This window comes from Limanda limanda, chromosome 5 (assembly GCF_963576545.1).
Source record: "Limanda limanda chromosome 5, fLimLim1.1, whole genome shotgun sequence".
NCBI classification, from domain to species: Eukaryota; Metazoa; Chordata; class Actinopteri; order Pleuronectiformes; family Pleuronectidae; genus Limanda; species Limanda limanda.
The window spans coordinates 26,686,161-26,796,875 of NC_083640.1; the positions used below are offsets into that span (position 1 = coordinate 26,686,161).

The 110,715-nt window shown below is 40.5% G+C and overlaps 6 protein-coding genes across 8 annotated transcripts in view; 3 read left to right on the forward strand and 3 right to left on the reverse strand.

The window, feature by feature from the left end:
- The first annotated feature begins 4,375 nt into the window (after positions 1–4,375).
- LOC133001659 (golgin subfamily A member 7-like) lies at positions 4,376–20,221 on the forward strand. The gene is made up of 6 exons (XM_061071285.1): positions 4,376–4,446; positions 5,642–5,767; positions 8,694–8,846; positions 11,199–11,300; positions 12,975–13,027; positions 18,313–20,221. The coding sequence occupies exons 1-5, from the start codon at positions 4,438–4,440 to the stop codon at positions 13,014–13,016; spliced, it is 432 nt and encodes a 143-aa protein (XP_060927268.1). The 5' UTR covers positions 4,376–4,437; the 3' UTR covers positions 13,017–13,027; positions 18,313–20,221.
- Positions 20,222–25,882: 5,661 nt separating this feature from the next.
- On the reverse strand, positions 25,883–70,872 carry loxl2b (lysyl oxidase-like 2b). Its single transcript, XM_061072079.1, has 14 exons — positions 70,811–70,872; positions 65,858–66,220; positions 65,384–65,559; positions 49,988–50,199; positions 45,866–46,082; positions 42,800–42,983; positions 38,967–39,118; positions 38,702–38,869; positions 35,804–35,969; positions 35,081–35,321; positions 33,835–33,950; positions 33,044–33,180; positions 32,840–32,951; positions 25,883–29,540 (listed from the first exon to the last, which is right to left on the reverse strand). Coding segments are annotated over exons 1-14 (2,316 nt in total). The 5' UTR covers positions 70,812–70,872; the 3' UTR covers positions 25,883–29,469.
- Positions 70,873–72,386: 1,514 nt separating this feature from the next.
- Positions 72,387–73,645, forward strand: LOC133002454 (cytochrome c oxidase subunit 6A, mitochondrial-like). The gene is given in 4 exon segments (XM_061072278.1): positions 72,387–72,489; positions 73,310–73,462; positions 73,558–73,584; positions 73,587–73,645. Coding segments are annotated over 4 exon segments (342 nt in total).
- A 3,273-nt stretch (positions 73,646–76,918) lies between these two features.
- On the reverse strand, positions 76,919–84,141 carry LOC133001919 (lysosomal membrane ascorbate-dependent ferrireductase CYB561A3). Of its 2 annotated transcripts, none has more exons than XM_061071632.1 (7): positions 84,033–84,141; positions 82,453–82,576; positions 81,616–81,820; positions 78,861–79,069; positions 78,607–78,761; positions 78,361–78,529; positions 76,919–78,270 (listed from the first exon to the last, which is right to left on the reverse strand). In XM_061071632.1, the coding sequence occupies exons 2-7, from the start codon at positions 82,567–82,569 to the stop codon at positions 78,244–78,246; spliced, it is 882 nt and encodes a 293-aa protein (XP_060927615.1). In that variant the 5' UTR covers positions 82,570–82,576; positions 84,033–84,141; the 3' UTR covers positions 76,919–78,243. The 2 variants fall into 2 exon arrangements, with proteins under 2 accessions (XP_060927615.1, XP_060927614.1); XM_061071631.1 differs by having other exon boundaries at positions 83,975–84,042.
- A 10,842-nt stretch (positions 84,142–94,983) lies between these two features.
- On the reverse strand, positions 94,984–104,867 carry hdr (hematopoietic death receptor). 2 transcript variants are annotated; one of them, XM_061071767.1, is made up of 10 exons: positions 104,723–104,867; positions 102,739–102,889; positions 102,436–102,564; positions 102,198–102,309; positions 101,961–102,064; positions 101,496–101,591; positions 100,355–100,395; positions 99,579–99,662; positions 98,251–98,284; positions 94,984–97,142 (listed from the first exon to the last, which is right to left on the reverse strand). In XM_061071767.1, the coding sequence occupies exons 1-10, from the start codon at positions 104,738–104,740 to the stop codon at positions 96,832–96,834; spliced, it is 1,080 nt and encodes a 359-aa protein (XP_060927750.1). In that variant the 5' UTR covers positions 104,741–104,867; the 3' UTR covers positions 94,984–96,831. The 2 variants fall into 2 exon arrangements, with proteins under 2 accessions (XP_060927750.1, XP_060927749.1); XM_061071766.1 differs by having other exon boundaries at positions 99,414–99,662.
- Positions 104,868–105,889: 1,022 nt separating this feature from the next.
- Positions 105,890–110,715, forward strand: part of LOC133002197 (G2/M phase-specific E3 ubiquitin-protein ligase-like) — a 6,065-nt gene continuing 1,239 nt past the window's right edge. The window contains exons 1-13 of the mRNA XM_061071964.1: positions 105,890–105,943; positions 106,402–106,524; positions 107,358–107,608; positions 107,812–107,922; positions 108,094–108,216; positions 108,316–108,393; positions 108,476–108,523; positions 108,605–108,730; positions 108,821–108,991; positions 109,080–109,555; positions 109,756–110,066; positions 110,210–110,388; positions 110,668–110,715. The exon at positions 110,668–110,715 is cut by the window's right edge and continues 125 nt beyond it. Of these exons, the coding sequence (XP_060927947.1) occupies positions 107,833–107,922; positions 108,094–108,216; positions 108,316–108,393; positions 108,476–108,523; positions 108,605–108,730; positions 108,821–108,991; positions 109,080–109,555; positions 109,756–110,066; positions 110,210–110,388; positions 110,668–110,715 (1,650 nt within the window). The 5' untranslated portion in view covers positions 105,890–105,943; positions 106,402–106,524; positions 107,358–107,608; positions 107,812–107,832. The remainder of the gene's footprint in view (positions 105,944–106,401; positions 106,525–107,357; positions 107,609–107,811; positions 107,923–108,093; positions 108,217–108,315; positions 108,394–108,475; positions 108,524–108,604; positions 108,731–108,820; positions 108,992–109,079; positions 109,556–109,755; positions 110,067–110,209; positions 110,389–110,667) is intronic.

A 110,715-nucleotide genomic window follows, 5' to 3' on the forward strand; every position in this document is an offset into this window, starting at 1 on the left:
TTTTACTGGAAAAGTTGTGTGTATCAGTACATAATAGGCCATGCTACACAAAGCAATGACTTAACACAGGGACTTCACAGCACCAAACTGATAAAAGACACCCTAAACAGGATATTAAACAGCTAATAAACATTTAGAGGCATGTAGATTCCCCCTTTAAATACGTTCCAGGCATCTTGAGGAGAGCAAATGTTTGAATTTCCACGGGCGGTTGAATGCATGCACCACATCTGATTCAAGTGAGTCATATGGAGGTGAGGTAATAACATCAAGTCATTACAGTGGTAATGTGGGGTGGCAGGAGGGTCCCTGAGTGGTAAACATGAACCACATGTGACTAAGGCAGTCATGCATCAAGTACAGCAAATCTCTCAATTCTTTAATTTGTGCTCAGCTGTTAAGAAATACCTTAGTTTATAAAGTTAAAACCTTAAATTATGTGGTTAAATTAGTTAATTTGACTGCTATCTGTGGCGGTGAATGCCAATAGCAAAATCATTATGTGGGCAGAAGCTGAGTTGTCTGTCTTTTATTCGCCAGTGTGATTAGGAAGAAGAACATCAACACTTTGGAATTTCAACACATCCTCCACTTACTGACATTTTCAACAGTTCACAAGTAGACAAAAAATGGCAGAGAAATAAAAATGTAGATGTGGAAAAGATTAAATAAAACTACTACTACTAACAACTGAAGTGAAAACTCAAAGAAAAAAAATAAGTGCAATTAATGTTGGAAATTAATTGGCATTTGAATACATGTCTGTGTAAATAATTTCTGCGTTTCAATAGATTTGTGTTCTTTTTCTTCCTTACTTATTATTTGTTTTGGTTTGTTTCTCTAATTATATTTCCTCAAATTAATTTGTTTTATTACATTTAATCTAATGCTGCAGGAATTACAAGATACATGAGATATAATAATGTCAAAATAATGCAAAAATAAATGTGTTAATGCCCTGATTTATTTCTTTTAATGCAGTAAACTGCATTTGAACTTTTTATTTCGTACTTTATTAATTAATTGCAATATTTGCTCAGATATATTTCTTTTAACTTCACAATTACATTTTGTATTTTTTCTGTATCGTAACAGTTGTAATGTTTTCAAAGGATTAAGTTGTTTTTTTCCTCTATATCTGATGCACTCATTCATCATTAAAAAACCCAGTTCTAATTCCTAATTCATCTTTACTCTAAAACGTGTGTTTATTTTTTGTGTCTTTGCCATCGTGTGTCAGATCTGTTCAAACTGATGGAGTTTCTACAGGCTGCCAACAGAGGTCAACAGAAGTCCCAGATATCTCAATAACATTTTTATAATGTTAATGCATAAAACACGTTGAACCAAATGTGAATGCTGGCTGCTGTCAGTAACAGCTCAGCACGATTCTGCTGCTGCTGCTGTTTCTTCTTGGCTTTCAGTGCGTGTTCAGAGGGAAGCAGTTGGAGTTCTGGGGGCAGAGAGAACATGTTGGGATGTCAGGATTTCAAAACAGCAGCACACAAAACAACTTCCATTTAACATTCAGTTGAGGTCGTGAATATGGTAATGCCTTCCAGTTGTAGCTCCTTAGTTGTTAGTCAAATGACTGTAAATCTCAGTCTAAAAGGAACCAGCTTGTGGCTGGATGGACTACCGGATGTGTGGATCGCCGGCCAAGGCATGAAAGGCCTCAGTGGGATCTGGATCGGTTCAAAAAAGCCAAGTGGGAATAGGGAGGCCAGCAAATATGCTTGTACCCCAAACGATTATTAGGAGAGCTATAGTGGTCGAAGAAGTAATTGCAAAGGGCAAAGAGGACATACAATAATTGCTTTCTGTTGTAATGTAAATCTGCATCAGGGTTCAACTTTGACTTGCAATTTTGACCTGATACACTGTCCTACAAACAATGTATCAGTGGCAAACTTTTGGAAAAGCAAATGCAGCGTGGCTTCTAATGGAGCTCTGGCCAATTTATGGCCAGAGCTATTTGCTTCTTCACACTGACTTTGTATGAAATCTTATCACATGAAAAAAAATTGGGTAACGGTTAGGCACACAGTCTGTCTATATACTATCTTTTCCTCAAGCATGTGGAAAAAAGAAAAAAGAAAAAATAAACAAAAGCAACAGTTTCCTTCCAAATTATTCCTTTTCTGCAACCATCTCAGACACTTTGCTATTATTGTGTCTTTATATAAAAAAATATGGAAATATATTTTATATATATATTAACATATCTAATGTAAAAATATATTATTCAAAATGATGCATTAGCATGTTGGAAGGATGTCAGTTTGTCTCGGAGCATTGCGGAGTATTTTGAAACGGATCATGTACTTTGCGTGTACAATTTAAATCTCAATATACCTATAGCTGACTGATACATGTAAGGGAGTAGACACATAAAGCTCCATAAAACAAAAATACTTACGTAAAATAGAAGTAATTCAAAGCTGTACTTGTACATGATATTTGGATAATGTCAAGAGTCTGGGCATGGGGCCCTTTGCTTTAAAGTGGTGATGAGAAAGATCCCCTTGTATCTTTTTTTTTTCACCTTCAGTGCTTCATCTACTCTGTAGTATGAGATGCTCCTTTTAATTTCTCTCCATCTTCGGAAATAAATACTCAATACAAGAGTTGAGATGTATGTTATTCTGGTTATGTTTAAGACACTGCAGGCAAAGTCATGAAAAAGAAAAATTACTTGTTTTTTTTCTCCCATTACCCCAATTGAACTCCAACACTTCCGTGTTAGTGCCATGTTCTCCCCTTTGTTTGCAGTGTGCAGTGTAGCATGCTTACCTGTTCTCAGTGACTGACAGGATTTTCACTAAAGGGCATTTAGTCCCTCTGAGAGTGACATTTACTGAGCTGAATGATCCAGCTGCAGTTTCTCTCTGTAATTAGCAGACTGTGGCCGAGCTGGTCATCTAGAGAGGTTGTATTGTATTTCCATTAGAGAGCCACTTCAGGAAGAGTGGCCTGGGCGGCAGTAAAACTATTGTCGTGGGCTATTAACCAGCATGTGTTGTAAATGAGGGCTCCAAATGGTGCTCATTAGAGGTCTCTCCCACGCCGGCCATCACAGAGGACAGGGGCTTTAAAGGCCCACCCCCCTTTGCCAGGAGGCAAACAAGCCCGCTGCAGGAGCAATAGCAATTTTTTTCTTTTACATTCATACAGATCCAGTAATTACTCCAGGCCCAGGCCTCTTGACGCATGGGATGACTGTGAAAAATTAATTCTTCATGGGCAAGTTACTCATATCTCCAAAGTGAAAAGCAACTCTTGCGAGGCTGTGAAAATCTGTCCTGACTTTGCCAAAGATGTTCTGTCTCTCTCATGCTCTTCGAGGCAAGTGGGGAGGATTCGTTTACTGTTGCGAGTTGGGCTTATTATGCAACACACCATGTTTCTACAGGGGTTAAGTAGCTGCTTGACTCTCAAACAACAAACCTATCTGGATGGCTGCAACATTTTCCAAATGTTGAAGTAATACAATATTTTGTTGTGTGCTGTTTGTTTCCAGGCCTGGAGTCTGTTTTAACGATGGGTTCTTACTCAGATTTGTAAATGTATCTGTTGGCACAACTGTGGCTCTTTGGGTCTTTGATGGTCCAAGTCCAGGAGCATCTGCCTCTTTCCCAGTCTCTCTGGTATTGATGTGTTATGCTGTTGTGGAAACCAAAACCCAAACTGAGTTCTGTGTTGTCCTCTGACTTCATTTCAACCAAACAAACATCTGAGTCACATCATGGTCACGTTTTAATAAAAAAATCAAGTAACACCAATAATAACTTCTAGTGTTTGTGCATGTTTTACTGCTAAATGATGCTTTAGTGCTTTCTGGTTTTAATGATGTATATTTGTCCTCAGGCCACCACTACTGGTGAGTCAATTTGTAAAACCATGAAACTTTATTTGCCTTTAAAATCCCTTTGTCATATATAAAGATGCAGTTGCAAGAATAGATTGATTTGTAAAGTCTACTCTGCACACTGTGTTTGATGTGACACATGTCATAGTGGAGGAAGTATTCAGAGAGTTTACTTAACTTTACTATACTACATTATAAATTAAAATACTGCATTAAATTAAGTATATATGTACCCACTACTCATTTTATTATATATTATGTATAATTTTGGGTTGTCGCTGACTGCAATGGATTATTCTTATATATATATATATATATATATATATAATATATCATATGTTTATTATAATATATGTATATAAAAGTATGTATATTATTTCAAAAACGTTGTATTTTATATTTGTCAAATCTTAATCTGCAAATACAATACATATTTCTAACATATTGGAGTATTAAAGTATTTTGGACCCGGAACCTTCGCTGTGAAACAAGAGTTCACACCCGGAAGAGATATTTAGAGGTACATTCTTGAAGCTGCTAGCGGAAGATAAACAGAAACACTGTTCAACATGGCAGAGGTAAGCCAACGAAGATTTCCCATTTTATTTGTGCATATGTATGTTGTTTGTTAAATGTCTGGTCGTGCTGTCACCGTTTTATTTTCTGGAAGTGTGTTTGAGAGAAACAGACGTAAACCAGCGTTAGCCTGGTAGCTAACCGGTCTTTCGCTAACTCGCCTGTAATAATGTTTACATGTACTGACACGAACAAGCTGCAGTATTTACAGAACGAATCTAGGAGCGGCAATGGCGTTTAATATTTTAACAAGGACTTGAGCTGTGTGCCGAAGCTAACAGCTAATTCCGGGTGTTTCTACACGACGGAACCATGAAAACAACACACTGGCCCCAGGGCAGGGAGGAATAACTCTGCGTGTTCTTCAACGACAGCAAATGGAATCAGAGATCCCATATAAATGTGAGGAAACAGAACAATTCAGGCCAACAGGTGCATCAGATGGTGTGGAGCTGAAAGGACGAGTCAATCGATCAATGAAATAAAAAGTCCTCTCAGTCAGATGTGAAGCGTCACCAGGTTTCCGCACTGGGAGAATCTTGCATAGATATTATCAGACAGTGTTTATTTCAGAGCAGACATTTTGTCGTGTTTTGTCGGAAAGACTAAGAGATTGATCATCTAATGGTCCAGTGGTCTGTGACAGTCAGGATCCTGAAGAGGAAGCAGCTCATTCAGACCTCATTCATTTCACTGCTCACACCTGTGTAGGGCTGCAGGAACTTTTCTTTTATTGTTGACAGAATATTCATATGGTTTGAAAATGTCTTGATATTTAAAGTGAGTTTCAATCCAAAAGGCCAAACACGATCACTGCTCTCAATCCTGAGAATATGCTTCTTTTCCTGGTCTTTTATTACTTTGGTCAAGGAAAACAATGCATTAGAGTGTATTATCCAAGGCTCTCTAACGTATTGTGATGGATTTTTAATATGTCATGCTTTCTGATGCTGTATGGACTAAATGATTAATCAATAAATATATAAAATCATTGTCAGATCATCAGATACATTTGAAGCCTTAAACCTTCAAACATTTCAAAATGTTTCCTATAAAAAAGTCTGATGAATAAATGTATTATTTGACAATGACATTGTTTCTAGCACATTTACCGACTTTCCTGAAATGTTTTTTTTTTTTAGGTGCCGCAAAAATTAATTGTAGAGATGATTAAGCTGTAATCTGTCCTTTCCACAGACCCACAGCCTGCAGGACATGAGGCAACAGGCAGCCATCGCTGCCAAAGTGTTCCTCCAGAGAGATTACACGATTGGCACCGTGTGCCAGTTCCAAACCAAGTTCCCCTCTGAGCTGGAGACCAGGGTATGATGCACCTCTACACTGTGTTGTTCAGAATGAGCTGTTCCATTACACCAACACATAAAAATGGTTGGCAAAACACCATCGGCGTCACGCCTCCACATCATCCATTACAGTCATAACTGTAACTATTTGTAATTTGTGCTCTATAAAAACTTCTGCTGTGTTCAGTTGTCTCCGTCCTGTTGGTGTTACAGACATGAACTAATGCCTCCCCTCAACTTTCTCCCGCAATCTTGACTTTAAGCTGTGATCTTTAGGCCATGAAAGTCCAGTTCTTATGAGAAACAGCATTTGTTAAATTCCACTAAAAACATAAATAGTAATAAATCGTTTTTCCAAAAAAAATCTGCTGTCCTTATCTAAACACATGAAGTGAGCAGACTGTTCAGAACGGCTCTGTGCTAAGGCTATATTTTAGTTATTAGAGCACCTACAAATGTCAGTGGGATTTTGATTTGCAATTTTTTACTTAACAGGACTAAAACGATCTGGTTTCACTCTGGCTCTGTTTTATCCTTGACATATGTGCCTCCTTTCTTAGTCAAAGTGAAAGTTGGCAACCTTCCCAACACGCACTGATCAATAGTCCCTCACACGACTCCTACAGTGTGTAGATTATTTGCTGCTTAGATCGAGAGGTCAGTTCAGAGTATTTCTTCACATAGGCATTGGTTTAGAGTCTTGATTTAAACACAGGATCTCTTTCATTGGCACTTCATTGTTAAAGTCTGTGCACGTGATGAAATACTCTGGACCAACCTCTAGGTTTAAGCGGCACATAATCTACATATTTTGAGGAACTAGTTATAGGACCAGACTAGTTTTTCTCTGCCTGTCCCAAAAGGAAACACCCTTTAGCAGCAGATAGTAGCTACTCTGACTTGGGTTATTCTCAATCTTCAGAAAAATATCACAACTGCTGTCAAAAAATAGGGATGGTTATTATGGTTTTGCTGAATGTCCAGGAAAACACAGCTGAATGGTGCATTTATCAAGGCAAACTGTCCATATCGTAATACACAGTTGTTGTATTGGCCCTCAAAAAAACAAAAGTTGAATCAGGATGAACATAGAGCCAAAAATTACTGTCTGTACCTCCTGCAGAGGAGCCCTGCTGGACTGTGTCCTTGTTTGAACCACACTGGAAGTGGGTTTACAGCTAATGATGTGAAGAAGGAAGAGCGGGCCGTTCAGACTGAACAGGCTGTACGCCACATTAAAGCCGCTGCCAGTCAAACAGTTCAGAGTTCGCAGGACATAAAGCTGCAGTTTTGAAATGCATGCACCACATGAAAAGAGCAGCTTCACAACACTTAAACCGCTCACTGGGGGTTTATTGGCACTTCCCTCTTGATTGGGTGGTCTCCCATGTTTTTTGGGAAGATTCAGTTCACACACACATGCACACTTAAATATCCATACACATCCAAACACATGCACACATAACAACTAGAGAAATAGAGAATGCTTTTCCTCTGTGAGGTAAAAGCTTAAGTTCCCTCCCATAAAATGTTGTTTTTTGATGATTTGCTGAAATCTGAGTTAATAGAATAGGAAGTGTTATGCCAAGCTACTGCTTCTACTTTTAGTTCGGTCATACCTGGCACTTTGTGAGAATATTTGCAGAACACAATAATGAAAAAGTCTCACGTTTTTTCAGCCAACATTTTTATCCTTATGGCTGATTTTGCCATATATTTGGACCTGGTTTGCACAGGTTTGCATTCTGTTACATAAAATTATTTAAGACGATCACCTGAGGCTGTGGACTTTATTATTTTTGGTAGCTCGTTCCAGTTTTAATACTTTTGGAAAACTGCACCAGCGTACTGGGAAAGCAAAGAGTTTTCTAAATGTTTTTGGATGCTAACTGGCCAGACCATTCACAAGTGTCTCGTTAATTGTGAACTGACAGATTTCTCTGACCTGTGTCAAATACTGATATTAAAGTTGTCATTATATTTCGTGACAGTCACATTAAGGAGAAAGTCCTTCCTCACTTGGATTTGTTCAGCTTTACACTCATCTAACATGTTTTGAATCCTAATATGACTCCATCAAATGTAATGGAATAATGCTCATGTCGAGAAATGTGGTTTGAATTGTAGCCTGTAAATTGGAACATTAAAAGGAGAACAAAGGCTTTCAATGGTGGGTACCAAACATGCCTAAGAACACTGATGTGTTGGAACAAGTTGCATTCCTTGGGCACAAAGAAGCAGAACATTGGAGGCTTTTCAGAGGCTCAGGAGGCCCCTGGCTTGTTCCCCGTCTGGTCTAGAGGCTCTTTCTTTTTACCCCCTTAGAATCACAGAGAGATCACCGGAGCCAGCATGGGACTAGTGTCAAGACCCAAGTCGAGACAGCCTCTGAGTCCAAATGTCCTGCGCCCTCTATCACTCATCCCTTCAGCAAGCTTTCATTTGAGGAATTCTTGAGAAACGCTGGTTTGATTATCAGCCAGCCGTGGTTCCCAGTTTGTAGCCCAAAAGAACACAGAACTCCAGAGACGCGTCTTTATCTTGCTCAAGGTGCCACTGGAGAAGGAGAAACCATTAATATTCCTTCCTGGATTCACAGTGTGCGTCCTGCTTTCAGTGCCTCTCTCGTGTCAGTTGCTAAGTGAAAACATTCACAGGTCATATGGCCAAGGCATCCTAATAATTTCAGGAGGTCTTTCCAGTGCCGGAATGAAGCCCAGAATTCCCTTGATATACGACCAGTCCAAGAAAATTCAGCCCCTAATTTATCTAGAGATGGAAAGCATTGGAGAAAATGATCTGTTGCTAAGAAGACAGTGTTTCCATTTGAATATCCGGACAGAGGCACTTAAACACTACTGTCCAAATATACATTACGCCTGGCTCTGAGTCCTGTCCAATGATTTAACCCTTTGTTCTTCCTTTTATGTTTCCATGTATTTTAGATTGACAAACAACAGTTTGAGGAGACTGTGCGGACGCTCAATAACCTGTATGCTGAAGCTGAGAAGCTGGGAAGTCAGTCATATATCGAAGGCTGTCTGGCCTGCCTCACAGCGTATACCGTCTTCCTGTGTATGGAGACTCACTATGAGAAGGTGAGACATTTTCCATGTTAGATGCATGGAGAAGAAATCAGCTCAGGGGGAGCAGAATTTTTACTTTCGTATAGCTGCTGTGCCTGTGTCTATGGTTGTGTCCGAAATGACCCACTCATTCACTACCCCCTACGTAAAGGGACTATATAGTGAGCTCAAAGAAAAAGAAACATTTCAGTTATTTATTTAACACTTAACAGGAGCACAATGTATGATGGTATATATTACTTGGACAGCTCTACAAAATTAAATATAGAGTGTACTCTATATTGATTAGTGAGTGATTTCAGACACAACCTATGTCTCTGGCTACTACTTTGGTTGAGGCTTTTGCTATGACTTTAGCTCTTGCAATGGGCAGCTAATGATGTAGCTATACGAGTATTACTGGTTATAAAATTATTATTTTTAAAAGTCACAGTAACTGTGACCTCAGAAAACTAACACATTTTTGGCCTTGGTCAACTTTACTGTGAAATCAAGACGTTCAACTGCAAGGCAGTAAGTCTAGTAAGCTGCATGCAAATACAGTGTTTGAATAAAACTTCTAAAACTTGTCTAAAAGAACTGGCATGTCAAAGAATTTAATCAATATTTTCAGACATGAATCATGTTCTGATTTGCAGATTTATTTTCAGAAAAGGAGTAATAAATACTGAAAAACTTTAGTTCTCAAATGTGTCAATAATAACTGAAGACAATGAAAACCACTCAGAATGAGAGACAGTTTTTACCCCCCAAACAAAAAGTTCCACACTGTATATCAGCACTTAAGTAAAATAATGAACAGATATTTTGTGAAACTTTCATAGTTATTGAACCAATAATGTCTAAAATAACTGATCAGATAAGAATTATTTGATGTTTATCCGAACAGGACGCTGACTGCAGTTCAGATATCAGCCAAAAGTCGCAAGAAAATGTTACATGTTTTACGTTTTTTAAATGGAAAACATTGGCTTATATTTATCCAAAACATTTTGGTAGCAAAACTTGTAAAAGGTAATTATTTAAAGATTTCAAAAGATTCCCAGCCCTAATAATGAACAACCATTGAGTAAAGATGCCCTGTGTTGTTTTGGCTTGTGCATGTAGACTTACTACTAACACTGTGTATAAAAGACATTGGAGATGATTTAAGTGGGGATGTACTGTAAGAAGTTAAGTAGCTGCTGCGTGGAGTCCTTTAGCTTGGCCGTATATCAAAATGTTATTACCTCTGTTAGAGCAAGCAAATGAATAAGATTTATAGTAATCTAAAATAACTTTTGGCCCAGTTCATATGGAAAACACAAGTGACAATGGATCAGTATGTCACTTGTGTTTTCCTGTCATATGAATTCATCTTTTAGTTAGCAGGAGTTAACAGGGATCAAAAACCCATTTGGCTCAGTTTGGGCCTAATGCAATATAAATTGATTGGTCATTACCAGAGTAAAAATGTTATTATTATGGTCTGTTATTCAGTGCTGCGGTTGAAGAATGTGAAGGGTTAGCTAGCTGGATCCTCTGGTTGCCTACTTAGCCAGACCGAGATTTGCTAGTTTGATTCCTGGTAGCTTTACTGCACGAAGCAAGAGCTCCAGTTTCAACATGAAATCTTTTGTAGTAACGCTAGCCAACCTTATTATGTCATGCTGACGGACTGATTGATAAGAGGTTGGTTAATAATCTATGAGCAGAATCTTATTAGGAAGACTAGCTTTGACTTTAACGAAAACCTTTATTGCATATGACATTACAACACGGTAGATCACAGAAATAAAACACAAAGAAGAATTAGTGTACTCTCCCAGAGTCCCTTAAGCTGTAGAGAAAATAAATTCTGTGCTTTGTCCTTTTGCAGTAAAAAGTCAGTGGAAAAACAGACGATTTATCATTATTTCACCCAAAAACCTGCTTGATTTCTTTTCAATGTGGATATTATTAGGAATTTTTATGAGAGTCAGATGTTGAACCTAATACAATCTCCTCTGTGTTCTCAACCAACTCCACCACCTTGTTCACTCCATTTTTGAGCAGTACCGGGTTGCCGGAGTTACTTTAGAATATATTAATTTAGTATGTCTGTATGGAAATTATCACATAGCTGAACTAGGGAGCTCGAACATTGGTCATGATGGCAGATCTCAATACAGATATTCAGTGTAATGTACAGGTCAAGGTTCAGAAATGGTCTGTTCACAAAACCTCAGCTTGTTGAAGTATTTCACGGTAGATTTTGAGTAGATCCCAACTCGGTTGATAATTGCCTATCACCAATATATTTGTAGCTATTAGTTAAATACCATTCTCCATTATTACTTTCAATGTGAAATAATATCTGAAAATGTGATTGCTTTGCACTTTTAGGTTTTGAAGAAGATTGCAAAGTACATTCAGGAGCAGAATGACAAGATCTACGCGCCACGAGGCCTCCTGCTCACAGACCCCATCGAGAGAGGCCTGCGAGTTGTATCCTTCACTTCAGTGTCTGGAGTAGCCAGAAAATACAGTTTCTTATCTTCTCACACAGGTGTTTATATTCCTCAGCCTTGACTAGTGAGCCCTGCAGAACTGTTTAGCAATAAACTAAAAATAATAACCCCCATAAAAAGACTTTTTCCCCACAGCAACATGATAAAATGGACAAGCTTAGGCTTAAACTTCCAAACCCTACAAGCATATCAGAGTCAGAGTGAAGGGTCAAACGCTTTTTAACAACCTTGTTGTGCAAGAATGAGCATGTCGAGCAAAGAGCAATGATAGATGGAATATATGGAGCAAATTTTACTCGTAAGTCATACCCAGAGACCAGGAAATGTGAGCGTAATCACACCACATTTTTAAGTAGAACAAGGAGCTTTCACAATGACCTAATAGATGTAGTGATTTACAGGCTTTCTGCCCCCATCATGTCTCTGCCTGTAACTGCTGGATGAAAATGGAAAGCAGCAGTCGGGGGAGCTTACAGGAAATCCAGTGCTATGTAGGGATACCCTGTAAAAACACCAGATAAAAGTTAGTATGTAATCCATAGCATCTGCATAAAATCAGCGGGTGCACCAACATCCTGGCCTAACTAGCGTGTGTGCAGTGTGACTCAACATCCCAATTAATTGCAACTGAGCACCAATGGGATTAGGGATAACAGAATATGACTGAAATTGTTCACAGCTGAGCTTCGTTACCTCTTTTGCCCATGATTTTATAAGGTGGACAGTGATATGGATTATTTCTCAGTCACTGTCGAGCTGCTTTGCTAAATTGTGCACAGGAACACTGGGAGATTGACAGGACTATCTCACCTGGACTGTTGTTTTAACATATGAACCAAACCACTCATGATGTCATTGATGGGGGTTTGGGTGGAAAGTTTTATATATTTTTTCAAACACTTACAACACCCCTCCACCCCCCTCTAAAATTGCACTGCTTAAGAGATCTGATTTCACAATGTCACAGCCTCTCTCCATCCACTGACTTACATAAGTTTACATAAGAAATCGTCTTATTTCTAAAAGTTAAACAACGATTAGTTTGTGAGCCCAGAAATAACTGCAGCTCCAAACTAAAAGCTGCAAGTCCAGTGGTGTAAGTACTTAGTCATCATAACCTGGTTACTGCCATGTTCATGACTCTTATCAAGACATTTTTTTACTTTCTGGTTGTAGTCTCTGCTCCTTTTAAACTGTGTACGAGTTTCACTTCAGTGTCTTTGTGTTGTTATGGACATGATGTCGTAAGTGACTGAGACCCATCAACTTGCTCGTCTCCTCTGTTGAGCGGATGAAGTCCAGGGCTTTTGGAAAATGTAGTCTGATCTAGTCTTGATGACCACTCAGATCTTCACAATACAGTCTCACACAGCTGGCACAGTCGTCAGGGAAAATTTGGGGATCCAAATCTTGTCCAAGGACACTTGGAATACAGCGGCGGCTAGTTACTTTTTCCACATTTATTTCCAATAACTGTTTCATCCTCTCAGGAAAAAGAATTTAAGGTACCCAGTAATTGCTGCAGTATCATTACAGTTTGTTTTTCCTAACGTAAAAAGTGAGGAGAATGCAAATTTCAGTTGGCTTTCATTAAATGCTAAATGAACCCAGCCTTGCTCCAGATATTTTAACTTGACTGAATCCTGTTAAGATTGAGGTCACCATCTTTGAAGACCGAAGCCTGACGAGATAAAAGCTGCCACGGTGAGTCTCATAATTAACATTCCCTGTTGATCAAAGATTTACACATTTTTACTGGAACAGACCTGGCACTGGATCATTCACTATTGAATTATGAAACACATTTCTTCTTAATTTTGGGGAAATATTACTATGAAAAGGCTTGAGTCAAATACCAGTTATAAAAGAGGATTCACTCTTTACATGCCCTGCTGTAGATTTGACAAATTGCTCTGCCGTCAAACAAAAATCACACATCGAACTTAAAGCCTTCATCTGTGAGTCAAATTAATCACCTGATTTACCGTCAGGGGAATTGTTTAATTAAACATTTAAAGGATAATTTAGCATACTTTATGATTTCACATTGCTTACTCAGTGTTTTGTCACTTACTTCCCTTTACGCACATATAGTTCACTGTCCAGAGCACACCCACACACACGAGCCAAATCCAGCAGCTGAACCCAAACAGTGAGTATGTGTCGTTTGGCACAATGTGACATTCACTGCAGTTACACGTCTTAAAGTGGCTGTAATCAAACAATTATTTAATTTTCGTTCAAATAGCCCATTTCCCTGTTTACTTTACTGGCTAACAGGTTTCTACGTCATTCATCTCATATCCCTGGAAGCTGGAGAGTCAGATATCATGGCACAAGTTTGGCTAGTGCCTGAAAAGGTCTTGCCCTTCTATGTAAAGTGCCTTGAAATAATGTATGTTATGATTTGGCACTATACAAATACAATTAAATTGAATTAAAAATAAACAAGAAAAAGGAGAATTAAATCTTTAATGTTGAAAAAACCTGCCTGCTCCACATTATGTATCAAAATGTGTGTATACATAGCTGTTTGTATATGGTTTACATTTGCAGTAATTAGTTTATATTGTTTTTAATTAATATTATGTTTCTCACATTTCATGGTGTTAATGCTTAATAGAGTCATACATTGGATGTGGATAGCAAGGTATTAGTAACCATTGTTCCGGGCACATTGGCACGTCCACTGTTCCTGCTGGGAAGGAACACACGCACACACTGTCCAGATGTGGTACGTCATAGGAAATAAAGTTCCTATTAAAACGCTGACCTTCATAAACTTTAGTGTTGAACATTTTTTTTACAGATATGGCAATGCTTTTGGTGTATCACCAATACCAAGCAACACTAGGAATTGATGTGAAATAGAATGCAGCAGAGTGCAAGAGTAGTTTTCACCGTAATGAAGCTACAGGCTCTTATCGTTTGCCTGTGGCGAAGGTACCTTAGAAGAAGTGTCTCTTGTGATCTCTGGTCTGTGCCACATGAGTTTAATTCCACAGTCAGCAGGCCGTGTCAAATTAGTGGTGGTTAGTGGGTTTTCTTTTATCTTTGCTTGTGACTGTAAATTTGTGGAAGGTTCCCAGCAAAGGCTCACTTCATTCAGAAATACAATGGGTCTGCATTTTTATTTTAAAGGGTAGGGTGGTTTCTGAGGGAGTGAGGCAAGCTCTATACTTGGAGAGAGATAACTATAACTTGTATTAGGGTTGCAAAATTCCGGGAATAGTCAAAGTTGGAAACTTTCCATGGGAATATACAGGAATATACAGGAATATATGGGAATTAGAGGTCAATAAACTGGAAATGTTGTGGGTAATTTATACTAACTGTATTTACCTTGTCATATACAGACATAAATATTAACATTTTGTTTCGTCATAGGCTGTTTTGAGCCCTGAGGACACTTTGTGAACTTGACTATATGCTACTGCATCGTTGTGGCATTCTTAACATAGGTCTTTGCACAGTATTTGCAAATGTACACAGCTCTTCCTTCTACATTGGATGGGGTGAAATGTCTCCACACATGAGATAGTGCATGTGGCATTGTTCTGTAGAATAAGATGAGAAAAAAGTTCGTAAAAAAACACTAATGCAATGCCAGAGATATAAATAGTTAGCCAAACAATTGGAATCGTCTGTAAAAATATTTTACAATTGATGGATAAATGAATGGAAATAGGCTAGATGAACAATCCTTAATAAGCATGCTTATATATATTCCCCAGTAATATCATCGAAACTTACCTGACTAGTCCTGCACACTACAGCAGGCCTCAATAGCCCTGCTGTAGTGTGTAGGATAGGATACTGGGAATTATCTGTAGATGTGGTGCAAGAATGAACATTGGAGGGTTGAAATTCAACGTGCAGCGTTGGAAATTTTCTGGAAATTTACCGGAAACTTTCTGCCCCTTTGCAACCCTAACCTGTATACACACAGGGCTGTTTTAGTTTGGCTGTCAAGTTGATGCCTTGAAGAGAAAGGACAGAATGGAAGTCTGGTTACATTTGCTCAGACACAACCAATGCTCACTGGGTAAAATGTTAGAGCCATACTTGTCTCATATGGTTACACAGGACCAAATTCTAGTCAACATTCCTGCAATTTCAATGAACCAAATTCAATGTCTTAAATTGCTATCATAAGCCGCAAATTCTCCATTTTCCATTTTGTCCTCAAATTTGATTAGGGTGGACACAATGGCCTATTGAGACCAAGTCATCCAGAAAGTCTCCAAGAAATTACTGAAATATGATGGTGTGTCTTTGGTTTGAAAGGAGCCCTTTTCATGGAAAGGTTTTTTATATTCTCTTTCTTGTTTATTCTTTTGAAAAATTAGTTTAACTTAGAGGGTAACTCAGCTGTTTTCTTTCATGTCACTTATGAGAGAAAACATCCTACAACACACTGTGTTTGGTTTGAATAATAAAACAGCCAAAGACGACAGCAGAGTATGATCATCAGCCACAGATGTCTGTTATATATCTGCAGATCTTTCACCCTGGCAGATGCCTCATGGGTTTTGACTGGAGAGCACATCTCATCCCATAAATTCTTTCAATCTCTGGTACAGTAAATCCCTTCTTTTTCTCTTGTGCATACAAAAAAGACAAGGGGAGCTCGTTTCATGGTGTCATCCTGAGGTGGGCTGGGCCCAAATCATACTGAAAAGTACTTTGTAGCAACGTTGGACCGGGCTCAGTCAACACTGCAGCGTCGACTTTACCATCAGGCAGAGTAGGACATACCCCATAAATATTTTACGCATGGGGAATGTTGTGTTTGGCAAAATTCTTGACTTCAAGGATCCCTGTGAATGGATAAACCATTGCCCTACCACCACACAGATGTAGGGACAGGGAGTAATCTCCTCATTTGAAATTCCAACTGAGAGTTCCAGTACATATACAGGACCTGTTGAGGAATGTAAACCCAGGTCTTTTATAAGTAGCTGTTGAGAGAAGCGTGCACTGGAGCTCTGCCATGGTCAAAAACAGGGTAAACCACAGCCAGCAAGCAGACTGAGCACACATACATTATATCATCCTACCCAGCTTTAAAGCCTCCTAATCCTGCCCCGGTCTCTTCTTTCTGTCTCCTCCAGGCTTAGACTGATGTATCAGTGTATCAGACCTATATCAGACTTTTATTAAAAGTTGCATTGGCAAGAACCAAACGGCATTCAGCAGGTAGCTGGCCAACAGAGTGGAGCATTTATCAGCTACTTTCCTAAGGTGTTGAAGATGAAACAGAGCTGGAAAGAGAGTGAATATTGGATTTATTTTTCAGAAACGTGATTCTAAATGAATAATAATTTGGATCCATATAATCTGTTTACTACTGACACTGTAGTACATTACTTGTCACCATTTGACCCTAACCACATGGATCAGGGACATGGATGTTGATGGAGGCACACAGTTGCTAGTCAGTAATTCTAGTTTTGGCATGTTTTATTTCTCTCCCATTACCTCCAGTTATTTCTCACTCCGAGCCTTAATCCCATATCTATCAAATAGTCCTTTCCCATCGTCTCTCCTGACCTTCCCCAGACAGACTTGGCCCATACAACCTCTGACTGCTGAGCATTCATTCAGAGGCAGATGGCGCCAGGTCGGTGTCCCAGCATCTCGGCCAAAAGACACTCTGCTCCTGATAAGGTGTCGTTAGCCTCTGTGTACAAACTCGGTGACCGGCCACATTATGGCTGCACAACCATGCACAATATTTAGTGTCAGTGGGGAGTTTTGGACAAGGTCAACATTGGTTTGTTGTCATTATCTGAAGTGGATTTTCCTCTTACAAATCAAGAATATTTTTACAGGCTGAACATCCAGATATTGTTCATTGGAATTGCCTGTTTTGACACATTTATTAAGCATTTGCTTGCACATTGCTCAACGCAAAGTATAATATAATAAAGTAATACCTGACTAAACTACTCTTGCTTTTTCTTTTAAGAGACTAAATCAAAAGTTCTCTGTATTTAATGTTTGTTGAAATAAAGCAAGATCTGTGTTGTTGATGATGGTTAAGTTTGAATATTTAATTATAATATAACAGAACTGTACTGACTAAATCCTAAAGTGATATTACAATTATATTAGAAACCACGTCTCATTATGTGACCTGAAGTCTCAGCTAATATCACAAATATATGAACACACAAATCTAAACCCTAAATTTGAAACCCTCAAAAAGTACGCACTTAAGTTGAAGCAATGACATGTCTGAATCATCGTTGAGGCTTAAGCTTTTAAAGGACTTTGTGTCAGTTGAAGTGTTATTGATGAAGCCACTTGACGCATCAGATTTAGGTTAATCTCTGCAATAAGCCAAAGTTGTATATGAAGTGCAGGCGAAAAAAACAAGCACACTTTCAGTCAAACTGTCAGCGGAAGATTAAGGGACATGAAAGCAATGGAACTGTCAATTTAAATGCATGCTTGCCTAATTCAGTTTTTTCATAAATGCAAATTAAAAACAGCTCTGCCACAGAAGAGATTTTTAGAGGTTGTGAAGTGTCAGTTGAAATGAGTTAAGTTGCCAGTTGAAACTGAATATTAAAAGCCTTCAAAGGCTCGAGCCGAAGTGAGCCAAAGTTTCAGGTTAACGGGATGGTTCACAAAAGAACACTTTTGGAGTTTCCGGAGTAAACAGCGTTGCAGCCAAATCCAATTCAATTGAAGTAACTGGTGACCAATTCTTCAAATGTAAAAAAACATAAAATGGCTCCATACCACTCCTGCGGTGTCATCCAAGTGTCCGTAAACCCAGACATTCACATTTGAATCGAAACTGTCATTTGATTTACACCACGTTTTTAGCCAAGTCTGCTACAGAAGGTAGCTATGTTAGCTGAAGTAGCGATGCTAATGCACACTGATGCTAACGTGCACCCTGCACAGAGCTTGTGTGCAATGTGTGCGGGGTTTTCCACTTATTGTCATGTTAATAACTCATCTTTGTGTTTGTGTAGCTGCTGTTTGGCTGAGCGGAGCAGCCAACTACCAGTGCCCACCTCCCAGAGGACCACCCAGTCCTGTACCGTGAAAACTGCGTCTCTACAATCTGTCCCTTCCCACGAGCTGTCATGGGCACGTCCCATTCAGAGTATGCTATATGACCAAGTTTAAAATAAGGTACCTGACAGTTATTCATATATTATTTTATCATGATTTGAGATATCCCTGTCTCTATTTAATAGTTTAGAGTTACAGTCTGTTATTTTTAGTTGGACAAAGGTAAAGAAATTGAAATACTGATAGACAGACTCACTAAAGCATCCCTGAAGCCATGAGTAATTATCCTTTGTTCATTTTGGACTAAATCTATTAGTACATGTGGAAATATCAACTTTTAAATTTATCTTTCATTTTTGATGTTCTTTTTATTTTTGAATAATGAAGCCAAAACACAGGGTAACTTATTTTAATGAAGGTTTGTACAACTCCCCCACTCCCATGCTTTAAGTGATTGTCTTGGCAGATCTGAGGAAATCACATTACACAAAAAATTGTGAACTCTGGTTATGTGCATGTGCAGCATGTCACAGTTCATTTGCGTTTATGCTTATTGATGTATCTTTTCTTCAAGGGTGCTTAACAGTGAAATCACCTATCCTGCATGTGTCCTTTGATGGGCTTTGACCTTGAATTTAACTGACGGCTAAACTTTGTCAGGCTCCAAACATTCAAGTCAAACAAACACAAATTTTAGTATCTATGTACATCCTTCTTATCTATGTGTCTATTCTTCTGTCGCTCAAAGCCTAACCATGTCCTTGCTCTGCATTTTGTATGTACCATTGTTAATACTTCTTTCCGACTCTTGGTTATTTTTATTTAAACTGTGCCATGCATAGTGTTTGGTGACTACTGTTGATGTTTGACTCATTCACTCTAATAAGCATATATGTATTTATACATTATTGATAATGCCTATGACTATATTAAAAGTGCTCTTGTTAGTTGACCGTGCCTGTAATGGCTTTGAATGTGGCCTTTGTGTCAATCTGAAGGCCTGGTCACATCAGGATTTTACAGAAATTTCAGATTTATTCCAGTGGCATCAATGTGATTTATAAAAGATAAGCACAAATGTTTTGTATAATGTTCAACATTGGTAAAAACTATTTGCGCACAAATTTGTACTGTTGTCATTGATCTCGACACTTTGAAGGAAATGAGAGGCGAATAGCTCAATGTGAACCTTTGCTAACGTCCTCTTTTGGAGAAATAACTACTACTCCCATGAAAAAAAATAAGTTTGCAAACAGAGAGTCAATGGTACAAATATATAATTTGTCAAGCTTGTATTGCTATTAGCTACCTAGCAAAGCTAAAGGAGCAAACAAGTGTGCTATATGAATGTTAGCTTAGCTCTTAGTGATTTATTTTTCACCTCGAGCTAATATTTTGCTACGCCATGCTGAGGTTTTTTCTCTTCAACACTCTGGTGTGACCAGGTCTCTACAGTTAGAAAATGTCAGCTCTAGACATTTTCCCTTGTTGCTAACAAGCAACAGAATTCCAGGATTAGGATTCTTGTGCGTCTGTAACTTGAGCAGAAGAAATGTTATCTGTGAAACCTCAAGGTTGAATATACTGTCTTACTTACGGTTGGAAATGTTTAGATGCCATCTGGGTAACGTGGTGGACAGGAACTCATTCTAATTATGATGTAACTACATGTTCAAGTATTTTTTTTATTGCCATAGCTAAAGGATGAACACTGAATTACAGTATGTAAATACAGTGTCAGCTCATACTTAATTCATTTGGAGTTCAGTTAATCGAACTGTTCTAGGTTCTTTTTTTCAGTTGAAATTTCAATGTGTTATTAATCCAGTATGTTCATTAATAAAATTGGTACATATTTTACACTGTGCTGGCCCCTGGTGCTCTTTTGGTGTTGAGTGTTAATGCACATTTCAGATTTCACAAACTCTTGAGAGAGGAGCCCCAAGACACAAAGCTCTTGGTGCTTCTAATAATTTAGATACAAAAAAATGTGAAAAACCGCGAGCAGAGCGAACTCCAGGGCTTCGTCTCAATTTGGTTTGTTTTCAAGGGCGGTATTTGGTGTTGTCTCTAAGAGTTATATTGCAGTAAAGCTCTCCTGATTCCACTAGAGCGGCACTATTTCTCACAGCGGAGGTGAACCCTGACCACAGGAGGCTACGCTCTCACAGGAAGAGCTGAGTGATGCATTGAGGACGGGAGCCATCCTTTATCTGCCTGAACCAAAGCTTAAGTTGTTGGATCCACAAACTGATATTTGTCAGAGAAAAGCAAGATAAAGAAAAAACGTGGTTTCAGCTAAAAGATGGCGCGCCTCCTCAATGCATCACCCAGCTGTTCCTTTATTGCATTGCATCTACATTTTTCAAACAAAGGTATGATGTAATGTACATATGCACTTTTTAACCAATATTACAGATCTTATCCTAAAGACAAGGAGGTGTTTGAAAAGGGAAAAAAGCTCATGAAATTTAGCCGGTGAGATTCAGACTCCTCTGATTGCTTCCAACACTTTATTGTGAAATAAAATTAGATTTGTGCTGTTTTTAATCTCAGGTCAGTGGCAATGCTTCTCATGGTGTTAGACTTCTGTTGAATTAACACCACATTTCCCAGAAACCTTTAAATGCCATGTAGACATAAAAAAATGCATATTTCACCTTAAATTAGATTAAAAGAATGTGTTTGCAGCCCACTTTTCTCTCCCTCCTTCATTGATGAGCTGTTTTGACTAAACTTGTCCTCTGTTATAAATGATACAGTTGTGTTTTTGAATAGAATACTGACTCAACACGAGAAAAAAACTGCCCCAGGGGTTCCTGAACCTTCTTGGGCCTGAAGAGCTGCGGCGTCATTGCACATTTGGTGTAGTAGTATTTCACCGAGAACATCAATTCTGTTTCCTTGTTGATATTTAATGGTACCAATGTCAAATAAATAACTGCATTTTCCACAGGGGAACCTTACATATGCATGTTTTAAGTAGCTGCTACAAATCACATGTATTTAGTATTTTGCCATATGTATATTTTTTCTGTATTTTGTGGGTAGAGGGGGGTGTTTGGGGGGGTGGGGTGGATATGGACTTCTTCAACTTGTCAGTGAATCTCTCTTGCAGTAGGGAAGCCAAAGAATGCCCCAACAGGTGCATTTCAGTTTGATCCAGTCTCTGGTGAGAACATTTACACAATTGTAAGACGTTGCCTTTTACATGTGAACAACGCAGCAGGAGATTCTCTGCTCAGACCGTTCACAAAGACACAAATCTCTGGAGCCTTCAGGTGAGGGTAATGTTTATATTCTGCTGTAATCCAGCCCTTCTTTGTGTTTTGTTGTGTAAAGTCTTCCAAAGTTTTCTGTCCAAGTTTAGTGTAAAACTGTCAAGGATGTGTTGCATGTTGGCTACAAAACACAACAAAAAATGGACCTTGAGTCGAGATTTCTAAGGCCAAGAATGTTATTTCATATACTGTTGCATTAAAATCATTTGAATAGTTACTACATTCCTCTTGATCTTGGAATCGCTGCTTTCTATTTCATCATATTTGTATTTTATTTTTATGACACATTATGAGCAACATATTGGTTTGTGTGTGTGTGTTGCACCTCATTACTGCCTTTGTTTTTTATTTGGCTCACAAACCCATAAAAACTCTTCAACCTGAACCTGGAGGAGTTCAGCACATTTTTCTGGTGGAAATCTGATCTGAGATGAGACTTCGTCTGGACCAGAGAAGGATAAAAACCCAATGTTCCGTTACGATGCAGAAGCAGCCAAAGTGGAGGATAGAAATAATGCTGCTTAAATCGGGGGGGAAATGAAATCATAATAATAAATTGACAATAATTGCTTTGTTTTATAAAAGCAAAGAAGTGGAAAAAATGAACTAATCATATTTCCCTCCCGTGGTTTTCCTGTCACTTTTTTGGGGAGAATTTCATGAAATTTTTGACAAAGACAATCTGGAAATGTGATAAATCTCTCACGAAACCCTTCACATTATAGAGATCTACCGTATTTTACAGTTATTGCCACTGCAACAAACTGTGGTTTCCAGCTGTTTACTTCCACAGAGAGCTGCAGCCCGAAATGAGTAGCTCTTTGTTACTTTTCTGATATGAAAACGAACCACGGAAGAATCAGGATTCAGGATGGAAGCACACCAACTTACTTTTAATAAACCCATAAACTAGTTTTATATCAAGGCCACAGTGGGACCCCCTGCCCTATTTTTTCTGCCAACCACACACGTATAAAACAGGATCACAGCTCTCTGCAGCCTCATACAGGAAGTTGTGACATTTCTGAAAACAGCAGACAAACATCTGTTGTAGGAAACAAATCATCTTTTTGATGCAAAACTAGACGATACCTGATGCTGATATTTTAATCTCTCACTGTTCCCTGACGTAGAAAAAGCAGGATCAGTCACTGACTAAAACAATTCAATCTTCAGGAATCAATGAGGTTTAGTTTATATCCATATCCAGTACGTGGCGAAATGTGGAAAAAAAGTAAATATTTGATTTCCGCTAAAATAATTTTTTTGTGGTAAATATATTGTGCACCATGAAGCAGAGGAGGAAAGCTCTCAGAAGTCTTAGGTTTATTCTGATAGAGCTGAACTTCTATACCAGGCTATAAATTCATTGTTTTTCTCTATTCTCTATGATTCTACATAAAGTAACCTTGAAATAATGTATGTTGTGACTGGAGTGATACAAATCAATTTGAATTGAATACACCTATACGTAGTTCTCAATCCCAAAGTTATTTGATCAAATAAATCCCAGAAATCACTTATTTAATAAGAAAGTACTTTAAAGTGCTCGAAATGTAGTTTACACGATTAACAAAAGATTGCAAAGACCAATGAAGTTAACAAAGGACATCGTGACATCACACAGGGTTCTGTTATAAAAGTGACAATATGATTTTGTACCCTTCAACTTACATACGCCGACTCAATTGCTTGGTTTTTTTGTTTTAAATTTGATGATCATTTATTACAATTAACTGATGAATTTATTGATTTATTGTTTGCCTTACATATTTCACATCATTTCTGCATTTGCTCCTTTGGCACCACTGAGATATAGTAATTGACCCCAGCAGACGTACAAGTGGCTTAATCTTATCTCAGGAGATATGTGACGTGTGACTCTGCCTCTCTTTATGTTTTCTCAAAATTCATACAGACACTTACATCCAACTATAATGAAAAAAATCCATCTCAGGCAGAAGTAACAGGGAGTTATTTTCACATGATGATTTGAATGACAGCCTAAATATTCACCTCTATGCATCTACTGCTTATTGTTTATCTCAACCTACTTTAACAGCCATGCCTGAGATCAGATATGAACTATAGACAGATCTTGCCAGAGGAGACTCTACCTTTGTCTAAAACTCGTGCCCGTCACATCTGTCTGGGAAGCAGCAGCGTCGGTGGCGGCAGCGTTGGGTCCTCCCTCTTCGTGCTTCAGCTCCGTTTACACTGCAGCCCAACAGATTACCCAAACAGAGGATGTCTGGCTCTCCTCCAACATCCACAGCTAGTGTTCTCCTACAGAGAAAGCAGCCGTAATTTAAAGACCGCATAAAGATTTGGGGCAGCTTACTGCGTCAGTTCTAAATGACTATACTTATGACGACTGTAATTCATCGGCTTTATGGTTTATTGGATGTACTCTGGCAGAAAAAGTATAATTGGACTTGAACTGTAAACATCCCTCCCCTGTACCAGTGGGCTTTGAAATGAGATCTGTCTGTGGCACATGGGGAAACAGGAGATTGCTCAGTATGTAGATATACCACTCGCATTGTTTGGGTGAAGCAGCTTCGGCCCACAGCTGCATGTTCTCCCTGGGTTTGTGTGGCTTTTTCTTCCACAGTGAAGGAACATGTTGCTGAAACACAATCCCCTTCGTTGAGTGTTTGTGTAGATTTGTTTGTAAGACCTGTGACAATATAGGGAATGCAGCTCCTTTCTACCACAATGCATCCTGGGATAGGCCCTGGCACATCCTGACAGAGAACAGAACAAGTGTTAAGTGAATAGATGCATATTTCACAGTTGAATGTAGCCCACTTCTATAAGTGAAAGAAAAATCCAGTATGTGTTTCTGGCCACAAGAGGGCAATGTTGCAGCATTATAGACTCTTGATGTTTATAGACTGTTTGATCTCACCACAGGAAATCATTTGCCATGTTAACCATTAATGTCACACAGGTCCTTTGTATTTTATTTCTGGGACTTTAAAGACCCGAAGTGAGTTTTCAGTCAAACAATATGTTTGTTTTTTTGAGTCCAATATTTTTCTGGAGCACCATCACATCTTTCTGAGAGCGTATTGTCTATTCCTCTGTAAAATGATTTATTGTTCTACTAACAGCTATGATTTTAGAAAGCCTAGAGTCCTCAGTCTGACCATGTCGCACATTTATAGATATCATTTCACAAGAAAGTGTTCACTTGAATTATTTTCCTTATTATCTGAAATTCACATCACATTAAAATGATTTATTATGTGCTGGTTGTTAGAGAGTTCATGTCCTGTTTGTTATGTTGTTTGCAGGGTTCCTGTCCTCTCTGTCATGTCAGTCTCACTTGTGGTTGATGGGATGGGTTACATAAAAACAATATTTCCTATCATAAACTAAAACATAACACAGCTAATATTACTTTCAATAGAAGACAAAATAATTCAAACTTTTATACACTAAAAGTAAGAGTTTTTAATAACTCTTTTCAAAATGAAATGCTTCTAAGATGTTTCATGATCTGCAGATACCCTGTAATTGTATGCTCCTATGCAAGCTGTCTTTGAACTTTTCTATGCTTACGTTCATGTTTGCGCATGTGTCTGCATGGCAGGTTGTTTACATCATGAGTTGCTTACATATTTGTTTCTTGCTCAAGTTGAGTCAGCTTTTTTCCTGTAAACAAACAGGGCCATTGGCAGACAGGCTTTGGCAGACAATGCACCTTCATTGTTTGGTAATGAAACACTGAAATGAACCCCTATTTGGAGGAGAAGGTTTATTTACAACCATTCCGAGGTTTTATAGGAAATGCGAAAAAAGGTACGGCTTCCCAGATCTCATGTGTATCATCTCACTTCTTGACACAGACGGGGTTAGAAATCCCATCTGTTGCAGTGTAAAAACTGATTGTTCCTCCTTCCCGCAGGTAAACATATGTGGAGAAAAGAATCTTGGGAAATCCATTGCAACAACATGTACTTCATCACAGAGGCTAAAGCCACTATAGCAGATGGTGGCATGCTACAATGAAGTCACTATGTATTTTAATGAATTCCTCTGTGTTGCACTGCACACATATTTCCACCTTTCCATACAATATATAGTTTGGTAATGATGCCAATGAAAATATCTGAAATATCAGCTATCAGCAGTGAATTACTGCTCTTGTAACAACAGTCTGTCAGGTGAAGTCAGAAATGACACACATGCACACTTTAAAAACAACGTTTCTTTGAAGAAGACCAATGAACAGCAAGGATTGGTTGTTCCGTAACTCTAACCTTTATTATATTTGGAAACACAAAGCACATCAAGCTCAGTTCAAGTATACTGTTAGTACACGTAATGTAGCTGTTCAAACATGTACTGTACCCTCAGAAAACAGAGGGCCAGTTTGATAGCACCATAATAAAAAGCATTATAAACTAGAATTCACATACATTATTGTACAATGTTGTAATAATATTATATAAACGTAATCTGAATGACAGAAAGTGTTTTTTAATTGTGAGAAAAGAAAAACAGAAAACCTGCAACTGTGCCTTAACATGAAGAAATGCTGTTGGTCCTCTCTGTTGTGAAGAGATGGAATCTGTGTCGCAACAGGATGGAAATCAGCTCTTCTGATTCGTTGTGAACATATAAAGCAGTGAGAGGAACTGGCAGACATCTTTGCACTTCTTTAAAAGCCTGTTGCTGTAACACAGTCCCATGAGCTTCATGTGGAGCCAACACTGTGCCAAGGGAAACACTACAGACCCACTACAGTGAGCATAAATCAAAGTCATATTAAAGATATCATTATTGTTTTGGTTATTAGCAGTAAAAAGGCACTTTGGAGAATAAGCTTCGAAGCCTCTAAAGCAGTGCTGGTGTAGGTCACATGTTTCACAGCTGAGCTGCCACTGGCTTGTACACAAATAGGACAAGTAGCCTTTTCTTGTTGTATTTGAAGATACAAAACGTCCTGTAGCTGAAAGTATCTACCCTCCAAACTGCCTGGTGTTCTCATGCAGCCGAGCTATAAGGTCCATTACTGCCTCCAGGTGGGGCCATGCTGTGCTCACCAGAAAACTCCATTCAAACAATCTAGTTCACCATTGCAGCATTCATGTTTAGGAATGCTCAAAACCATGGAAGTTCTTTTTTTATTCAATGGTAAGTTAATACATAAGTTAATATGTTTTTTCTCAAGAATGTGTCCGAGAAAATTGTTGAAAATGTTGATATTCCCTCGTCTTTTCCTCATATCACTATGCCTTAGTAGCATTTCACCCACACATGTCAGTGCAATAGATAAGAAGAAAAAACGTATATTAGCATATCAGCAAGAGAGCTAACATGGTTTGTTCAGAGTTTGTCTTCTTCTGTGTTGTGTCTGCTTCGTCTGTAAAGTAAGTCACGATAACAACGAGTCACATCAGAAACGGTTACAGCAAAAATAATCCTCACATATTCATGAAATATTTTATAAACTTGGTGACGATTACTCGCGGAGGTGTAGCTGGTGGCCTAGTTAGCTAACCTTTGGCAGAAATCCTATGCTTATTTATCCCTGCATTTTACGTCTGTGTTTTTTTTTTTTCAATAAAATGTTATTCAACAGGAAAGATAAAGCTTTTGCTGCCAACAAGTTTGCTAGTAGACAGTCAGTAAAATATTATTCTCTTTGCTTGGGCACTTGAAATGCAGAATGCCTCCTGTATTGAGACCGTGTGCAGACGATTCCTTTTCTGGAGCAGTTCACATTACAACAAACGCAGGTTAAATATAAGCTAATAAACTTCGACACTTTTCGCCAGTCTGTCCATCTAAAGCTCAGAACTGTCAAGACTGCTTGTTATAGGCAAACAGCTCAAATTCACTGGTCCAAACTCAATAATATGCCTCTTCTGTCTAGCTAAAGAATCCACTAATTATGACGATTTGAATTGTTTGAAAAGGCCTTTATGTAGGTAACACTGCTGTGTGAAGTCATTCTATACATGCACAAGCCAATGCACAAGGAACAATAGAAGGGGATGTTGTTCTAAATTGTGAATTGAGCATATCGAGCACTTGAGTGATATTTTGTAACAAATCTGCCATTTGCTCATTCTCACTTAAGCACGATTTCAACATTAAACCTATTTTCAGAATTACAGTTCTGATGAGACTTGCTAAAATAAACTACAAAGGAGAAAAGGCTTATCTAAATAAAGGGATTATGTTCAAATAGTAACTTAATACCAGGGTGAAAAAGAAGTGTTTCAATCCTCTCTGTAGTTAAAGGCTTCACTATAGACTGTCTGTATAAAGGCCTCCATTTTTCGTTATGCTGTAAATCTTCCCCTAGTGGATAGTTACAGTCTAACAATATGCAGTAAGGCAAACCCGGAAGGTTTAAAATGTTCATTTGAACAAAAATGTTCACAAGGTGACCAAGAAGAAAAGAAACATGAGGTCCAATATTAGCTACAAAAACAAACCATAGCTACATATCAGAAAAAGGAAATATATACGAACATGTCAGAACAAGACATTGTCTGGAGGCAAATCTTCCCCCAAGTGACGGGGTAGAGAACAGAGAGTTCTCCAAATCTGAATCACAATATTTGGCTTCTCTCTGTTTACAATATCTGGCAGTGCAGGTAAAAATGTTGGATGAATTGAGAACTCCTCCTGACTCACACCACCTCCACACAAACACCTGCTCATTGAAATGTTAGAACTTCACACTTAATGCAGACTCCTGTCTGGTCCATGTAGTTTGCAAAGCAGACAGGAGACAAATGTATACAACAATTTAAACAAATACTTTAGGGAACTTTACTGCACTTAAAGGTTTAGTGTGTAAGATTTTGGTGAAAGGGATCTATTGACAGATAATGAATATCAAATAATCATAGTGATGTTTTCAATAGTGTGTTTCATCTAAATTGTCTGAATAGTTGTTTTTTTGACCCTAGAATGGGCCCTTTAAATTTAAATACTTTATATTTATATCAGGAGTGGGTCCTCTCTACGGAGGCCGCCATGTTTTTTACAGAAGCCCAAACTGGACAAACTAAACACTTTTTGAGTTTTTATGAAAAGTGAAGGCACAGGTTCTCTTTCATGTTTGGAAGGTGAGGCTGCGGTGAGGGTTGTTCAGGTGCAATATGTAGCTTCACCACTAGATGTCACTAAATTCTACACACTGAAACTTTTCATCTTAGCCTTGCTCTTACAGCTGAAACAGGCAGCACTTGTAGTGGGCTGTTAGCTTTTTTCAGAACTTACTTATCTAGTTTAATATGCAGAAACTCTGTCAAAATGTCAAATTGTACCTTCTTCTTAAATATTTTGCCTATAAAGAGTTACAAGGCACTGTTAAATTTTAGATTAAAACTAATTTATTTCCAACGCTTTCATTTGTCAATGATCCCTCTCAGACGGCGTGACACAGACATCCAAACTCTCCAGGGTGATCTCTGAACAAAGAAACTGCTGCACGTCAGTGCTGCACTTAAATAGCTGCCACTTCCCAGCAGGTTTATTTCATCGCTCATTAAAAAAATAAAAAACACAGGGTACACAGAGAGCTTCTTGAAGTTAACCAGGGAGGGTGGAAGTGTTAGCGATGTTGCAGCTGCCTCTGTTTGGACAGGAGGGGGAATCAAATATTCTTTCTATTGGTAGAAAAAAAATAAAGGGTGGAGGGCCAAAGAAAGCTGCTGCCACGAGGATGAAGGGAAAAGATGATTGGACCAGGACAGGGCGAGCAGGAGGGAGCCACCACTGATGGAGATGCAGAGTGTTTGATGGCTTCACACGGTTTCCCTGCTGGAGGGAACGGCCGGTTACCTCCTCTCCTCTGGTTTGTCTTTACCTGTGGGTCACCTGGTTATTGATGAGGCCTGGGAACGTCTGTTCTGTTTCAGTGCTTAATGAGCCACCTATAGAAGAAAAGCAGACACAGAGTCACCACCACACACTTTCTCTAATAGCAGCTTCCACTGTACAAACTGTGATACAGGGAGAGCCCACACATGCCTTAATTTAGCATATCAAATACACAATATGATATTAAAACCAGGAATCCTATCACATGTTGCTTGTATGTATTGCCTTATACTGTAAATACTGAAATACTTGAGTTAGAAAATTCAGCTTGACCATATAATAGATACTGCATGTTGAGATATGGTTCTATATGTATAAACTGAATTAAATAATACAAATATTTTTGACGGAGGAAGCCCGGGGCCCCCGTCTGGAGCTAGGCCCAGACGGAGGGCTCGATGGCGAGCGCCTGGTGGCCGGGTTTGCCACGGAGCCCGGTCGGGCACAGCCCGAACAAACTACGTGGCACCCCCCCTCTCTTCATCTCATGGGCCCACCACCTGTGGGAAGACCCGTTGGGGTCGGGTGCGCAGCCACATGGGTGGCAGCGAAGGTCAGGGGTCTCGACGGACCAGACCCGGGCGGCAGAAGCTGGCTCTGGGGACGTGGAACGTCACCTCGCTGTGGGGAAAGGAACCGGAGCTTGTGAGGGAGATGGAGCGCTACCAGTTAGATCTGGTGGGGCTTACCTCCACGCACAGTCTCGGCTCTGGTACCGTACTCCTGGATAAGGGTTGGACTCTATTCTTCTCCGGAGTTGCCAAGGGCGTGAGGCGCCGGGCGGGTGTGGGGATACTCATAAATCCCCGGCTGAGCGCCGCGGTGTTGGAGTTTACCCCGGTAGACGAGAGGGTCGCCTCCCTGCGCCAAAGGGCTGTAGGGGGGAAAACTCTGACTGTTGTTTGTGCGTATGCACCAAACATCAGCTCAGAGTACTTGGCCTTCTTGGAGACCCTGAATGGAGTCCTGCATGGGGCTCCAGTAGGGGACTCCGTAGTTCTGCTGGGTGACTTCAACGCCCACGTGGGCAGCGATGGAGATACCTGGAGAGGCGTGGTGGGGAGGAACGGCCTCCCTGATCTGAACCCGAGTGGTCGTTTGTTATTGGACTTCTGTGCTAGTCATGGATTATCCATAACAAACACCATGTTCGAACATAAGGGTGCTCATAAGTGTACCTGGTACCAGAGTACCCTAGGCCGAAGATCAATGATCGATTTTGTGATCGTGTCATCTGATCTGAGGCCACATGTTTTTGACACTCGGGTAAAGAGAGGGGCGGAACTGTCAACCGACCACCATCTGGTTGTGAGTTGGATCAGGGAATGGGGGAAATTTCCGGATAGACCTGGTAAGCCCAAACGAGTAGTGCGGGTGAACTGGGAACGTCTGGAGGAGGCCCCCGTCCTAGGTATCTTCAACTCACACCTCCGGCGGAGTTTTTCTGGCATTCCTGTGGAGGTTGGGGACATTGAGCCGGAGTGGGCGGTGTTCAAAGCCTCCATTGCTGAAGCTGCGGCGGCTAGCTGTGGCCTCAGGGTCTTAGGTTCCTCAAGGGGCGGTAACCCTCGGACACCGTGGTGGACACCGGTGGTCAGGGAAGCCGTCTGATTGAAGAAGGAGGCCTTCCGGGATATGATATCCTGGAGGACTCCTGACTCGGTTGCAGGGTACCGACAGGCCCAAAGGGCTGCAGCTGCTGCCGTGTCGGAGGCTAAGCAGTGGGTGTGGGAGAAGTTCGGAGAGGCCATGGAGAAGGACTTTTGGTCGGCACCAAAGTGTTTCTGGAAGACTATCCGGCACCTCAGGAGGGGGAAACGGGGAACCATCCAAGCTGTGTACAGTAAGGATGGGACTCTGTTGACCTCAACTGAGGAGGTCGTCGGACGTTGGAAGGAACACTTTGAGGAACTCCTGAATCCGAATAACACGCCCTCTATGTTGGAGGCAGAGCTCGAGGTTGATGGTGTTTCGTCGTCAATTTCCCTGGTGGAGGTCACTGAGGTAGTCAAACATCTCCGCAGTGGCAAAGCCCCAGGGATTGATGAGATCCAGCCAGAAATGCTAAAGATGAGTTTTCTCAGAAGGGTGGCTGGCGTCTCCCTTAGAGATAGGGTGAGAAGCTCAGTCATCCGTGAGGGACTCGGATTAGAGCCGCTGCTCCTTTACTTAGAAAGGAGTCAGCTGAGGTGGTTCGGGCATCTGGTAAGGATGCCCACTGGGCGCCTCCCTTGGGAGGTGTTTCAGGCACGTCCAGTGGGGAGGAGACCTCGGGGAAGACCCAGGACTAGGTGGAGAGATTATATCTCAACACTGGCCTGGGAACGCCTCGGGATCCCCCCGTCAGAGCTGGTCAATGTGGCCCGGGAAAGGGAAGTCTGGGGCCCCCTGCTTGAGCTGCTCCCCCCGCGACCCGACCCCGGATAAGCGGATGACGATGAGATGAAATATTTTTGAAGAACTTTCAACCTCGTCTTTAAATCTCTCTTTGCAAATCGTGTATAGCAGAGGCTGGAACTATAATCCCACTCTCCATATGAAACTATTTCACCATGATCAAAGTCCCATACTTACAATTACGTTTCCTAAAAATACAACATAATGTGTTGATGAAAGTCCAAAATAAGCATGAATGTGGACTTTGAATAAAAAATATTAATTTATTAACTAACTAATGATAAGTACGTTATTAAGATCAATGATTCAATCAAGACAGAGTATTTAACAAAGTAGAAAAGCAGCAGAACAGATCAGACTAAGTGCAGAGAGAAGTGGAAAAAAGCTGAAATAATGAACCTCGTAGGATTTTAAGTGGAATGGATTGATATATGTTCATAAGAACTGTGCCTAATAGAGTAACGTCACAACTGGTCAAATCAACGACTGTTTTCAAGATATTTTGAGGTTATCTGCGAACATCTAATTCCCTATGAGAACATGCTTATTATTCATTTTGTGTGACTTCTTTGTAGCAATGTCAGCAGGTTCTCAGATCTCAGCTATTTAACTGGACACTTGTTATTTTCACTGAGAGGAATCAAGGTCAACACTTACACTGATTTTTTTAATAATATGTCATTTTTCTTTACCACATAGATTTATCTTAATTCATTTAAAAGTTATATTTTAGGATAAACTACTAATATGATGTATTGGGGTGTATTGTGTGTTTTAAAATTTTTATCAGAGCAATCAAGCTCAACCATTACACAATATCCAACTAAATGTGCTTAACAATGACGTGTGCATTACATTTACACTGTGACGTGACCTGCAGTGTAACAGCAGAAAAGGTTCAACTCTTCAATCCTGAGCACAATAGATGATCCTCTGAATCCCTGCCAGGTCTTACCGTTGTGGCAGCTGTACATCCACACACGGTGGCCGTCATATCGACATCTGCATTTCATGATGTTATTGCTGTAGTCTGACTCTGGCACTTCGTAGTTTGGATTAATTACTATCTGTGAGAGAGGAATGAGTCAAAGATTGAATGTGTGAGGCCAGCACGACGAGCTCGCGGATCATTTCACTCGTTAGTCGGAGGAAACATTACCTGGAAAATGTAATCTCCAGGTTTGATGTCAGTGATGTCGATCCACTGGCAGTCGATGTCGTGCCTGTAGGTGTCCCAGCAGCCCACAGTGATGCCCTGCTCTCCAAAGTTAGCACATTCATACCTCTTTTCAATACCTGCAAAGACACATTAGAAAATGGAAAAATGGCATTTAAGAAAAAAAAGAACTGCAATAATTCCTAAAGATGAATTACAGTAATTTGTGGATTTGGATCAGTTGCATGCTGCAGACTTAATATTGACATATACTCATCTTTACATTATAAACACAATCAATACAGTTGTTATTGGGAAAGTGGGAGTAAAAAATTGATCATTCCTTCACACTGCCGACAGGGTGCAAGTGTTTGAGGGCAGCTGTGTTATATTCACTCTCCTTTTCTCTCTGCCTTGGTCTGTAAACAAAGTTATCTGGCTCTTTAGTGGCTAAAGGTCTCACTATGTACCACTATGTGATCTATGCTGCAGAGCAGGTAGAGCTCAGTCCATCTGTTTATTAAAGCTTGATGAGAGCAGACATATAAGTTGTGGGCCAGAAAAACAAAACAATGATCTGAAAGATGCTAAATAAAATCCTTAGATCTGAGTGGAACAGCAGACTATAATGACAATTCTATGTTGATTCACAATTACAAGTTCCTCTTTCACATTACACATACTAATTTGACTCATAGTTAAAATAAACAAAATGATTGACGCAGCTTTAAAAAAGCCCATTGCTACATTACTTGGAAGCGACTTTTTCCCCAGGAATCAGATGGGACTCTCACCTTCATCGCACTCTGAGTCCTCCAGGCAAAAACTTGCTTTGTGTCCTTCACCCACTTTGGTTCCGTTGAGGCTGAACAGGTCATAGAGTGTAAACACCTCCATGCTGTGGTAATGCCTACAAACACAGGAAGACAGAGTTCATCAAGAACTTGACATTTACTGCAGCTCTAATCTCTGCTGAGAAAAAAAAGACACAAATTGGCACCTGCGACGCACAACACTATTTTACTACTTTAAATGGTCTGATTCCAGCATGAGTCTGTTCTCTCTGGTTCCGTTTGTCGGAGGTGCCAGAGGTTTGACGTGTGAAATCTGGTAGCTGTGTGAAGCTGGCATCAGTCAACTGTTCGTGCAGCCAACACGGGAACTGGTTGTATGTGCAGCAGCTTCAGCTTGAACACCACACGGTCAATTACAGGGCAGCAGCAGCAGAGTGTGTGGAGGGGAAACTGCTGCAGAAACATAATCATAATGTGGACCCATCCCTCTCTCTCTTTTCCTACCTGTTTTTCCTTATTCTTCAATTATCAATAAAAAGTCTCTTGATGATAAAGTTCAACCTTGATTATTTATATAAAATAAAGAAAACTCCTGTGTGTTAAATGTCACATGCATGCACATGTGCTGCCAATATTACACAGTTTGATTGTCTTTGGTTGTACTTCCTGTCTTTGTCTCCCTCTCTTGTGATCGTCAGCACTGCCCTGACCTGTTTCATCTGTGTCCTATTATCCCATCCGATCCTATTAGCCTCCCGTGTGTGTACATGTTCCCTTCAGATGGAACCCAAGAGCTTGTGGTCACAATGTGGGAAGATGTGTACTTGTGTGCTTGGTGTTCAAGTGGTTAAGTTGTGAAAACAACACTTCTTGGCTGCATATATTTACAGTATTTCTGGGGTCTAGAAGCCAATTTAGCAATGGTGAAAAGGTAAGACTATCAAAATCATCTTGTTTTCCTCAGACGAATTATAAAACTGCGACGAAAAACTTTAAATAACTAAAATTTTTATACTTTATCTATAAATTTAACAATAAAAGGAGCTGCCATAGTTTCTATGATTTCTGAAACCGTCAGCAAACAGCGCTCATCCCTCCCAGTCATCTTCTGTTCAGCTTCCCAGTGCTACCATTGGTTTACTGATGCTTCGGTTCTCTTGTGATTGTGTTTCTGATAAATGAAGAAAGACTGAGCTACTGAGGAGTTATCACATGAAAAAATCTCCTTGTACTCTGGGACACTGACCTGTGACAATCGTGCCACACCCAGGATTCTCTGTTGGCTTTGGGCCTGAAGTCCGAATGGCCGTTATTGTGGATCTGGGAGGAGAAGCGCAGCAGGCGGCGGTAGGAGTTGGCCGGGGCCTGACTGGAGGGGGAGGCCAGACAGTTCTCCTCGTACGCACACTGAAGCATGAACATGGGCCTGTCCTCCATGTAGGTGGTCTGCTCCACCACCTGAGGGTTCAACACCAGGTCAGGAGCCGCTGTGGAAGAGAAGAGCACATGAACAAACCCACAGAGAAGTAGATGGAGACAAAACCTATTTAGAAACACAGAGAAATAGCTTTTATTGGCCGCAAAAGAGCTCACGGAAGTAAATGAGCAGTTTCAGAAATGCAAATGTTTTTCTTTCTAAGATATAGTTTCTCCAATACTTGAATATGTTGGTTAAATTTGATTTGTAAAACAAGTCTGACAGCTTTCCAGTGTGAATGTTAAGTTACTGTTGTTGAATGTTGAAGGCTCAAATCAGAGTTTAATTAAAAGTGCAACTGTAATTTTACATTTCTTTATTCAGTCATTTGGGACCATACATTGTCAGGATCTCATAGGGCCCCACAGACAATCTCTCCCATGACTTCTAAGCACGGCCATTCACCTACAGTAGGTTCCATAGGTCTGAAAGCACCATTCTACTCCATATGAACACATAACACAAGATACAGAAGGAGTTAGCAAGTCTTACTCTCAGAACAGGAGACTCCAGCAGCATAGCGTCCCCCTCCTTTCGGGCAGCTGAGGTGGGCTCCGTGGTGCAGGCACTGGGACAGGGACATCTCGGTGCCGGAGCAGCGAACGCCACTCATCGCCACAGGGTCCGCACTCACCTGCCCCGGCCAATACCACGTCTCCTGTTGGAGAGAGCAGGAGCCTTAGTTCATGGCTGACTTATCATCCACCTCTGGTATAATCACAGTCTGTAAACACTGCAGAGACTTTCATGTGGAAAATCAGGTTGATAATTCAGACGGATGATACTCCTCACAGCCAGACTGCAGGATTATCTTTAATATCACAACCTGGATGCAACTATGATTCACTTCAGATATGATAAAGGTGCTTCAGTGATCAGAGCTAATCAAGATTTTAGTTATATTTTGAGGTGTGGGAGGATTTTACACAAGAGCGATACTGCAGTGAAACCTTATTTAAACACCATCAACAAAACCATTCTTATCTCTTTATTGTTTTATTATTACTCGTAATTTCTCTGGAAATGTAAGAACTACTTAATTTGTTTTACAAAAAATGGTAATTCCACTAATTAAAATACTCCCTTAGAGAATAGAGACTACAGAGTAAAATACAAATTTCTTTCTGGTATTAAAAAACAGTTGTACTCACTATGCAAACAGACCTTTTTAATAGTCTTTTATGTTATGTATTATATCACTGAACTTTATTTTATTAAAGCACTAATGAAATGAACTACTTGGTCATTTCAACAGGAAAAAGGTATCATATTAGTTTACATATGGGCTGATCATAGATGAGAAAGAATACAAATCTGTTCAGCAACTAACTATTATTATAAAATAATCCTTAATTATCCATAAATGTGTAGAATGTTTGACTGTGGTGATGTCAAGAGGACATTTTGCTCTGTTTTGATGAGAGAATGAAAATGTTCCAAGTATTAATCATTAACTTTTGTGAGGAAAGGCGATTCTCCACAGTGACCACAAGATGGAGCTCCTGATCCTCCTAAAGCATTGGGACTTAGGCAATAGTGTAAAGATGATGTTCATTAAACACAGTATAACAGTATAATAAGTGTAACATATAAAGAATATAATGACATATAAACTATTTATATATAAAGAGGAGACCTGTGTCTATATTATCAACATGCTGATGTCATGAGCTGCCACATAAAGACATGAGCCTCACTGTGACACTGTAGATGAACTTGCATTCCTCTGAATCCTATCTTTACACAAGGTCCACTCATAAAGCTCTTAGCTCCACAGCTCTGTAAACATCTTCACAGACTGTTGGTGTATGAACCCCCCCCCCTCCTCAGCCACTTTTACTGTTATCACGATGCATTCTAAACTCAGTGAGACACCTACTTCCTCCTTGTGAAGAAGAGAGGGGCTCTTCATCTTAATGTTGGACAGCGGTAAACAGTTATCAGTTTTTAATGACAGAGAGCGGTTGGTTGCTCTTAGCAACCACATACACAGAGAAACACAGGACAGTGAGTCTGTGTGCAAGTATAAATGCTAAATATTTTCATTGGAAATTTTACTTATCAGTTCTAATTTTCATGAAAAGTGTTTTTAAACCTGAATTTAGTTATGTATCAATTAATTAATATCTTGTCCTGTAAAACCTAGAAAAGTAGATAAATGTAACAATATGTCTCCGGCATTGCCACTAAGGCTGATTCATGTATATTAAAATATTTCAATTTACAAGCAAATAATTGCTGGTACCTGGTAAAATGTGAATGATCACTCTCATTAATATTCTATGCCATCTCCATGCACCTAAATCAATGTTCCATTCATTAGTTTTACAGGCAGGCAAGGAGAAAGTGGAAAGCTGTGTTTTATTTATAAGATCAAAATGAGCTCCACTTGACTCCTGGATGGAAAATCCTCAACTGCACAGGAAAGTGATGCAAACACCTGGGTGTGGCCACTTGGACCGCGAAAGGAAAAAAAACAGACTCAGTTAACTTGTACATTTTGTGATGCTGCCCTTCAACTCCCTCCAGACCTTAATCTACACCGAAGATCCAAGCTCACTGGCTGCGAATCAAAACAGACGACTAACTGATGTGGAGGCAGTTTGAACTATGAAAGGAAAAAAGGAAGTAGAGCTTGACCAAAGAAGGAGGGCAGAGGAAAAGAGAGAATATGAGAACAAACTGATGTAGATCAAATCAGGAGAAGCCTCTGAAATGGAAGTCGGGATGTGGCAGGTTTATTTTTACACCCCGTCCACTGCTCTGCCCTACACACTATGTTTAGGAACTCAGAGTTTGGGTTTGTCTTGGCTTGTCGGGGGCATTGGAGAGCGGCTGGCAGACAGTGGAGACCCTGTGGACGCAGTCAGGACAGAGAGCAGCTCTCTCAGTCTCCACACCGGCTCATGGACGTCTACAGTCCAGCCTGCACACCAGCAAGTTGGATAGTTTATTTTGCTTTGTGCTGTAACTTCTCTAATCCACAGCAATCAAAAAACAAAATTCCCTCACATCTGATGTAATTTTATATGTATGAACGTTATGAAGTTTAAGTTTTAAACATAACGGAACTTTGCTTTGAAGTTTCCACGAGTAAACTCATGTTAAAGCTATTGTTGAAAAAAAACAAGTAAAATGTTAGGTTGATAAAATGTTCTTAAAGTAAAGCTTTTTCATTGAAATAAAGGAGATCAGTTAATGAAACTTGTTGTTAAATAATAATAAATGCTATTTTCTACTGTGCAGTGGCAACACAAGTAGTTTACTGTGAAATACTAATGAAGGTTGAAATAATACATTGATAATGACTTTAAATCAAATAAAATTATATTAACAACAGACGATAATGTAGAATAAAATAATGTAATGTACTGGGGGGTGCACTAGTACCTGGAAAACTTTGCTGGCGAAGCCCAGGCCCAGCTGTCTGCACACCACCATGGCCTCCATGGTTCCCCAGCCTTCACTACACACCGTCCCCCACACCAGGGAGCCGTTTCTCTCCACCATCACCTCCACACGGCCCTCGAACAGATTACGACCTCCGCTCAGACGCAGCTGCAGCCAGGAGAATTACAGATTTAGATCATGTATTTGGTAAAAAAGTTACAGTTTGAGTGATCTCATGTTTGATTCACACAAAGCTGAGACGGACCCGCTCCTGGAAGCCCATAGCCGGGATGTTACATCTGACGGCTGCATCCTCCTCGTGGCTGCAGCCCAGGGACTCCTTGTTGAAGAAACACTCTGTGATGGATTTCTCAAATCCTGAACACACCACCTCGTTCATGTGCACCGGGCCCATGCCTGAAAAGCAACAAAAGAAGCTGTTTTGAAAAGATGGTTTTGGGTTTCTTTCTTTTATTCTTTCTTTTGTTTCCCACCTAAACTGAGAAGGGAAAACAAGTGATATTAACATCTGATGGATGTCCGTGTTGTGTCTGACAGCTCTGATACCAAATCAGAAATGTAATTGTAAATAAACATAGAACATAATTTGAGGATATTGAGGTAAATACTTTTATTCAATGACAGTTTCATGAGAAGATTGATCCCACTTTCATGTTCTATAAGTAATGATGCATTCACTTGCTCCTTGGTTTATTTGCAACTGGATTTAAATGTGATATATATGATTTTGTCCCAGTACATTTCCTGGTGTCAGTGGTTATAAACATCAGCGGCAATGCCAGATATAAATAGTTAGCCAAACAATTGGAATCGTCTGTAAACATATTTTACAATTGATGGATAAATTAATGGAAATAGGCTAGATGAACAGATGAACGATCCTCAATCAGCATGCTAATATGTTTTCCCCAGTAATATCATCGAAACTTACCTGACTAGTCCTGCACACTACAGCAGGCCTCAATAGCCCTGCTGTAGAGTGAAGGATGCTGGGAATTATCTGTGCATGTGATAGAAGAATGCACAGTGGAGGGTTTAAACTCAACGTGCAGCGTGTGCTGCATTCCATACATCTTTAAAATAGAGTTTTGAATGATGTTTTTATTGCTCAGTGTTTAATTTGCGTATTTTCTTTTTTTTTCAAAATTCCCCAAATTCCCGAGCTAAACTTCCCATGGAAAGTTTCCGCCCCTTTGCAACCCTAATCAGCGCTAATAAATAACTCTTCTAACTAATGTCTGCCACTCTCACAATACAAAATAAATAATGATATGCAATATGTGAATATATGCACAATTAATTAATTTCTTGCCATCAACAAAACTTGAAGGGATTTTATTGCAGTGGGGTTCTATTTTGTCCAATTTTTCCGACACCACAAGAGAGCACTATAAAAATACAACCTATCAAGTAAGCTCACATATAGGCTAATATCTTTAGCTTTCTATTCGCAACACGTGCAGGACAGCAAGAAAACTAATCAGTGTTTTCCCAGAATGTTGAGTTACTATGACGTATCGGAGTTTCTTTCTTTTATTTCCACCAGGGCCCTGTTTTTACTGCATGAGGTTACAGCCACTGATGAGAAATCATTATGGAAAGGATTCTGGAGAAGAAACATTTTCCATATCTCATATCACTGGAATGAGCTGCAACGTCCATGTTATGAAAAAGAAAACGGGGGGGGGGGGGGGGGGGGTCCTGACAAACCCACTTTATCTGCTGTAAAACTCTCCATGCAGCCAGTGATTTTACCGCACCAGTGTGGGTAGTCGTCAGAGGAGATTATAAAGTGAGGCTGCTCCGACTGAGACCGTCAATTAGAAATTAACTAGACAATAAAAGAAACCTGTCGTCCTCTAGGCCAAACCATCAGTAAGAACTAACTTTATCTTACACTTTTCAAAATAAGAAACGGGCTCATTTCAAACCTAGTCTGTAAAAAACCTCTGCAGCTTCAGTCTAAATTTAATACTTAACGAATTTGTGTGTTTTATTGCTGATATTTTGTAACCAGAGGCAGATCTAGGATTTTTATTAAATCAGGGGCCATAAAGGGGCCACAATTTACACAGAGGAACCATTTATATATGTTCATTATCCATACACCATTCCTGATTCAGGAAGGTCCTCATTAAAGTCATTATTGAAAGGACAGGGGCCAATCGGATCTTTCTGCTTTTCTGATGTCATTGGGGAGCTGGTTCCACCATTTAGGAGCCAGTAGAGCAAACAGACATGATTTTGTTGAGTGGCTAGCTGTCCCTCGCAGTGAGGGAGCAGCGAGCCTATTGGCAGATGCAGAGCTGAGTGGAAGGTCTGGGGTGTAACGTTTGACCATGTCCTGGATGTAAACTGGACCAGATCCGTTCCCAGCACAGCAAAGGGAGCAGAGGACTGGAGTAGTGTGAGTGAACTTAGGTTAAAGACCAGTCGAGCTGCTGCATTCTGGAATGCACATGACTTTGCTCACCAGGTTCCATGAACAAGAGGGAAATACAAACAGGGCTTTCTTTAGTTTCTGATTGCTGGTCATTATATTTTATTTTTGAATCAACAAAATGTACAAGGCCCTCGTTTAGGCTACCAACTAGCTCTGATTGTCGAAGTAATTCTACCTCCGACTACCCCAGTGTCACACGCAGCCACAGTCCTAACACAGAGTCTGAATTCAACATACCACAGACACCAAGTGGCCAAAAGAGAAGGCAGATTGAATTCTCTCTATGACCGATTCAATCCAAACAACAAGCCATTCAGCATCTGAACAGAATAACGTGCGAGAGGTTTATGTTTTCAGTACCAACATGTTTCTCCACAGGCTCTGTCCACAGTCCTGCTGAGCCTCGACTCTCTGTTCCCTCTTACAGCGCACTGACTAAATTCAAAACTGAAGGCACACAGGAGTTCTCCTATTTCCTCGCAGAGAGATGTCTGAGTTGATATCAGCTCAGGGACGTTTTCCCATCCTCACTGACCTGCACAGAGTCACTAATCCTGTTCACTGAGCTAAATCAGCTCCGTGAGTTCATCATCCTCTGCTCAGTGGCACAAAGGGCTGATAGGAGGAGGGCAAGCTTAAAGGAGAACTGCTGCATGAAATGTTTGGTCTGGCAACACAGTCATAACCTTCCATCACGTGTCATGTACACAGTTTACATGTGAGCTCAGTGGCAATGGATTGTTTCAGGTCCATGTTGTACTTTGTCCATGTTCAGACCCGAATAACATCTGTCCTGAGAGATCCGATCAGATTGGACAGCATTAAGTACGTGCATCAGCTTTAACATGAGTCCTGAATGTGTCTCCTGTGACCGCTTGTGGTCGGATCTCACTTCAGTTCTATACGCAAATAAACCTGTCTGTGAAGACCAAATTATGTAGTTTATCCCCAGTCTGGGTTTACAGATGTGTCCAATGTCACTGTGTTTGTGTGTTGGCGCGAGAGAGAGAGAGAGAGAGAGAGAGAGAGAGAGAGAGAGAGAGAGAGAGAGAGAGAGAGAGAGAGAGAGAGAGAGAGAGAGAGAGAGAGAGAGAGAGAGAGAGAGAGAGAGAGAGAAAAAAAGCGGGCAAGGTCAGGTGGGACTGAATGAATCAATCAATTAATGTGATCAGGTATGAAGAAAGATTTGATCAATTTATGAAAAGCCTTAATAATTATGTACTGATCAGTGTTGATAATGTGGGGATGACTACAAATAAAGGAAATTATAATGAATCTGTCAGATAAGGTTCTTCAAATGTGGCCCAGCACAGATCACATGCGTCTCAGACCACCTTCTAATGTTGTCTGAATTATCTGATCTGTTCACACATTTGGGTGCGTTCAGACCTGAACTTAGTGCTTTATTCTTTGCTGATTGGTTGCATTAAGCAGCTAATTATCACAGGAGAAGTGGGTTTGTGTTGGAGTTGGAGGGGTCATGAGAGCAGCATTGTTTCCTATATTGCAGGCTTTTTTTTGTGCATTACCTTCATTCAAAGCTCTTTAAAACTCCTAAAAATGTGCTAGAAGAGCCTGGAAACAAAGACTCCCTTTTCTGGCATGGGTAAAAGTGCAACATAAAACCACCGCACCTTGTCCCAGGCGGCCTCCAGACAGGGCCTCCATGGCCGATCCAAAGCCCAGCTCTCGACACACCACGGTGGCAGAGAGCAGGTTCCAGTTATCATCACAGATGGTGCCCCACTCTCCGTTTTTCAGCACCTCCACTCGGCCCTCGCCTACGATGGCCCCACCACGAAGACGAACCAGCACTTGCTGAAGAGGTCAAAAAATAGACACTGTTAAAAGCTGAAACGTTCAAATCCTCAAACCACATATTTGAGTTATTCTGGTCTTTTCCTAAATGACAGACTCAGCTGAACATTGGGAACTCCTACTTCTCCTCTGACGGGGGAGCTGAGGCAGCAGGCTGGGTGGGTTCATGTTTATACCACATGCCATTAATGTGCTTCTCCCATTAACTGTTTAGACAAACTGGAAATGTTTAACGTTACTAGTAAACACATTAGTAGCACAGTTTAATCTGACTTACTACTATTTGTAATCACAGAGGTAAACCCAGACCTCTTAATGTGTGGCCTCTGGAACAAACCATAACTTCCACCTCCTCCTCCTTATCGTGGTAGCAACATGACAAACTTCATATCGCCAACCACTGCTTGTAACATAATCCTACAAAACAACACAATATGATACTTTATTTATCGTTTTTGCTGATTCCAGCTTCGCAAATGAGAGAATTTGCTGCATTTCTGGATCGAATACGCAAAATATAATAAAACCCAGTGTAATTTATATAATGTTATTTATAATATTTTATTACTCAAAAGCACTTTTAATCCTGATTTAATCGGATTGATGTTTTACCTACTTTATGGAATAAACTACTATAATACAAAGCATAGCATATTAAAATATGTGATGTCGGATACAACCAGTAGGTTGTTTTATCAGACACACTTTTTCCTAAAGGTTCTGTAATAAAATGCTTTGAGTCAGACTGTCTGAGTGCTGTGGGAGATTTGTGGGACGTGATGTCAGGCACGTAGCTCAGCTGTGGGACGTGACAGAGAGCAGAAAGGCTCCTGCATCAGCACAGAACATGGACAGAGTCACTCAGACAGATATCCATGTCGGTTTAATGGTTCTGTCACTAAGAGAAGAATCTCTTCTCTTTTTTATTTTCTGTCAAAACCTAGTTCCACGTCTTTCAGAGCCTTCAGACCTTTTCAGTGTGCTATGAGAAAAACTCCTTATACCCACAAGTGAGGCCAGAGGTCAAAATTGAGGAACACAATTGAGCTCCTCTCCCTGGATATGGAGGGGAATCATCATTATGATTGCACACACACACAGTTCATGACCAAATATGTGAACCGCTACACCCATGAATGACTGTTGAACATGGGTCTTGGTGATAAGACCTGGCTTGCATTTGTCGCTCCTGTTCATCCCAAAGGTGATAGAAGGTCACAAGGTCAGTCTGTGCAGGTCGGTCAAGTTCTTTGCAAAAAGGGGAAAACCATGTTTCCACTACTGTTTTAAATATCCTGCCTTAGCTAGTAAAGATAAAAGTTTCTTTCCCAAACAAGGATAACTGTTCCCGGTGCAACTTAAAGGGATAGTTCACAAAGAAATTAAACTTCACTCATTATCTTCTCACCACTATGCCGATGTCTGAGTCCACAAAACATTTCTGGAGTCTCAGGGGTAAAGAGTGTTGCAGCAGAATCCAGTACAATTTAAGTTAATGTAATAAAACAACAGAAAAAACACAACATGCCTCCATACTGCTCGTGTGGTGTGATCCGAGTGGCCGAAAGCCCCAACATTCATATTTGTTTAGAAACTATGTCATTTCCACCGCGTTTTAAGCCAAATGACACCACACGAGCAGTATGGAGTCATGTTATGTTTATTTCTCTTGCTTTATAACATCTGAATAAGATGTCTATTTGGCTGCAACACTCTTTACTCCTGAAACTCCAGAAGTGTTTTGTGGACTCGAACACTTCACCTATCCCTCCAGCATGGTGGGGAGTAGATAATGAGTGAATTTAAATTTTTTGGTGATCTATCCCTTTAAGTTGAGAAACAAAGAAAGTATGATGCAAGATGAATTTTATTGCCTGACCCACATACCAAAAGACACAAAAATACATCTATGTCGAAATAGTTTTGGCCACAAAGTGTTTTTTTCATAAAACTCATGATGCAGTTTACTCTGGACCTCTGGATTTCCTGGTCGGGGATATTTGGGAAGAGGAGAAGTTAGCTGTTGTCTAGAGACACATGTGGTCGTCTGTCCCAAAAATGTCACAACATCGTGTCATCTGTGACAGCCCAGAGATGATGATGGCAAATCATTTAGCTGAAAAACATCCGGAGCGGCTCCAGCTGCAGTTTACAATCACACTGAGTTCTGAACACCAGCATTGTCTGGATGTCTCTGTGAAACATTAAAGCCTCCACCCTCGACATCAGAGCCAGTGAACTGAAGTGAACCGCTGCAGTCATTTCCTGTATCAGCTTTGTTTATCATTTCGGTCTACTGACAGTGTTCATGGACACAGAGAAGTGTGTAAAACTTTGTGCAGTACCCACGTATTGATGCAGTGGCTTGTTATACTAAGACAACATTAATGAATATAATACAAGTCTACGTATATAGAGTTAAAGTTTTGTTCATGTCTGTGTAAATTATTGACTCTATATAAAGATGAATGGCATTAGAGCCAACACCTCTGAGTAGTTCACACTGATAAATATGTTTAATTGTTCATTTGTGTTTGGTTCTAATTGGTTATTTAATGCTAAAGAAATAGACATGATTGACAGTTAAGACTGATTCCCATGGTTGAGTGTGAGCATCATCAGATTCTGGCTCTCACAGCCCTATATGTGGGATATTTTGCCTTCACTTATGTACAGTGGGTGGAAGCAGAGATGCATCGTCCACCATTATTAACAGTCTATGGTTTAAATAACTCAAAAGCCGCAATTTTTCAATATGGCAGTAAATTGAAAACAGAAATAATGAGATTAAAATAAAAGCAGAATAAATTAAGGCTTGTCCGAAGTTATATTTTTTGTCAGTTGTCCAACACAGTGTGAGTGATTTCCATAAAGGATTTTACCTCTTGTTTGAAGGCCTTCCTGAATCCTGTCATGGACGCCGGTGCGAAGGCTCTGCCGGGCACGCAGCTCACCACCACAGGCAATCCATCCGCACAGGAGCCATTGGCCTTCAGGGTCGTAGTCTGGCCCAGTTTACAGTTGGACAAATGGGCTTCGTTGCCAGTGCAGTTGACCGCGAAGTCCCAGTATGTGGGTTTTCTCCTGCGAGCAAACATTCTAGACAGAGGGAGGAGAGAGAGAGGAGATTCATTGACTTTCTGTGGGATAAGACTTGTTTTATTTTCAATTAAGTGAATTAAATCAATCAATACAATTATATTTGTGTAGCCCATATTCACAAATATGACCCCTACTAAATTTAGTACCACTTATGTGGCACTCACATATAGCACCTTGTAGTTTTAAGTTGAAATGTAACTAGAGTGAGGAAAAACTTCCCCAAAAAACTTTTAACAGGGGAAAAAACCCTTTCCCAGGACGGACAGAAGTACAATAGACCTCACGTGTTGCTAAACACATCCACAAAATGAAGTTTCAATGTTCAAAGTATTAAGGCCTTATAAGACCATAATGAATCAAATGTAAGATCTACATCAAGTACAACAGATATGAGAGAATATCCAAGAATAACTTTTACTTCCCCAGAATGTGAAGTAACATAGTAGAGAATAACTCTCAAAAAGCTGTGTTGTCTCCCAGTCTTCAGGCAGAGACAGTAGGTATCCATAATCTTTCTCATAGCCAAGTGGGCTGAGATCTATTTAATGCCTGCAACTTTACTGTTGGGTTAACTCCCTCCATCTCATCCCTGCTTTCAGCTGAAGCTTGGATAAAAAAAGGTGGGATAGACCGAATGTAAACTACCTGCCAGGTCTGAACAGTGAAGACACACAGACATAGACAGAGCAGAAGATCTATATATATATATGAATCCAAATGAAGGCTGATGTCCCTCAGTGTCTACTGAATGTCTAAATAAGGAACTGTTTACTGTAGCATGACAACTTGTTAGGCTTCATGAAAAACATGTGTTGTTCAGCTTGTAGCTCTGCGCTCATATTAATGCTGCATTAAAAAAGGTGTTTGATGTATAATTAAGTTTTCATAATTCATGTTAATTACAAGTCTTCATCTCAGAGAAACACCCTGAAATTCATGAGTGAAAAGCATTCGATTAACCTGAGCCTGTAGTTGAATTTGCAAACTTCTAAAACGCCAGTAATTTAACTTATAATTGATACATTCATCAAGATTCAAACAGAAATTATTAGTCTAATATCAGGCTGTATCTTTACACCATGAACATAGACCTATGCTAATTACATTAGCATATTGTGTAATTAATACCAAAAACAAAAGGTTAGCTTAGAGCTTGATTGAACCAGGGTTTATGACATTGCCTTGATGCTAATATCCTGCTCATTAATTATTACTGAGCCAATATTATGCATATAATAAGGCTCGTCTGCAGATCGGCATGTCACATCCTTGTGTCTCATGTCTGAGGTGTGCATGAAAAAGGGGATTAAAGGCAGCATTTGTTTTTCATTTGGGAGCTGGCGAGTGGGAAGCTGCAGACTGGGAGCTGTCCAAGGCTAATGATCTGAGTCGGCCAGAAGACTCTGCCCCCTCATCTGCAATCTGCACAGAGCTGTGATGCCTCTCAGCAGTGGTCACAAGGAGTGGTGCTGGAACAAACTGGTGGTCCTGAAGCTGAGAACGATGACTTGAGCCAAAAGCTGTTAAAAACCCCAGCTTTGATCAATTTGAACGTGATGTGTAACTTCCAGCTCAAAACAAATGATAATGTTGGCCTTTAAATAAAAGTGAACATTCATTTGACATATCAATGTCAATGTGTGTATATTGTCATGGTCACATTATCTGAAAACTGTTTTGATTACATTGCACCCTAACCCGAATGAACGTCTGTGGCCCTGAAGCAACTTTGTCAAGTCTGGGGACATAACTCAAGGAACATTCCTGAAGTCATCTTGGGCTGCAAATGTAATCTCTGGTCTGGGAATTTAGAAGGCCGAGATATTGAGCAGGCACATCATAGTTTGACAGAAGACACTGAAAAGATGCCTGTATCAGTGTTTGTGAACTTGACCAATGCTAGGAACAATGTTCAGATTTAGATTTTTTTAAACCTGCCTGTTTGAAATGAGCTGTTTGCTTGGACTGTGGGTGATGCTGGTGGCAGCTTTTCTTTCTGAAACTGTAAAAGTGACTTGCAGTAATTGAGGTGCGATCAGTAAAGAACTGCCACAGGTCAGTCTACAGAACCCAGAAGCCAATGGCCACCTGCTCATTCAAAGCCTTTTAATATTGAACCCATCGAGATTCTAAATCACACCAAATTCAACACTGCACATTTTTGGACTTTACACGATACACATGGCAAGTGTGAAGCTGATAAGATGAGCGGTTCTCAAGATATGGCTTTCACATACAGAGATTTCTGAAATGATTTGATAGATGGGAAAATTTTACCAATTCCTTCTCAGTCCTTGACAACAGAGGTATCATGGAATGTATGAGCAGTGACAGTGTATGACCACATCTTGGCAGGGAGATTAACCAACAAGCAGCAGATACACATATCAGAGATTCTTTTTCAGACTACATGTTACAGTCTTTCATCTACAGTAATTTGTGTTATCTTATGTCTTTTGGGAAGTTGCCTCCGCACCAGCAATATAAGTGCCATGTTGACATCTGCACCCTGGATACAAGCAAACAAGTAAAGCACTGATAGAAGGGAGTTCAGAATAAGACCATGAGACAAACAAAACATTAAAAAACAATGTTTTAGCCTTTATTTGAGTGCTGAGGGAGTATTTAGATCCTGCAATACAGATATATTAAAAATATATCAACATCTTAGCTTTCTTGGTAACATTATCCACTAACTCTGCATTCAGAAAATCACCTGGTTTTGTTATTGTCTTATTACAGATGTGCTTTGCAGTTGCTGCTCATGATCAGTAAATCCAACTAAAATATAATTTGGCTGATTGTGCATGGCTGGTTTTTTACCTAAAGAGAGTTTAAACACAGAGGCCTAGAGCTGTGATTGTGTCGACTGGGCACAAAGAGATGGGCAGAGCCTGAGAGAGACCGGAGCTTCCTGTGAAACAACGCTGCATGTCTCATGGGTTAAAGCTGGAGTGGGCTGACGAGAAGATGTAAAGTTAAGCTGTCTCTCTGCTGTGGTTTCCTAGAGCAGAGGAAACTTCCAGCTCAGACTTAACATTTAATTCAAGGAGAACTGGAGCACTGGAGGTTTCATGTAGAACCGCCTTTAACCTGTGGCCATTTGGCAGCAGTCGTCTCCATGTAAGCAAGATTTAGATCCCTCAGCAGTCACTCGCACATTACCAAAGCTTTGTGGTATGCACCGATGCTGGAAAAACAGGAGTCAGGGCTTGACGTCAAACGTGTAATCCACACATTGGAAGAGGCATGATTCAGGGTTATTCCAGTGTATTTTAACTTTTTGATCTAACTCCATTGTAAGTCGTTTTCTGGGTAATACAATTCAAGTGCACCATTTGTGATTGTTGACTTTCGTCTGAATTTTATAACTTAATTGGATAAAGATTCATTACTGTGTTGGGTAGAGGGTATGGATACACCATAGTGTTAGGGTTACTATACTTTGGCAAGTTCTAAACAAATTGTGTCTTTTGACCGAAAGACCAGAGATAAATTGTTGATACATATATTACAAGTTCATTCTCAGGCAACATGTTAAGATTACAAATAGTAAACTGAGAATTAGAACTGTATGTTGATGGCAGAAGAGCAGGGGGACTATGATAAGTTCAGTAAGGTCAGGCCTGACTTAGGCAGCAGTGTTTCCTAAATGTGTGGTCATTGTTTTTGCTTTGATGTGGAAATGCATATTCATACACAACAGCCAGAGTTTAGCATTATCCAACAAAACAACTGGTTACAGTGTTCAGCTGTCGGTCACATTCTTACAATACTTGAAAACATCATACATTTTTGGTGAGTTTCTGTTAAAGTGGCCACTTGTGAATGAAGCTCAACATGTCACTCTCCTCTTGGAGTGACCCAGTGCCACACAAACTGTACTGCGGCGGAACACTTACTTGTAGACTCTGGCGTTGTACTTCCTCTCCCCGGGGAAGCCAAACATGCCGCAGATGACTCTGCTGTTAAACTGGGTCCACGCATTGTTACAGATCTGCTTCCATTTACCCCCATCCTTCACCTCCACGTAGCCCTCTGTCACAGGGATACGCTTGCGGTACGATGACAGGATCGGTCGTATGCGCGCATCCTCCACTTGAATATCAATGTTCTGTGGATGATATTTTGAGAAATGTGCACATAGGTCAAAAAATGCAATCGCGGATGTAGAAGTATAAAGCAAACTGTTTTCAATTACATGTATCACGTCATAGAAAAACAAAAAAATGTCTTAGTGGCTCTAGGAAAATCATTGCCAAACATATATTATCGTATGGTTTGTTCCATAATAGACATACTGTATATGTTATTTGAAAAGAAGATTTGTTTGGCCATAGAGGACCTTCATTCTATGGCTGACAGACCTCTGAAATCCGATGTGATGTAAACACGCTACACATCACATCTGCGTGGCACTTCCTGTGTTACATAACATGTAATCAGAGATGTTGACCCCCCCCTGTCCAGTCTGTAACACAGCAGCTCAGCTCTCCGCGCGCTGCTTGTAAATCTTCTCCAGATGCTCAAACTTTTTTACAGTCAATCACCTTCTTAACGCTAATCCTTGTGACACGGCTACCCTGTACCTGTCTCTGGCTTTAAAAGCAACAGGTATCAAAGTGTTTCCAGCGTTATATGTGAAGCTCATTTTAGCGCGCTGCTGGAAAGCAGTCAATAAAGATAAAAATGCACCAACAGCAGAGTGAGCACACGTGCAGCACAAGATTACGAAAAATACCTTTTCTTTCCAAACACGTCATCTACATGAACACTAGCAGCAGGCTCCAGCAGTACAGGCCTTGGACACTTAGACAGACCACCACATGTTTTTTTGTGTTGTCGTACATTTTTGTTTTCCATTCATTAACATAAACTATTCTAGGTGATAATTAATGACTTGCTTAAAACATTACTAGGGGTTTTTTTTATCTGTTGGGACTGATACCTGGAGGAACAAACAGGAACACAGGAGAGACACTTAATTCAAACCACAGATATTTCGGTAGAAATTTTAAGTCTTTACAAACAGGTTTGGCTGCTCGGGACAGAGGTGAGCAGTGGTGCGAGCCGTGTTTGACCCTAGCGAGCAGGACAACTCCCTGCTGAACTCCTCCCTGCTGTGAGGCTGTAACAGGAGTAGGTTGCAAAGGGGCGGAAAATTTTTTGGTAAATTTCAGGAAACTTTCCGGAAACTTTCCATGGGAAGTTAAGCTCGGGAATTTGGGGAATTTTGAAAAAAAAAAAAGAATACGCTATTAAACGCTGAGCAATAGCAACATCATTCTAAACTCTATTTTAAAGATATATGGAATGCAGCACACGCTGCACGTTGAGTTTCAACCCTCCACTGTGCATTCTTCCATCACATGCACAGATAACTCCCAGCATCCTGCACACTCCAGCAGGGCGATAGAGGCCTGCTGTAGTGGGCAGGACTAGTCAGGTAAGTTTCGATGATATTACTGGGGAAAATATATTAGCATGTTAATTGAGGATTGTTCATCTGTACATTTGCAAATACTGTGCAAAGACCTATGTTCAGAATGACACAACGATGCAGAAGCGTCAAGTGCCCAAAGTTTCCTCAGGACTCAAATCAGTCTATGACAAAACAAAATGTTTATATTTATGTCCGTATATGACAAGATAAATACAGTTAGTATAAATTACCAACAACATTTCCAGTTAATTCCTGTTAATTCCTGTATATTCCTGTATATTCCCGTATATTCCTGTTAATTCCCGTTAATTCCCATGGAAAGTTTCCAACTTTGAATATTCCCGGAATTTTGCAACCCTAAACAGGAGCACATATAATTTAGATGTGGCTCCGGCTAAAGCGGGTTAATCCAGGCTGGAGGGAAAGGATTTATAGTTAAAAACTGTGAGTTTACTTTGAAAGGTGGCGACTGATACTGAATGGAACATTTTGGAGTCAGAGCTAATAAATGATAACTAACTATTCCATTTGAACTATTGCAACCCAGAGGAACAAGAGTGTGTAGGACCGTTGAATTTATTAAGACAGAAGGAGACTGACTTTTGTGAGTTGACCAATCAGAGTTGTAGAGATGGCATCAGCCATACACTGTAGTGTGTGTTTTTATTTCTAGGTAGGTATATAGTAAATGGGTTAAGGTTTAGGTTTAGGGGTTGCGCATATTACTGTGCACGGCTAAACGCTCAACCTACTCTACACCTACCGAGTAAATTGGCCTTCAGTCATTAACATTATTGGTGTACTGTATGGTTTGCTTACTCCCACACAGAATTATTGATATTTTTGAAATGCTTTGTAAAGACATTAAACTGCACATATCTATATTTGTATCACATTGGATGGCTATTAGTCATCTCAAAGTTAACTATCCAGTACTCCTTAGGTCTATGGAGTTTCTTTTTTAACATATTTCACTTTATTATTTGGGTTTCATGGCCATTGGTTTTACAACGAACAACACACTGGGGAACACAGGGAGGCAGGTGCTTCACTAAGAAAGTGGAGGAGACCAAAACAGAGGTAAAGATGAATATCAGATTAAACTTGTCAAGTGGCTGGAAACACAAATAAATGCCAGTGATCTCACTAGGCCCTGTTTGCTGGATACATAAAGAAAAATATTTGCCTAGACGTTCAGCATAACAACTTCACAGAGTGTTATTCCAATGTAGTGTCTATACAACTAGTGCCACTGCTGTTAAGACTTAAATTATGTCCCACCCCTTCTCCAGAGTTGACAGTAACTACGGCAGCTCAACATGGAAAGTGATGACGACAGCCTCCTCTCTGTTTTTGAGGACTTCTATCCACAAGCTTCCCTTACGTCTGCACATTTAACAGATGAATCAGACAGAATGGGTCCCTGTGCGCTGGTCACTAAGTGGCAGGACTTAAAGTCACAGGGAAGGAGGTAAAAATTCCAGAAAGTATTATTGTTGGACACAGAATGAGTAAACACCCGAGAGTGCAGGATGAGTCATCAAAAATGTTGAAACCATTTTACAGGTAAACGAAAGGCAGAAAGTAGGCATGTATTTTTTTTACATATTTGGCGAGAAATGAATTACTAATTGACACAGGGACAATGGATTAACACAGAGAAAATGTAGTTTTCATTTCATGGGGCCTTCAAGTGCACCCCTGTTTTCCTGTGGGCCTCTGAATTACTCATGGTATTCCCTTACATCCTGTAGCGCACATGTTTTCTACAACTACTGTACATATGTATCCTGTGATATGATTGCATCAGACTGGAGACACAGAGGATTTGGGGGTCTCTGTTCTTATTCTGATTACGTACGTTTAACCAGTTACAAAACTTTTCATCTATGTTTGTAACTAAGAGTCTAATCAAGAATGACTGATTTATCAAAAAAGCAGATAGTATTTTGAACATCCAAGTAAAACTATTTTGTCAAAAAAGAAGCCCCAAGCGTTTCCTCTCCGACTTTTGCAGGGATTAAATAAACATTTTCTTCTCCCATAGTCCAAACCCACATTCTTGTGCTACGTGACAGTGCAGGCTGGGGGGAGGGAGCTGGAGTCCAGCTGGAAGGGGGGGTATACGTTGCTTTGCTCAACAGAAGGACTAGTACACACTCCTCTCATATACAGCCAAGAATAACCTAGACATCAAATAATGAGAATGGAGGGTTTCCTAAATTGGCATTTGCCTCCCAGGGATGGCAGATGCTACCCGAGCGAAAACTGTGAGTCCTCAGTCTTTCTAACCTCGGCTATTTTCTCCCAAAGATAACCACATTAATCACTGTGGTCAGAGGAAGCGAGGTCTGGACTGCACAGATGTATAAAACTGAATACAGGCTGAAATCATGGAAAATGATAATGAGTGGAAATGTGGGGATGACAACCTTGTCTGGGTTTAGTGGGTAAACACTACATGACTCGGTGGCAGACATGCTAGAAAACAAGTTGGAGCCACATGCCCGGAGTCAGAGGAGCAAGTAAATGCAGACAGTAGCTAAACGTTCAACCCACCAGGACCAACACGAACATGCCTGTGCTCAAATATCAAGATTTAATGTCGGATAAGCATTTCACAAGAAACGTAACACCTAAAGTATATGTAAAAATGTGAAGAAAAACAGCTCCAGCTATTTTCTGAGAATGCTTCGAGGTCAGAACGAGCCAACTTGCTCCTTGGTGGGTTCACGTGCCAGCCTCCCACCTCCCCCTCCTCCCTCCACCCTCAGTCATGTCATTTCTCTGAATCCATTTCAGTGTTCACCTGGCCCTCACCTTTCTGTTTACAGTCATAATATGTTATTTGGCTGCACAAAGGATTTCCGACAGGAGTTGCCCTGTTGCGGCACAGTCAGGAGAAAAGGCTGTGGGGGTGGCTGGGGCTTCCCTGAGTCCGTGCTTGGCAGGGAGGAGTGGCACAGATGGAAAAGCCATTAGTGTGATGAGCTATGCAGCGGGGGTGAAGGTGCCTCAATCTGTTGCATCACAGCTCTGATTCACAGAGGCTACTTCAAGGTTTTACTATTTGTTTTTCCGTTTTCAATAGCTCCTTTGTTCCTACAAACCATAATTTCTGCTCATGGAATCTCTCTTTTGATAGAGACTAAATACTGAACTTCCCTGTGTAGGCAGGAAGCCACAGGTTCAATCAGCTGAAACACTGCACAGGGGTTCTGAAGGAATCAGAGTTAAATCTTATGACTAAAGTAGTACTATCACTATGTAGCTACACATGAAGGCAAAATAAAAAAATTAGCGTTTAGTAAGCTATCTGTTAAGGGTCATTAATGCTAAATGTTAGATACATATAAGGAAATGGACAAAGCGATTTATCCATACTCTCGTGTTAATTTATTTCATATATGTGCACGTCTTCTGAAAACGAAAACGGACGAAACTGAGCAGTACCACTGGAAATCATGGGGGCAGTGTAGCCAATAGTTCCGCTGAGACAATTACAGGACACGAGAAAGAAATTTTAACTCCAGGGGAACTTTTTGAGTAAAGACAATGTGGGTTAGTTTCAATGTGACCACTTTTGCCTTTTTAAGGTGCATTATTACAACCTTGTTTTTGGAAGATCTCAACTCTATGACGCTTATATCGTTTGAAACTGAGGTTTGTTTCTTTTCATATTTAAAGACAGCATAAATTAGCCTTTAGCCTCTATAGCAACTGTCTGATATGTCAGTTTCATTACCCAACAGTCACAGAGCAACATTTCATCTGGACTCATGCTTCTATTATCCTGATTAACAAGCCAATATATACACTCCCTTCAGTTCTGTTTTGGTCGCAAGCAAGTTCTTGGAAAATTATCTGATTGTGTTTGAACCTCCACACCCCTGACTGTTTGATGCTGGGCAGGTATAGCAAACAGTGGGTTATCCCATCTATTATCAAAGCGCTTATCCTGTTAGGGGGGCAGGGGTCAGATGTTAGGGGAGAGGCCGAGTTGGCAGTCCATCACGGGGCTGAGATCAGGGGCGTCGTTAGGCCTGTTTTAGGGGGGCTGAAGCCCCCCTAAAATGTTCTTCAGCCCCCCCAAATAATTTTTGGGATTTTTTTAAATTTTTTTTTTTTAAATTAAACTATTGTTTTACACATGGACAAGTTATTTATAACTCTAACATGCTACATATGTGAGTGCGTTTCTGCTTTGTATGTTTTCTCCCACTTCAAATTACAATCCAATAGCCCCTCATCATACTTAACAATAAAAGACCGAGCACTAGGACCTTGGGGAGTCTGCATCGCTGCTGCGCTGGCTTTCTCACTCTGCCAAGTAGTCTCTCATCAAGACAGCAGGATTACAGCCAAGGAGTTTAGCTCATAGTAAATGATGCACGGAGTGAAATTATAAGTACAGGTAGTTACAGAATGTGGCTATCTGTAGTTGTTAATGATTTTTACCTGCTTAAATTTAGGTTTACTTGAGGCAAATGAAAGGGAATATTGTAATGAGCTATGTTAACACTAAGCAAGCTAGCTAGCTATTTTGTTAGAAAATGTTGAAAGTGTGAACGAGCAAATTTGAAATGTAAGAAATAACTATCGACAGCTCACTATTCTTTGCATTAATATCTATCTCTAGTATTTTAAAACAATGATATCAGTGCCTATAGAATGTTGTTGTTTATAATCAGTTAATGCTAGTGAAAACTAAATGTCATAGTGTCCCTCATAACGCTATTGTACCGGTATATCATCCAATTCATTGACCAGATGGATATAAGAAGATTCTTTAGCAGAGGTGACAGATAACTTCTGTTATCTTACACTGAATGAATGCAAGCAAAGATACAGAGAAAAATCACACTCTTTCTGATTGAACCAATCTATGAACTGTCTGAAACAATGGATATCCGCAGCCCCAAATGAGCCCAAAAAAAATTGCCGCGCGCTGTGCGCGCAAACATTCTGCATCTTTAGGGGCTAAGCCCCCCCTTTCTTTCAATCCTAGAAACGCCCCTGGCTGAGATCCAGAGAAAAAAACATCCACCAAAACAAACAAGCTCCGCACAGACAGGTTTGGACCAGGAAAACTCTTACTTTAATATGAGAGTGCCAACCACTGCTACACCACGCTGCCCTTTATTATTTTTCTAGAGACCTAAACAAAAGTCACTTTCGGTGATCTGTGACATCAAAACAACTTGATAAAAGCTCAAGGACTCTGCAAAGCTGACTGATGGAAAATAAAATGATCAAATAGTGCAGCTTTTATATTTCAAGTATCTTAAACAGCCTGACACTCCTCATGGAGCTGAGTTCCCTGCGGTTTACCACTTCAACTGACACTACTCACATTTAACAGAATAACACCATCTGTATCTGTGAACACTCAAAATAACTCCAAGGCTGAGATCAGAAGATGGCAATTCAGGAAATGTATTGGGACCAGATTATTTCCCTTCACTGAAGCTGCACATAAATGAGGTTCAGCTCTCAGACCGTGTTGACAAAACCCTGCTGCCATGACTTACAGCTGTAATAGGGACGTACTCAAATGATTTACTGCCAGCTTGTCTGCGGACCACAGGACATAAATATAAAGAAAACTAGAGCTATGAATCACATCAAAGCCGATGAGTCATCACTACTTCTGAAGGAGGTTACAGAGTGAAGTCATCTCTGATTAAAATAAACACATTGAAAAACCTACAGATTTGAGTTTTTTTCTATTTAAAGCAGGTTTATTTGTTAAGGTCTCCATGATTGATGATGCAAGTTCTTGAGGATTAAGCTGCACTATGTACTGTGTGGATACTCCAGAGGTTTCCCAGAACAACTGCACTTCTGCTGCCTGTGTTTGGACGATTAAACCAGCACAGTGTAACAAGAGGCCACCTGACTGGTCACTGTGTCCATAATTTGCAACTGTAAGATAGCATCTTTTTCCGTATTTTCCTCAGATTCTCTTAAGTAAGCAGCTTTGAAGATGCCATTGTTAAAATAACCCTTCCAAAGTTATTGTTTTAGTCCAAAATGAAGCAAGGCAACATCCACTCTATTTTTTGACAAATGGAAAGAATCTCCTTGCACCTGACTTACTGTCAAAAGTACAGAGGCAAATCTCTGAATCCAACATTTCACCTCATACCAAGACAAATATGATGATAAATCCCCATATTGTCATGACCTTAATATCATATTAGAATGATGAAACATGTGGAGAATGGATAAATCAATGATTATGGGTGATTCATATGAAATGATTAAGTTCTACCATGGAGCAGTCTGTGCCCCTCCAGCGAATCAATGACATGAACCACTACCTCCAGAGGTCTGGACAAATTCTTCCTCAGTGCTTAGTGTTTGCACACGTATCACAATATGAGCCACCATGCTCACTAACAGCAGGATCCAAGAAGCATGGTGTAGAAGTTCATCAGACACTATCAAGGAGCCATATTCATTGATTTATCATGGACTTATTCATCGAGTTTATACAAATTTAGGAATTTATCATTCTATAATGACAAGGTTGTCGCGCTATATCAAGATATATAGTATATGCTAAGTTTGTGAAAATATATTGTTATAACATGGAAAACATCACAAACCCACATCACATACGGATCATGTTTTTTCTGGTATGGCAGCTTCTGTACAAAGGTTCTGGTTGAAGTCGCAAAGATATTCAACTCAGCCCATTAATTTGAACCATTCTACAAATGTTTCCTCTCAGGTGTAATAATAACATGTTCAGAATAGGAGCCTGTTTATTTTACCAGACAAAACAAAACCTTTTTCCTGACAGTTGTCTTACTGTTCTGAAAATGGTTCCAAAAGGCCAACCCTGAAGGATGCATGGTTCCCTCTAGCTTCACTGAATGAAGGAAAGTCTCTGATTAAGAGAGGTGGGCCGAAGACCAAAGTCCTGATCATTTCTTTGCTTCTGCAAACGAGTTTCAGAGTTTCAGTTACCTTTGGTTTCCTACGGCCTCTTTTTTTCACCTACCACAGTACACAAGTCCTCTGCAAACCACAGTTTCCAGAGCATGGAGCTCAGGAACATATGGTTCCAATTAAGGTCTTCAGCAAAACACTCTGCCATTAGAAATCACCTCACATCTGCAACAAAATAACTCGCTGGGTTCATATACAGTGTGCTATTGAGTTACAAGCCTGTTTCTGAGAAAGTCAGTGAGCCGACAGACTATTTCAGCTTTGTCCGTTCTCAACATTGTTCCAAGTCCCTATCCCGACTTTCAAAACAAATCTAATTTAAACCCAGAGCTGATGTGTTGTAACAGACTTAGCAGAATGTAGAGAATGCTGCGTCGCAGTGTGCAGTTCCTGATTAAAAGTCCATTAAAAAGAGCCTTTTGTTATAACAAACTGAGAACAGATGTTTCACAGAGTCGTGACAAACACCAAACCGATGTGTGATCCGTGAATGATTGATGGAAATGAAGTGCTTTTATGTGGCATTAAAGCTGAAGTGACATAAAAACATGTGGAAAATAAAGACACACATGGATCTGGATAGGGACACGGCTCATTGGAAAGTAAAAGCATTGTTATCTATGGACAGCAATGTCAATTATAAATGTTTGAGCAGACAAAGGTTGCGACTAAATACACAGCATCTGCTTAAACTGATGAGACATTGTTCAGAAATGAATAAACACAGCTGTTGTGTTTCCTCTCTTCTTCCTCTGTACTGTATCTACTGTATGTCCGTGGTTTTCACCATCGGAGTCAAAACACATAATCATGAGGTATGCACATTCAGGGATGAAAACATTGTACCGTTGGCTAAAACAAATATTTTAAATATTTCCGTAATGCCATAACTGATCATCATCACATCCCTTATAACATAAGGTGACGAATGATGGTGAGTTGTTTTTTGATCTATACAAGTTCTAGGTTGTGTCTATAGTACAATAGGAGGCAGAAGTATCTAGAAAATGCATTTCTGAACTATGCATGACGCCACTCCAATGTTCCCTATTAATTACCAAGGCGGTGGCGGCCATGGTGTAATCTGCCAAGGTTTCATAATGATACGAACAATGTTAACTTAACAGAAATATGTATTGAGGAGCTGTGTGCAGTGCTAATTGGCCCCTGTGCTCACTCGCTCTCCCTCTCCCTCTCTCATACACTCACACAAACACAGTGACTGTCTGCCACAGTCGAACTGACCAGTTAGAGCAGCATCAGGAGAAAACCTATGAAGTTTTACTGTCCTCTGCAGACGGGCAGGATTGAACAAAAACTCAGCAGATACCACTTTCACTGTGCACGTTCACTCAGAGTTCTCAGCAGGCAGACAGACCTGCACCATGTGCTGTGCTGAACAACAAAGAAATGTAGACTAAAGTTGAGGCTGATGGGGATTTATTCACAACCTAAAGGATTTAAAATAATATATTTTCAGCTGGATGTGGCAGAGAATGGGATCACCATCTTTATTACATTTCTTCCCGAACAGGATATGAATGTCCTGGACCAAAGTCAGACTGAATTTCATGACTGACATGATCCATCCTAACACCACACAAGCTAATTGAAAAAAACCCAACTCATGGTCCACTAGCAAGCTTGGGCATAATAGTTTGACAAACATTCCTAATGACAGAAATGTAACTAATCCTGACTTCAGATCAGATGACTTGTGTGATTTTTTGTGTCCACCCTTGTGTAACACATGTTACACACTGTGATAGAAAACAGATGGACAGCTGTGGTGAAAAACACCAGACAAGTTCACACAGTCGATTGAAACGTGATCAATCTGTTCTGCACGCGATGAGAAAGATATACAAACATTCAGAATAATCTGAAGTTACTTGTCTGTCTGAGCCCAATTAAGAACTAAGAAACAAGCCTCACCCTCCTCTCAGAGTAGAGGAGTGCTTAATTTTAGAATCTCCAGAGGATAAACATCCGCTTGCATTGTACTGTGGGGAATGGGATGCCTCTGGGTGAAAACCTTTACCTCGCTACAGAAACATCTATCAGCTATGTGAAATATAATTTTATATTTTGAAAAGCATTGTCAGTTTGTGGGGAGTCATGTATCTGCCCAAGTCAGCAGTACAAACCTGCTGAAGGGCTGTTATTTATGACAGCCACACCACAGAATGGTTAGAGGTTTACAGGGAGGAAAAGCGGAAGAGTTGACCTAATGGCCTCAGAGGGAAAAAATGACTAAAGGGAGGAAAAGGGGAGTCGTAAAATCTGCTTCGTGGGAGAGAGGGCAGTGGAGAAAGAGAGGATGGAGGGAGAGGAAGAGAAAGGCTGCAGTAAAGGAAGAAAAGAGATATCGAGAAGCGCTTTGGTTCTGTTAATCCACAACAATACACAACACCTACAGCGGATCTCTCAGAACAGGAGAGCAGTCTCTCAGAGGATAACTGAGCTAAGCATCATGGGAAGGTGTCATGTGGCTTTTAGGCTTCTGTTATCACCAAGACCTTCTTCCACTCTCCAGGTTTTTTAACAATGAGCTGTGATCACATGTTGTTCTGGCTTTCACTGAACACTTCAAGACCTAGAAAGGCTTTACTGAAACACCAGTTTCAAATCAAGTCAAAATGTATTTGTAAAGACCATATTCACTAAACCCAGTGTGCCACATAGGGGTTAATAAAATGCACCAGGTGAGACATCCTCTGCCCGTATCCCTCTACAAAAGCGAAGAAAACTACTGAACATAATCTTTAAAGAAACACTGAAACTGCAAACACAAGAGAAGTCACGTGTTACAGAACACGTCAACAAAATAACAATGTTCACAACATTCATGGGAAAAGATGGTGTCTTTTGAGACAAGTATCAATATTTCAAGCCGCAGTTTTCGCTCTATCCTTCACATCACCTCACACTAACCAGAGGCATACAAATGTCCTCTCCGTCGCTGTGTATGTTACCGCTTTTTCACAGGGAGATATTTGTTTTCTTCTTTTTTTATTTTTGCCTCTATGGCGTGTTAGAAGCGTCATTAACCCCTCACTCACTCGCTAGGGGTGAATCCTTCAGGGATCTCCTGCTGTGTTCTCACATCCAATTCCTCGGACTTTCCGCAGTTTATACTAGGGGGTCAGGCGGATAATATAGAGCCTCTTACCCGGACTTTTGAGACCAGCAGACCAGACCAGTTGGAGAGTCCATCACCATTTTTTCCCCTTTTCAAAAGCTTTTTATGACTTATAACTGAAGAGGTTTGCACCGACAGGGGCAACAGCGATTGCGATTCTCAGCCCTTATTACATCTCTGAAGACATTCTACATTGCTTACAGACATTTATAAAATGTTGCCAGTCTACACACAAGTTGTCGTTTGCCCATGAGGTCAAATGGCTCAGAATATCCCTCTTTCTTTCCTCAGATATTTCTGACTGCTGCTTCTGTCCCTACTGTGTGCTCACTGGAAGAACTTGGGTAGAGAAATGTGACTGAATCCCTGTTCGGATTATTTGGATAAATGGGGCAGTCTGTTGGACCATTGTGGAAACTGGCACTGCCAACCATCCCATTTCATAAAGCCCAGAATTTCTTAATGTTGAAAGAGGTTTGAGACGGAATGTAATGCATGCCACTTCTGCATGAACTGAAAGGCTGAGTTGCGGCAGCAGAATTCCTCCAAGCTCGGCAGGAACATACAGCGCAAATAAACACTGGCGAGATGTCGAGCTAAATATTCCAGAGACGCAGAACTGAACAGTGGGTGTCAACCCACGATGTTTACTGTCCAGCTGACTGAGGCGCGGAGCTAAACATGAAGTCGCTGGAATCCGTGCAAACCCATGAACTATCCTGACCACAAGAGAACACAGTCTAGGACCCAAATAGAAACGTTCTAAATGTAACACCTACTCTTTTATTTTTAACAATGTTGAGAAAACAAAGCACACGCAAAGTGGAGCCGGAGCTCAAATGTCAAAGGTCGGCGACACGTGCATGCGAGGGTTCATGTTTCACCTCCCTCTTACCTCACTCTCTGGGCATTTCCTCTGTGGCTGACAGGCTGACCGTTGCACTGCGGTTAACCATCACCTGAGAAAGTAGTGGTGCAGCGACGTGCCTACTAATCATCCCGTACCACAAAACCCCCCATCGACATGTCGTCATCCTGCCATTACACCCTAGCATGTTGCGTGGGTGAGTCACCAGATTACCACTTCCAGATGATAAGTCCATGGGCTTCTTTTAGTGAATGGAAAAGCTAAGTCTGATTCTTTTTTTTTCAGCTGCTATCCCAGCTTGACTCCAGACGTCTAGACCTCTACAGACATCTCTTTACCTTTTGTGTCTGTAAAACCTCAGAGCAGGAAGTCAGCTAAAAGGGTCCACTCCCACAGCTTTAAGATTACATATGTCGGGGGGGGGGTAATACTGCATATGTGAAAAAGGTTTTTGGAGGTAAAGACTAGTTTGAAAATGGAAAACGAAATCTGTGGGTGTGTGGAGAACAGTAGTGAGTTTTCCAGACCACTGCAGCCCACTCCTCATCTCTGTTCGATGGCACAGGCTCGTGGCTACATCAGCTGGGTTCCAACAAAGAGGAATTGCGTGAAATAAAAAGATCTTTGGCTGTGCTGCATATATTTTGGATTACACTTTTTTATTTTACTTGTACTTATTCTCTTGAAGGGGGTTCTTTTAAATAACCCAGTAGATTCAAACTTTTTGGCCACTTGGAGGCCCTGGAAACAATTATTGAACTCAACATTAACATAATATCACCTTTTATTAACTTGATATAAAGCAGTTGCAGATTTAATTCAGCCAAGTTCCATTATTCACTCTCTTGTAGCTCTGTTTTGGTCTCCACTAAAGCTGCTAAATGCTCAACAGTGTCTTTCCGTTGTCTGGTGCCTGGCAGGTAGTGCTCAGAGCTTTTCTGCAACGGTCAAAGAACAGAGAGTGAACAGGTCATGTAGAGTTTGGGCCTGGACAGCTCACTATCATTCAGTCCAGCTCTGCTCCAGATTCACGTGATATCTCTTCAGTTTCCAATCAGCTAGTTCCATGTGTAGTTAAAATGAAGAGAAATGAGTATAAACAGCAAACGTTTTCAAAATCTTTCATATAAAAGTTTCGAAACTTGGCTGAGCTGGAAAAAAGTTGATAAATACATAAAACTGCCAAGAGCAATAAAAACAGATCTGCTCCAAAAACGAAAAACAAAAGTGCCACCAGCTGTTCATTTCAACAGCCCAAATTCTAATATTCGCATTCCAATTCAATTGATACATAGTTTTGTTTCCTTTTAACAATAGACTCGAAAATTGTTTTAATTTGTGATACAGTTGGATGGAAACCTTGCTACTGCCACAATTAGGAACCTATGAGAAAATAAATGAAGTGTTCTGACTTGTTACCTGGTGATACATATCTGTATCCAGGACATCAAAGGCCATTTCAGACATGTGTCAGTCTCGGCTGCTTGAATGTGACTTTTTTAAATGTTCCCCTCACGGAGCAAGTGAAGTAAAATAGATAAAACAAACCTCCCCTTCATTCATAGTAGTAACCACATCATACATTTAGATGAAACCTTGCTGGTGCCTCGTTGAGATTGTTACTCAAAAATTAGAAATTACTTTAACAAGTGACAAGCTGAGGGACTCGTTGATGAGTTTTTAAGGGTGGGGTTTCGATTCCATAGCAACAGCTGAATCGTACCTGTTGCTTCAGGGAAAAGACAAGAAAATGCTGAGCTGTCCAAACGTGTTTTTAGGACATTATTGAAAAGGCTAGATTAGTGGCAGAGGAGAGGGTCAGAGAGAGGAAGAGAGAGGGAGAGAGGGAGAGAGAGAGAGAGAGAGAGAGAGAGAGAGAGAGAGAGAGAGAGAGAGAGAGAGAGAGAGAGAGAGAGAGAGAGAGAGAGAGTGAGTGTGAGCTCTGCTGTGCAGTTTGCTCATAACGTTGGAATGTGGATTCATGAGGCCTGCTCAGTGAGCAGAAAGATAACATTCTGCTTTTGGTGGCTCTTAAAGGTCCGTCAGCTCTAGACGACTCTGACAGTTACGAGTGCAACACCTAATAATTACCAGTTTTACTTCACTTTCACTGACACACTCTCACCGCCAGCTATTTAGAGAGGAGTATTAGTAAAGTAGAGGGGCTGGGTTATTGACTCTAGGAGTACAGAGCTGTTTCCAGCCAAATACTAGGAGAGATTTATTATCTAAGAAGATATTATGAGTTGTACTAAGCCTGCGAAAACTGCAAATCTGGAGGAGCTTTGTCAAATATATCATCAGGGTTATCTCGGGTTCTCTGTGTTAAAAATGGGAGGGTGGAATATGAAAGTTTCCCTTCATCATGCATTTCATTATCAATTAGCATTTTGGGAAATGTAGGCTACTGGTGTTTTGGAACTTGACTAATCACAGGAATTAAAAGTCAGGGTAACTTGGCCTTTGCTGCTTTAATGCGTTTTTTTAACATTAATCTTTTACGACACCGCAACTTAATGTCTCAAGACCTGCAGACTATTTACACTTCAGAGTTGAAATAACTATTAAAATGAATCACTGATACTATATTGTATATATTATAAAAATATAAATAAATATTTTCCGATCATTGTGGCTTTTCCTGAACTAACATGTCTGAATACATCCATAAGTAACATTTATATACAGTAATGGACTGAATGATTAAAATTCATTAATTAGTTGAAGACAAAATTTTATAAAATAAAACTCCACAGTCTGAGCAGGAGTTCAGGAACTTGTGTTGTGTTTGTGGAGACAAAGAAAAACAGATGACAAAGCCCTAAATAGATACCAGTAAAAACAAAAGTGCACAAAGCCTTTGGACTAGAGTGAAAATGCATGTTTACCTCCACATGGTTGGGCAAGGTGTTGACAAATTTAAATCCTGGAATCCTCTTGTCGCTGCACACCACACCTACATCTTCGCTGTGCTTGCAGTCTGAAACCCCGATCCCGTTGGACGGACACAGCGACAAGGTCCTTTCTTTGCCGGTGCAGTGGAGATTGTCGAACCATATGCGTCCTGACGAGACAAAGGAGAGATTTGTCAGTCCTTCCATGAGGAGGAATTTTTCCATGTAGCGATGGAAATAAAGGAAACATGGGAAAATGCATTCTCAGAACTGTGGAACATTTACCTTGAACCATTTTCCGATTAATAATATGACAAATCAGTCATAAATTCCATACACAGGGGTTACATCAATAATATGTGCTGCCATTATTAGTCTTAGAGTAAACTTCTGTTATAATTTGTCATTTTAAGGAATATGAGAAGATTGAATGTGTGTTTCCATGGTAACAGTGCTTCACAGGCCCACCTGTTCCTTTCCCATATTTCGAGGAAGGAGACCATGAGATGGCTTCCAGGTAGCCCAGCTCCCGACACACCACCTGAGCGGAGTGGATAGTGAAGTCGTCATCGCACACAGTTCCCCACTCGCCATTGTAGAAAACCTCCACGCGGCCCTCGTTGTGCTTCCTCTTATCTCCAGCCAATCGGAGCTGGATCCTGGGTGTGTCTGGTGACAGCTGCGGGGCCGAGTACTGTTCCTGCTCCGGGTCCGGGTAGCCCGGCGGGTAGCCCTGGTGGTCATACTGGGCCAGGGTCAGCTTTAATAGCACGGATAGGATGACTGTGCAGCAAGGCAGGTAGTTGGTGGTGGTCAGCATTTTGGTTGGCACTGTTGAAAAGATGAAGAGAGAGGAGCAGTCATGAAAACTCCTCGGTAATGTCTCAGATGGCTGTTCTGTACATCACAGAGGATTAGACTGATTATTTTTCAGTAGCTCTTAAATGACACTTACTTATAGCACTTTGTAGTTTTGCTTTTTTTTGAAGAAATTGTACTTTCTTGATTCTTTTTGTTCTGGGTTTTACCCTCATGGTTGAATGCACTTATTGTAAGTGGCTTTGGATAAAAGCGTCAGCTAAATGAAATGACATGTAATGTAATGTTGTTTATGATGTGTTGTTACTTGATAAACAGTATGAGAATAAACATATTATTATTTTCAATTCAACCATATTGCCCTATGTCAGCTGTGATTGGGTCCATTCTCCCTAAGACCCCAAAGGATAAACGCATTGGATGGATGGACAAACGCACGGACGGATGGATGGAAGGATTGTTTAATCAGCGAGCCATCACTGATGTTGTGCAACAGATTATCAAAATCATTTGCTTATGTTGACAGCGCATTAAATACTGTGCATGTGACTTGTCGTGAGAGGGGAACTGAGAATCATCACTCAACCCTGCAGCTTCCTTCAGAGCAACAGAGCCTTGGTCCTGACTAGGGTTGCAAAGGGGCGGAAAGTTTCCGGTAAATTTCCGGAAACTTTCCGGAAACTTTCCACGGGAAGTTAAGCTCGGGAATTTTGGGAATTTTGAAAAAAAAAAAAAAACTACACAAATTAAACGCTGAGCAATAAAAACATCATTCAAAACTCTAGTTTAAAGATGTATGGAATGCAGCACACGCTGCACGTTAAGTTTCAACCCTCCACTGTGCATTCTTCCATCACATGCACAGATAACTCCCAGCATCCTTCACACTACAGCAGGGCTATTGAGGCCTGCTGTAGTGTGCAGGACTAGTCAGGTAAGTTTCGATGATATTACTCGGGAAAATATATTAGCATGCTGATTGAGGATTGTTCATCTGTTCAGCCTATTTCCATTCATTTATCCATCAATTGTAAAATATTTTCACAGACGATTCCAATTGTTTGGCGAACTATTTATATCTCTGGCATTGCATTAGTGTTTTTTCACAAACTTTTTTATCACCTTATTCTACAGAACAATGCCACGTGCACTACCTCATGTGTGGAGACATTTCACCCCATCCAATGTAGAAGGAAAGGCTGTATACATGTGCAAATACTGTGCAAAGACCTATGTTAAGAATGACACAAAGATGCAGAAGCGTATAGTCAAGTGCCCAAAGTTTCCTCAGGGCTCAAATCAGCCTATGCCAAAACGAAATGTTTATATTTATGTCTGTATATGACAAGGTTAATACAGTGAGTATAAATTACCCACAACATTTCCAGTTTATTCCCGTTAATTCCCGTATATTCCTGTTAATTCCCGTATATCCCCGTCAATTCCCGTATATTCCCGTTAATTCCCATTAATTCCCGTTAATTCCCGTTAATTCCCGTTAATTCCCATGGAAAGTTTCCAACTTTGAATATTCCCGGAATATTGCAACCCTAGTCCTGACACTGCTCAATTAAAAACATCCCGGCTGAGCTCTTCAGCATTTTGTCTTTCCTAAAACTTTTGGACAGGTTGATTTGAAGCAGGATGTTTGCTGTTGTGAATGAGAGGGAAGTCAGGCATCTCAAATACATGGGAAAGTTGGTCCATGTCTGCTGGATGTGGGCTAGATGATTGCACATCTTTATAAGGTGATTAAAGGTTAATGTTTGCAGAATTATAACCCAAAAATATTTGGTTTTTACTTTTGCCACAGGCAGTTTAATTTATATACCTTTTCAGCAAACTGGAGACTGTGTGTAAAAGTAGAACACGTTACTTTCCATTCAGCAGGGCATTATTCATTAGATGGCATAACAACCTTAATGGGCCTAAAGCAGCAAATGGGGGCACTTTTATAACAAATGTTTCCATTATCTAAGGCTTTATGAATGTAGATGATGTCAAATAAAACATTTGAAGTTAAAGAGTTGCATAAGTTTGCATATACACAGGACTGGTGCAGGACCTTCTGAACTGGTGCCAGTGGAACTGCCTCCATATCATTTGGAGGGAAAAACCAGAGAACTGGTGGTAGATTTCAGCAGGTGCAGACAATTCCCTCCAACACCAGTGAACATCCAGGGAATGGACATCGAGTTAGTGACCTCTTATAAGTACCTGTGTACAGTACCTGTGTACAGTACCTGAACAACTGTACTGTTGAAGAAGAGAGTGAGAGCACCTTCACCTGTACCAGAGGAGCGCAGGTGAGAGCTGGTAGCTGACTGAACACAGACACACACTAGAGAGACACAGATGCTGGGGCATGGAACTAAGACAGAGAAGAGAGGAGCAATAGAGAGACTCTTGACAGAAACTAGTGCTGAGCTGCAAAGCTGCAAACTCTTTATGTAGAGGTTTAAGTTTATGTTTGCACCTGGTCTCTTATTAAAGTTAAAATGTTAAAACCTGAGTGGTTTGTCTCTCGCTGCTGTGGTGAGAGCCCCATTGTCAACTGCCACAAGGACTTTAACTATTAACTGTGAAATATTCACTGTGCTATACTCATCTATCTGTGCAATATCAACAGTTCATGTGCAATCTATTCACTGTGCATATTCTCACACTGCACATATTAGTCCTGTCCAGTTTAGTTTATTAGTTACATTCGTTATTTTTTTATATTCCTCACACTTAACTAGTATTATTGCCTTTCGACTCTAGCTGCTGTAATACTGCAAATCTCCCCATTGTGGGAATAACTATGATTATTTGTCTTATCTTGTCTCACTGCATGTGGAGAGCTGATGGTTTACTTTGAGTCCTAGAGAGGTTGGAGTGGAGCCTGACAAAGACTCCAATAGGGTGACGTAAAGCCAAACTCCCACAGAGAAATACTGATAACTGGCCCCAGCTCCTACCTGCCTCCAAACACAGAGAGTAAATCCATGTGCCAGGTCAAAAGCCGATGTAACCGAGAGTCCGTTGTCATGCCCGTCTCAAAAATATGCACAAAACCATTATCACCCGACAACTCGTCAAAAGCTGCGTGTCCTACAAATGAATCAAACTTTTCTGCTTTTGTGTGAAAAACATCTGGCTGATGATCGCTCAGCTGCAGAGCTCCTACTTAGCTCACTGTAACGTGGCAGTGGTTGCACAAGCTCGAAACAACACTCACATAACGGAGCGGGCAGATGTAGAGGAGCCCCCCGCCTCGGGGTCTGCTCACAATGTGCCAGGGTGATGTCATTAACAAAGAAAGCGTCAGCATTAACATTTAAAGACAGGTTCAACTGAGGGGATGCATGCAGACCTGAGAGGAGCTCATTCCTCCTAGATGAGAGTTCTTCCATGTCACGCTCAGAAAACAAATAATGTCTTTAATGATATCTGGGGTGAGGGAGTCGTAGTTCAGAGAGCAGCGGCCCCTTGAAAACATGTCATCGCTCAGCACAACATATCCTTTCCTTCAGGAAACCTGGATATCTGAAACATCTGCTGCCTTTAGCCCATAGACTGTATATGCTTTAGCCTCAAAAACACTGATGCTTTTGAACAAGATCAATTACCATTATGATATTTTAAACTAAGGCGCTCTTTACAAAAACCACATTATCCCAACGTAAGCACCACTGTGTTTTAAGAAGGGTTGGTGGGACTTTCACCTTCATGGAAGCCAAACAGGTCCCACCTGCTGCTGCAGGGGATACGCATCGGCTGAAAGGTCAAAATGTCAGTTTATAAGAATGTCGGCATGCAGCCTCTCCTCAGCCCTTTTCTTCAGCTTCACTGCATGTACACACCAGAAAACAAGAACTCAAGATTGAAATGCAACAAATAAAATTTAGTCCGACATTTTATTTATTTCAATTAATAATAAACGATTAATACTTTTAGTTAAAAGAAAAAACAAAAGACTAATAGTTGCATGAATAACCTGCAGTTGGTGCAACTTTTTGCTGAGAACGTAACAAGGTTCTGCACTGAATGCTTGTTATACATTATTCATTAATCTGTTTGCAATTATTCAAATTAATCTGTTCTTAGTCAATAAAAGGGCAAATGAAGAGTAAAAGCTCACAGAGGCCGAGGTGTCACCTTCAGAAAGGTTATTTTTTGTGTGACAAACCATTAGAAACTCAAGTATGTTCATTCAACAAAGGAGATGCTAACACTGGAGAAGCTGCAACCCTGAAAAGTTCACAGTTTTACTTGACACATAAAAAACACTAAATGGATCACCAGGGTTGTTGATGACTGATGTTCTGATGATCCATTAACGGATCCATTAAGCTCTAGATGTAGTGGTGTCATGCAACACAAGTGATAATAACTCAGATATGAATGAGAATCATGTACAAAACTTACTTGGTCTTTAAGCATAGAAAACCTCATCATCCCACAATGAGTTTAAAGCATCCTGGTGCAGCCACTGAAGCTCAGAGCTGAAGACAATGAAACCCCCTGCAGTAACACCACAGCCCTTTAACAACATCTACTAACCAGAGTCCTCACAACAGGTCCACTGTGACCGTTTTGATTGGCTCGGGCTGAACTTACTGTTTTCTTGTCGCTGTTCTCCTGCCCTGGAAGTCCTGCAGCTCCTGCACCAACAGGCTGAACGCAGCTCAGCTGGCTCTCTCCAAACTTTCACTCCGTCTCATGCACATCCCCGAGCTGCAGGGGCCCCGCCTCCACGATGACCTCACAGGTGTCGTGCCGAGTTCTGCCTCCCCGCCGAGATGAGCATGCAGCTCGCGGGAGCGCGCACAGCTTCAGTGGAAACACGGCACCAGACGTGATCATCTCAATGTACCGTTTAAAAACGATATAATCTCGGTTGATGGTGTTTATTAATGATAAACAACTTGGTTTATAGATCTGTAGAAATAAAGTTGCATTGTGAATGAATTATCTGGCAGCTGTGTATTTGATTTAAGGGTTCAAGAGTTTCAAAAGAGTCTATTCTCTACGGAGCCCAGATAGAGACATGGGGAGAAAAATCTGATGGTTGAAAAAACATGTTCTTTTGCGAAAAGATTTCACAAAAAGTTTTGCCTGATGTTTATAAAAAAAATGTTTTATCTTTTTCTTTTTCTTTTTTACCTTTCGGGGGTATTTGTCAGACAATACCTCAATAATGAGTCAGAACAACCCATTGTTGGGCTGTTTTGACTCAACATACAAATGTTGTTTTAAAAAACAAGTAAGATAAACAAGTACTTATAAGTAAGCCTATAGTTTAGCTAACAGAAAATTGAGCAAATCTCTTTAGGAAACCAACAGTGCTTTAATCCAACCTACAGCATAAGATTTAACTATACTTAAAGAATGTGTGCAGAGAGCTAACTACCGACTGTATATAATGATGGAGACATGACTGCTCACCTTAAGTGAAGCCAAATATTCTTGATCGCCACCTGGTGGTAGTCAACAGTATAGATAATAAATCCTGCTTCCTCCATGTTTATGGTTAGGAGATGGACCATCTAAAAAGTTAAAGTTCCTATCATTAGGGCCCGAGCACCTCCGGTTGGAGGCTCTATTGGATTTTAAAGGATTTGTATTTCCCTTGTGGGGCTTTTTCAGGGTCTAGACATGCTCAAATTCATACCAAAGTTTACAGGAAATTCAAAACCCCAATAAGTAACTGTATTATGGAGTAATTTGAAATGTGCGAGGCAAAATGGCTCAACAGCGCCATCTAAGGAAAAGCCCCTCAATTAGCTTTCACCGATCTTCACAAAAATCATAGCCCATGCAGGTGTATCATGACCAGACAAAAAAAAAAGTTTAGCTGTGCAATGGGAAAAGTGCAACAGTAGGCCTGCCCTTTTGGATTTAGTGGCCATTTTGGCCATTTTCTACATTTTTACTTGGTCCCAGGGTTTCATCAGATCAACTTCATATGGAGATGAGTGTCATCACAACAAGATGGAAATAAAAACTACCTCAAGTTTGATTACACGCCATCAAAACAGGAGGTTCTGTATCTCGGACATACATGGACCATGAATCCTTTGATGCTGATAATGCAGGAGTGGAGTAGTTTGTTAACGAATCAGCATCAAAGGCCGCAACCAACAACAAAGGAAGCTGGACTTCAAACCTGTCTCAGAGCTGAGCAGAAGGGAAAATGGCGGCCCTGGGAAGCGTCTACAAAGCAGTGCTGAGGTCTTCTTCGACCCAGACCCGCCGCCAGCTTTCTGCGTCTGCCAGCGATGGAAACAGTGCTTTAGGTAACTATAGCAACCCGTTAAAAGTCACCAGTTGTCTCTCGCGTAATTGATCTTGTGTTGCGACGGTGACCTTACTGTGTAGGTATTAGCTAAACATCCTTGAGCGGGTTTCTGCCAAATTTAATTCCAGTTCACACAACTACTGAAAAACTAAGAGCTAAGAATCCTGCTCAACATACAAGTAAATACTGTGTAAAGGAGAGTCACATCAAAGGAAAACAATCAAAAACATGTCGCGGTCACCAGAGGTCACTGTGTCATTAAAAAAAATGAACCGTTATATCGTTATGTTTGATTTTTTTCACGGAAATTAGAAGTAAACTGAAAAAGGGTGTTTGTTTGATTGCTTTCAAATCTGACTGTGATATTTTTTTACTCTGTTAAAGGCTTAAACTCATAACATCCATGTTAGTTGAACAGCTGAGTTGAACGCTGAGCTTCCATGGTGTGACCTAAAATAAAGGTGTTGTCTTGTGTGTCTTAAGGTTTTTGGGGAAACTGGGTAAAGTCTTGGTCAGAGGGCAACCAGCTGCATGCAATGGGTGATTTTAGCATTTGCTGGAAAGGACATCCTGGCTGTTTCTCAATTCAGGGGCTGCATCCTTCACAGGCTGCACCTTAAGACCGATTGCTCACAATGGACACGGTCTTTGTGGTCAGCCAGATGGAATTCAAGTTATTATTATAACTTTTTATTATTATGTATAGTTACAGATATTATGTTGGCATAAGCTGGTAGTATTCCACATGTTCACTTTATTGCTCATCTGAGGCTTTGATTTCTTTGTTTGTTAAACTTATCTATGTCTTTCTTTTCTAGCTGAGAAATGGAAGTCGCTCTGTTTCCTGATTGCCCTTCCTGCTGTTACGGTGTGCATGTTGAACATGTACCTGAAACGGACTCACCATAGAGAGGAACGGCCGGAGTTCGTCCCTTACTCACCTCTTCGCATTCGCACCAAGGTCTGACTTTGTTTGTCAAATAATTCACGTTTTAAACTCTGTCTCATGTGCCACTTCACTATTTTGATTAAATTATATGTTGTTTTATTGTTTTCATCCCTATAGGCTTTCCCTTGGGAGATGGCAACAAAAGCCTTTCCACAACCCCCACTTGAATGCCCTTTCTGATTGCTATGAGGAATATCATGAGTGAAGCCTCCCTTCAGATCTCACAACAGTCCCTCAGCGTTTGTTACTGGACCACACTCGCATTTACTTTTATGTTTTTCTTTTTCTGCTTTACCTCTTTGCTCTCAACATTGGGCACCCAAACCAACAACTTGGTTTTCATTAAATAAATAAAACGCCCACTTAAACTGAATAAACTTTAAAAATAAAGTAACTTTTATTTTCATTTTCATGGTTGGTCTTTTTGTCGAGGGGATGTCGTTTGGATTCAAGGTTCTTAGATTATTGAGTAAGCTTGAATATCCACAGATGTAAATAATAAAACTACTAAATTTAATTTATTTGCTTCATTTCTGCCGTTGTGATATTGTCCATGCAGACTCATGGCTAAACAGGAAGAATTATAATAATTGATCCACTAAAAGTTGTTAACACCTGTGCTTTCTCTCCTCTAAGTCAAAATATCTGCTGTGAAAATAGACCAGTGCACTAGTGTATGGCTCAACTGGTATAGCTACAGTATAATATCAGCTCTGGGGGCAATTGCCAATATTCTGGGGCCTCTGGTGCAAACAGTAGATATCTGAGAAAATACTTTACTCCATGCACACTGTTTACAGCCCGGCTAGTTTCTTTTATTAAGCAAGTCAAACAATTCCTCTCTCGAAATGCAAACAGTGATATGTTTTGTAGGTGCCTTGACCCTTGTATTGTTCCTGGGTTGGATAGACCCAGAGTGTGTGTGTGTGTCTCTGTGGGGTCATTTAGACCCACAGCTGATAGATAGATAGATAGATGTGGCACTATAGAGATGCATATAGTTAACATCAATTACATAAAACTGTAACAGACGTTCTCCACCATTCTTTCCTCTCTCTATCTCCAAAACATTACTGAGAGTAAAAACATGAAGGAAATTATTTTAAATAGGAAGTCTTTGTAAACAAATGTGTACATGAGACATAACATAAACATTAACATAACATGGATGCAGTGTACTGGAAAAGCCTTGCTTGAAGTGAACCCTGGACTGGACTTACCTCTGCTGCCCCCTAGTGTTAAATAGGACTTACTTGCTTTCAATAATGGAACAAACTGTGAAGCAGGATTTTGCCAAGTAAAAACAAATGCACTGCAGCTGACTTCTCACTTGAATTAGAAAATGATGCGTTCAGTCAGCTTCTCCTCCAAGATATCTCCCACGCAACTATACCAGACAGCTCATCACTGGGGCGCAGACTTGGCAGTGTGTGTTGTTTTTCTTGTGAACAAGAGGAAACCAGTGTGTGTTGTGGGGAAAGCTGTGGTGTTGCATGAAATCTTTTGGCCTCAGCAGCACTCCTGTGTGAAGTGTCTTTAATATCTGTCATTCGAAAAACGGGGGGGGGGGGGGGGGGGGGGGGTCTGGTTTGCTTCGCTCTGTTGTTTAAGCTTCTGTTTGTGACATTTCATACAATTATCATGTCTCTCATAACACACGTTTCTTACCATATAGAGTTTTCCTTGAGATGTTTGTTCAACCTGATGATCATGTGCTCTCAGCCCCATCAGCAGACCCTGTTTCAACTCAGCTGCCAGAGAATACATCTTGGGAAAAGAGGACACTTAATGCAATGATAATCAACATAATCAGTTTGTCAATATCTCACTTTATCTACTCCTACATTTGAGTTGCAACCTCTGTTGTCAAACCTGGGCTCAAGTTGAAAATACCACCTGATTCTTGACTGATCCGTTAACAGATACTATAACCAAGACAAAAATTATTTTCGAGACTAGATGATAAAACTTTTCCCACTGTCATGTCTGGTCATGGTAAATATGAACCTATGGTTAGGAAGTGGTAAGCTCAGCTCAGCATGAAGACTGGGAGAGGACACCTTAGACTTTATATAAAGATGGAGGATGTGTCTCCACTTCAAGTATCAGTGTAACAAAGTCACACTGATACTTGAAAGACCAATCTAAATTTCCCTCAGGATTAATAAAGCTTCCATCTATCTATCTATCTATCTATCTATCTATCTATCTATCTATCTATGATTCAGCTATGATAATAATATAGGACAAGACAAATGTTTCATACATGTGCTTTGACTGTTTAGTTTGGTACATGTCCCATCCACTAACATGGAAGAGGCCAGGTTTATGATCTATACTGCAGCCAGCCTCACCTTTGCGGAGCCATTGTGTCATCCATCTTTTTATACAGTCTTTTTATGGGGGAAACAGCTAGCCTGGTTACCAAACATCCAGCCACACCTCTAACTCTCACAGGTATCGTTTATTTAATCTACAAAAACTGTTGAATAACCAGGATTAAGATAATTATATATATATATATATATATATATATATATATAAACATTCATATTGTTGACATCTATGATTTTGTACATTGTGGTGCAGATAATTAGACTTTAATAATAATATTTATATCGCTATAAGAGCTACATACTGGATTATCTGACTTTAAAGGTTTGTTAAAGCAGTACTGTGACAGGGAAGTGTAGCCTCAGGCAGGCTTGTTACACAGGTTTTGCACAGTTGAACAAAACTTTATAATGTGGTAGAGGTATAGTATATGGTTCCTTTTCTTGGGGCAGATTTACAGAAATAGTTTTATATCGAGTTTGTCGGACTTTCCCTTTGATTCAGACTTTTTCAGAATCACGGCATTGTGAATCAATCGGGTCCTGTAAGGTTACAGCCAACTCACGTCACTGCAGTCCATCAGAACCTGGACCTGTGACACATCTTGTGTTTCAGCGGTTTCATTGAGTAATTCTATGTTGACACCTGTGCTGTAGACTTCCCCTGGGTTGTCTCTAATTCTGTTTAGTGGTCTTGCCAAACAAAGATTTTAAATTTATTTTCAAGGGCAACACTGAGATCTTGACATCTGTCTGTGGTGGACCTTGAGGTGTCGATTGGAAAGGGTATCCGCTGAATCACACCTGAGGCCACGGTCCAAGTTCGTGTTGTTACTTTTTCACCATGGAGCCATATTCCAGCTCATATCTGAGGGCAACATTACAGAGTCTAGAGAGGATCTCAACTGTGTCATTGTTTGAGTTTCAACAGAAGTAAACGTGCAGTAAACATTAAAGGTCAAGAGTGAAAATCCTTCCACAGATCTCAGTAAGAGAGATGTGAGTTTACTTGAGCTGCCAGATTGTTTGCTTTCATTATGGTTTGAGGTAGAGGATAAAAGCTGTTCTTGGTGTTTCCTAAACAAGGCTCACTTTCAGCAGATAGAACCAAATTTGATAAGAAGATTTTGACAGATTCTAGTCTGTGAACTTCATATTGTTTATTGATCAAATAAAGTGAAGGTTGTAGAAAAACAGAGTAAAGAATCTTTTTGAGAGGAACAGGGAGGTCTTTTTCTGCAGCTTTTACTTCTACACAAAGCTCTCTGAAGAATACAGAATCATGTCGGATAACACATTTTCATTACCTGATGTGTCTTACATTGAACATTCAACGTTCAAAATTAAATCAGACAAATAACAGTACTTACTGGAATACAGATAGTACAAGGATTACCGTGAATCTGGTGAATATAAATGTGGTTTCAAACGGGGGCTGTTGGGTCTTGTCGGAAGTATTGATTCTTAGTGCCATGCTAGTTTAGAGATATATTCTTAAACTTGGACATAACTCTGGTAACCAAATTCAACCCTCTCTCCGAGTAAGTGGTTTACTGGTACCGGATTCATACAATGAGATTGTTAAATACAGGCTGCATCAATTGTTTTAATATTTTACCACAGAAACATATACTGAAACCAAATGCTTCAACATCAAGGCAGAGACAAAACAGTATCTGGTAGATCTATGAGTCAGAACTTATTAACATCAAAATGATCATCAGTTGCAATGCCAACTTGTTCATGTTAAACAGGTATAATATAAAGTTGCTGAAGCTCATGGGAGTGGCAATAGTTCTGCAGATATAGTCATGGAAAAGTAATAGCAAGTTTTGACCTCATGATGGTGCTATAGCAAATGTCAGCTTTTCAAAACTTTAACGGTTGTTCCTCTATCTTGTATAATAATTTAACACCAACTGCCTTAGTATCTGGCACATTACGTTGAGGGTTGGCTGATGAAAAATTGAATGAAATATATGTTGACCCTACCTCCTACCCTGCTAATATTCAGAGCAAAATAGATGGAACATGTCCTTGGCTAACTCAACCTTAACTGAAGTTTGGATGTGTATAAAATATATAAAGAAATAAAAAAAATTATGAATTAGTAGCTGGATGAGTAGTAGATCCAACCCCAATGTGGCTCTGCAGTGAACAACATATCTTAGTACATGTTCCAGCTATTGACCACCTGTGTTAGTTTGGCGTGTCCGCAATAAAGTAAAAGCTACAATTTATTATTGGTGAGCTGCATTGCACTGCACAACAGGACATTCTTCATGAAACATGTTTTTTTATTCTTCGAGCAAAAAAAAGCAACATTAAATAAAAATTTCAAATAAATATTTGCAAAAGCAGACCATTCTTACAAACTCCAGGCAGCTCTTTTTACATTCACACTATAGCTATCTCGACTCTTCTGATCTGTGATGGATGAGCAGATTCTGCCTGCCTGGACAATTTTCCTTCAATCATTGTCTTCTTGAAACAATGGCTGTGGGAGAGAGCAGATAAGGATTAAAACTAAATACTCTATGTTATTAATTCCTCAAATGTATATGAATGCTTTATCAGCCGCACTGACCGCATAAGCCACATCCTCCGGTCGAGGGTCCGGTCGCTGCCATGAGTAGTTGGACAAAATCTTCAGGACGACCAAACCGAAGACTACGATCAAAACTCCTAATGAATTTCCTAACACGGCCTCAGGTGGAAGGCTGGAGTACGGCTGAGTTTCAGTGATGTTTCCTTTACTTTGGAAAAAAATGTTGGAGGATTTAAAAATTTGAACCAAGATGGAAAAATGAAAGGCAGTAAAAACAAGACTTACAGGCTAAAGATGAGTTTCTCGTTAATTCCGGAGATGCAGGCGGCGATGCTGAGCAACAGTATGCTGCCTCCCAGCCACACGTGGACGGGTTTCATGAGTTTTCGTAGTGAAACAGGGGAGCACGGCAGGAGAAAACCAGCCACACCTACCACCCACTGCATGGACAAACGAATAGACATCCACAGAAAAAATTAGCAGAATTAAATGTCTGCTGACCTTATTGTTATTCTGCTCGTGTATTGTAACTCGTATACCTGTAGGGCAAACAGAGCGGCAGCAACTATTCCAATCCAGCTGTGTATGGAGTAGAGGTTGGCCATGCCTTTGGCATTGTGGAAGTCAAACACAGCACAAAGTCCCACGATTGACAGCAGCAGGGCGATGAGCATCAGTGCAGCATGAAGGATCTTCCAGGGCAGTTTGTTCTGACCCCAGGTCAGGGGGATGCGGTACACAACTGCTCCTGCGGGGGGGGGGGGCGACCACACACACACACACACGTGTCAACAGGATTAACTCAGTTCAGGTCTGAATAATATCAATGAGGAGGAGGCATGGAGTTAGAAGGACTTTTACCTAGCTGATTTGTAAATGTGTTGCATTATGGGAAATTAAGTATCTCAAACTGGGGATTTGAGATTGATTAACAAAGTAGGAAAATGTGAAGACGTGATACAGTAATGTCTTATTATACTCAGATTCTTTATTGCACAAATATTTAACGCAAAATCTAATAAAATAAATAAATATCTCTTCTTATACATCCTGGTCAACATATATTTAATTTGAACTATATATTTACATTTATACATTTATATTATGTTTTCACTAGCATTTGTTTGTGTGTTTGTAAGGAAGCAGGATTACTGCAGAGATTACCATGATGGTTGGTCAGTGAGTGGATCAAGACTATTTTTTTCCACTTTTTTTTGTGAAAGATATATCAAGGATCAGATATGATTCAAGGATATTGAGGAAAACAAACTGGCATGTTTAGGGGACTGATATTTATAAGTGTGTGCAATTGGGTGCAGATCCAAATAAAAATCTGTGTCTAGTGAATATTGATGTGGAGATTGTTGGGCTTTAGTGTAGGAGGCAACATCCACACTATTGTGTTTTTAATTGAAAAAATTACAATTATGCTACAGAACGGGCATATAAAATTTAAACATGATAAACTGTGCTTTTTGCTTATTATTTTTGCTTAACATTGTGTGAATCAATGTCTGTTTTCATGAACCCGGGTCGTTTTTCATGTTTATGTTTTGAATTGTTAAGTATACAGTACACAGTATTCCATTAGAAAAACTGCAGTCATATATACATATAAACAGCATTAGTGATCTTCCTGTAACCGGGTAGTTCAGTCGTGTGAAATACTGTTGCAAAACAAACTAATAGGAATGTTGTGTGTTAACCTGCTCTAAACTGCCTATATTTTTATTTACCTTGGATAATGGTGATCCAAGCATAGGATATAATATCAATACTGCTGTGTACAGTCATCATCGACTGAGCTCTGTTAGTTGAGCATGTTGTACAGGCAGTGTTATAATGTTATTACCTTTGTAATGCAGGCTTTTACAAAGTAAGATTATCAGTGTTAGTTAGGTTTGTTTTTGCCCTTTGTTCAAATGTTTATTCTAACTTTGATTCCAAAAGGCTCCTGTGTAGTACAAACAACAAACCAAGCACAATTTTGTCAACACCTTACAATTTTGTGTAAAGATCAATTGGTTTTGGGCAGATATTTATTCTATAGACCACTAAATTATACATGATTGTATACACCATTGTTTTCTTTGTTATTACCTGTTCTTATGATAAATGTATGAATTAATTTTGCAGTAATATGTCGAGTAACATCCATATGCGTGTATGGGTACTACATTAAATAAATAAAGATGCTTTACAGTATTTTACTACTGAGAGGGGTGCCATTTTTCTTCAGCTGAGCACTGGCCCCCCACAATGCCTTTACACGGCCATGTGACAATCACTTTCATTTCATTATAAACAGTCACATGATTCTTTTTTCCACACTCGAAGAGTCAAAGAGCAAAAGAAAGAGAGTGGGTGTGCACTGTAAAACACTTCTTCCCACAGACTGTGGGTCTACTGCCCTTCACCTGATGTTCTGCTAACCATTAACACAATATACTGTCATTATATCATTGAGTTTTAAGGTAGCTGTAGAATATGACCCAGACAGGGACAAACTATGCAGCTTATATAATCTTTTAACCATTCCAGCAACAGCACGTTATTAAAGATGGATGGCTACATATGTTCAGTTGTAGTTAAAGCAGAAAGCTCATGTAGGCATTAATTATATCATGTTAAAGCAATAACAATAACAATTCGACGAGTCCCTGTGCCCAAACAGGTAGTATAGACAAAACAAGAGTGACCACGTTCACACAGACCAGAGAAAAGGTCGAGTCAGAGAACGCCTGTGTGGGAAGATTATTTCTCTCCCTCTCTCTCTCTGGTATATTGCTCGATGACTTCACATGTATATAATTATAACATCTTTACATATAAAACAGGCGTCTGTCACAATGTGAATGGAAAATGCTAAATGGTGGTCCTGTTATGTTTGCAAATAAAATTCTTAAAAAGAAAACCACAGATGATTCTGTCAAACACAGATAACTGTCAAGAGTTGTTTCACCTGTGTGTGTGTGTGTGTGTGTGTGTGTGTGTTTGTGCGTGCGTGTGTGTGTACAATACATTTTTTCCAGTGATAATGACCACTCAAATCTTTAACAGCACTTTGTCAACACATCACTCACACACAGCTGGCACAGCCGTCAGGGGCAATTTGGGGTTCAGTATCTTGCCCAAGGACACTTCGGCATGCAGATCTGGTCATGGAAACATCTGTTGTAGAAGAACTGTCTGTGTGTGTGTTTGTGTGTGTGTGTTTGTGCGTGCGTGTGTGTGTGTGAAGAAGTGAGAAACAGAAATGAAACTCAGTGATCCAAAATTGAAAAAGCCACTCACCGATGCCGTACACCACCACCAGGCCTGTGACCATCAGGACGGGGTGCCAGTTGAACTGGTGGGCCGAGCCATCCCAGGCGAACCCGCCGCGCCACTGGCTGTTCCACACACACACGCACACCACGCAGGCCAAGCCCAGGCACAGGCACAGCAGGTAGCATAGGTAAAAGCTCACGGTGGACCTCATCCTGGAGAGATCCGTCAGCTAAACAGATAAAAGAATCAAATCAGAACAGCAGTGGTAAGCAGGGAGATGGTGGTGTGGCTGATTCAATCCCAACATGAGTTAGTCACTGCAAAGTTAGTACTGATCAGGCTAAATGTTCCTTACAAAACAACTGAAAAAAACGGAAATGCTGTTGACTAATAGGCTAAAAGACACAAAGACACATTAAGAGACCAAATCCAGTGATGTTTTAACCTGAACATATTCAACATATCAACTTCCTGCTCACGGTTTGTCACCTTCGATGGATAAAGGCAGCAGCTACCTGCCAAATTTAAGTGTTTACTATATTGAAAGAATGACAGGCAGGAAGGATCAAAAAAGAAAATACCTATATTGCAGAAGAAATGGCTGGAGCTATTTTACCTTGAACTACCACCACTTAATTCAACAACACAAGCTCAACATTGTATTATAAGCATGGCATTTGACGAAAAGGTATTGCTCACCTTACTTTCTCCACAGCTGCTGTAAGACTGTGCACTTCCTACTTTACAACACAGAGCTTAGCCGCTCATCATGTGGGAGCCTGAGCTGCACCTGATGATTTTTTTTTTTATGTTTGCCACAGTCAATCTTTAACCAACACTCACTGTGTTATTTGCTCTTACTTTGCGCTTCGCTGGTTCAGCCGAGGTCTCACTTCTACATTCGGCCGTGTGGCGGAGGCTGAGGGGGAAGCAGTCTGGTGGGGTGGGGGTGCAGCTGGGAGTCGAGATGTTCAGCATCTGCTGCCTGGGGAGCGGGACACATTGATCAGTTTGGGGCTAATCAGCCAAATAGTATCCGGTTCACACAGAGACCACAGAACAGTATCAGACTTAGTGGAGATATTAAGCACAGTCAGAAACACGTGTGACTGACATATTTCAAATAGTCCAATTTGCTTATGAAGGTTCCAAACTGAGTGAAAAGACCTGGAAGTGTTTCAGCTGTTTGAATTTTCTAAATCAAGGGTCTTCAACGTTTCTCAGGCCAAGGACCCCCAAATTGATGGAGAGATGGAGCAGGGACCCCTTACTATATATATTGTATAAAATTGTGTTTTATATTAAACTGGGCCTAGTGCCATGTATAAACATAGCTACCCTGTTATTGTGCATTCAATACTAAGCTATTCAAATAATACACAGGTTCATACGTTCATGTTTTAATTATTGTGTGTCGCTGAATGTGTGCATTGCTGACTGAAAGATAATGTCTTTTGCCTACAATATGTTGGATTCATGTTAATGTGTATTTAAGGACATTTTAATTTGTGGGAAAAAATTGAAAAAATATTCTAATAAACCAAACATTTCGCGACCCCCCCCCCCCTGCAGTACCTCCGCGGAACCCCTAGGGGTCGTGGACCCCCTGTTGAAGACCTCTGCTCTAAATGATAAGGAAAGGAGCTTCCATGCCTCCTAACTTATCTCCTTTAGTATAGGAAACTCTGGACCGTCCCTTATGAACGCAAAGGAGACATTTTCCTCCCACAGTTCACTGCGGCAGATACATTTAAAGCGACACAAGCGCCAGGCATTTGGTTATAATGGTTAGGGTTAGGGCAGGGGGCTAGGGGGCTAGGGGATGTCACTGAGTGTCCTCACAACTCCAGAGAGCCTTGCGTGTGAGTGGGTCTGTCTGAGCTCAACATGAAGCCACAGGTCGTCACAGCACCGTTAGTCACAGCCTGACACCTCGACTGAGAACTGAGGCCAACTCACAAACTTTCACAACACATCCGGAACCCGACATACTGATGTGAAACTCAGGTTTCACACACATCTGTCCTTGACCCTGGGACGTTTTCCTTCCCCTTTAAGGAATCATGTTTAGGAACAGAGATTACTTGAACTATTCGGCCGCAGACTTTCTTCTTCCTTTTACCGTTGGCGGTGATACTATGACGTCTACTCTCCTCTAACAACGTAAACTTGTTTGTTTTCAAATAAAGTCTTGAGAGGTCCTCAGTTATCAATGACAGCTACAGCGTTTCCACATATACACACACACACACACACGCACGCACACACACGCAAGCACACACACGCACGCACACACACACGCACACACAGAGACGCACACAAACAGGCACACATGCGGACAGACTCACACACACAGCTCTCTCCAGATCAGCCTCAAACTCACCTTGAGTTCCTCATTTAGTCTGACATGTCACGTGATCAAACAGAGTAAAGTTGTGTACCTGCTTTACAAACTCTCCACATCCATGAAGACCACAGGCGACGTGTAATGGGTCGTGAATAATCGCTGAGTTCACGCTCCACAATCAGGAAGAGGTACCTGCCCTCACTTGACCCATTTCCTTATCGCCAGCGCAGCGCCTTGTGGGAAATGTGGTTGTATTACTCACGTGTGTGTGTGTGTGTGTGTGTGTGTGTGTGTGTGTGTGTGTGTGTGTGTGTTTGTATGTGTGTTTGTGTTGCAACCTACAGTCTATGGTTGCAACATTGGGCAACATTGTTTAAAACACACACACACACACACACACACACACACACACACACACACACACACACACACACACACACACACACACACACACACACACACACACACACACACACACACAGACTGCTTGAGGGAACGGACCTGAACAGATTTGTTGTCTTACAGCGCCACCTGCAGGCAGCTGTAGTCTGAGTCTATTTTTGCCGTGGGTGACTTGGGAATCTGCAAGCGATGCATCAGTTTTTCAACTCTTCCACAAGATCCGCAAATGTAGATGTGCCAATAAGGCCCCTAGTGGTAAAAGCAGTATTAGCAAACTAATTGCCACCGGTCTAATTCAAATAAACTAATTGCTGCACTGAACCTGGAGCCTTCAGGCCCCCTGAAGGTCTTGGGCCCAGTTGCTAATGGTTAAAGGGATAGGTCACCCAAAATGGAAAAGTAGCAGAGCAAAACTCTTGTATTTATTGGTGTATTTAACGGGGACAATGCGCATTAATATGAGACATTGCTGTAAATACACCAGGGGGTATTTATCATGTGTTTTCACTGGATAGATGCGGCAAAGTCACTCTGAAGAAAGGAATGCAATATTAAAAAGACAAAGTTATTGAGATTATTTATAAGCATGGACGGCAAAACAAGAGGAGAGTAATATTAATGTGAGTAACTGCATCGTGCAGGATACCATTATTCTGCATTGTCAGTGGCTTTTTAAAACTCTGAGCAGTCAGTGCAAGGAGACTTAAAAATACACACACACTCTACATTAATAAAATACATGCATGCAGATGTGTGAGGACAAATTGGTTTAGGCAATGTGATTGGGGACAGCAGCACAGGCAGATTCAAAGATTCTAAACTCAAGGTTAATTTAGAAGCTTTTTCTCCAGCTCACAACAATAAGACCCTCTTCAGCAAGTATCTCCCTGCACTGAGTGCTTTAAGGGCCTATTGTCCTTGTTGGACTCAAATGTGACTGCTGAGATTTGACAACATAAAAAATATCAAAATATTGATGCTCTTTATGGTCGTTACTCTTTCTCTGACCAGAGTTACAATCATTTTTTTGTTGCAGGTGTTTTTTGGATTCAGAGAGGATACTTGAGAAGAGCTGGATTACATGCACTGAAGTCCCCAGCTGGAATCAAACAAAGCTCTGGCATTTATTCCCTTCGTACAGAATATCATGGGATAATTTCGTAGTTTTAATCTGCACCAACGCTGACAGTTAATCTAGTTACATGCTGCTCATGTACTGAAATCAAATCGTGTAAAGGGCTTGAGTCTCTGTTCTCTTAAACAGACAAATATCTAGATGTCAGTGGCTACAAGTCCCGGCCTTCTTTTATCAAAGACTCTTAGATCCTCTGACAGACTCCTTGAAGCCATGTTTTAAGATGTGTCTCTCTGCCCTTCCTCGGTGTGACAGGCCTCGGCAGCACAGTGTGGAGGATGAGGATACTTAGGTAGAGTGGGCAGAGACGGCTGTGCGACTCGGTGGGACAGCTCCAGGCTTTCGTTAGGGGGCGTCTGGGTTCATGTTCTCATTTTCTTTTACTCCTTCTTGGATGCTTTGACTAATGGCACAATAAACGCAGCAAGTACAAAAGATTTTTAATTTTATCACCATCATTTTTGCATTATCACTGAGAGGTAACCCCTGACAACCTCAATAGACATAGTCGTGCACATGTGGTTATATTAAAGGGTTATATGCAGCGATGCAGGGACGATCATATGTTGTACACAGGTGTTAAAGGCTTGGCCTGTCCCTTTAAGTACAGAAGCCAATGGGTATGAGGTAGTACACCCAGGTGTTGTGGAAAAGACAACTGACGTTTTTGAAGGTGATGACTGCGGTGTGACGCAGATGTGTGTCAAGACCTGCAGGCTAATGAAGCCCTGTACAGCTCATGCTGATAGTAGTTAGGCAGTAAAAGTGTATAGATAAGCTCAGGGCTCCAGCATAACTGTGTCCATGACCCCTGTATGTTGCTGCTGCTGTTTTGGAGGGAAAATAAAGTGCCTGCGTTCTGAGTGATACTTCAACATCTCTTCATCCTTCGTCCGGACGGCTGGTTACCGGCCAAGACAACGGGCCTAACTTCAGATAAACTACCGGTGAGCTCCAAACTACGGTTCGGAGCAGAGATACTGACTATTAGGAAGGTAACAAAGGTTAAAGGGTGCCTTGAGACTGTGGCGGCATCTGCAAACAGAGTTCTAGTTTCCATCATTTGATGTAGGAATTAAGAAGAAGAGTGGCACAGTGCAGTTAGCACTGATGCCCCAAAGCAAGAAGGTGCCAGGTTTAAATACCAGGTTGGCTGCAGCCTTTCTGTGTGGAGTTGACATGTCGTCACTGTGTGAGTCTGGGTTTCTCTCAGGGAACTCCAGCTTCCTCCCACTGTCCAGCAAAATGCAGATGCATGAGTTTACCTCAGTCCGCCCTCAATCACTTTACTGGCTATACTAGCCCCATGCACAGACTTTACATATTATCTTTTATACTTATATATATATATATATATTTTAGTTTTCTTGTTTGTTTTTAATATATATATTTTTTGTACTATCCACTCCAGCAGCACAAGAACACTTTCATACTGACACTGAGACAATCACTGTTTTCTGTACCATAGGGTCAGACCCATTCATGTATCTGTAATATGTTGTCCCTATGTTTCTGTGATTTATGTATGTATGTCAGTGAGGTGTATAAGTGTATACATGTATAAGCTACTGGATGACCTAAATTTCCCATGGGATTAATAAAGTATCTATCTATCTATCTATCTATCTATCTATCTATCTATCTATCTATCTATCTATCTATCTATCTATCTATCTATCTATCTATCTATCTATCTATCTATCTATCTATCTATCTATCTATCTATCTATCTATCTATCTATCTATCTATCTATCTATCTATCTATCTATCTATCTATCTATCTATCTATCTAGATTGGGGTTATAGGTGAATTGGACACTTTAAATGATCTGCAGCTGTGAATGTGAGTGTGAAAGAGAGGTGGCACAATCAATTTCACCCTGCTATTTGTCTAATATATAATTATGTAATTACAGGTGGGTAGACTTAATATTAGGGAAATAACAATATTGTAAAACATTATTCAACAGCATTGAAGTTAAATCCACAACTTGAAATGAGTGTAGGGTGGTCGAAAAGCAATATTGTCTCTTCTGTGTGAAACATGAGGGTTAATCACCTATTTATGTTGGGTTAGTTATGAACACACAGCTGATTTGTGGCTTAAAATTTGAGATTTCTTATTTGGGGATGTATGTGCCAAGCGAAAAATGATACTCTATCCTGTGAAAGGAGAGAATATGATTTGTATCAGTACAGGTTAAATTAAATAAAATCTTACATGATCTGCTTGATTTCAATCGTCTTCAGCTCTTGTGTTGAACGCTACTCAAATGTAACTATTTTGTCCTCTGTCACTTGTCTGAACTGCTGACCCACACACCAGAGAGCGTCGGGTAAGACCGTCGGATTCTGCAGCAGCTTAGGTCAAAAAGCTCCCTCCTCAAAGACAAAGTACAGGAATTATGATCCCCGCTGGGAATCCCACTGAAACTGACATTCGGGTTATTAAGCTGCAAAGTGTGTGGAATGAACCATTCTGCCCCGAGGCAAATTGAAGACTCAAATCCGTGATGTCATACTGATCTACGGTGTGCAGCCACTGTGCCAGCAGTGAATAGAGGGCCTGGCATTGTGAAGGAGAAATGGCCTCGCCTTATTCTGAGAAAGCAATCCTGAATTCTGTCACAGTGACCTATTCTACCTTTTACAATTCATTCTCAGCAGAGTTTTACATCAGTGTAACAAATTCAGATTAAGGGACAGGCCAAATCTCCTCATTTACAACAAGTAGGCAATATATTCTAAACTTTCTCCTATAGCCTCATATTTTAACACTGAAATTCACTGCTGAAGGCCAAAATAGTTGGTCTGAATGGCTTTTTATGCCCTTCTCAAGACTGATGAACAGAGCTCTTGGTATGAAGACTGACACGCCGTTTCATTTCTTTCCTATTTGGCCTGAATGGAGTGATCATCGTCGCCTCCATCGAAATCAGTCCCTATTCACTCAAAATTGCTCATAAGAAGTACTCAGCATCCTTTTTAGAACACTTAGCACTTACAGGCATGCGAGGGGAATTGTGTGTGGCCAGTTTGTCCGTCGGAACAATGGTCATGCAAATGTGATTGCAAGTTGAAGGGATGCTAAGTGAACACTGCTGTGTTAAAAGCATGCTGTTGTGGCAGTGGGAAATGGCGTGAGACTGCTTCCATCATAGTGAACCAATGGTAATATTGCCACTGGATGACAATGTGACCCCGGAATCCTTTTTGGATCGCGATCACACACACGCTAAAAGTTTTGGGTCCCTGCTTTCAGCTCCACTAAGGAGCCGATAGAGCTTTTATCAAAAATGGCACTGAATTCTCAAGAGAGGCAGCTTGTCTTTTTGGGGTCTTACCAATAATCACAGGAAACTGTGGTCAAATCGGTAAAAAATTGAAATTCCTGTTGAAGGCTTGATTAATTTAACGTATAATATATAACTTCAGCCACAAGAGGCCACTCAAGCCCAAAAAAACAACAACAAAAGACCAAGTTTGACGACATCATTAAGCAGCACGAAATCATGGGAGTTGTTGTCTTTATCAGCATTGTAGAATAAATCTACCTGACGCTCAAAGACGAGATAATGCAAGTAAGGTTTTTTCACATTAACAGTGGAAGGGAAAAACAGCCGACTGGCTAACTGACTAGCAGTCAGTGTTTTTCCTTCCTCATACGGCAATTGCCGGCAGAAACAGGCAAAGCCACGGGTAAACAGATAAGACCCAAATTAAAAGGCAACCAAAACAAAACTCCCATTTTGGATTATATAAGTACACAAGTAAATGGAATATACAACATAAGTCTGTAGTTTATACATATTTTAATGCCGAATTGTTACATATTATATCTCTAAATCAATAGGTTTTTGGCTGACATGGGGGCAGCTGTAATAAGCTGTAAAGACAAACTGACAGAAATCAAAGCTCACATTTTATCTAACACTGGGATGAGTACAACTCCAGCAGGCAGAGCAGCATTAGCATTTATCTGCTTTCTATCTCAGACCAATGTACCAGGGGAAACTCCCAGAGGTAATTCTCTGTGGGTTTGTTATGAATCGCAATTTCTTCTACATTGCACACAGTCATGGGATCCATTGGTTTTATGAAAATATTGAATGAAGCAGCTTAAATGTTTTAAAATGTCTGGTTATTCCAGACGTTATTAGCATCATCGCGACCCCTCTCGCTTGAGGTGAATCCTGAAGAGTATCTCCTGCGGTGGCCTCTCATCGGGATCCTCTGGAGAGTCTGAGAGCAGCTTCTGAGACTTCACCTGCTACCCAAACACAGTGGAGGCTATTTGAATTTTGCTACAGAAAGCATGGAAAATCAGGACAGGTTTCCTGCAGAATGTCTTTTATTGGGTTTTTGGCTGTTTCCCAACTCTGACTAAGGCTTGCTGGGAGGGTTGGGACTGTTTCACCCACTCAGCTTGTGATGGCGACAGCGACAGTCTTCAGGACCTAATGCCTCCATCGGTAGCCTCCCTCTCCAAGTGAATTTGTGCCGCAGATCAAGATGTGCACCAGGGTTCCTAGCTTTGAACACTGTGGGCCTGCTTACTTTGCTTGGCCCCATATGTGCAGATTCAATCAGCTTGGGAGCACATTGTTCACTGGATGTGCAATTGGATATGATGTGGCTTTGCAAAGCAGAGCCCTGGTCACTTCCACTTCTTGCCTTCATTCTTCCATCTTGTCAACATCACTTGTTGCTTCATTCCCACTGTCTTTTGTTTAGCTTCTTGTTTCTTCCACTGCTGCTCTCCTCTCCTCCTGAACTTGGCAAGGCCTTTCCTTTGCTCACTGATGGTGTTTGTTTGAGCAGTTGAAAAGGATCCCAGCCCAGCTCAGCAGTATGACCACTCCCACCAGACTCTTGTGATGAAGCCTTGCCTCCGCTTTCTGAACAGCTTCCTCTGCCCTCCACTTCCTGGCAGTCCTCTCTTGGATCCCTACTTTAGCTAACTTCAAAGATTTCCCTGCACCATACCATTTCTCTTGCTGTTGATACTGTGAATCCATGAATCTCTCCACCAAGACAGGCAACGTCAATTTTACTTGGCAGCTCCATTCATCTCCTGAGATGGTTGTTGACCCAACTGGTTTTGACTGTCAGGGTCTGCGTAGATGAGGGGGGGGCACAGGATGACATTAAAGATTAATTTGTACAGAAAGTACAATGTTAAGAGTTGTTAACTGTGATGAGAACATGTTGCCATGCTGATTGCTCACTGATATATATGCACAAGCAGAAATGATTTGACAGTAAATACATGTGTATATTGTAAATATTTATATAAAGGACTCATATTGAAAATCCTGTAAATATTTGATCCACAAGCACAATTAAGTGACAAAATCAACCATCTTATTGTAGAGATGTAATCCAGTTCTTTTAATGAAAATGAATCATATCATATATCTGTGAAAAGTAGGACACAGTTATCAAAGTGTCAAAATCCCTGCTGTGCAGCTTCATCTTGAGTCTGTGTTTTCCCCCTGTCACACTCTGATCCATCTTTCTTGTGCAGGATCAAACACATCTTTCTACTACTTTCTTTGAGATGACGGGTCAGCAGGAGTCTCATTCCTCTCATGTGTGCACGTGAGCTCTGCAGCAGCCAAAACATACACATCTTATTTTCATCTGCTGGAATCTGTCATTGGGAGAACATCACTGAGAAGCACTGTAAGGAAGAAAGCAATCTTAACATGGGGTTTGGTTGCCGAGCTTACTTTGAAAGGTTAAAACATGAGGTTGCTATCCATTAAAAGTCATTACAAGATGTTTGATATGGCTTAAGACATTTATCATGATCATCTGATAGTAAAGTGGTTCCTGATTGAAGACCAAATGTTCATAATATCAACGTGATTTTCATTAACAATCTGGTGGTCTGAGGGTCAAATACTTTAGTGCACGACTAATAAAACTGGTTCCAATAGATGTTTTGTGTTGAATGCCAACAGCTCTTACAGGTCTTTTATATGTGCTGTCACACAGTGATTCAGGGATTGCAGTTTCATTGACAGGTTTTCAAGCGGAGTAATTTCACATCTTACCATTATTTCAAAAAGCAGTGAGTGAATTAGTTCAACCTTAACAGCACATCTACTGATTGGTTGGGAAACAGTTTTGTTCCACAGTGAAAACTGTGAGATGCCTGTCAAAAACTTCTGAGAGCTCTCACTTTTCACCTATAAAAAAAAAAAAAACGGGTCAAAAATGTTCATGCTCACATACTGGATGAATTGACAAAATAAACATGTTAAATATAACCAGGTGAATATCAGATATGTCAACTTTGTTATTGTGTCCATGTTACAATAACAATCATATTAAATGTACTTCATGGGGATAATTCAGAAGCTAATTGGAATCAAATCAATTTGCATCATTAACGACCATTGTAGCCTCACAACGGCACTAGCTAAATAATTAAAGAGCTTTGACGTTGAGTAACTTCAAATTAATTGTTCTTGTCGCACCACACTCTCAATGTCATTTAGCACATCAGGTGGCTTTAGAGGAAACTCACGTTTGTTAGCTGTTTGACGTTTGGGTTTTATTTAAAGATGTTTGAAGTATGGGATTTTCTTTGATGCGGTTTGCTGCTTAGATTTCTCAGTTTTGATTTCACAACCAAAAAGCGTGAACACAAATTTTATTTTATGTATTTTCCTCCAATTAGGTGATGGACTTACATTATTAAAGAGGTCATGCGGGAGAAACATCTCATTTATACGTGGTGATAAAGGTGTGTAAAACCGAGTGTACTACTGCCACTGAGCAGCTGAGCTCTCAGATCTTCAATAGAGCTACACATCGCCTCACATACCCTGAGAGGTAATTTGACTGGTACGCTACACGCCTGTGACACAATGTTAAATAATGCCCTCAGCGAGCATTCCTTTGATGCATTACAGTCAGAAAGCTGATTTGTTACAGCAGAGGTATCATTTAGCTGAATGTTGCCTGTGACACTTCTATTAACCGCTCTGGCTTTGACCCATGGGGCTAGAATCTGAATTGACGACCACAGAAATCCCATCAACATTCATAACGGTAATCTAAGGAAATTGCTCTTGTAATGAGAGTAAATGGCCAGTGAATGCAGAGCGCTATTCAACTTATTGAATGAAGAATGAGAGAATGAAGAAAACAAGACAGAAATCATTAGCAAGTGAGACGTCTGAATGGTGGCTGTATGGAAATGCGCACTTTAGTGAAGCATGTAGATGAGGCCCTGATGACCCCTTGTTGCCAGCCCCTCACAGCACCTCCCGGATGAAATGTGTTTTTAGAGAAAGGGCCATAAACAATCAACCTTGGAAAGTTCCAAGCAGTGCCAATGTTTGTACACTCAGCAGGACACTACACGTCCCCTGCCGACTCCCTGTCACCACATGTAGCAGCTGCACATGGAGGGCACAGCACTGGGCAGAGCTCTGTTCTGATGTGGCACTGAGAGCACTGCTCTGTAGTGATCTTATGGCCCACTGAGCTCCTGCTGGTAAATAGCACTGTGGTCACCATGAGACAAATTCAGTGCACATGAGAGAAGAACAGCAGGAGCCAGAGTGATGATGTCTTCTATGTGAGAAAAACAATCTCACCTGAAGCTCCGATTTGATTCCTAGAGGAAGATTTCAACTTTGTGCTGCATGAACAATGTCATTTGATGTGATGAAAGCCACACTTGAGGCCATGTCAGAACACAATAGTTCTAATACCTATTTTACACCAGAATAAGAGGGGAATATGCAGGTTATTAAAACGTGGGTAAACCTTGACCCAGGAGTGAACGTCAATTGAGCTATTACCATTAGAGACAACAGTCATATATTAGTGGGACTAAGTGTATTTTTTGTGGAAAAGTGGCTTAACTCTCCAGGGACCAACTTAACCCTGTTGAGTTTTATATCTGTGAAGATTCTCATTCGTCCAGGTACATATGTGCACAAGCAGCTGGACTTGACGTTTCACCTCTCATCCAAGAGGCCTCTTCAGCTCTAGCTGACTCGTGGGAGGTTTCAGAAATGTAACCTCTGTGGGTTGTTACCCATCCTGAGACTATTTTAATTTAAACAATTCAAACAATTTAATGACATGGTCAAGGTTAAGAATTAACACTCAACCATGTCATGTGTTTATACTTTACTTGGTCAGCATACAGGTCATGGCTGTATAACAAGTCAATCTACCAAAAAGTTAATCTGTAACCATTAACCAGTAACGATTATTAGGATTCCATAAAAGTAGTTTTTCAAGCAACTGTACATGAATAGGTAAAGTCAGTTTGCTTTGTAAAGTTTGCTTAACTACAGCAACATTCCATACAATTTAAATTGGGAGCATGGTGGCTTTTTGTCATAACTTACCGAGATCATTAAATAGAACTGAGCTTAGTACGACAATAATGGTTGCCATGAATTTGGGGATTGTTTTTTTCAGTTCCCTCATTGTTTATCTTGTGAAAAATTACAATGGATAGATTGGTTTTAAATACAATGAACTGTACTAAAAGTGATACTCAGTTGGTGTACTTTACTGCCAGGCTTTTATTATATTATACACCAAGCTGAAGATAGCCAATCCCCTAGGTAAATAAAAGAACTGATTCTCTGTTTACATAAAATTATCATTAGTTTAAAGCTGTAAACCATGACACAATAGTGCATGTTTTCATCATATCCTATTCTACAATTATCTGAGGTTAACACTGAAACTGTTGTAGACAAGGTCTGGTTCCTAATTTAAGAACAAGGGTGTGGTCCAGTTATCTATGTAACACACTGACTCAGTTCTGAGCTCTGGACTTTGATCGGTTCACAGTGAATTCCCCTCATATGTTGACATGTGACAGCAGCTCCTCCTGCTCCATACAAACCTGAGTAAAACACCTTCTAGGACTGGAGGTGGATATAGGTGAGACAATCTCTGACGAGCTGTGGGACTCTGCTCTCACACTGTTTCCTCCTTTCATACTGTTGTGAGGTATAATCTTATACAATTCCAAGTATTTCATTGACTATACTATTCTGTGAATGATAAAACTGGCCAAAATGTATGCATCTCTAATTCGCAAATGTCCGACATGCCCCTAGACCCTGGTCTTTCTGGCCCTGTTTATCCATCTGGCTGCTGGCTACAGATTTCTGAATGTCTTACATGTTCCATCAAGGAGGATTCTAAGGAATCGCATTCACATCCTTGCTGGCCTGGCGACTCATTTTAGATAATTGGAAGGTGAACTGACCTCCCTTCTATATTCAGGGGGTCCAGGAGGGGCTGTCAATGCTGAAAAAGTGCTATGATTGGATGTATTAGAATTTGACAACTTTCTTACGATGCCTGGCTAATACTACATGTCTGAGTGTAATACTTAAGTTATTAATTAAACCTATAAGTCTTTTCTGCATAGCAAATTTTATGTTTAACAGAACATTTATTCTTATCAATATTTCGGTTTTGCACATAGGGAAAACTTAATATAAAAACCCAGACACATTCATATTCACATTGTTTTATTTCTGAAGGTTCAGTTTTTGCTCAAATGCTCAATTTGTGGATTTGATATTTCATTAACTTGTAACTACTTTGTAAAAACAAAATCCTTGAGATTTATATAAAACGAAACATGTCAGAGTTCAACAACATTGTATGACCTGAACATGAGAAAGAGACAAACGTGTCAAAAAAACAACACACAATTGTGTAACAATGTGATTGGCCTTCTGTAAAATGGAGACAAGTAGTTCTCTGCCAGCCATACAGAACAGTGTAAAACAGTTTTACAAGGCATTTAATGCAATAAGGAAGCATATCATGGTACCCAGAAACGCAACACACAACATTTTCAGCTGTTCACTGGTAGTAAACCAACAGAAGTATAAGTTAGGCAGATAAACATTTTCAATAAATATTCACAACTTTAACTTCCATCCTCCATAATATTTAGTTGCAGTAATCCTATTGCTCTACAGAATTTGTTGCTCAGTTAGTGCAACCAAAAGGCGTTAATTCCTGAGAACATTACAATCAAATAAATAAAATAAGATTAAGAATGTCAATAATCTCTAATGGACATCAGCACATCTTAATTTGGCTTCTGTTAAAATAGTCTGGCATGAAAGATAGCAGGCACTTACTATTTCAAGTAAAATAAGCTTTAAGGCAAATGTGACTTAACAGAAATCTGCATTTTCTCATCAGGACTGTTTAGAACAGGACTGAAGATAGAAGCAGCAGAGTCAGTAAAGTACTGACTTTGAAAGACAACGAGCATGTGTTTTGGCTGGACATGTAATATTAGTAATGCATGTTTAATAATACTCTCCAAACACTATGCGTAGTAGGCTTAAGTGATGCCACAGGACAAGGAAGACATTATGGGGAAGGAACAAGGCCCTCCTTAGTCATGCCTTCTCTTATCACGGCAGCAGAAGTCAACACAAGCTAACGCCAATTCATGACACTACATCCCTGTTGATTGGTAGTGGTCTTTCTTTGGTTGAAGTGATTGACTACTGGCCAGAACACAACTGTGGTTTGTACAATGCTCCTTCAACCAGTACTGGATGGAGGAGAAGCACTCTGAAACAAGGACCTCCCAAGTGAGTAGTCCTCTCATGTTTTGATCCTTTTTTTTCATCCCTAAAAAGGAAGTTCACCGCTCACAAAAGGAGCTGGTTGTGAATCTGAGGAAAGTTAGGACACCGATGACCCCTGTTTGTATCCAGTTAGTCAGCATGGACATTGTGGAGGATTACAAATACCTGGGAGTGTTTTTAGACCATAGGCTGGACTGGGCTAAGAACCCTGATGCCCTCTAAAAGAAGGGCCAGAGCCGCCTCCATTTCCTGAGAAGAGTGAGATCCTTCAACATCTGCCGGACTAGCCGGAGGATGTTTTGAGACTGTGGTGGCCAGTGCTTGCCTGTTTACTGTTGTGTGCTGGGGCAGCAGACTGAGGGTTGCTGATGCCAACAGACTCAACAAACTGACAGCAAGGCCAGTGATGCTGGGGGGTGGATCTGGACCACCTGATAGTGGTTACAGACAGGAGGATGCAGTGTAAACTACATGCCATTCTGGACAATGTCTCCCACCCTCTCCAAGACGTTCTGGTCAAACTCAGGAGCATGTCCAGTGCAAAACTGAGTCTACCAAGATGCACCACAGGAAGTCATTCCTGCCTGTGGCCATCAAACTACAAGTAAGATACATTCTCTACTAGATACTTATCTCAATGTACAGAATGCACATACCTCCTATTTTATATATTTTGTAAATCTTATAACCTTATATTTCTTATCTTGCATGGAGCCATTGGAACAAATACAATTTCTCCCTGGGATCATTGAAGTACTTCTGATTCTGATGGACACTCAACGTAATGACCATCGTCTATAGCTTTCTCCTTGACCATCTCTGCTGTCCGCTTCTGTTTCAAATCAAGTAATACTTTCAGCAGGTCGTTCAGGCTAGCCTCTCTGCCTTCTCTCTCCAACCAAATATTCAGCAGTGCATGGATCTTGTCTACATAGCTAAGGGCCTCGTTGCTTTTAATTGTGTTGTCGCTGATTCCAAGGTTACGGAAGAATTTGTTGTGTTGGTTGAACTCAATTTCCTCAAAATACTCGAAGCATTTCCTCAGAGACTCTTCACCTGCAAACAAAGATAAAGTCTTTTATTAAACCACCTGAACAACAATCACTTGTCAAAACATTATTGGAAGACATTTTTTTAATGAACATTTGGAAGGACTCACAATGCAACAATTTTCGAACTTTTGTACTTTCATGTTTGTGTGAGCAGGTGAGAAATTAGAATTTTATCGAAAAGTCACTTCTAAATTTTGATGAAAGCTCACAGCTGTTGAAATTAAAAAGTCCAGTAACTCAAAATATTTGAATATTTCTGAAAACCAATTAAAATAGATTTGAAATACAGAAATGTCAATTTCTCCATCTCCTGATAGAAAGCTGTGGGGACTTTGGACTTGAGAAAACACAGTTGACCGACATTAAGTTGACTGACTTGATTCAGCTTTGCCTGACAATCTTCAATAGTAACTTACTCAAATGCGAAATTAAATACTGCCAGATTTAGAGATATCTTTTGTTTTATTTGAAATTAACACAATGATTTCTTTAACGCATTAACTAACACATGCGCAGAATGACTCGCTCAATGTACAGGACTCAGTGTTAGAATGAGTGGAGCGACACGCAGACATCATCCGACACAATCGATACATAACCGAACACATGACCGTACGTTTGTCACCTATATCATCCCAATAAAAAAGTAACTATGAATGTGAACTAGTTGCTTTTTCATTTGCATGACCTGAACTTTAAATGTATATATCCGCCTTCTGTCATTTATCTTTCTGAAAATGGGGATTTTTCTGGCATTTATACAAATGGTGATTAATCACAACATAAAATGTTTATTCGTTTGACAGCCCTAGTTTTATTACCTGAGCTGCAGTCCAAGATTATTTAAACCAAAATGGAAAAATGCCTTCAACGTTTTAGTTTATGAGTAATGAGTCCAGGCCAAATTATACATCTTAAAATATTGAGTTTTTTCATGATTTCTTGAGATGGACCAGTATGTGTTCTTGGTTTACCAGCTGCTGCTTTAAATATAAAACCAGTTGAGGGACAAAGGTTTATTTAATTGAAATTAGTGATGAGCGCGAATGTCCACATTAATAAATGTGAGTATCATAAGGATAGTTAAGAAGTAATGCAAATAAACAAATTACCTTTCACAGGAATAAGTTTGGGAAAGTCCTCTTCCTATAAAAAATAAAGAGAGAAACAATCATTAATACTCACTTCTGTTGCAACTCTTGGTAAATACAACTAATCTTAAAACATAAAAACACAGAAAGTCAAAAAGACACATGCTCCCTGCTTTACTGAGCTGCATTAAAAGTCTGTTTTTGTTTGGCCAGTAAATCAAGGGGGGGTGGGTGATATGACTTGAAATTAATATTACAGTATTTTTCAATTTTTAGAAGTTAATGGCATTATATCACGGTATTGCTTTATCTTCACGTTTGAGGAAGAGAAGCATGTCCTGTATATCGTTGTATATCAGTCAACAATTCTTGGAGGGATAGTGGTGTGGTATTGGGACGTGCTTCACTGGTTGTCCGCATGCTGGCTTTGAGTTTCCTCATATTCACAGACATTTGTTTTATGAGTGGTGAAAAATGTTGCTTGTGTTTCCACCTGTGTGTTGATACCGGAACATGTGACTCATTGACTACCTTTTCCATAACAAACAAATCAACTCTGAGCAGTACTATTACACAAGAGACGGTGTGTTTCACAATGCTATACACAATCCGATGTCCGTTTTTTGCTTAAAGCTGCACATAAAACTGCCCCTGATTATGGAGAACAAGTCTGCACGAGGGAGTTTTTTAAAGTCACTTGAATTTGATCCAACACAACAGCATCTGTCGTATTTAGTGCAGCTGGAGCCTAAAGATCATCACCCTCTTTCTATGCATCACAAAATTTACAATTTGTGAAAATCAAGCTGGCCAGAGTTGACATTAAAAAGATGAAATGTTTGAGCTTTTGTATTAATCTCATTAACACCTAGTACAGGATTCATCATTGCCACAGTGAATGTGATCAAACTGCATTATGGGACTGAACAGCGTTAGTGTCATACATGCTAGAATAGAATGTAAGCATGATATATTTTTATAAAGCATTGAACATTTCAGGCACTCGTGTCATAAAGTTAGGTTAGTTAAAGTGAGGAAAGTGGAAGGAGGAGATTGTAAGACCAGTGTAACCACACAGCCGAGTTAACAGTGCAAAGCATAAGTGAACAGAAATGAAGAGGAAGCAGGTGAGAGGGGAAGAAGCCAGGATGGAAGCGATGATGGAGACGAGCTGCTGCGCTCACCCTCCTGTTGGGCGTCCGGGCAAACACAGGTCTGGTGTGGAAGGCGGTTACAGGTAAGGCGGATGGCAGGCCAGTTAGACTGTGCTGTGAGTTACTGGCTGAGCTGTTGAGGCTTTCACACAGCTTGTGCTTATCCTCCCTAGTGACGGAGGCATTGCCTCTCACCAGTAGCCAGTGAGAGAGGCTTGGCCTTCGGGTTTCTCCCTCAGAGGGACAGCTGTCAGCGGAACTCTTTAGAGGACAAGATTCCTGTTTAAAGAAATGTTTTAGTTTATTTTATTTTATTTTTTTACAACTTCACACGAATGCTGTTGCATTAATCGTTAATGTTTGAATGACATCTGAACATTGATTCTGACAAAACATAAACTTGCTGTCAACTCATCCCACTGCTCTGCACCAGGGTTGGGAATTTGGATGAATATATTGTCTATTGGTGATTGGCTGAGTCCACCATCTGATATTTTGGCAGGGGGGGGTGCCTCAGGGAATTCATTCACTGTGTAAATTAACCTATGACCTGGAACTTATTATATATTTAAACAAAATTTTAAATATAAATTTGTTTCAAAACACGAACACATTATTAACACCGGTCACTTCATAATGATCAACACTTTTCTTAAATTTGTTGAATCTTTCTCCATCACTGCACACGTTCATTCAGTCTATATCCGAATTCCACCCACTCTCTTAACTTCTCACTCTCGTGCCGGCACCCAGTGTCGTAGCAAACATTGAACTTTGAATTAAAACAACATCACTTGGTCTTCATGAACACAAATGTCATGGTAATTTGCACACAGAGTAGGAATATATTGTCAATTGACAGTTGTTGGGGTGACAGTGGTTGATGGAAACATTTGCGTCATCGCCCCACCCTACGCCGCACCTTAATTTAATTATACAGTGTGATGCAAATTGTTTTACTAGTGACTCACCTGCTCAACTTTAATCTCCTCCGGCGGATCTCTCCCAGAGTCTGAGGAAAGCATGCGAGCAGAGGATTATGCAACTTAAAAGAATTCCCCGTATCAAGCCCATCAGCTTCATGTGTGATTAGAAATGTACAGCTCTGGGTAAATCAACACTGGATGGAACAAAGGACAGAAATGTGTGGCCACAGCAGTCAGTGGTGTGAGAGCAGGGGTTTCACAGGTCAACCTGTGCAGAGACTGGGCAAACATCTTGACGTGGAAAGCTATTTTATTGCACCCGTCAAGAACTGAGCGCAGTCCAGTTTTGTGATATTCAACCTTACCGGCTGGTTTGTTATTTACATTCCATCCTGTCACGCCTTAATTCAACATCATCAGCAAGCAACTATTGTCTGTCTGTGAGATCACCAGCTGAAACAGAGCGTCATACCGGCCATTTGCAGACCAGTTACGCTGCTTTCTGTGCACAGACTGCTATAAAACATGCAATGTTGTGACAAGGACTTGTGAAAAAAGTCCACGCACGTCAAGTAAAACGCAGGCTTTGACATCAGAGCTCATCACTTCTTGTAATTGTTTGATATTTCCTTTCAGTCAAGTAATCACTAGTTGTACAGGTCTAAATAATGACCAGTGACAGACGCAAATTTACTGGGAGACCTCTGACTGTTTGTCCAATATTTAAGGTCAATCTATGGGCGTCAATGAAACAGTAAGAAGGGAATAAAATATTATATTTATATATTCTGATCAAAGCTGGCAAAATTTGTCTCTGGTAGCAACATGATTCATGCAAAGTGAAAACGTTGTGTCATACTGAAAGCTGGGATTTTCGTTTCTTTAAAATGGTAAATGGTTTTGTATTTATATAGCGCTTTTCTAGTCTTGATGACCACTCAAAGCTCTTTACAGTACAGTTTTACATTCAACCATTCATACACACACACAAACACACACCCATACATACATAACATACAGAAATCTATAAATGGTAACCGGAATAATTTTTCTAACAAAATATGGTCATCACTAAGAACAGCAGTTTCCCATCATGCTATTAATCCATTAAACTTTAGAAGTGGAGATTTTAAATATGTCAAGTATGTTTTATAAAAAAAAGTGTTGTTTTTCTATTTCCACCTACCTGTTGATCTGCATTTCTTCCAGATGAATACTGCCGCCACCACAGCGACCACAAGAAGACAGAAGACTACAACGATCACAATAACAAGCGTGTTTGCTGATGAAAAAGATAAAAACACGTGAAAACTATTAGTACCATATATGGGGCCATGTTATTCATTTCACTTCAGAGTGTAGAGCTGCAGATTATGGCCAGGTTTCAATATAATTTGTCCATATTTGGTAGATGCAGAATGGACCAAATTACATTTCTATGACTAGCACAAAACCGCTACATGACTTGCCAAATCATTGTGCCTAATATAGTGAATTTCTAGAACAACATAAAAATGATTAAAACAACTACTTTCAAACAAGATGACGGATACAGTTATGTAGCTGGTCAAATTAAGAGTTGTCTCCAGTGAGGACTGGTCTCGCCATAATTCTTGAAGAACTTTGCACTGGCTCCTGCTCAGGACTGTACCTGAGGCAGAGGCAGAGCCAGAGCCAGAGCGGGGCTGGACTTTCTTGCACTCCGTGTCGGTGGTGGAGGTGCAGTTCCTCTCTATCTCCTCGTCCGTTTTGCACCTAGTTTGGAAGTAGGAAAAACAAAAGGAATTCAAATGAGTGAAGCAGACTTAGAAACAGCAGAAATCTGTTTTTCATATGACAAACAACGAATGAATCATGCATCAGTCGTGTGCTGTTGGTATACACTCACTTTGAACATCTCTTGCATATTTCACAAGCTTGTTGAGGATCACAAAATCTTCCCGCTTTGCACCCACATTCGGTATTTTGGGAGGGCATACAGGGCCTTACAATCTCCTGATCTGAGAAAAGAAGAAAACCTGCCATTTTAAGTCTGAGTACATTCCCAGGGCGCTCTGAAAAGGTTGAATATTGATTTTTCTTCTACAGTCATTCCACTCAATTGTCAAGCGGTCAGCCAGAATTACCTTGGCGACACTTTGTGCACTTGAGACACTGATTTAGGAAATTGGGATGCTCAGTGTATGTCTCGAAGTCGCATTCCTCACACTGCCCCATCTCTCCTGTTCGACTGCAGTGCGATTGCAAATGCATACCTAACACACACAAAACAAAAATATCTTTAATTAGCTTCTTAACTGAGCTGTCAACATTTAACATAACCTGTTATTTCACTTTAATAATAGCTCCTCAGATGGATTTCTGATTCAAGCCGATGACAGAACTTCAGTGTCAGTGGACTAAATCAAACTCTGCTCCGTGTGACTTACCAGCTGGACAGTTTAAGCAGCATTTGTTGTCGTACAGGTACTCCAGATTTTGTTTGCAGTGGACATCCCGTTGTGTCCTGCTTCCAAAGTCATTGCTGGGCCGTGGAAACACCCCAGTGGTTGAGAGGAGCAAGACCAACACGGAAAAACTCTGACAGATGACGACAAAAATGGCATTGTTTAACTTCTGGCCATATTACAGGACATTTTAGAGAGCAAACAATGAGTCCATCAAATCTTAATTACTAACAGACAGGTTGATAATAAAATCATTAGCTGCTGCCCTAACTTTTTCATGAGCAATTTGGAATGGATCATCATGGGACTCTCAGAAACTCAGATGGGCATAACCGTTGTGACATTTCACAAATTCAACATCAGTTGATTAAGAAAATAAAGCAGAATACCTGATCACACAAATAATTTCTGTGTGCAATGGCGATTTTTCCTCTTTTTCTTCCCGTCGGTAAATCATTTATATTTGTATAAAATGAGTTCTACTCATATAAGAAAAAAAACTTGTATGCAGTAATTCAAAGTATTTCTGCACCTCAAATATTTTGCAACAAAGACAAATATTGAGTCATGTTTCAATGAGGACGTCTTTGTTTCAGAGTGAGATGATGAAACATTTCCTCTAACCGCTAGGCCAATGAAATAAATCCAGCTCAGATCAGGCCACATACTTTTGGCACGAAGTGGGGGGAGATGTTTGGATAAGGTGATTTCCTAAACCAACTCAGACTTCACCACAGAGATCAGGTGGTGCTGAGAGAAATACCCACTGACAGAAGGACGTTTAAACTTACTGGTCTCAAGTGTAAGGAAAAAAAATACAAACAGGAGGAGCCCAAATACAGACAATACCTGGTACAGGCTGAAGGGATAACCAAATAAGGCAAGTTTGCATAGATCAGGTTGTATTCCAACCCCATTATTTCCCAACATGAGCCACACAGCTCTGTTTGTTGGAAATCACATGATGCACAAGGGCATCTTCCGGTGCACGTACACACCTGTGGCAACCATAGACTGGGCGCGCACACACACACACAAGTTTGATCATCCAAACTAAATGTTTAACCCACACTTACACCTAAGTCTAACCCTAATGCCAAGTCTTAACCCTCAAACAGCCCATTGAAGAAGTGAGGACCGGTCAAAATGTCCTCACTCTGGTGGGTCTATGCTTAAAATGGTCCTCACAGAGACAGAAGTACAGAAACACACACTTTCATCGGAATCATTTGACGTTCCACGCTTCACTTCTTAACTAAAAATACTGCTTACAACAACTGCTGACAACAGTAAAAAGGAAGCTCCCTACCGCTGACTAAGTTTGTTACACCTCTGACAGGTAGGATCACAGAACTCCGTTCAAAAACAATGGAATAACTCCACTTTTACCGTGGAAGAGTGCACATGACAGCGCCTCTTCTGAAGCCTTAGGAGCCAAACCACAAATCGGCTCCATTTAATTCAGTCAACACAGCAGCAGCACCTCGATTTAAACTTTAAAAAGGTGCGATTCCAAATAACCTCCTCTCCAGCAGAAACTGGGAAAAACACCGGTTCACAGCTCGAGTGTAGAGAGTGGATGGCTGCGTTTCATTCATTAACACCGAGCAGGAGTTAGCTTAACGTGTGTGTGCTTAATGACGGTGTTAGCTTCAGCTGTGGGTTTTCGGAGGAAGACGAGGAATGTCGCACCTGAGTCTCGGGGAATGTGACGGAGCTGTGAGACTTTCTGACAAGAGCTCTGCGACGGGAAACCTCGTTTTAACACCAACTCATTATCCACGTGACCGGTCGCCAAACTCAACAGATAACAACCATAGATAACAACACACTCTGGAGAGAGAGAGAGCAAGCGAGAGAGAGCGAGCGAGAGAGAGCGAAACTAACAACATGTGAGGAGGACAGTTCGGACGCTTGTGAGCAGGTTCCGTGCACCGCGCTGTTAAAGAGCAGGAATAAGACTTACTGTGCCGATGAAGGTCATGTTTTGTTCTTCAGGTGATAATCCACAGCTTTAAACAGACTCATTCCAAAATAGTTTGTACTGGATTCACTGGTGCTCCTGTCTCGTACCGGTGAGCTGCTGGTAATCCTCTGAGACTGGTGACTGGGACACCCGGCCGGCTCTTTTGAATACGCCCACTACACCACGCCCACTCCACACCGCCCGGTACGGCCTGGTCTTACGTCAGTGGCCCTTGTGCCAAACAGGTTTGGTTTGGTAGGTTTGTATGGCAAGCCGATTTGACATAAATTCGCTAGACTGGATATGTGTTGCAGATATCTGCAATTCAGTTTCGCCTAGTCAAAGAGAACATTTTGGATATCCGCAACTACATTCCTCCTATCCACAACTGTCATTTCAGATATCCACAAAGACATTCCTCCTAGGAGAAATGACGTCATTTTCCCCATTCATGTCTATGGGGTTTCTCATTACAGATATCTACAATTCAATTGCGGATATCCACTATGTGAATTACGGATATCTGCAACTGAATTGTAGATATCTGTAATTCCAGTTGGAGATATCTACAATTTGATTCTGACTAGTCATAATTCCAGTTCAAGATATCTTTAATTCACCTCAATTCAAGATATCTACATGTCCCTTTTCAGATATCTTAAATTAAGTTTTGACTAGGCGAAATTACATTGTAGATATCTCTAACTGGAGTTAAGACTAGTCAAAACGACGTTGTAGATATCTCAAACTGGAGTTAGGGATAGTCATAATTTAATTGTAGATATCTATTATCAGGTTATAGATATCTTGAAATTAATTTTGATTAGAGATATCTAAAGCTGTAGATATCTGTAACTTTCATTCCGCCTAGTCAAAATTGAATTACAGATATCTTAAATTAGAGATTTGACTAGGCGAAATTACGTTTCAGATATCTGTAATGACAAATTATAGGACCGCCTCCCACTTTAGACGGGAGCGGAGCAGGTCGTTGTCGTTCATCATCATTCACACAATACACCTGTGTTCACTGATTACATCGGTCCACGGATCAGTTTAGTACCATGTCACAGCAGCCGGCAGTCGAGGGGGTCGGGGTTTTTAACCGTCTTTTTAACGCTGCAGCCCGTGCCAGGCAGGAGCTGGCAACGAGCAATGAGGATTCCCGATTACTTTCTTCAACGAGAAGACTATTTCGCCGGGAAGTTCCACGAGTTCGGGGTAAGTTTGGCCATTTGCTAGCTAGCAGAATGTGCTAGCAGAAGTTCGAGGTAACGTTAGCTGTTTAATATGTTAACCTATCTTGTTTTTCCGGACTGACTATCGTGCTTCGTTATCGTTACTATAAAGTTATTTGCAGCATAATTCACAGCCTCATACGTATTTAAGTGTAACGTTAATTCAGCTGCTACCTCAGGGATTCCCAATCTGGTTATATATCGCCGTTTTTCAGAATACCCTGCTGCTATGTATAAACAGGCCTAACCATGACGCCCTTTATAATAGAGCACCTTACCACCCACTGAATCACAGGGTCAGTCCCTCTCTGCCTGCATGCCATACACCCCTCAGTACATTCATGTGAACTTTTTATTTGTTTTATTTAGTGTCTTATTGTCCATATTATTCATATAGATTTTAGCGAAGAGTGACTGACAGTTATGTATTTGTGTTAACAGGAGGATCTGGTGGCCGCAGGGAAAACCTTATTTGGCAAGCAAAGCTTTTCCTCCTTCCTGGGCCAGATAGTGATTTTCTGCCCCCAACAAAAACACTTGATGAACTTGCTAAACTTGGATTAGGTAATGTGAGATTGAAGCACATAAGAATTGAGTGTTATTTACTTTTACACCTTATTATCCAACCTTCTTGCCAAGAAAACTATGGAACAAGCTTTTTTAATTCTAACTTGAGCCTGTCTGGTCCCATTTGTAAAACTGTGTATTGGGAGACATTTAATTATGTTAAAATACATTTAGCATTTGTTTTAAAGAAATATTGTAGAGCTGTTTACTCTTTAATGCATTTTCATAAAAGTTTCCATGTAGCCATTTTAATAAATACACCTATGCCCTTCCAACACTTTCTCATGCCAAGGCATCATTTTGAAAGTGTTGAGGAATATCTCCCAATGAATCATTTTGCATCAGCTATCTAAAGTTAGTCAATGGTGGTTATGGTTAGTGTGGGTTCTAGGTGGTGCATTCGGAGGCTCAGCTACACCATATATCATATGTTAATGTTCTTTCACATATTATGCTCAGAGGCTCAACTGTGTGATGCCCTTGGGAGTGAAACCAGGCTCCCTCATCTCAGTCATATACAAATTTTGTTTAGCTTTAAACTTTGTAGAAGCACAACTTATCATAGGTTAGCTGTGACAGTCATACAGGTCTACTTTAATGGTTGGCAACACTGATTATCTCTGAAAATATGACAACAGTTTGGAAGCCTTGATTTGTGGAATTTATCGTCTTTGAAACTGTCTTCGCGAACATTGTAGGAGTCTGGGCAAGATCTCTAAGGACAGTTTGCGAGGATTCCTGAAATATCGGGAATATAGTATTAGCAACTAATGGCTGAGTTACTTTGCCACTAGAAGCAATTTTACTGATGTTTACATTTCCATTTTTAGGAAAACCTGTGCAAGATTCAGCAGACAGCCGCACAAACTCGAAGATTGGGTTGAACTGGAGTCTAGCGGAATTAAACAGCTTTGTTTGTCACAGCTACCCTCACATAAGCTTAAATTTGGTTGGGTTTGAATTGGCAAGAACAGGCAAAGGACGCAAAATCCAGATATTGAATGTTCGTTCTGTGAGGGAACTAAAAACAGCTGTTGGCAAAAGCAGACTTTACATCGTGCCACGAGCCACTGTCTTGCAGGTATGGAATTATATACACAGGGATTTATATCATACTACAGTGCTGAAGTTAGTTTCACCTTTGTAACCTATTTTGAGGTTCTTAGAAATAGGCTGTCTATGTTTTTTTACCTTGACAGTTATAATAATAATAATAATGTACTACAATCAAATGTGTTAACTGTAATGTCTGCCTGTAACTGAAGTTACCCTCTCTGACCTCAGGAAACCTCACCACCCTCAGCCATGTCCCAGAATTCATTCCCACCACTCTCTGCAGCTCCAGCAGCAGATGAGACCTCACAGGTGGCTAAGGAAAATGTGGTTTCAGATCAGGTCCATATTGAAATGATTGCACATCTAAGATCAGTATGCACTTGATGAGTGGCAGATATAAACGGTGTTTTTGTCTTTTTCTAATATGTATTTATTATACTGTGATGTCTGAGCAGTTACATTCCCCAGGCCAACAGTTTTTGTACGTTTTGATTTTCTGTGTACTGCCAGGTGGCATCCACATCCTCTGCCATATCCATGGTTTCATTCCCACCACTCTCAATTGCTCCAGTACAAGATGAGACCGCCCCTTTGGCTGAGAGTACCCAAGCTCAAAGTGTGGTTGCAAATCGGGTAACAAATTTTGACATTAAAGAATCTATTATTTTAAGTATGTGTAGGCCTATTTGATGGTGATTGGTGAGAAATGCCATTTTTGATGTTTTACTTTAGGCTCTTCAAGAATGGCAAGCAATACGTGCCCAGCAAGACCAGGAATATAATGACAATTTGTTGGTGGATCAGGAGAAGGTAAAATTTCCAAGTTGTTATTTTGTATGTTTTACATGATATTACAGAATGCCTAAATCATTTTAATGTGGTCTTTTAATAGGAGAGGAAGAAACTAGCCTATCAGGCCTGTGAGGAAAGGCGTCAAAAGGTTTGTTTGTAATATTCGTTTGAATAAACTAGCCGAAGATTAATTTGAATTTTCTTTTTAATGAGACCAATAACATTTCAGGCTATTGAAGCAAGACATCAGCGTCTATCTGCATGTGAGGTACCCTCTGATGGGGTGTTGATCAAATTTAAATATCCAGATGGACACCTCAACATGAGGAAATTCAGCTTGTGTGAGCCAATTCAGGTGATGTGTGTTCAGCTTGAGAAAATATCAAGTGTCGTCACAGTGGGTTGTCAAACGTCACTGCTGTAACACTGTTTCACATATTTTTAGACCTTGTTTGACTTTGTGGGACAAGATGATGGTGCCAGTGAAATCTTTGTGGTACAAGAAGCCACATCATCAAGATCAATTGAGAGCAGTTCCGCCGGGTCAATAATGGATCATGGCATAAAACCATCCTCAACTCTTTACGTACTTTGGTTTTCAAATCACCATGTACAGGTAAATGTATATTGCATTGTATTTCCTGTCTCAAATGAAAATTGTTTTGTTTTGTGCAAGCTCATGTATTGTGTATGTTTGTCTTCAGGAAATTCTCTCAGGTCAACAAAATGATGGAGCTCATGCCCTAAACCATACATCTCCTGGTCAGTCGTCGCTGTCTGAGCTCTCAACCCCGCAAAGTCTCTCTGTGCCCTCTCTCCAGTCTGAGCCCTCAACCCCGCAAAGTCTCTCTGTGCCCTCTCTCCAGTCTGAGCCCTCAACCCCGCAAAGTCTCTCTGTGCCCTCTCTCCAGTCTGAGCCCTCAACCCAGCCAAGTCTCTCTGTGACCTCCACCCACTCACTGCTGTTTGAGCCCTCTCTCCAGCCTCTGCCATCTGAGAACTCTATCCAGCCATCGCTCACTCTGATCTCACAACCGCAAGAAATCCTGACTGATGAAGAACCATCACTCCCTCCTTCACCTGTCCAGGAACCAATCATTGATCTTGATGAACAAGAGGAGACGGTTTCACAAACTCAGTCTCCTGTATCAACACATCACCTTAGAGGACCTGTGGATGAGTATGTGTTTCTCATTAACTTGACATTGATGTTTTTGGTGTATGTAAATATTACATTTTCTATACCATAAAAAGGACTAGCACTAAACCAAAGTCAGTGTGATGCCTATATCCTGTAACATTTAAGCAGGTGGTTAAAACTTAGAAAACATGGTACGTATTTGGCATATGAATAAAATGTATGAACTTCTTTGGTTGCAGGATTGATCTACAGACCATATTGAAAAAACTGGTCAGCAAAGTAGATGACTGCTTCTCTCCAACAAGCAACCAAATAAATGTGTGCAGGGACAATGTTTTACCATGTAGCCTGCGGGCGTTTAAACGGAAGTCCTTCGACCCTGAAGCAAGACTGGATGTTGTCTTTGTGGATGAAGATGACAATGGTGAAGGGGCAGTTGACGAAGGCGGCCCGACCAGAGAGTACCTAAGGCTGTTGATGAGGGCCGTCCACCAATCAAACATCTTCGATGGACATGAGAAAGACCGGCAGTTGCGTCTTGATACGCAAGGTAAGGAAGCCCAAATTCTTGGGGCTGTCTTCATTCAACTGGCATAATTCTAGAAATGCATACACGGAAACCTATTTAAATTATTGCACTCCCTTATTTCTCCTGTCTTGATTTATTGTGGTTTTTTTACGTGTTCGTTTTAGCTTTACAGAGTAAACTGTACACCTGGGTGGGGAAAATGATAGCTGTGTGCATCATTCATGGAGGAGTTGGTCCGCATTTCTTCTCGGAAAGGCTTTTCCGGCAAATCTGTGGAATAGAAACGACCCCGGCCACGGTCGATGAAGTTGGCGACCATACTTTTAGGGAGCAGTTGATGAAAGTAAGAAGGAGAAAGGTGTTATACATTGAATGTACAGTCTACTGTGACACAGCCCTCCAGTTGCTTTCTATTAACTTTCTATTTATGAAATGCTTCCTTTCATAGTGTACAACTATTGACATGTAATTTATATAGGATAGGTGTCCTTGTAGGCAGAGTTTGGATTGTAGACTCCTGCACATTTTAATTATCCTTGTCTTTATGTGCCACTCACTATCTTTCATTCTGTCTTTTCTTTCTTTTTGTCTTTCTTTCTGTCGATTTGTCTTTTCTTTTTAGATACAGGATGCAACAACAGTCAGAGAGGCAAACAATGCAATAACAGAG

Coding starts and splice junctions, on each gene's coding strand:
- LOC133001659 (XM_061071285.1), top strand. Junction 5,768..8,693: donor CCTCTGAGCTGGAGACCAGG/GTATGATGCACC, acceptor CATGTATTTTAG/ATTGACAAACAACAGTTTGA. Junction 8,847..11,198: donor TGGAGACTCACTATGAGAAG/GTGAGACATTTT, acceptor TTGCACTTTTAG/GTTTTGAAGAAGATTGCAAA.
- loxl2b (XM_061072079.1), bottom strand. Junction 39,119..42,799: donor TGGAGGCCGCCTGGGACAAG/GTGCGGTGGTTT, acceptor GTTGCTTTTCAG/GCATGGGCCCGGTGCACATG. Junction 35,322..35,803: donor TGGAGTCTCCTGTTCTGAGA/GTAAGACTTGCT, acceptor TCTCTTCCACAG/CGGCTCCTGACCTGGTGTTG.
- LOC133001919 (XM_061071631.1), bottom strand. Junction 79,070..81,615: donor GGTGGTGGTGTACGGCATCG/GTGAGTGGCTTT, acceptor CCCCCCCCGCAG/GAGCAGTTGTGTACCGCATC. Junction 78,762..78,860: donor CCGCTCTGTTTGCCCTACAG/GTATACGAGTTA, acceptor TTGTCCATGCAG/TGGGTGGTAGGTGTGGCTGG.
- hdr (XM_061071766.1), bottom strand. Junction 102,565..102,738: donor CTGCTTAAACTGTCCAGCTG/GTAAGTCACACG, acceptor TGTGTGTGTTAG/GTATGCATTTGCAATCGCAC. Junction 102,310..102,435: donor GTGCACAAAGTGTCGCCAAG/GTAATTCTGGCT, acceptor TTCTTTTCTCAG/ATCAGGAGATTGTAAGGCCC.